General features: G+C 33.8%; 11 protein-coding genes across 13 annotated transcripts; 4 read left to right on the top strand and 7 right to left on the bottom strand.

Annotated features, from left to right (window-relative positions):
• Positions 1-2,689: 2,689 nt before the first annotated feature.
• Positions 2,690-4,984, top strand: LOC130623120 (G-protein coupled receptor family C group 6 member A-like). Its single transcript, XM_057438613.1, has one exon. It carries the CDS (start codon positions 2,690-2,692, stop codon positions 4,982-4,984), a length of 2,295 nt encoding a protein of 764 aa, XP_057294596.1.
• A 2,605-nt stretch (positions 4,985-7,589) lies between these two features.
• On the bottom strand, positions 7,590-17,368 carry LOC130623744 (uncharacterized). Its single transcript, XM_057439258.1, has 17 exons — positions 17,207-17,368; positions 16,158-16,362; positions 15,275-15,575; positions 14,974-15,141; positions 14,296-14,418; positions 13,810-13,914; positions 13,593-13,692; positions 13,266-13,484; positions 12,421-12,722; positions 11,814-12,080; positions 11,477-11,656; positions 10,911-11,160; positions 10,303-10,439; positions 10,102-10,195; positions 9,431-9,826; positions 8,555-8,700; positions 7,590-8,294 (listed from the first exon to the last, which is right to left on the bottom strand). The coding sequence occupies exons 1-16, from the start codon at positions 17,259-17,261 to the stop codon at positions 8,561-8,563; spliced, it is 3,042 nt and encodes a 1,013-aa protein (XP_057295241.1). The 5' UTR covers positions 17,262-17,368; the 3' UTR covers positions 7,590-8,294; positions 8,555-8,560.
• A 5,590-nt stretch (positions 17,369-22,958) lies between these two features.
• Positions 22,959-26,999, bottom strand: LOC130624205 (uncharacterized). The gene has a single exon (XM_057439778.1). The coding sequence runs from the start codon at positions 25,828-25,830 to the stop codon at positions 23,287-23,289; it is 2,544 nt and encodes an 847-aa protein (XP_057295761.1). The 5' UTR covers positions 25,831-26,999; the 3' UTR covers positions 22,959-23,286.
• A 1,091-nt stretch (positions 27,000-28,090) lies between these two features.
• Positions 28,091-37,551, bottom strand: LOC130623573 (ion channel TACAN-like). The gene is made up of 12 exons (XM_057439069.1): positions 37,394-37,551; positions 33,222-33,343; positions 32,633-32,752; positions 32,233-32,286; positions 31,077-31,172; positions 30,296-30,385; positions 30,065-30,130; positions 29,813-29,874; positions 29,588-29,680; positions 29,385-29,449; positions 28,876-28,944; positions 28,091-28,679 (listed from the first exon to the last, which is right to left on the bottom strand). Exons 1-12 carry the CDS (start codon positions 37,478-37,480, stop codon positions 28,569-28,571), a joined length of 1,035 nt encoding a protein of 344 aa, XP_057295052.1. The 5' UTR covers positions 37,481-37,551; the 3' UTR covers positions 28,091-28,568.
• A 1,218-nt stretch (positions 37,552-38,769) lies between these two features.
• LOC130623572 (uncharacterized) lies at positions 38,770-41,251 on the bottom strand. Its single transcript, XM_057439068.1, has 7 exons — positions 40,887-41,251; positions 40,646-40,810; positions 40,327-40,517; positions 40,173-40,238; positions 39,643-40,089; positions 39,527-39,559; positions 38,770-39,439 (listed from the first exon to the last, which is right to left on the bottom strand). Exons 1-7 carry the CDS (start codon positions 41,102-41,104, stop codon positions 39,045-39,047), a joined length of 1,515 nt encoding a protein of 504 aa, XP_057295051.1. The 5' UTR covers positions 41,105-41,251; the 3' UTR covers positions 38,770-39,044.
• LOC130623571 (KRAB-A domain-containing protein 2-like) lies at positions 41,179-45,650 on the bottom strand. Of its 2 annotated transcripts, XM_057439067.1 has the most exons (7): positions 44,843-45,650; positions 44,220-44,463; positions 43,879-43,998; positions 43,646-43,789; positions 43,240-43,570; positions 42,396-42,455; positions 41,179-42,215 (listed from the first exon to the last, which is right to left on the bottom strand). In XM_057439067.1, the coding sequence occupies exons 2-7, from the start codon at positions 44,457-44,459 to the stop codon at positions 41,179-41,181; spliced, it is 1,932 nt and encodes a 643-aa protein (XP_057295050.1). In that variant the 5' UTR covers positions 44,460-44,463; positions 44,843-45,650. The 2 variants fall into 2 exon arrangements, with proteins under 2 accessions (XP_057295050.1, XP_057295049.1); XM_057439066.1 differs by lacking the exon at positions 44,843-45,650 and having other exon boundaries at positions 44,220-44,817.
• Positions 45,651-48,714: 3,064 nt separating this feature from the next.
• Positions 48,715-59,677, top strand: LOC130623578 (coronin-1C-A-like). Its single transcript, XM_057439080.1, has 6 exons — positions 48,715-49,025; positions 56,461-56,898; positions 57,192-57,311; positions 57,784-58,098; positions 58,200-58,505; positions 58,646-59,677. Exons 1-6 carry the CDS (start codon positions 48,834-48,836, stop codon positions 58,922-58,924), a joined length of 1,650 nt encoding a protein of 549 aa, XP_057295063.1. The 5' UTR covers positions 48,715-48,833; the 3' UTR covers positions 58,925-59,677.
• A 1,718-nt stretch (positions 59,678-61,395) lies between these two features.
• On the top strand, positions 61,396-69,487 carry LOC130623412 (phosphoenolpyruvate phosphomutase-like). The gene is made up of 7 exons (XM_057438898.1): positions 61,396-61,574; positions 64,789-64,879; positions 65,280-65,376; positions 66,330-66,653; positions 67,032-67,219; positions 67,618-67,794; positions 69,290-69,487. Exons 2-7 carry the CDS (start codon positions 64,799-64,801, stop codon positions 69,371-69,373), a joined length of 951 nt encoding a protein of 316 aa, XP_057294881.1. The 5' UTR covers positions 61,396-61,574; positions 64,789-64,798; the 3' UTR covers positions 69,374-69,487.
• Positions 69,488-70,391: 904 nt separating this feature from the next.
• LOC130623411 (N-alpha-acetyltransferase 25, NatB auxiliary subunit-like) lies at positions 70,392-91,059 on the top strand. Its single transcript, XM_057438897.1, has 29 exons — positions 70,392-70,548; positions 74,132-74,217; positions 76,834-76,975; positions 77,614-77,732; positions 77,857-77,931; positions 78,488-78,590; positions 79,328-79,408; positions 79,638-79,749; positions 79,847-79,942; positions 80,810-80,937; positions 81,103-81,221; positions 81,513-81,575; positions 81,836-81,971; positions 82,749-82,838; positions 83,015-83,125; positions 83,503-83,572; positions 84,183-84,282; positions 84,767-84,814; positions 85,023-85,126; positions 85,233-85,297; positions 85,839-85,908; positions 86,449-86,491; positions 86,874-87,065; positions 87,759-87,870; positions 87,965-88,030; positions 88,467-88,564; positions 89,419-89,520; positions 89,625-89,771; positions 90,716-91,059. Exons 1-29 carry the CDS (start codon positions 70,491-70,493, stop codon positions 90,833-90,835), a joined length of 2,856 nt encoding a protein of 951 aa, XP_057294880.1. The 5' UTR covers positions 70,392-70,490; the 3' UTR covers positions 90,836-91,059.
• A 2,171-nt stretch (positions 91,060-93,230) lies between these two features.
• Positions 93,231-110,400, bottom strand: LOC130623405 (uncharacterized). Of its 2 annotated transcripts, none has more exons than XM_057438884.1 (15): positions 110,248-110,400; positions 109,394-109,576; positions 102,235-102,404; positions 101,620-101,793; positions 100,267-100,592; positions 99,254-99,542; positions 98,513-98,730; positions 96,993-97,261; positions 96,796-96,866; positions 96,404-96,453; positions 96,002-96,152; positions 95,330-95,538; positions 94,690-94,954; positions 94,156-94,432; positions 93,231-94,022 (listed from the first exon to the last, which is right to left on the bottom strand). In XM_057438884.1, the coding sequence occupies exons 2-15, from the start codon at positions 109,564-109,566 to the stop codon at positions 93,956-93,958; spliced, it is 2,709 nt and encodes a 902-aa protein (XP_057294867.1). In that variant the 5' UTR covers positions 109,567-109,576; positions 110,248-110,400; the 3' UTR covers positions 93,231-93,955. The 2 variants fall into 2 exon arrangements, with proteins under 2 accessions (XP_057294867.1, XP_057294868.1); XM_057438885.1 differs by having other exon boundaries at positions 109,394-109,573; positions 110,248-110,386.
• A 1,399-nt stretch (positions 110,401-111,799) lies between these two features.
• LOC130623406 (NFATC2-interacting protein-like) lies at positions 111,800-117,949 on the bottom strand. The gene is made up of 7 exons (XM_057438886.1): positions 117,871-117,949; positions 116,723-116,936; positions 116,111-116,194; positions 114,573-114,726; positions 113,550-113,694; positions 112,784-112,881; positions 111,800-112,069 (listed from the first exon to the last, which is right to left on the bottom strand). The coding sequence occupies exons 2-7, from the start codon at positions 116,932-116,934 to the stop codon at positions 111,902-111,904; spliced, it is 861 nt and encodes a 286-aa protein (XP_057294869.1). The 5' UTR covers positions 116,935-116,936; positions 117,871-117,949; the 3' UTR covers positions 111,800-111,901.
• Positions 117,950-136,042: the final 18,093 nt, after the last annotated feature.

Raw genomic sequence — 136,042 nt, forward strand, 5'->3', positions numbered from 1 at the left:
AGCTGCTCAAGTAGTGAGACGCACCCAATGCGGTATAAAAAGGACGAGCGAACCCGAGGATTTTTCCATGTGCTAACGACTAGTATTATTAAATACTCTTGGTAACATATTGTTCTCAAGTTTAAACATAAAAATAAGAGTTTTGATAAATGTTTAGTTGGTATACATTCAGTACATTGAGCTTTTTTAATAACTCTCTGGAGTGAGTGTATCTGTCAACACTTAAATTAATTCTGAGTGCATGTTTTTGTTTATTTTATAATTTTGTCAATTTTGTAGCGTTTTTATATATTTTGCAAATTTGCATAATTTAGATAGCAGTGAATAAAAGAAGAATATATGTTTTTAAGCAATTCTGATCTAGTACAAATTTTGCTTTGAAAAGATGCCAATATTCTTTGCGACTTTTTCTTCTAAAATATATGTTCTCTCCAAGTAAGATTTCCATCAAGAATAACTCCTAAAAATTTCATGGATTGTGCTCTTTTTATATTCATATTATTAATAGATAAATCAGGAAATTTCAATGTATATCATCTTTTTTATTTTGCTTGTGAAAAAATGGTACTTTGTTTTAGAAATATTTAGGGACTGTTTGCCTTAAAGCGTTTTGCCAACTTACAGAGTTCATTATTGACTGTGCGAAATAATGTTTTTATATCTTTATGTGCATAAAACAGATTTGTATCATCTGCAAATAAAATTGAATGTAAAATATTCGAAGCCTTGTTTAAATCATTTACATATATAAGGAATAAGAGTGGTCCTAATATTAAACTTTGTGGAACTCCACAGGTGATTGTTTTGTAATTTGTACTTCCACCGTCAAAAAAAATGTATTGTTTTCTATTGTATAAATAGAGGATAAATTTTTTTAAAAATTTGTGAACAGGTTGAGTCACGAATATATATTTTTATGAAATTATTTATTCGCTAAGAATAAAACACGCATTGAATTTAGTATAAAGCCAATTACATGAGAGTTTTCAGCTCGGGCTAAAAATTCAATCCGGCTAACCGGGCTGAAAGGTTACATCGGTTGCCTTAAGGAATGCCTCTCAAAATTAAATTACCATTACAAAGGAAACCGAGCTGGAATTTTCAGCCCAGACTAAAACTCCATGTAATCGTAAATTTTGCTCAGCCCGGGCTGGAAATATGCGTACTTTGCAAAATGTGCATTATTTCCAAATTTATAACACATTCTTTGCCACCATTCATCTGTTCTTTCAGCGAAGCGAACCTTTGCTTCTCAACTTTTAAAAATGTAATTGCTTTCGTTTTTTTAACAGTTTGTTTTTCATGCGAGAGATTTGCATCATCATTAATGAGTTCATTTTAACTTTATGAATTTATTAAGAATTACCAACCCATCTAATTGCAGATAAAATTATAAATTGGTTCAATAATAACTTACTGCATTTGTTTATATTGAAAAGTTACCATGTTTGTAAGTTTTCCATGCCGAAATTTCTGCGCTATAACTACTAGTAAATTTCACCCCGGGCTGAAAATCTCATGTAATCAATATAAGTTTCAGCCCGGACCGGCTAAATGACACGCCAATATAATACGTGTGCCCGGGCAAATAACCCCGGGGATTTCCCTCACAAAAGATACTAAAGCGTACATTTTCGCAAATCCAATGTTGACGGAGTTTTCACATTTACCTGTCTTTTCTTGCAAATATATTAGTTTGAATATTATAAAGTAAAAGAATAATCAGTGGAGGATATTAAAAGAAACTGGAGTTAATGTATTGAAAAGTAAGTAACTGAGGAGTGAGATGGTCAAAACAAAGAACAAATGAAAAGGTTGGAAAAAAAGATCATGGTCATCAGATTTCTTTTTACTTCCTGCTGTTGCAATGACGGGTAAATTGACTGGATGTTTTTTTTATTATTATTCGATGCCTGAAAGTAAAAAACAATTACGCGAAACACATTCAAAAATTAACCATCAAAGAAAAAACTAAATTATATCTGAAGAGGGATCAAAAGCATAACCAAATCGTTTCTCTTATATTTTTGCGGTTTTACTAAAATAACTTAAACAAAAAAAATGGTTAAATATTTTTTACAATTTTGTGGATAATTCGAAATCAAAATCTCGTTTATTGAAAATTTATTTGGACTTAAAATGAGATTTAATAGAACCGCAAAAAAGTTTTGTCGTGTTTACAAAAAATTTTATGTCGAAGCTGTGCAAACGCACATTATTTTGCAGACATGCGCAACAGCTTCATACAGACGCGCTATTGTTTCATTTCGAGTGAAACGTGGTTGCATGGATATGACAAAAGGGAAGTTAAATTTCATTATGAGTTTTTGAAAATTTTATTGGAAACATGAATTTCTGTAATTTTGAGCGATATGAGCAACACCACAACGAGTTTTATTCCACCCGAAACCATGTAATTATTTATAAAAATTACAATCATGGACAAAATATAATAAAAGTAGGGTCACATTAGTTGGTCCTATATTAAAGTCGCACATTTTAAACTTGTAAAGGTTCACTTCAGTTATTTGGTTAATGAAACTTTCTAGAAAGGATGCCAAAGAAAATAATGTTGAAGGAAATAATGCTGTACTTATATTCGCGATTATGTCAAAATTAATCACACTCGCAAAAATTAGTAGTTTAGTAGATATTTTTGGTTGTCGAATTTCCAACATTTCTAACTATAATGTATATTTTATGTTTCAGTAAAATCAGAAAAAAAATGCATCTCCCTACAAGCCGTTTTTTGTTCATTATCCAAATATCATTGTGCAATGCATTTGAGAATTGTACCTCGAAGTCAATTTTTACTATTCCTGGCAGAAAATATTTTTACGCTGCAATGTATCCAGCGGCGTTTGATATGGAAACTTACAACGCAACCTGGTACGGGATGGCTACTGAACAATTTAAAACATCTCCTAATTTAAAACGATTTATCGGCCTATTAGAATTTTTTGTTTGCGATGATATAGATATCGCCAGAAAGTCAATTCTTCATCTTTTACTGGACAGTTCGTTCGTTGATGAAAAAGGAAACTCCTTGATTATTTCAATCGATAGCTATCTGTCTAATAAAGTATCATTGGCTATTGCAGATATCCTTTTACCTTTCAAAATAATACTAAAAACATATTCAAAGTACGAGACACGTGTAGATCCAAGCAAATATCCAAATTATTCTCAAATCAACATAAACAGCTTTGGAGAGAAAGTTGTTTCAATATTGAAAAAATTTCATCTTAACAACATCGTTTTCATTTCTTTTGTGCGGAGCGAAGATGATAACGCCTTTAAAGATATTTGGCTAAGTTTGATAGAAAACAACTTAGAAATGTGCGTACAACGGTATAATATTTTATACAGTGATTCAGCTCGTATGATAGAAGTCATCGAGATGATTAAAGCCAACCTCGAGCAAAAAATTATCATATGTTATGGCTCACAAGACAGGTACAATTCATACTTTCTTAACCTTGTAAATGTAAGTCAATATTTACGCCTAAAGAACAGAAATTGGATCTCAAATCTTTATTTAGCTGAATTCACATCTTTATATAACGAAACAGTGGATGTGATCGATGGTGGAATTAATATTCCAGCTGGATATGTTGAACTTTACAGTTCGCAATATTTCTCCTACTACTCTTCCAGATACCAAACAATAGTTTTAAATAACTTTGCTCGAATGTTTTGGTACCTTTTACCAATTGGGTCATATAGAAAAATTGATAAATCGAAAAATACATTTGAAAATTGTTACTATACAAACACTAGCAGTGGAGAGAGTACGGAGTACGAAGTAAATAAAGCGTTATGGAGGACTTGCACTACCTTTTCTTTTGATGATATCCCAGAAAGAATACAGTGGGGAGCTCAAAACACAGTACCACCTATCACTCGATGTGATAGACGAATATGTCCAGCTGGTTACACGCAAGTTTTAAATGTTTCGTCAGACACAAAAATGAACGGACGTAAGTATTGGACATGCATCGCTTGTACGACAGGCACAATAAATCCTTTAAGCGGAAAAGGTGATTGCACCAAATGTACAGGATTAACTGTATCGAACGAGCAACGAACGGAATGCTATGATCCGTACCGTAACACATTTTTAGCATACAACAGCACACATGGAAAAATTATTCTCGCGGTTTCCGTCGCTGGGGCTGTAACCAACTCTATTATTGCTGCGACATTTTTGTACAATCGAAAAACACCAATTGTAAGATCTTCGAATTTGCTTCTTACGTCAATACAACAATCAGCTCATTTCATTCTGTTTGTTTCAACGCCTGTTCTTTTTGTTAGTGAACCAATTCTTCCTCAATGTCAACTTCGTCATATCACCGTGGGATTATTGCTCACAATTATATGTTCATGTGTATTTGTGAAAATTCAAAAGCTGATGTTTATTTTCCATTCCAAAATCAGGTTGTCTGATCAAGAGAAAGTTTTCGCAACATTGACAGATATGTTTTGGATTCTTCTTCTAGCTCTGATACAAAGTTTATCAGCTATAATTTCATTAGCAAATAATCCAGCAGAAGTGATCCACATTATTGACGAAAAGACTTTGATTAGGAAAGTTTATTGCAACACTGGATCTCATCTTAATTTTCAGTTTCTCTGCAGCGTAATTATCATGCTGGTTGTTGTTGTGCAAGGTTTGAGAGCTTGGAAGTTACCTTCGTTCTTCAACGATACCAAGTTAATCACGGTTGCAAATTTAATATCGGTGTTGATGTCTGGATGTATGATTCCTTTGTATTACAGCGCCAGTAATGAGCGAGTGGAAGATTTTTTACAAGTTATGTTGATTCTCTGTTGCAATTCAATTTTGCTATTTGTAATGTATGGTACGAAGACATATGTTGTGTTGTTGAAACCAGAAAAGAACACGAAAGCTGCATTCCGCCTTAAGATGCAACAACATTCTCAAGAGCAAGTAAATTCGTCTTTACAAAACCGACAATAGAACAAGGGAACCTTCCCCAACTTTTTTTTGACAAATGACAGTATCTTTATCAATTGAGAAAGTCGAGATGCTTTAGAAATAACTACCTTCGCTTAACTTCCCCGCTAATACAGTTATATTATAAATATGGTGATCAGAGTGGAAAAGCGAAAGGCGACATCAGAAACAAAAGCAAAACAAGAAGAAGCACAATATAAATTAAAATTAATAAAAGTAGAACTTAAACTTTTTCGTTTGTTTCCATTGTGCCTTTCGTTATTTTATATATTATTTCCGCTTTTTGAATGAAATAAGCAAAGCGAAGCAAACCGTGGTAAAAATTTCAAGTTCAATTTTAAAAGAGGGTGAAGTTTTTTAAAGGAGGGTGACATTTTTTTAAAGGAGGGTGAAGTTTTGAGAAAGTTTTAGGAATTTACTTTTTACATTTACTCTTTATTGACTTTATTTTTGTTATATTTTTTAAATACTTACTTTATTAGTCAATATTAGTGTCAAGGCCTGTAGCAACCAGAGAACATTTCTTTATGAAGGGCACAAAAAAATAATAATTTAAAAATGAAAAAAATGCATTTCTTTGAGCACCAATTTTACAATGCTTAATTTGCATCGTTTACTCAAAAACAAAATTTTCCAGTCCTCATGGTAGGTCCACAGGTACACACATAGACCCACAACATTGCCCAAAGTTTTGCGACACCGCTCATTCGTACTTGTTTGGGTTTTGCGCAAGACATATTGTAACTATTAAACTGTACGAACTATTAAACTGTACGAACGATCGGGTGCAATTGTGGTATCGTGTAAATCGATTGCTTTTTATAAAATTGGAGTATTTCATAGGATGTAAAATAAAATACGGCGTATTTTAAAGATATTCGTTGCAAATACGTTTAAATGTAAAATAATTTACATGGGGGAATATTTACTTTTCTTGTACTATGTCAAAAACTACACAGTTGGGCTGATATTTGGTCAAAAATTGGCGATATTTCGAGAATATGCTGGTTCTCAATCATATTTTTTGGTTAAATGATTTACTAAGAAAAATAGGCGCTGTTTTTTTTTTGATAAAAAATAATCGGTAAAAAGTGACCAAATGTGACTAATTTTTGCACAAAACAACCAGGTTTACCGACTTCCTTTTTTGGCGATTACATTTTTTGCTAAATTTCTTTCTTTCTTTTTTTAGCGTATGCACCTTTCCCTAGACCATGAGTCATACTTTTTTTAAACTCGTAAAATATGAATACCATGTTTGAATTCAGCATAGTTTGTTTAATGTATGTGTAAAGGTGTAACAGAAAGTGCTATTTTGAGGAGATATATGTCACAGTTAAAGTCTTCTTAATGCTCAAGTTACCATGTCCCGCCTCGTTTTCAAAAAGAGGTTGGACATGCCACAAATCTTTAAATTAGAATAGCAGGTTGTTTACTTGCTGCATTGTTTCGAAATTTTCTTTGTTTATGACATTTTTGATAAGGAATTCAAATCTGTTGTCCGTTTTTCATAAAACTCAACAAAAAAAGTTGCGGCACATCAAAAGAATAAGTCTCGGGAAAGGTGTATTAAGAAACCAACATACTTTAAATTAAGACAAACGTTGATGGTGATTTTCAGTTCAATTAAAATTGTGATATAAAAATTAGAATTTGTTAAATACCTTTCTATCATGTTTGAAAAGCCAACTAATGTTTTTTAAAAATTAGTCGCTAAAACTGACAAACATGTGTGTAGTTAGCATAATTAGGCCAAAAAAGCGATTATGATTCACGAACAATTTCAAACCTCATTTCCTTTAAACAACAGACACATTAAACCTCGGAGGAGATTGAAACGCACTTGTTAAAAAATGGTGTTTTGACTCAAGTTTGTTTATAAAATTTAAGTCGATTTGTTGTTTATAAATCATAAAAACTACTGGCCTTCATTTACATTAAAATGGTCCATACTTTTGCATGGCTGTGGCTAATAAAACTACCCAATGGACACTTCATCGTCCAATCAACGTTGGGTACATTTAATTTTATTTTTGTCGAGATTATTTTTATTACTCTAATTAGGTAGGATTTTGGATTCTACTACAATCCGTGGTGAAATAATAGATATGACAGGCACAGAGAAATATTTTTTTTAACACCAAGTTTTTATGACATTTGTTTCCATAGTGACGCTCACAACGAATGATTTACGAGTAAGATTAAAATGGTTTCACTGCACTTCGTGTGTAGTACTGTCCAAACATTTGAAGTCTCGTTCCGTCTCCGCATGAAGCATACACTTAGTTAGGTTGGTCCTGGTCATCTTACACAACCAGTTTTGATCTGCCTTACGTGAACTGCATGCGTTTTCTGTAATGAACCTACTTCCTCCACAGGAGTTTAAACAAGGTGCATTTCCAACTAAAGCGCTTATAGTACACTCGGAAATAAACCAATCAAGACCAGTTCGGATACTTAATTTGTACCATACCTCTTCCCTTGACCCTTTTATTTCCGGTGTTTTCTTATAGCTCCACACGGGTTTTATAGGGGACGAAGCACCCTGCGATGATTTCATGTAAGCAGATAAGGATAAAGATGCAATTTTTTCGAAAAAAAAAACGTCTGAAAAGAAATGTTAAGATTTTTGTGAAAATAATAAAAAATATTTGAACCTGAAAGGTGTTACATTTGTAATCGTCTCTTATGTATAGCTTCGTTATAAGGAACTTAGCAAGTTGTGGAATTCAAGAGTTTTTCATTTTTCACCCCAATTAATTTTGTTTTTCAGGAAAATAATAATTTTTTTGAATAAGTCAGATGGGTTTAGAAAAGGAAAAAAGCCTTCTATTGTTTTCATTATTTTATTGCCATTGGAATTTATTTCCACCAGCAACTTCGTCGTCAAAACATTTCACCTTTCATCGTGAGATTCACGTACTCCAACATATAGTGTTAAAACCGATGAAGCTATGGTGACATGTTCTGATGGCGAAGCTGCTTTGATGTGCAATCATGTGCAGGAAAGCAAAGACATTTTTAACTGAACAGTTATGAGAAAAAGAGGCGGAAAAAGTCATAAAAATGTGTAGCATCAATTCAAAACCTTCTTGACTTTTAAGTTTGTTAAAAAATTATAATAACTGGGTGATAAGAAAAAAAATCAAAAATTAAGATTTAGATTTTACAAAAAGGAAATATTGCATGTTAACATGTTTTTTAACAGAAGTGCATAAACTGTGCATCATATATTTACGACATGACTGATTAAAAAAACGTAAATTTGATGTCTTTAACAGCATCAGCACAATTTCCATATGATGTTGTTAACCTAAAGAGACAGAAAAATATACATAATCGACATGCTCCAAGAGTAAGCAAATTGTAACACTTTTAAAGTTACTGTCTACAACAAATGAAGCATCTATTGTTGAAAGCTAAGAAGCTAAAATAGTAAAAATAATTTCTTGGGAACCTAATTTCTTGGGTTTCTGTAGGACTTTAACACTACCGCGAAGTCATTTTAGGTTTCGAATAGCTATGAAGAAAATACTGTTACCTAACAATTCCGAAATAATTATAAGACCTTACCTATGTTTACATCATTCGTTTTTCACACCTTGCTCCAGTAAATGGCGGAATGCAATCACATTTGAAACTGAAAGGAGCAGTCATCGTGCACTTGCCACATCCATTACAATAGTGACTGGGAAAGTTGCAACTCAACTGTGGTGCAGCTGAAATGAAGTGAATGTGAGGATATTATACGTGAAAACACTAAGAAATGAACAGATGAATGATTAAACGATAAGTGCAAAATAATCCGCTGAAAAGGCATGAATAATCACAACATCCTTAAAAAAAACCCATATTTAATCTTGCCATGTTCGATAAAGCCTACAAATGGTGCAGAACATTTTAATATCTATCGAGTTACAGCCTTTTTTATAAGAACATTTTTTTAAAAAACAAGCCTCCCATGTTGCTAAAAAATAAAACCAAAGTAAGAACACCTTCCTGCTTATATTATTTTTTAACCTAGAACAATTTCGTAATATAATAAGAACAAGCCTAGGGTATTAATCCTCTTGCAGTTCTGCATTAAATGATTGCTTTCATTTCTTTAGTTGGATTGTTAATAGACACAATTACTTAGCTCCATCAGCAAGGACCTACTTTTCATGTACATATATTCCAAAGAAAATTGAAAGAAAATTCTATAACTAAAATCAAAATAGTAGTATTTATATTTTCAAAGAACAATTTAAGAATAAATCAGGCTAAAAAAAAACTCGAAAAAAGAGGACTTCCAGCTTTAGGTCAGATTTTACTCGTACTTGTAAAAAAGCATATATTGGAAAGCAACATCGACATTGTTTTGGTTGATGTTGCCTTAAAGTGAAATATCATTTGAACCAGATGAAATGGAAATATTTCAATAAAACCACATCGCAAAAGTGTACTTACGTTTTACACAGACATAATTCATGCAGTTGCTACATGGAACATCAATTTCCGTGAACGCATCAGGACGACCTCTTTGCAGATCACAATTTCTGCTTCGGTCAATAGTTGGACGTCCCGGAGCCCACCTTGAGTAATTACTCTTAGACGGGTTTCCTAGTATTCTCACCCACTTTCCTTCTTCCGCCTGATCCCCTTTAGCTATTTGGATAGGGCGTTGACTGGATATATATGAGACAATGTAGTTATCTCTTGTATTTTCTGGACAAGCCACAAATGCTCCTTCATCTCTACAACGTTGGCCAGCGGTGTTACTATTTGCGCAATTCTCTTTATAACCAAAACACAATGACGAAGATTTACCATACTTGACATGACGATATCCATCCGAGCATCGATCTGAAGTATAATTTATGACAAACTAAATACCAATCTAGCGAAAGCGTTTTTTTTTAAGTTTCAAATTGGATTTCATTCTTTTCACTTATTTCTATTTTTCTATCTCTATAATGTTAGCCAAATGCGTCTGTATGTCTCACAAAATGGTAACCGCACTAGCCAAGCACACACGAAATGCGATAAAGAAAGAACGGCTGAAACTGTGGATTTATTTACGGGCCACCGAGTAGCAAATAAACAACTATCTGTTATTAAAATATTTGTCTCTATCATACCTGGCAAAACGATAACAGAAACATCTACGCCATCAAAAATAAAACCGTTAAAGACAGACTTTTGGCAAACTTTCAAATGTGTTCCATTCATTCCCTACAAAAAAACAGTAATATTCAGGATTTACTTTAGCAAGCTTTGAGTTGATGATCAAGGAATTTAACATCTTTAACGGCATCAATAGTACCAATTATTAGTTTTACCTCAATCCACGCGCTGTAGTCTGTGTTTCTCGAGATTCTCATATGTGGTCTCCATCCAGTGAGGTTCGCTCTCCACATATGGGGCATCATCCAACTATCCATTACTTTTTTGTTGTTGTCGCCCATCATCGGCATACCTAAAAAGCGAGGGTAAAATATATACCCATAATAAAGTACCATGATGAATTAAAAGAAGGCAGGGAAAAAGATAGCCAGTATGAAGACTGAGTGTCAGGGAATGATATGATAACAAAACATCTGAGAGGAGAGTTTATTTTCAAAGATAAGATTATTAATTTTGCAGCTTGGTTTTCACCTTAAGAGCTTGAACTGGACCTTCAGGTGGCGTGACGCTTTTTATACTCAAATTCTGTATATACTTCAATAAATGCTTATATCTTACAATTTTACAAAAAACCCCGCCAATTTATAGCCTGTAGAAGTGGAAACCTAAATGAAAATCCCCTTGAATATATCTTCTTTGTTAAACTAGGTTTTGTTGGAACCTTATTACTTACATTTTGTATATTTTCCTTTTTTTTCGTTTTACACAATGATGGTGCATGTACAACTTTACTGTTCGAAATCCAACAAAGAGACCGACTTACCTTTCATAACCTCTTGTTGGTAACTCATGTATTTCTTCATGGAGTCTTTCGCCTTATTTGATGCTATTTTATGCATCAGGGACACCAAAACAGTTGCGTTGCCTACTAGAGTAAAGTTCATCGGAAGGTATGGTCTTGTCTCACAGAAAGCGTAATTATTATACATCGGAGCCATTCGCTTCGGTCGGAACTTCACCATATGGCTTTGTCCAACTCCAGGTATCGTAGAACTGTTGAATAATGTCCAGTGCTAAATAACATTTAGAAATGCAACATGTTGATATTCGTTAGCTATGTTAGCTAACTACTTTGCAAATTAGACTGCAAATGACAATTTCGTGCAGGTACCAATATGAACTAAGTATCAGAACTGACAAAAACCGATATGTAATCGAAACCTAAAAAACGTTGGCTTGGCGCCAAAAAAAATGTGTAAAAAAAGTTTTAAGTCCTACATGGGTAAATTAACCCCTTTAATTATATTTCCAGCAAGAAAAGTAAATAAAGTTTTGCTTGGCCTGTACCTAAATAGCATCTCGTTTCCACTATCAGTATGACTGACTTACCACGTGGATTCCTTTATGTGTTCCATCAAAGTTTTGCATCTCTCGTAAGCAAATATACGATTCCTTTGTGTTGTTGTCATACTCCATCCAAACATTAATAGCATCTTTGATGGAATCCGATATCGGTGATCTGTCGGTGTGTTCAACCGTCATCATTAGCGTCGCGTTGCCAAGTCTCATCTGAAATATTGGTGACATGTTATTTAGTATTAATTTTAGTTCTTTATAATGCCAAAGGAAATTCATCTAATGATATGTTTATCATCGGAAAGTTTGATGTGCCTGAGAAAATTTAACTTATACCCTACGCTGATTTAGCATAACAGAAGAATCATACCCCACTGGTCAAGTTCAATTTTTCAACGCCATAGCCCATCATGATTCGTCTAAACCATTCATGGTGATGTTGACCGTAGATATTAGCCATCAAGAGAGAATCGTAATGCCATTTGTCTTCCTTCGCTTTATCGTTGTTTGCAAGGTTAGCAGATGGACATTTTGGTGGCATCCATGGCATTGGTTTTCTGATTGGTCTTCTTTCATGCAACGGGACGCAGTGTGTTCCTGACTGCCATTCCCCAACTTCAATACGTTGTGATTTCACCTAAAAAATAAATCAAGAATAATAAATTTGTTTGAGAGTAAGTTTGCGTGCTTTGAGACAACAGTTATAATGGACCAATTTGATCAAATCTTGTTATGATGTTCCTATATTCTGGTACAGATTGCCAGTGCTTTTATGTTGTAAACTTTAAAGACGCACGGTAGAAATCAAACAACTTGTGCGATTGATTGAAAAGAAGGAATTTTCATTTCAATGGAACCAAAGTCTGCAAAAAAATGGTATTATAGAAGTCAATAAGTAATTTCTCAAGAAAGTTGATATTATAAACCGCTTTGCTTTTAAATTGATTAAAGTAACATCCAAAAATATATTGGCCTACATGGTCCATTTTTCCTTGATACGCAAACCAGTTGATATGAGGTGGCATGACCAAGTTTCTACGTCCAGCTTCCATTACGCATGCTCTGAAGCCTGTAGGTTTGACATCTTCAATCCATGATGAGGTAGCATCGTGTACATTTGCCATACGACCGATACTGTTCATCCAATTGACTGTTATCTGCACGCTTATGTTGGCATGCGGATACCACACGTTGTTTCTTGTTGAAACGTTCTTGCAGTAGAGTCCTCCGCATTCACCTACTGCTTCCAATTGAACGCGACCGTGATCGTAAGTCATCACTAAGAATTTATATAAAAATCATTAAAATGCGATAAATATATAATCTAGCTACAAGCATACCAAAATATATTGAGAAAAGGCAGCAAGGGTTATTCGGTTAGATCTTAAGTCACAAAATTTTTTATTGCTGCTGACATGAGCATTACCTTTTTGAAATTTCGGGGCTCTTGTGGGCCCAGAGGTGTATTATTCCGCATAGTGAGTTGCAAGGAATTGCGATTAGCGCCGTTGAAACGCTACTTATCTAACCTACGAATCTGAAAAGTAGCACTTCTGCCGACTTTATAAAATTGCACAAAAGTGCTATTGTCTTAATATTTTCGTGATGGATTGTAACATTTTACAAGATAATCTTTTGATTATATTCTTGTGGATGCTGTAAACATCTTACACCTTTCTACGCCACCTTCAATCGCCGGTTGTAGTGTAAAAAGATCCGGTGTTGTCTGCTTCCATTGTTCATGAACCTTTTCAAACGTTTTATCCTGAGTAAGCGTTTGAAAAAAAAACCCATGACGAGGAGTTAAAACAATTACACTTACTCTCGCAAGGCCCATCATGGGCATACATGAATTTATCACCGCCCTCACAAGCCTCCTTCTCAAGTTTGCACTTGTTATCATATGTCTTCATGTTGGTACCACAAACCTTGCTTCCGCCTTCTGGACACATCTTCCAACATCCGCATTTAACAGTGTTGTATGTTGGGTGCACACAATGCTTGTTCATTGGGCAGGTTAGATCAGAGCATTTGTCTCTTACTGTAAATAATAAAATAAGTAAATTTATAATATATATTTTTTAAATAATAAGTATTTGATAATACCAAGTTCCAAAATTAACATTTGCTCATGAAAAATTTTACGCACCTCCATAGACTATGTATTGTACTTTCACCTCAGTCTTTCTTTGTCCCCTGATACCACGTTGATCGCCATAGCAGACCACCATAGTATCATTTTTCCAGTACTAAAATTAAATAGTTGCTTTCTATTACAAACTTTGTAATATTGAAAATGGCGGATAAGGATCTCAATCGTGTTGTTATACTCTAAATGACTTCTTTTCTTCCACATGGTCACTTACCGATATCCAAGCAACAGTTGGTGACTCACACACAGCAAGACTTTGTTCAACAGGTTGTAACATAACAGCTGGACAGGGGTAGTAGCCTTGTGGTAAGGTGACATTCTAAAGCAGAAAAGTGATTTTTAATTGAAGAGCGGGTAAGCTTTATCAGGCCTGCAGCAACCAGGGGGTGCGGTTAAGCGAAGGGAGAAATTGCACGATGGCACCCCTCTGGTAGACACTACTATTGCACCTTTTTCCTGAACCATCTCCTAAAACAATATCTTTTTTTTTATGTCCGTTCATAATTTTTCAGAGTGTTTTGCTCAGAAGCTAAAAGCAATGGATGCTGTCACTGAGAAGTGTGTTTCTTGTAAGAAAAGTTTTTATTTTTGAAATGTTTTAAATGAATTATTTAGTAGGAAAAGTTATGGATTATTTTTCCCCTACAAATATTCTTAACAAACGTCAAGTTTTTGTTTTAGGAAGTAAAAATTAACTTACACGGCAGTAGAAGCGATTCAATTGGTTATGATCGGCAGGAACTACTTCGCCTGCTGGGAAAACTACTTCTCCTACCGCTGACCCATTATCTTCACTCGGTAAATTAGTTGTTGCATACCAGTGCTGAAAAAAATAATTATTATAATTACTCAGTGCATTGTTATTATAATTAAGTTACCATGGCAATGAGTAATATTTTCAGGGAGTCATGATGAAATATAATTAAGGTGTGACCGACAATCATGTTATTTCAGCACGAAATTACAACCTTTTATATAATAATACCCGTATTTTTTTTAAATTTTTGCTGAATCATTACTTTGTGCTAACATTGCACGAAATAACGATGAGCAGGATATATACGACATGTGATAATGCGAGGACCGGAATATGTATGATGGGCGAACCCGTGGTTGGCAAAATTCAATTAAAGATTTCTTTCCTTGCATCATTTTCATTTGTTAAAACGTCAGTATCAAAAAGAGTGAGATAACGAAATGACCAACCACAGTGGTTAAGCTAAGCTTCAATTTCGATGTTGTAACAAATAACTTCATTTGTTTATTTAATCATCTCACCTATTTTCCTTTTCCACAGAATTTTTAATGCAGAAAATTTTCTGACCACAAATATTGCTTGAAAATATTAGAAAGAGAAGAAGAAACATATTATACGTACCAGATCGAATTGATCATGATATCCAATCCAGTTATGAAACTCGCTCAGGCAAATCTCATTACCAGTTGATGTCATACCTTTCACCCATACCGCCATGGCGTTATGCATGGCGTTCATACCGAAGTTTGATTTGATAGTTAGCTTGATGTAGGGCGTTCTTATAAAGGCCTGTAATAAATTATTTTTTTTGAAGTTAAGAAGCAATCCGGGTCGGGAACTAGGCTGGGAAAGCACTGACACTTTTCTACAAAATTGAAAAGAAAATTATATTTATATGTTGGTTATAACGTTATCAGCTTACCATTGGGTAATTTTGATGGAAGCAATATTTCCCAGTAGTCATTGCTCTGTTGATTGTATTCCAAGCGATCACACCAGATTGTTCTGTGTTACTTTGAGTGTGGTTATATACGGCTAGCCATCTGAGCTTACCTCCGCTCAATGACATTCCTCTTCCACCCACCGTTGTTGCACACCCTCTTACACGCCATGGTGAAACGTGCTCTAGCCATGTCGTCACTGGTTTCCATGCAGCTTTCATAGCCTTTTTGCCGTTGTATTGAAATTCAAGTGTGACCACAGATGGAGCAATGTTGGCCATGCTTGAATAGAAAGAAAGTAGATGGCAATAATGAACGATGGGTCAAATAATAAGTAGTCAGGTCATGAACAATAATAGTTCCGCTGTTTGCTTTAAGAGGTCAATTTGGTTGGGCTTAACAAAATCGTAATAAATTGTTACCTTGGATTAACCTTGTTCACAGGGTCGTTTAGGCCGAGATAACGAAAGCGATAAATAATTTAAAAACGTTTTGTAAATTACTATTAAAGTAAAAATTTGATTGTAACTCGTACTAGAGAATTTCTGTCTTTAAATTTCTTTGAGAGAACACTTTATATTTTTACCAAACACAAGTAATTTCTCCACCGAGCCTGGGATAAGTTCTCTTACAAATTAAGCAGTAGGGACTGTCTCAACATGAACAGAAAGGGCGAAAAAACATGAAAAACATTTAGAAAAAGACTATTTTTAATTTTCACACTTGTTTCTATTTAGGAAAATATTCCTTGTTCGACAGTTGACTTATCCTCCTTTGTGTCCTCCTCCCTTTTTTGTAACGTTCTCTTCCTGGGAGTGTCAACACTTAGAATATACGTTTCGTTAATATTTCAACTAAAAATACCTGAAACGGTTTTTGATCCAAATATTGACACAGTGAGATGGTTTTTCGACTTCTTGTGGAAATTCTGCACATCCATGATCACGTGTCTGGATATGATGACTTCGCATTTCTAGGTATTCCTTAGGAGCTTTCCATTCCGGTTCTGGCATTTGTGTTGGGACAGGGCTGGGTGGGTTGGGCGATGGCATATAATTGTCATCAACGGCTGCAACACAAAAATGAATATTTAACACCATCCTAACATCACCTACCAACACCATTACCAGTATAAATTCTTATAAAAACGACGAAATAAACGAGACAAATAATTTTTGCCTCATTTCGCCGTAATCCTTTAAAAAGTGTTTACACCGAAGGTTATAGTGATAATAAATTCCTAGATGAACTGTATGGCCATATTGTAAAATATGCGTCCAATAAAAATACTAATTAAAATTATTTAGGAATCGTTTCAGACTCTAAAAGTATGGCAACATAAATCTATTATTACTCCCAGGGAGGAGTGTCTGTTTTGCTCTTCCACAACGTTTTAGTTATGCATTTTAGTCATTTCTAAATTTTAAAGTAAAAACAACATTTTTTAAGTTTAAAAAAACTTGTATATTTTTTTTCAGTTAAATTTGACTGATGTGACACAATCGAAACATGTACTATAAATCTAAAAATGTTGTTTTTACTTTAAAATCCATTGTTTGTTTTTTTTGCTTTTAAAATCATTTCTAAATAGATTCAATCCTGCAAGTTTTTCCGCCTTGCGTTTCTTAGAACATGTTCTTAACACGCATTAGTTTGGACATAACCAATTCATGTAAAAAATCACTAAAGCTCGCATAAAAAGAACTACGTATGAAAAAAAATCGACATTTCTAGAAAATTTTGTCTCTTTTTTGATTCGGACGGCCAGAGAAATATGTTTATTGACCTAGGAAATTGATATGCATAACAATATATCAGAACACACTTAAGCTTGTCTTCCACTGCACGCGATAAGGGCTTTATAAGACGCTTCCGGTTAAACAAGCCTTTAAAGTGCAATATAAGTGACTTACCTGAAGTGTAAGCCACAAGTAAACACAAAGTTAGGACAGCTTGAGACAGCCACATGTTTGCTGTCGATGTACAGTCCTGCTTCTTTCAAGATTTAATGTAAACTGAGTGTCTTAAATCAGTTTACCAGCATCTTATTGTCTAGGGATAAAAGCAAAGGTATTCCGACGGGGTGAGTGAATGCGCTTATCAACCAAGGCGATCAGCGAAAATAATACATTGTCAGGGGGTAGTTGTGTTGGTAATTACAACCTTTGTGTGGCTATTTATATCTGATTAACTGATAATCAGGGGGTCGGAAAATATGATATGAGTCATAGCGTTTTTAAATGCAAGTCTGTTATAACTGCTTCGTAGATGTGCTTAAACTTGCGCTGAAACATGAAGATATTTTATTTCGAAAGGAGAAATTTTCCAAGAACTTAACCAAAACTTACTCCGCTAAAATAACAATGAACGTCCTTGACAAAACTTAATTCTGTAGCTTATAAAGAGTTTAGAACATTGCATAAGTTTAATAGATTGCATCAACTATAAGTTATCTTTCGTGACCACGCAGAAAGTATTACCCCAAGACTGAAAAAAGTAAAATTAAACTGCATGAACACTGAAGCACACAATAGTGAAAACGAATTCTCTTTGAGCAAAGCCATAAATTTTGAAATAGGTGGATCAAGAAGACACTGAGTGTGGCGGTTTTTGTTAGACAATAACCGCCCTGCTTTCCGCTATACTTTTAAATTCTCACATGCAGAAAGCTTTTTTGTTAATAAAAGCGGATGAGTCATTGTCGAAGAATGTTTCTGCTGAAAGATGGCAGACTTTAGAATTTGTTTTTCTAATGGTACCGACTGTTGCATTATGGGTGTTTTGCTTTTTAGATGCACCGCTTTTAATGTGCCCAGGTTGAATCAATGTTTACTTTTGCCCGTACGTGGACTGTTTATATAAGGGTTGGGAACTAGTTAGATTATAGCTTACCTCACATGACTGCCAAAAAACACATAATGTTTGGACTATAGCTAAAAATTTTAAAGAACACAGAAAATTTTAGAAAGACATAAAACAACCATAGGTCACACCTTTATACCCCCGTAAGTTAAATCTAAATCAGTTGATTATTTTTCATGATTACTCATTAAACAAAAATTCGCTTTTATTTTTCTAGCATAATGTCACTAATAGTCAATCAGAGCTATACGTAATCCTTTTAGAAAATCAGAATACAGCTTTTGTCAAAGTTAATTAAAGCATTATGCTTCCAGAATATATCTAGAAGAACAGAAAACTAATTATTCATAAAATTCACTACTATAGTATTCAGTCCCAAAATATGTGCTTTCGTTAGTTCTACCCGTTTTTTATACCACAAATTGGGTATCAGCTATTCTCATTTGATCACGCTTGTTTTTACCCATAAATATTTTTTTTTGATTTCTCATGTTGCTCATAGCATCATAATGAGCATAATTTGCGGATAAGTGCTTATCAATGAGCATTAGTAATCGCGATTAGAAGATTTGAATGGACGAATTAAAAACCTTTAAAACAAGATTGTTATGTTTTTGCTGTGCTAAATGATAAGAAATTCAAGTATGACTCCGGTTTTACTAAAAAAAAGATAGAAATATAAAACACGTGAGTTTCTACAGCAACACTTATGCCAGAAGAAATTATTTTTTGAGATGAGAGTAAAAAACAACTTTACTACAACCCTGGACATTATTTGTGTCACATATCACTTTGCCAGTGGGCTGTAAAAGCGCTACTTTAGTAGGGTTGCTGGCTAAGCATACAACGTTAAAAATACACTAGTTGCGCTTTCCACAACAATATACTCCTGTTCCAACCTCGTTCCCAGGGTCTGTTGTCTCTTTTCTATACCCGGGACGGCGAGACGAACATGAATTACCATACTAATATCGGAGAAGATGCCCTGGGAACGTGGTTGCTTTTGTCCAAAAATCCGAGAATCGGATTAGTAAAAATCAGTACTGTTGATATACCAAATAACAGTAACTCTGCTGTAAGCATTGAAAAGTTTTGAGTACGTGTTACTTACATAGAAATTGCATTGTAATGGCTTCTAAATAAGATTCCAACTTCCCTCCCACTAATTTATGCCTAATTAACAATCTTCGAGGATATCAAATTCAGTCCCCTGGCTACGTTAATTTATGTCGGGGGATGTAGATAAAATATATATCAGGTTTAAGATTTTATGAGACAGGTTCTTTACTTTTTCTAAGTGTAAATCAATTATTTCTCGTTATGTAGAAATTTGACATTTAGTTTTAAGTGAACATATATATCTTTAGTAATTATTATAATCTTCGAAACCGTTCAAATTCTGTCAAATTCTTCTCAATTTTTGCTGAGTCGAAGTGTCGCTTGAATTTCTCTTTTCCAAGCTCATCTCAACATTAGGCGGAGATGTAGTAGTGGCGCAATCGCCTTGTAATCATAAGGTTTCAGGTTTGATTCCTCACTCAAGCACAATTTAAATGTAAGTTATCAGTCCATTTGGTGTCATCTTCTGACAGCGGTTCGCAGTTCGTTCAGTAAGCAAGCAAGTTAGAGCAATGCAACTATCACTGGTGGTAATGCAACATAGTTACAGTTGGAGGGAAGGTAGAGCCAGTTGTTAGGATAAAATTTCCTAGGACATAAAAACTTCCCGTTACTTACTTACTTACTTGCTCACTTACTTACTTACTAATTTTTGCTTACTCGATACTTTGTTAACTATTCCTTGTGAAGATCAATTTCACGTGTTTGCTTGCCAAACTGTTGTACCCGAGAGATTTTGAAAAATTATCACAGATTGCCGGAATTAGGAATTAAAGGAAATACAGCTTTTAAAGGTTTATGTTCTTTCTTAAGGTTTACTAGGGGTGTTTACTCACTTAATTATGCTGATTGTTGCTTACAATTTGTTGTCGTTGAAGAATTTGAGCCTCAAGTGGATTATAAGAATGTGTGTATGTACCACCACATACTCTACGAATAAGGCAAAATAAATTTATATTTTGTTGATTTTCGATTTAAAATTTTTCTTAGTATATTCTATAAAGTAAATAAAATGAAACAAGACGTATGATAATACGCAAACAACCTCGCGAATAAAGTTTACAAAAAGCTGTCTGTGATTTCTGTTACGAAGTCAGACACGACATATTTTGGTATTCAAACAGGCATTAATATTTGTTGTGGACTACGCAGTTATTGATTTGTGAGATCTTCTTGAACGGAAAATTCCTCGGAATTTCAATTTTCGTTGGGTCAGTCTAGTTAAACTGACTGACACAAAGAAGAAAGCGAGAACGAAATTCTTTTCGTAGCGAAAAGAGCATCTTCGTTTCTCTCTTACGTATTGTTGTGGAAATTTTATTTTTCGCAGACTACTTTTCAGGCATTTGGGGAGACTTTAATTCTGCCTATATTCACTTTTGAAAACTTTGGTGGAAACACCTTTAATTTACCAGTTAGTTAAATAAAGCTTGTGAACACTAATCTTATCTTTTTAAAAAATAAACAATATGCAGACGCTGCATAAACTATCTCGCTATTAAAAATGCATCACTTTGAAACATCCAAAATGCAACCCAATTCTACAATTTCTGCTAACAAAAATACAGCCTATCATTCATGGCTGGAAGCGCGATTGAAACGTTTATGAGCTTTAACGGCATTTAGGTGATACAAAATTAAAATTTTGATGTCACTATCATGTGCAGCATACCTTTTTTGTTAACTGTGCCAAATTTTGTCGAAAATAAAGTAGTCTTAATTTTCGAACCAATTTTGGCCTAAAATGACATTTAGGTGACAAAAATCAAAATTATAATGTCACTATTATGTTCAGCATACTTTTTTTTGTTAACTGTGCCAAATTTTGTCGAAAACAAATACCAATTTTGGCCTGAAACGTCATTTAGATGACTTCCAAGTACTTAGAGAGTTTAGGTACGAAGTTTAAATCTGTGACGTTGGAATTGATTATTTCGGACATAGTTAGTTACGAGTTAGCAAAAAGAAAAAAAAGTTAAAATAGTTACCAAGATGAGATTCTAACACACGACTACTCCCGTTTCCATTCTTGCAGGACACCAAAGTGTGCACACGGATTAAAAATTTGTCATTACGCATATCGATCGTTAATTTTTATAAAAAAGTAAATCTTGAACAAAGCTCTTTTTTAGAATTTCATGATTAGTACCATGGTTGCGGGAAGTATGTCTTTCAATGGTATAATATAAATATTTTTTAAGCAAATAATGAATATACCTTGCACCAATGCTGTCCAACGTGTTGGGGTCCAATTTTTTTTAATTACACAAATGTGACAAAGCGCCTTCGGTTTTATGGTCTTTTTAGCCTATATAATTTAAATTATTTCTTTAGTCGCGAAAGTTTTAAATCCCCCATTACTTTTGATATGATTGCAGAAAAATCAAAATAGCTGTAGTGTAATTTCTCTATCTCGAACTCGCAAGGGAGCAAAAAATTTGTTCGAGATAGAGAAAGTTTGAGATAAAGAAAGGAAAATACCTTAGGCAGAGGCCAAATGGACTTAGACGTTAGTTCGAGATAGAGAAAAGTTTGAGAGAGAGAGAGAGAGAGAGAGAGAGTAGTCAGGATAGAGATTCCACTGTATATGAAATACAGTAGACTCCCGGTTATTCGAAGCCTCAAGGGGGATAAGAATTTACTTCGAATAACCGGGAGTTCGAATAACTGAAAAATTCGTTTTCCCGCCAGATTTTCAACTTAACCTTAATGGGATGGACTTTTCTTAAGTAATTGAGGCATTGTGGTTCAGTTGAGCGTGTAAAGGATCGTGTAGGGATTGAGGATCCCCTGTTTGCTTCAATTCTTTGGACCGAAGGAGAATATTGAACTTTTGAAGAAATTGCTTGAAGAGTGTAAATAGCCATGAATATTGAAACCTGATTTTTTGAAGAAAAAAAGTGTTTTAATCGCAGAAAATCAATGTTCTCACTCGACGATCTCCCAATAAGAAAAATTCGAATAACTGAGGGTGACTTAGCCTATAATTGGCCCCAAGGGGAATAAAAATCACTTCGAATAACCGGATTTTTCGAATAACTGAAGTTCGAATAACCGAGAGTGTTTTTGCCTGAGTTGGGTAAGCAGATCCAAGGGGAACGCCATCTCACTTCGAATAACCGAATTATTCGAATAAGTGCAGGTTCGAATAACCGGGAGTCTACTGTATACAGATAGAGTCTTTATGTAAGAATATAAGTGGCGGTATATAATGAGTTTTTTATACATTACTACAAATATTTAGATTTATCATCCTTGCTCCTATTGTTGCTGCACTAGTTCAAGAAAATGAATTTCAAAACTAAATTTCTGGGTTCCTCATTTGCAAATATTATTTTGTTGTGGTAAGAAATTAAAGTTAACGAAAGAACAATTCGCATGATAACCAATCGATTTGCATATTTTTTCTGTTTTGTTTTGCAGACTATTCGCGAAATCTACCCTACATAGTTTAGGAACTGCTTAGCAACAGCTTTCGGGCAATCACTTTTTGTCCACTAATTAATGGCGTTCGCTATTTCTAGAATCTTATTTTGCCGCTTCAATTTGACAGGAAACAGTTTTCTAAAAGCCTCGCTGAGAAACTAGGTAACACACGCTCAATTCAGCATTCATCTTTAGGGGGAAAGAAAGTGTTTAAATTGACATAACTATATTTATCATTATGTCTTTAATGTTTTTTTTACTATATTTTTTATGGACACTAGAAATCATCATGATGAATGACAAAAGTAGTTATGTTCGATGCTGATGTAAAATTTGTATTTTGTTCTCTTTACATAATATTCGGTATCAAAGTTCTATTCGTACAACAAAAAAGTCTGTTAATTAGACTGTCGGTTAATTTATGTCCGCTATTTAGAGGGTATTCCATAATGATTCGACCGTTGACCGACCTTGGTTTTAACTTTTTTTCGGTAATTAAAGTACTACTACTACTGTAGTTGATAGACTGATATGTCATTGGTAATAAGCATTGTTACGTGGTTAATGCATAGTTTCCCAACTAGTTTTAACATCTGTACCTAATTCTAAAATAAAAAATGATCTCTCGAATTATTACCAAAAATCCTACAACAAACGCAGCTGCTAATGGCAATGTCAACAGGATGTCTTCCAACCATACGATACATAATGTGAGAACTTCAAAACCAGGTACGTCAGTGAAATCCATAACATAGGTAAACGCCCACAACATGTCCGTTACATTAAAGATTAGCAAGACAAATAAAGAAGCCACTTCGAGCCTGTTCAGAGACGTAGTGAAATACGGCTTCACGTAAATGCTATGAGCACAGTAGGTTATGAGCACTGGAAAAGTTGTAAATAGTCTATATACAGGGTTAATAATAAACACGCACAAGATTGTCAGTAACAACCTTCGAAATATAATTACAACTTCCCAGTTTATATTCCTTTTGAATTTAGTAGCTTTTCTTTTAAATGGTCCCTCAAATATATTTAAAAGTACTTTCCGCTCTTGCTTTTTATCCTGTGAATATGTTATACGATAATTCTTATCCATGCGTTTTTGTGTAACGAACATATAAAAACATAAGGGCGGGAAAAGAAGTGCGCCGTAAAACATACGTATGGTCAGTCGTTTATCATTTAACATTTTTGTTGCTAAACTCACAGAAAAAGCAAACGGGATTATCCAGAGACAAGCAAATACGACAAGTGCGTATTGCCACCATGTGTAACAAATGATATCAGCGTGTATAAACAAACGGGCCGTATTATCAATCTGCACACATTTAACCATTTTGAAAGTAAAGATTGCCAAAGAGGTGTAACTTAGCAACAAAATTTGAACAAAACACTGCTTGATTTTTAATTGGAACGGTAAATGTGTATTTCCTGATTCCGCCTTCTCTGTTTTCATTGCTTTTTCTTCCTCCCTGTTTATCTGTGAAGGATATATCTTGTTTTTTTCTTGCTTACGTCGGTAAACATCGAGAGCTTTCTTCAGGGCGTAGCAAGTTATTAAAATTGAAAACATTGTATATATTGTACTGAGTTTCGTGACTTGCTTTGTTGACGGTTGCAAGCTTGTCATGGGGCACAGCGTTGATAGTTTTAGGCTGACTAATTGGAAATTGAAAACGTCTTGTATCAAGTTTTTTAATTTGTATAAAAATCCATGTTCTACATTTCGTGTTGTGTTTACGTGAAGCAGAAGTTGCATTTGATAAAAGAAAAAAAAGATTTTTTTGATACCAGATAACGTCAAGGCTGTGCGAGATAATATTTCCTCATATTCTGTCGCTTTTGTTATGGATGGAGTTGTAGAAATTGTAGATATCAGGGGCATTTCAAAACTTTCTTTTTCGTGTGCAGGCGTAGCACATTCACTAACAATTATTCTTTCTTTTATTTTGCTGGCTACTTTCTTGCATGCAAAGACAGCATCATTGATGTAAATCAGAAAAAGCACATATACGAAACAATACAGAACATTCAAAATCCAAAACAGCTTTGGTTGACATTGGTCGGTTTTTATACATTGTTCGGTGAAATAACTCTGCGTATATGCAGTGAAACATGAACCGCATAAAAATCCTCCACGGTGGTGATTGCACGTATCGTAGGAACGACACCGATTGGTGTATTTCGAACAACAGTACGATGTTGGACATGATACGAAGCTGACTTGGTTTGTTTGATGGTCAACAAAGCCCCAGTAGTTATCGCGGCTTGTTATGACTTGCTTACATTTTCCACCCAAAGGACATTTATGACACATACCATTTTTCTTTTTTATCACTACAGATGTTTTGTTTGTAAAAATATCAACTTGTCCTGTTGTTATTGTGTATGTTCCTTTCTCGCATTTTTTACACTGGAAAGCGGAGAGGCGTTTGTTTTTACCAACTCGTGCAATTATCGGTTGGAAATTGATTGGACAAACTAATGTAGTATTCCATGCACGGGCGAATCGAACGTGAAATCCATTAATAGCGCGAATAAATTTTATGCGGTCTTTTCTATGGAGTTCAAGCTTAAGATAAACATTTCTGAGGCGCGTTTGACTTTGAGAAAAGATGATACAACCTCGTGGAGAAACTTTCTCACAAAAAGAATAGATATCGACCCTTGAGAGAAACAAGGCTTTATTTCCAACAGGAGTTTTGTGATCAATAGTCCCCCCTGAAACACCGGCACAATTTAAACGAAACGAAGAGTTCGTAACACCTAAGCTGGAATTTTCACTAAAGATCGCACCACCTCGATTAGCTGTATTTCTTGTAAATCGAGAATTCTTGATTACTACATTTCTTGCTTGCTGTAAAAATAAAGCTCCACCTTTGGTTCTTGCTGTGTTGTTTATGAATTGAGAGCGCGAAACTTTAGCCTTTACGTTCTTTAATATCTTAATCACGCCGCCTACGATAGCGTGATTGTGCTGGAAAACTGAATTAAAAACATTCACAATAACGCAACCATTGATAACAGAAGATTCTTTGTTATATTCATACATTGAATTTTTAAAATTAAATTGAACTTTGTGTCTGCTGTCACATGTGGTTGAATCGATGACAAAAGTGGAAGCCATTTCTTGAAATGTACATGTATCAAACGTGATTGCGGCGTCACTCGACAAAATGGCGCGTAACGCACTACGACTCCCATAAATTGAGGAATGGGATACTTGGATATTAACCGTGTTATTAATACTTGGAACATGTAAAACATCGCCATTAACATTGGTAAGTTCACAATGTTTAATTTTGACGTTAGAAGAAGACGATATTGATAAAAATGAAACGTCTGCTTGTGCACCTCTAAAAGAGATGAAATTTATCTCCACAGAACATGCAATCGATGAGTTGATGATAAGAGCCGCATGGCGTAGTGAGTTTGTTGTCGTTATGATTGGTCTTTTCCTGTTTGTTCCTTTTATAGTGACATTTTTAGTTATGTAAATTGTTTCATTTAATTTGTATATGTAAGGTAGTTTAGGATCACCATCGCTGTCAATAAAGATGACGTCATTTGTTTTTGCGCGCTCGATGGCGTATTTTATCGTTTTGCAGGGAGAATCTTGTGATCCACAACGTAGATTATCTTCTCCAATATATTTTAATAGGATAACAGCTGTATTTCCTAAATATAATAGTCTGTGAACAGAATAATGTTATCGTTGTTATGAAAAATGCTTCATAGAATTGTTAGCATCACATTTTTAAATTCTTGTATTCCTAGTGCCTCCATTATTTAGAAAGTAGAAAAACGTCGCTCCCAGGGATTCTGCCTGTTTGATATGATACACTCATTAGAAACAAGAATAACAACTCAATGTATTATAAGAAAGTACTCTTTACCTCTTTCTGCATGTATGAAAACCAAGAACAACACCAACCACATTTCTGTGAGGATAACAGGTTTGAAAAAGACCTTTATGTACCTTGAAGTAATGTATTTTTTAAAGTTGGTATCTCCTTAAAGAATTTTTTTTTCTTTTTTTATAAATTTTTGTTTTGTAAGATTACATTTAACGACAAAAGTAAACTGAGAAAGTTTAATGACGGAAATGTTGACAAAGTGTGGTTTAACCTTCAAAGTAAACTAGTTTTGGTTTGTTTAAATTAACAAAAATAAAACATAAATACTAAATACATATGTTCCAGGCTTCTTCCTTTTCTAATATCGAACAACAAGAAAAAAGAAGCCTTTAAATACCAAAAAGAAAACATAAAGTCCTGGAAACTAGATCCGAAGTAATTAGAATGTTATATCAAAAAATTTATCAATCTAATTACAATTAAGTACATCTTCAGACTATATTAGTCTGAAGGTGTACTTAGTGTACGAAAAGCTTAACAAATAAATACTTTTTAACTTTCAAACTCGTTTTATTTTTTCTTAATTAATAAACTATGGCTGTTATTTTTACTAAAAACTTTATTATTATTGTTAACAAATTCCCTTTACGTGCTACAAAAATAATGGACATTATTGACGTCACCTTGCAAACAGCGTTAGAACAAATCTCGTTCCCAGGACCTTTTTTCGCACTTTTAATATCAGGAACAGCGCCGTTTAAGATAGAATATCTTAAACCACCATCAACCCCTGCCAATATTTTGTTCTGAGGCAGTTATATTTTGTAGACCGTTATGGACCACAATGGAATTAAAAACTGTTTATAGAGGCGCAATAGAGCTAAAAACTGTTCATAGAGGCGCAATAGAGCTAAAAACTGTTTATAGAGGCGCAATGGAGCTAAACACTGTTCATATAGGCGCAATGGAGCTAAACACTGTTCATAGGGGCGCAAAGCCTGTCAGATTTCAAATGTTTAACAGGAAGAGGCCGGACAAGATGAGAGTCTACAGAATAAAAATATAAGGAAAAACCTTTCTTTTTCGGTCTTTTACCGGAGCTTCATTTGCAGAACAAGGTTTTAGAAGTGCATTTGCCAGACTTACATCAGGATGCACATTAACTCTGGGAGGCTCGTGCAGAAAATAACTTCCAAGACCACCTTTTTGTGAGGATGTACAAAATAATATGGTTGATGAAAGCCGTTGAGGACAGGTTGTTTATACATTCTTTTATTGATGTGTGACGCTGGGCGTCCTGGTTAGTTGTAATAAACAAATTAAAAAGGTACTGATATTAAGCAAATTAACACATGTATGTTCCCTGTTCAAAACGGCTTTGCATGGCTTTGTTCCGGGGGCCCTTTAGAGTACTACAATATACTGACCGGCGAGATCGTGGATTTTTCAGCGGGACTAACTATAGCTTTAACAAAAGCAGTTCCACATGACACTTTAAAAAAAGTCAATCACTATTCGAAAAAAGAAATGTTCGCTGAAAGTGAACTGTCATATTGTCATGGAAAGGAATACAAATATTTTACTGAACAATATATTAGGTCTTGATAGTAAAAACATATACCTAGAATTTGAAGACAGAATGGTCAGAGAGCGTTGTTTTATTCTTCAAATATAGATTAACCGAACTGTTGCCATATACAATCTCAGAAAAACACTAGAATACGTAGTAGTATAACTTAGATGTGTAGAGTGGAATCTGGTGTATCAAAGTAGCTAACTCAAAATTTAGTTCAAGCCTCCCGCCCGCCTTTGCACTAATTAAGTCTAATCAATCAAAATTAGTTGATACTTTTTTATATATTCTCTAGATTAAGTTTTCTTTATTCAGGTAAAACCATCACATTCACAAAGCAGCACGCTTCTCATATGGAGTTTCCACTTTGCTTTTAGATGCATACACATGCGCACGTATATTATCACGCATATACAAAATGGCGGCAACTTAACGTTAACCACACGGCAGCCGAATGGTAGATGTAGCTTTTTGACGTAACACAACTGCAAGCGTGTAGATGTTTCCAACAGCGATGACGAAGAAGAGAAGAGAGCTTGCTAAAACCTAAATTTATTAAATTCGTGAAAACACATATACGAAAGAAGGTAAACTACCTTATGGGACAAAAAAAAATGTCAGAAAAAAGTGACAAAATCTTATCCAGGTGAAAAGCATTTTATGCAACATTTATTTATTTTATTGTTTCATAAGGTATTACCCTAGATCTGATATCATGAGCTAAAAAAGTAGAAACTCTCACCTGCCACTCTCTGCATTCTTCGTGTTGACTGAGTCTATACAAAACGTATCCGTTGTACAACTGGAAAATCTAGAGAGCAGAACGTAGAACATAAGGAAGTATAAAGTTACAAGGAAGCAATACAAACGAAATACATTATTTTCAAATTCAAACTTAAAAGTGTTTTTTAAAACATATTCTCTAATAACTGGTAGTTAGCCCGTAAAATATCAACGGGAATTGAAAATTGCAATCGCTATTTCGATGAAAAATATTTCTTGCAAACACGAAATCGTATGACTATTGAGGTGTGTCAGAAATTCACAGTTGTCATTAAGACATCGAAAATACTTAGTGTTAAATTATTCAAAGCTTCATAAAAAAGAAACAGGAATTTCTTTACTTTTTTGTACGACAATATATACTATACATCTATGATATATGTTCTTCTTATTTTTACAGTGTTATTTCTCAATTTGGGATAGGATATCTACGTTTTTGATGTAAGAAATGTGTAAAAAGTTACTTACATAACCTGCGACAAGAAAAGGCACTAAAAAAGTCAGTCCTTTTAACATGTACGAACGAAAGACATCTAGAACAAAAATTTATCATCATTGGTCAAACATAATTAACATAAATGTTGTTCTGGGCAGTATTTGCAATTGTTTAAAAGTATAGGTATATAATACATGTGTATTTAAGCGAAAAAAGACAGAAAATGAAACACTACCTTGTGTCAAGTCCATGTTACTACCACGCCCTAAAGCACGCATTCGATATAACATACCATGTTGATAATGATACTGAAGAAACTGAACAAAACCTAAAAACGTGCAATCAATTTGTTTTCATTAATGGAAACAAAACACTGACAAGAGCAAAAACAACAACAACAATAACAACAACATAACAAAAACAACAACAAAAACAACAACAACAACAGCTTCTTCCTTACTTAAGTACAGCGCAAAGTAGTAGAACTGGGTGCGAAACAATTGATACGTCACACTTTTCGGCCTAAAAGTAAACAGTTTTAAAACGGAGAGGCATAAAAAGAAATGGCTGGCACAAATTTCACTAGGTACATTTTGGATGGATAGATGTAAATGAAACACTAAAAAGATAAAAAACAACAAAGAAAAACTTTGGTGCAACCTATAAGACATAAACTAAATAAAGTGTGAAAACCAATCAACTTCATAATTACCATATCAGTAGGAATCCTGACATCAAAATGGATAAATAATGGTGGGTAACATACCAGCCTTTGATCCTAAGTAAAAACAAAAACACTTAACAAAACTTATCTTTTCATAGAAAAGCTATAGCAGGTATGCTCCACATGAAAAAGTGGCACAAGACACTGGCACAAGACACTGACACTTCCAAATTACATTTTTGCACAACCACATGCTGAAATAAACTAGAAAAACTATACCTAGAACCATTAGCTCGCAGAATTTGTTCTTGTAACGTTAAGGAGCTGTAATACCAAACTAATATACCATTAAATAGCGCGTCGAAGAATCTGAAAAGTTTCAAGCACGAGTTGTGTATTAACAGACGGGTGTTAAACAAACACATATTGTGAACAGAGTAATGTTTTAAATTTGACAAACATTTTAATAAACTGATAAGATTAAAATTTTCTTTATATAGTAAAAGGGCATAGGTTCAAATTCCCGGCAGTGTCTATCAACGAAAATCCATGCTTTTACCCTTAGCATTCAGCATAAGAAGATTGATATCATAGGCAGTAGTTTAGTTAAATACAGCTGTGGTATCTAAAATATGAGCATTACGTGCACTTAGAAACACTGTCCACTGCAAGGTTCATAGTAATTTTTAATGTTTTATTTTCCCGAACTGTTTAATTTGGCAAGACATTCTCAAAATAAGAATTCTTTGAATGTGAACAAATTTACTAGGTAAAACTAGGAAGCAGTAGCCTTGGTGATTAATATTTTTGGTTAGTTTACGCATTTTGAGGGATATATCCTGCCATTTTTTCCCCGGATCGACGACAAATGGTAAGGGTGTTTAAAGCTCCTATGTGAGCTCCATAAATATCTGAAATTAGTGCCCACATAGAGAATGGCCTTATGTGAGGATCGAAACCATGACCTTTTTTATGTTAGCCATACACTCTACTGTCTGAGCTATCAATGCTAAATCCATGTAATTACAACTGCAAGTTTAAAATTTAGTAGGTTCCTTACCTGGAATGAACAACAAAGAGATTAAACAATGCAAACACCATAGCTATCATCATCGTTTTTAATTTAAATTTCTCATACACATCTTTGTAATGTTGCCTAAACAAAAGATATAAAAAGCATATTACTTTGTCCACTTTGTTTGCAAATGTAATGAAATATTGTGCGACGATATTTATGCCTGTTGTGAATTTAATACATCAGAACAAAAACACTTATGATATATTAAAGTTGCATCGATTTTACAGGTTTGGAAAATACAACAACAAGTAATTTTAAGGTTTGATATTACTAAATTAAAAACCTTCACCTTTTTGTAACTTGCTTAGATGTTTGATGTTGTGAATATTATTTTTACATGGTTTTTTTGAAAAGATTTTCTGCTCCCTATTAGCCTAATCAGGCATTAAAACCCTGTGTTTCCAGAATTAAGGAATACATGAAATTATAGACTAGAAATTCATATAACTCAACAGCATTTGATTTGGAACTCAGTGAAAATTACTATTGCATAAACTAGTGTGAATTATTCTGTTATTTCTATGTGACTATCTTAGAATTGGTGGCTTTCCTTAAAAAATCATTTGGCTAGTTCAATCCCACCAAACTTATGAGAATTAAGAGTGATATTTCTTACAAGAATATAAATTAACAGCTGTAAAATTTAAACGCAAAACTGGGATTCATACTTAAACTTTGTACATATAATTTTAAAACAAAAGTAACCTTATTTCTATCTTCATATGTAAATGCAAACAACTAGAGACACAAACTCATTTACACCAATGCCAATGTATTCAAAAATCTATATATTAGCTATTATAGAATGTCTCAAAGGATTTTTTACGTAAGCAGATTTTTTGTACTTTGTGACATCCTTTAAATGAGGACCCAACCTAACTATCATATTTAACAATGTACAACTCATAGTTATTGCATCTGTTAGCATTGGTTTGTAGGCAGCTGGTACATCCTACCTGCTGTAAACTGCCACACCTTAATTTTTTTTCCCAATATGTGGTGAGAGAAATACAACAAAAAGAAAGAAATGACATTATTGCAACAAGTAAATCTTCACATATGCTAAATATGTTATTACTTCTTAAATCATGCTCAAATTTCTAACATGAAATAATATTTAAATTATGACATAACTCACTTTTGCCAGAATAATGAAACATTAATTTCTCCAATGCACGCTCGAAGAAACCATCTGAAAAAGATTATAAAAAACCATAAAAAACAACCATGTCTCTCATAGAGTACAAAAGTAACATCGCAAAAAGTATATTAATTAACCCTTGTACAGTAATACAGTATTCTTTAATATATGTTAGTGCAGTAAATTGACCAAAGCATAGACAAAGCTTAGCTCTCATCTTGGTGGATTTACATATGGATTGCTAAAGCAAGAAACTTTTGCCATTGATTTAAAAATACTAAAGTGTGCATCATTAATGAATTAGATTGGTGAATGTGACTAGGTTGCACAACTTAATAATAAAAAAGAATGTGGCCAAAAAAACTGATCAATGCTCCAGAATTTTGCTAAATCTTACCCAGCTTTCTTGGGTAAAGCTTGTTGGAGTTCATCAAAGTGGCATTGGATGCCATTCAGTTTCTTTGTCATCTCTAAAAAATTTTCCTTTTCTTTTGAAGAAGTTTGTTTTCTTCCAACACTAAATAAAATAAACATCACAAGATGTCACATAACACAAATTCATATATACATACTCTAGTAAGTAAAAAGTTTAAATGTCCTCGGGATTCTATCCTTAAGACAGTCTCTCCCTCCCCTTTGACTGTAACTATGTTACACTACTGCCAGAGATATGTATAGCATTGGTATAACTTGCTTGCCTGTGACACAAGCTGGTTAGTGGTCAGTAGATGGCATGAAATGGGTTGACAACACTGCATTTAAAATGCGCCAGAGTGGGGACTCAAAGCTGAAACATTATGATTACAAGTCAAATGTGCTACCACTACACCATCTCTGCTTAAGCATTCTGAAAATCCAAATCCTTTTTTTAATAGAAATATCCATGAATATTCTTAACGAACATTGAAAAAAAAAACACTTTGAATAAATTAAAAATAAAACAGCATTGAAAATTAAATCAGCAAGTGTAAATTTTATTCACTTACGCTTTTAGTGACTTAGCAAAAGCTCCCACATTCTTTAACTGATAGTCAACACCTTTCTGTAGCTTTGCTTGAGCATTGCGATACTCATCCATTAACTGCAGCAGCTTTGCATATTCGTTTTCCTATGAAAATTATACTTTAGTAAATTTGTGGGCAAAATATTATTGTTCTGTGCTTTTGAAGATGTAATTTCTGTTGTTGTGTTTTAGTCAGACTAGCATAGTATTGTGCAGTACCAGCCTGATGTAGCAGTAGAAAGGTATTGTTGTTCAAAATCTTGCAAAATTATTCAAATTGTTAATTCACAGAAGATAATCTCCATTGAATTTTTCCATAATGTCGATTTCTGAAAATATAAAACAAAAAATTTTGTTTTTGACTTCACAAAAAATTTAACACTGTTTTCACTGATTAATATTAAAGTTCGACATGACAAATATTTCTTTCTGTAATCATTGCTTTTTTTAAAAGGAACAGATTTAAAATTGTTTTGTGAAGTGACCCCTTTAAAGAGAACAAGAAACCGGGGCGGTTTGAACACTCACACGCTTTTGACCCTGACATTCTAGCCTACTCATCGACCCGGACTTACTGCATTCCTCTAGGTCTATTGTCAAATTTTCCTTCTGTAAGATTCTGAAGATGCTAAGGATCGACGCATGCGCATAAGAACGTATATATATGGGCATGGCTGCTGGCGCTCTCTCAATGTTTTCATTCCCAGTTCTCTATTCGAAGCGCGGTTCGTACAAGGGTTTGCTATCAGACTTAGTAGACCACGAGAACGAAGAGAAATGGTTGACGGGTAGACTATGGCATTCTGGCAGTTGAAAGAGGATTTTTTTTAGATTCTTCTGAGCTTAGTGAGAGTTTTATCGTAAGGGGGCAGCAACAGTGCTTGCATTTAGAGGGCAATAGACTGAATGGAAATAAAAGACTATAAAACAACTTCAACATTTTCTTTTGTCTTTCCACAAACTAAAACCATAAATAACAGAAGAATACCCAAATCGAGTATAATAATACTAATATAAAAACACAGAATGAGCTAAAAAATGGAATACTGAAAAAAAAATAGTAATAAAAAAAACGATACTAAAGTCCATCATGTGTTCACTATGCGTGCAAATCGACCAATCTATCAATCAATGAATAATTTTGCTTCGACTTAAAATTCACGAAGTAAACATGAATGTACACAAATTTTAATGAAAGAAACAACAACGAAAATATCACTTATGAAAGGGAAGGATTTACAAAAAGTAGGAACTCATCTGTTCGAAATTTCTCGAAATCTTGCAAACGTAACATAACAAAAGTAGTAACAAAAAGAGTTGAAAACTGGTACTTCAGGTTTGAATCCTCAAAAGTCACAAGCACTTTTAACACAACAATCAATGTAAAAACTGAAGCGAAAAGGAGCTGACAGTTCAGACTCGATACTTATAAATGTTATTATATAAACGATAAATATATACATGAAACTATATACTATGTGAAATATATAAACAACTATGTTGTTTTGTTTTTCTTCCCTATATTAATTAGCGTTGCACTTGTAGTTGTTATCAAGCAATGTTTTTTGAAGAAGTGAAAAAAAAAACGTACAATAGGAAAGAATTAATCAGGTTGTTTCTATTCGATTTGAAAAATCTCAATAATGTAAAACCCTGAACTGATTTTCAACAGACAACAAATGGAACCTGGTTCTCGTAAAATCTTTAAAAAATGAACACAATAATAAATGTAAAAATTTAAAATGTCACTACTAGGGTGAAGGCAGTTGGAAAAACTAACTGTTTGACTCGAGCATCATCAGATAACAATAACTTCACTCTTTTTGCATAAAACTTACAACATTGTCTGACACATTAACTTGCATGAGAACCTGAACATTCAGCATGCTTCTTGCAACCATCTTTGTATCATCCAAGGTTACTTCAAAGCAAGATGTTATTATCTCGCCAGGTGCACAATATTCCTGCCTTGCTTTTGTATTGCTATTCAGTAACGTAATGTAACATTAGTTTTCTCTTGGCAGAGTTCTTTCACTGAGATGTTTTGACATTTTTCGCATTCAACCAAATCTTCTTCATTTACTTCCACAGTGTGCTTGCACATGCTGCAACCCAATTGAGGCAAAAGCGACTTAGTATTCACTGAAACAATTTTACCCGTGACAGCTGCTGATGTTGAGTCAACAAGGTCTTTCTTGGTGAAACTTTTAGGATCTAACGAGACTGACGCAGTTATTGTCTTCAGCCTTGACAACAAGGTCGCCAAATATTGTAATGGGGATAATATCAGTCTTGTCGTTGATGCTGGCTTGTTTCAAACGAATTGTTATACCATTTTTTTTCAACTAACTTTTCGTTGGATAAATTGTAAAGACATGCCTCAGTGTTCACCAAATCATACAAGGAACATTCATTGTTGATCTGGGCAATGGTAAGAAACTTCTTGGCTATTATCGGTGTAGTGAAAGAAAGTTTAGCCTTCTTTACTGATGACCAGTCATTTATAATGATGTCGTCACCATTACCTCTTTTATATTTCTTTATTTCACATCCTGATCCATTTTCACTGGTACTGATTTCTGAGAATAACTTTTGCTTTTCAGGCAAAAAACACACTACTCTGGTTTCTTTCTTCAAAATGACGTGATAATCAATCTGAAACCATAGTTGAAAGACTAATACATACCAAAAATTCACAACAAAGTATATAAAAACCAAACCAACTTCAACAACGTGCGTCAACGTACAATGAGTTTCAAAATGGCAGAGCTTACCAGCCAAACTTTTGGCAGATCAAACATGTGCGGAGGTCTGGACCTGTGGGTGCGATAGAAGCGCGCATTGCGCAAAAATGTAAAAACGGCGCACCATCTAAAAACTTTTCGTTCCCAAAGTTGCCTTTGAAACACTCACCAACCTAAAGGTGTGAGTGAAAAATGCAAAAAATTGCAAAATCAATGAAACATTATTTGCCTGACAAAATACTAAAATGGTAACTCTCCAAAAAACAAAATCTAGGTATTAGGCTATTATCCCTTTCATTTTTTTTACAAATTATTTTTGGAATATTCCAAAAATATTTTGAAATTCTTTTAAACGTTTTGGAATGTTTTAGACGACACTGGTATGATCAATAACTTTAGTACTTCAAACTAATTCATGTTTAAAAGCCTTAAGTTAGGAATAAAATCACTTCACATTCTGATGAAGAGGGTATTGGCTTAAAAGAAGAGCTTTGTGGCCCTTGGAATATTATTTGAGGGGAAAAGCGGGTGCTAATAGATGACTTTTTGTGTGACGTAGTTGTTTTGATTTCATTTTGAAAACAATGGGCATGTGCACACTTTTGTGCAGGTAAAACCAGGTTAAATGCTTGAAGATTAAAGATTTTTTGTGTGAAGATTTAAGAAAAACTGGAAGTAAATTTTAATGATATAGTTTCTTTTAATTTTTCTTAAAAACTTTCACTAGAGTCTCCATGGCCAGGGGGAAAAGGAAACCGTTCGAGTTAAGGAGACGTTCGAGTAATAGAGGTTCGAGTTATGGAGACTCTACTGTATTTCTTTTTTTAGACATATTTCTTTGATTATATTTTCTACCTACAAAATAATACAAACTCTAAACTTTTGTAAGGGAAGAGTCAAAAATCGATTTTTTCAAAAAGAACATTATTTCGACGTTTGGGGGGGAGGGGGTTTTGACCATGACCATATAAGTGCCAGATAATATTTTTTGAGTAACAAGCAGGTTCCTGATTATGTTGCCCTGATTATGTAATTTCTGCCCTGTTCTTAACCAGGGCAAGCTGCCGTACTTAATCAGGGCAGCGTTTATTATCCAGGCAGAACATACATACACATACCAATAATGTCCCTGAACTGAGTTTTTCTTCTGTGTAATATGTGCTTTGTGAATTTTCTGTTGAAAACGTTACTTTAATCTCAGAAAAACTGTAAATAATAGGATGGCCGCAGAAATGTGCTTTAAACCACCATACTACACAGGTATTTTTTCTCACCTAATATAATCGAAGCTATCCCAGCCCTGCTGGGTTTGTCTCCAAAAACGTTGGCTCTTAAAAGACTGTATTATTGACATCAACATTCTTCTTGTGAAAGGGAGGAAGGAATTGTTAAGAAAAAACGATTAAAATACCTTTAATTTTTTGATATTATTTTCAAATCCATCCCACTCTTTTTCCCATTCTTCAATTGAAGTTATTTCACGTATAGACGCAGCCATTTTACCCTTTTCTTTTAGCTACCTTTGTTTATCAACTAAAATTTGAACTCTGATCTTTATTGCATGTTGTGTTAACAGTACACGAAACAAAACGCTGGTCGCGGAGCTTACATTGTTCCGTACGAAATTGACCCGTTGTACGAGGTTGGTCACTTTTCGCGCTTGTACGAAGATGGGCATTTTTGTACGAAAATGGGCATTACAATTGCTGTACAAAAATTAGGCAACGAATAATTTGGTTTAGAAATGAATATCTAAACATTGTTAATTACATTCAGTAAACATGATAATATCTTAAATATTCTCTGAACGTTAATTTTTGACAATTATCTGATGATTGTACCAACATCGTACAACTTAAATAACTGTGTACGAGGTTGGGCCTACTTCACTTCTTCTACTTAACTTGAATTTTTTTTATCCATACCAACTTCGTACAACTTAAATAACTGTGTACGAGATTGGGCCAACGTCACTTCTTCTACTTAAGTTGAATTTTTTTTTAACCATACCAACTTCGTACAACTTAAATAACTGTGTACGAGGTTAGGCCTACTCCACTTCTTCTACTTAAACTTGAATTTTTTGATCCATACCAACTTCGTACAACTTAAATAACTGTGTACGAGGTTGGGCCTACTTCACTTCTTCTACTTAACTTGAATTTTTTTTATCCATACCAACTTCGTACAACTTAAATAACTGTGTACGAGATTGGGCCAACGTCACTTCTTCTACTTAACTTGAATTTTTTTTATCCATACCAACTCCGTACAACTTAAATAACTGTGTACGAGGTTAGGCCTACTTCACTTCTTCTACTTAAACTTGAATTTTTTGATCCATACCAACTTCGTACAACTTAAATAACTGTGTACGAGGTTAGGCCTACTTCACTTCTTCTACTTAAACTTGAATTTCTTGATCCATACCAACTTCGTACAACTTAAATAACTGTGTACGAGGTTAGGCCTACTTCACTTCTTCTACTTAAACTTGAATTTTTTGATCCATACCAACTTCGTACAACTTAAATAACTGTGTACGAGGTTAGGCCTACTTCACTTCTTCTACTTAAACTTGAATTTCTTGATCCATACCAACTTCGTACAACTTAAAAAACTGTGTACGAGGTTGGGCCTACTTCACTTCTTCTACTTAAACTTGAATTTTTTGATCCATACCAACTTCGTACAACTTAAAAAACTGTGTACGAGGTTGGGCCTACTTCACTTCTTCTACTTAAACTTGAATTTCTTGATCCATACCAACTTCGTACAACTTAAAAAACTGTGTACGAGGTTGGGCCTACTTCACTTCTTCTACTTAAACTTGAATTTTTTGATCCATACCAACTTCGTACAACTTAAAAAACTGTGTACGAGGTTGGGCCTACTTCACTTCTTCTACTTAAACTTGAATTTTTTGATCCATACCAACTTCGTACAACTTAAAAAACTGTGTACGAGGTTGAGCCTACTTCACTTCTTCTACTTAACTTGAATTTTTTTTTATCCATACCAACTCCGTACAACTTAAAACACCAAGAAACAGATGAAGACTACTATATATTATCATTTATGGTCTTTACATCGCTTTTTTTATTTACTCTATCAATAATTTCCACCAACAAAAACTGAATGCGGTTTAAGGATAATCTCCCTACATCGAATTCGCACGGGTACTTCATCCGAATGTAATTGGTGATGACTCCAGTTGGCTCTGCAATGTTCGAATGACGCATCAGTTTTTGATAAAATTGAGGATGTTTTTTCGCCAGTATTTCGTTATAAAATGCTTGATACTTGCTACCAGAACGTTTAATCAGAAGTAGTGGATTTACTTCAGGCAGCTTCGATTGTTGTACCAGGTAGTCCAGGGTACCGTTTTTGTATAATAATGGCAAAAACTCTCTCCTCCATTGCCTCTCCCTTTCTTCTTCGTCTTCTACTTCTTTCTCTATTAAAGGAAAGTAATCGTTGTATAACTATCTCATTATTATTATGAAATTGTTTGCGATCAGGCTTATAATTAATTTTTAAATACCTGCTTCTCTTTGTTGTTGACGCTGCTGGAAATCTGGAATATAAGTTAAAAAAGAAAACTGATAGTACATGTTAATTATACAATTTTGTGTAGGAACTCAGGCAAGCTTTACTGACCTTTTTTTGCAATATGTAAACATAGATCGCAAAACCAGTCCCCTAAGGGTTTTACAGCCAATTTGGAGCATTTAAAATGACACCAGACAAGACAGCGATCGCATGCAATTGATCTTCCTTTTCCAATTTTTCGTCTGCAATGACTGCATTTCCACAAAGGCGCATGTTTTTTCTCCTGTATCGTTGCTGCCATTTTGCTGTATGCTTTTTTGGAGCAGAAATCCCTAACTAGCGTTATATCAACCAACTCATCCACCACAGTTTCTGGCACCTCAGACGGAGATCTCAGATTATCCAATTGGACCGAGCTGTTTCCATACACAGATTCTTTAGCAATTTCAATTTGCGTAAAACATGATAATATGAAGATAGATTTTTCTTCATCATTCATATCTTTAAACGCAACTGGTTCAGCACCGTCCTCTGATTCGTCGGCCATTACAGTAGCTATTTTTATATAAAAAAAGGATATAATGAAATTGTCGTCTGTTTTTGTAGTTTATCTCTGTTTGCGGAAAAAAATGTCTTACCAGTTTCGGGTAACTGTATGTTATCGTTTTGGCTACTTTCAAGCTCGTCCGTTGGTGCTGTTGGTGCTAAAATTAAAAAAAAGGATATAGTAGGTATAAATTGTACTAAAAATAAATGTAATCCTTTCAAAAATATTGATATTAGGATAGATACCTTTCATATCTGCGAGTTGTTGTGTCGCAAGGAACAAGCAATATGTTGGGGTATAACCCGGAAAACATTCTTTGAGTGAAGTTTTTCCTAAAACATCCAACATACCATCATAGAATAACCATACGCCATTGAACCTGATTTTTGCGGTGTAATGCGATCCCTTCCATAGTGTGATTGCAACCAACTCATATCTTAAAAAAAATTACGTGGTTAAAGGATATATCAATATAGGTCTCATTCTATAAATGTTCAGAAGGCCTCTTTCAAAGTTAAAAAACATCCAAACCGAACTTAAGATATTTTTTGGCCTCGATAATACCTATTTCCTTGATTTGTGGAAAACCGAATGTGTAATTGTTCGGGAATGGTAGCCATGTCTATTGGGTCAATATCGCCTGCAACATCAACAACTAATAGTTGAGGAAGCTTTTTAAAAAATCGGGCCTTGTATTTTCTGTTTCCATTACAATATCTGTTCTTTATCCTATGGAAACAATAACATAATTAAAAAAATTAATAACTTTTAACATCGAATACGAACATATTGGCGTACTATATACCCTGTTGTTATGTTTTCGTCGACGAAAGAAAACTCGTCAGATATGTTCTGATTTACTTTCTTTCCACAAACTGACGTTGTTGCTTCAAGAAACCACTTTTGGACATCATGGACAAATGAACTTTTCACCGTTGCCGAAGGAAATGTGTTGAAGCAGGCTCTCGATTGTTTCATGCTACAATGCGGACTGTTGCAAGCTGACTCCACAATATGTTCCATGAATGGCGCAACGAAGTTTTTTATTATACATTCGTATTCTGCGCCAAAAAATGACAAGCATTGGTTGGTTGGTGTTATTCTTCGATAAATAGCAGTATGAAGTTTAGCAGCTTCATAAGCACCGTTTTCACAAACGTAAAAAGCTGTTGTATGTTTTTGTCGGTAACTTCATCTGTTATACTTGGTCTCGTTACTATAACTGCTTTTAACACTGCCATCCACGTATCTAAAGCGCAAGTGTTATGGAATGTGATCGTTTCGTTCTCGTATTTAATTGAACCACCAAAGTTAGGTAGAAGTTGACGTAACTTGCTTCCGTCTGAGTGTAGTATCTGGTTTTCCTCAGATATGTTGTCGTTGTGCATGCCGCGATTCACACATGTTGAATAGTCACCTTGATGACAACGTGAAGTGCAATCCAGTGATGCCAAAAAACATTTGCACTGCTTGTTCTTACATTGTCCTTTTCGACATCTGCAAAATACTGTTGGAAATTTGTTGATTTTCCGAACAGCTTCTGACAAAGATATTTCATCAACCGAAGGATACTTACATCTTACTGGTTGAGGGTACAGCTGCAACGCGGATGCCGTGTAACGCCGTTGAATTGTGCCTTCACTACAGAGGAGTTTATATGTTGGTTGGTTACCACCTGATTTGTGTACAATCACACATGGCAATCTTTTTAAATCCGAAGATGTTCTAAGACCTTTTGGAATTGTCAAAGAAACATTATCCCCTTCCAGGAAATCAGCAACTTTAATTCTTTTTCCATTGCTGTACTTTCTACGCATCATTTCTGCGTTTCTTACACCCTCCTCCACAACATTTTGTCTGAGTTTTTGTCTTTTCGGACATGTTGTTTCAAACTCATCTTCCGAACAATCCGATAATTTTCTTGTACTTGGGTGCTTTAAAAAATCCACAGTTTCAGCATTTTCAAAATCTTGTGCACCATTTTCTTCCATTTCTTCTATGATATCTTGAACAATATCCTCTTCCACTGACCGTACACTTGAAGAAATTTGACCCAAACCATTTGGCTTCTGGCCAAAAACAATTTCGTAAGGTGTTTTTTTCACACTCCTCACCATTGAAGCATTCATGATAACTAAAACAGAAGTAATAACGTGAATAAAATAGCTGCAAGATTCAAGAAAAGTTATTTGGGAACACGGCATAATAAGACTATCGTGACATATAAATATAATTCTTGACCCCAGAGAGAGCTCTTTGAGATGAATTTGAAGATATTTGGGGACGAGAATGATATAGATATAACTACATTTACATTGAATCTCTGGAAGCCACTCTGACCACGTTGAAGTTTGGGACTCTTTTTCTCTTGCACCTTGGAGGAAAGAATACAGAAGGAGAAACAACTCTTTTAATTCTATTGAAACACTGCGTGAGGTTCTAGCAGGTGTCTGTATAGAAACTTAATTTGAAATTTTGGCGGTTGTGTGACTAAATTATTCGTGAATAACAATTCGCAACTATGATTGGTTATAAAAACAATTAGATAATTTGATGATGAATTTGATGATAATACCAAAACAAGAAGCCACATTGAAATTGGTAAAATTTCTTTTGTTCTTATGTTAACATAATTAGCGAAGAAGCACGTGCTCGACACTTTTGTAAACAAAAAGAAAAAGTTTATATCTCGTTTTAAAACGACGTTCTGTTATAAGAAGTTATTTCTTTAGTTAGAATAAACATTATTCCAGCACACATTTTGTCGGCACTCGTCCGGCGCATATCTTTCTATATTGTTTTTCATGATCAAAGTGGTATACTCAAGCCTGCAAAAATAGGTTTATATCATGGTTAAACGCTTATTTCCAAACGTATTGTTGAAGTTTTTAACAGCAATGTTTACCGACTTATATTAGGCACACTTTCCATACAAATATCACGTGCCTGCAGCGTGTTACAGTCAGATTTTAAAAGAAAAAAGTTAGCCCCTATTAAAGGAGAATATGGAATTTGATCATTTTTTTGCGAAAAAGACTCGGTCGAGCACCTCACGCACTGATTCTTTTGAAATTAAAAACAATAGAAAATTCAATACATTTAAAGCATACAGAAATGAAGTTGTTTCTCCTTCCGTATTCTTTCCTCCAAGCTTGCACTAATCATCACTTGGATGGTGTTATTTCCTTGTTCAACCAGACCTTGAGATTGCGAGTGGCGCGGTTTCCCATGAACAAATGACACCTCACCCGGCCATATCACGGCTACAGCATCCATTACGTGATTGATAAATTCGGCACCGTTATCAGAGTGCAAAATTTTTGGTAACCCAAAAGTCGCTAAAAAACTTCTAAAAAAGTTTGAAGCAAATTCATTTGCTGATTTCCCTTTCATTGGAAATAATATCCTGAATTTGCTAAAATGGTCCACGACATGGCCAATGTAGTTGTAATCGGCATCTGGTTTGGATAACATAGCAATCAGATCGATCTAAAGAAAGACATGTATAATGTAACAAAAAAACTACTAACTAGCACAAACAAAGTGAAAAAGTATTAAAAATACCTGTACACGCTGTAAGAATCCTGTAGTGATAATCGGCTTCAATGGAGCTTTCTTTATTTGACTGGATTTCAGACAGCAAGTTGTGCAAAGCTTTATATAAGCACCAACAGCGTCTCTAGTAACGTTATCATAGGTGCGTGCTATCTAAAATTGTTAGCAATTAAAAATCAGTGACACACCCATATTCCGTGGACTCTTACTTTCAAACGAGGTTTGTTCGAAGAATCTAATACCTTTTCAAACGTTTTATGAACCCCTTGGTGACCAACTTCTTGGCGGTGTACTCTATTGATAATGTGAAACATCTGTCGGTCTGTTGCTACGCGACGATATTTTCCCAGAGGAGAATCGCCCTAAAATACCATAAAATTATTTGAGTTGGCAATTTTATAAACCTTCTTTCTTAAGAACTTAAGCTCATAAGAACATCTAGACCGAAGCTATCCAAAAATTGAGAACACCATATGACCATGCCGAGCCTGAAACAAAATTTCTTAAAAGTAGAAATGTTTATAAAAAAAATAATTGTGACTTTAGTTTTTCCAAAATTAGATATATATAAAAATGTTCTTACATCGGGAAATGGAGAGCACAAAACATCCGATATACCAAGTGTAGGATAACTCATCACTTGGAATTTTTTTCTTCGCAATTTTCTTTTCATAGCACGTGGAACGTTGTCTATTCTTCCACATAGAAAATCTACCATTGTTTTATAAGTCTGTTCGGGCATTATTACGGAATTCCGTTTAGTCCTTTCAACTTCCAACCATTCCTGAAATTTTTCTTCCATGTATCTCTTTTCAGTCTCCATTGTGCTGAACATAAAAACACGCGTTAAAAGTTTCAATGTAAATTTAAAATGTGCGTTCGAAAAAGCACTCAAAAAGGATTCGAAATTTACCTACCTTTTCCTTTATCGAAATAACTTAAAAGGTTAGAAAAAATAATATTGAAATTTTTTGTGTTCTTCTCCGTTCTCACTCAATTATTAACAAAACTATGTTTACAAAAACAGTTTCGTACAAGCCACGCAAAGGCACTGGGGACAAGGGTGATTTACAGGTTTTTCGCACGAAAATTCAATATAGCATTAGAATTCAAAGGTCACTACCATAAGGTTAATAAAAGAAATCAATAACAATATCATACCTGATATAACCTTATTTGAATCAAAGAGATCAAATTTATACTTACGAGCACTAGTACCATTTTTCAAAAACATCATTGTTTATTCCCTGTTAATATAAAACAAAGTATAAATATATATATACATATTAGCATTTTTCCAAAGAGGCATCCAAATCGTAAAACAAATGTCTTTTTTTGCAAATGACTTAAAAGAAAAAAAGATATTTCAAAAAAGTTATTATTTTATTATAAAAGTTTCATTTTTTGACGATATTCGCCGCTGTACGAAGATGGTCAGTTTTGTACGAGGATGGTCACTCTCAGCGCTACGGCAAAAAAGCCCAACTTCGTACAATGAATGACATCGTACGGAACAACATCCTCATCGCCAGGTTCTCTTTAGTCCCCGAGCCGTTATTACGGCCGGGGATCGGTCAACAATCAAACTCAACAAAAGACAAAATACCCTGGGAACGAGATTGGAGAGTTATTTTAACGCAAAACCTCGAAAATAAATAAGCTTTGGGTCTAATAGGCACCCTCGTCCCCATGGATTTTTAAATCGAATGGGCACAACCAAACGTCAAACAAAGAAAAGAGATTGTAAGGGACAAATATTAGGGGCGGGAAAGAGGGAATGTCATGAAAAGCAAGATAATTCAAAGAAATACCATACGTCTGACAAAGGCATTCCTAAAAAATTTTCGTATAATTCGTATAATAAGGTTGATAAGGGCTAAAAGACTCTGGGGACGATGATGAGGCAAAGCAACAAATAGTGTGAACACGATAGCCTGTCGAATGATTTTTAAAAAAATTACTGTTAGTAACATTAAAACGGACCCTTATATGCTTAACCGTTCGTTATATAAACATCACTTAATTATGCTTAAATTGTTTCTGGTATTTCAGAGTAAAATTTCCTTAAGAAATATATATACGCAAACTTGAAACGTAAAAAAGCAAAGCTCCTTTCCCCAAGCTATGTCTAGTAATCTTTAACTATTTGGTCTCCTATCAATGAGATAAACAATGATGGGCAAAGTATTCAAATTGTAATCAAATGAAACCATAATATCAGTATGCCAGTCTAAATAAAATAATTAAGCACAAAGTTTGCAATAACATACCATTAAATTGAATCAACTACCAAGGCTTTTACACAAAATTTTCATATTCATATTCTATATTATCCAATGCCTCTAATTTTTTCATACAATCTCAGATTGGTAATTTAAATATATTCTTTACTCTTTCGTAAACTAAAATTCTCGCTGCTTAAAGATATGCAAAAGATTAGACAGCAGCATGAATGACATCTTAAAGCCTTAAAGATTGAGAAAATCGTTTATAGCTAGCGACGACGCCTTCATGTTTACGAAACACATCAGTTAAATTCCTTGCGGATTGAAAACGATTTTGAAGCTTTCTCTCTCTTTCACCCTAGGGAAGCATTTGTCAAGAAAAAGACTCTTGTATCTCAGAGCGTTGAGGTCAAAGACCTGCAATCTAAAAATACTCGAAATACTGATGAAAAATACTGATAAAGTACTTTAGCCCACTGACGATAGCTCAGCCCTCTCCATCCTACAGCTAAAAGAGAGTTTTGACTAAAGTTGAAGTGACCGGTGGTAAGCCAAGAAGACAGGAAATGAAAACAAACGTCGCTGACGCACAGTAAAAAAACCCGCCATATTTGCAGGACACAAGTCATATTAGCACTATAAATTTTTCGATTTTCGTAAAGAAATACATTCTCCAACACCTTGAAAATTAAAGCCGAAACCAAGAGAGTAAATGACAATCAACCAAAAATACCTGAAGAAGTCATAGCTAAGATTTAAATAGAATCGCTAAACATTCTGATTTCCTCAAAGGAAAGTTTTCTTCGCGAAAATATAATAATAAAATTTTCTTGAGAGATACAAAAACCGAAAGGGTGTACATCAAGTGCTTTTTATATTTTAATCTTTTGGACAAAGAGCAAAATTATTAAGTGAGAACTTGGATACTTACAACAAAACTATTGGAACACAATGTATTAGAATTTATAAATACGAACTGCGAAACATTTGGTGAACTTGTTGAAGAAGCAATGATAAATTTTGACTCGACTGTAAAAAACTTTCATACCTTCGCTGAACAAGAAAATGAAGATATTTTTGATGAGATGAATAATAAACAACCATATTGATGAAATTCAAAATGACAAGAAACGTATGTCTGGTCTAACAAGTTTCTCCTTTTCGTAAAGTAGATTACTTGGATAGATTTTTACACGAAAAAGTGTTTCTCAATTTCAAACGTTAGTTACCCCGCTTGACGCTTATGCTTTCTAAGTTTTGAACATTAGAAGGAGAACCATAGAGGGGTTAAAAGAAACCCAGGACCGTCTCGACTGTTATAAGAATTTAGAGGACACACATTGACAGCAGGAATACCTGTTATCTAGATTTATCGGTTCAGAAAGAAAGTTAATCTTTTTCCGAGTTTTATTTCATTAAATATATTTAAGAATGTTAACACAGAAACCTCATAACAAAGTTCATTAGTATTTTCATTACGAAAGTTCGCCATTCATAAACGTTATTACATATCCTACGAGATGAAAGAATCATTGAAGTTGACATTTCCTTAAATTGGTTGTCATAACAGAATTTCCTTATGACGGATCATAACCTACATAAATATCCATATAAGGTAAAACATAGCATAAATTCAATTTGGTCTTCTTCAGGGGGTCTTGACTAAACAAAGACTGAGTGCATTTTGACGGTTTTCAATAACAGCAACAGCTGGGGAGAGCAGAGACAATTGTTGTGTTTCCGTTTATGTGCGTGACATTGTATGAAACAACTTGTGTACCAACATCTTCTGAAATTTGTTTTGGTAATGGTCACACATGTTAAATATTTATAACTACAAAGTCAACTTTCTCTTGTCGAAAGTTTTTTTCGCCATTATGCGCAAAACACAACAGACAAACGAAAGTAAACAGAAACATAACATTCAAAAAAAAGAAAAAAAAGAAAGAAAAGAAGTCAAATCAACAAACAAAGAAAATGGAAAGCAAACAAAAAATTTTTTGTAAATAAATAATTTGAACAAGTACTCAGGGGTGTAAACAACGATCATGGCCTCCCACATTATAATATTTATTAATTATCCGTTTGAAAGTTCACGGTCTCTGTAGACACAAATTTAGGGTGCGCTCGAAATTTAAATTTTAATTTCTTAGTACGGTTGATGTTGTGGAGAGATGATTCGCAACACTTTTTTAACCTTATTGTCCGCTTTTTTACAGCTCCTGGATGAAGTGAAACAGCGAAAACAAAATAAATTGATTGATTGGATCATTAGGCAAACGTCCCCCGAAGTTATATGTGCCAGATATCACGTCCTTGTTGCGAAATGTACTTACAACATGTTTTTAAACTCTTTAACAAAAATGGACTCCTACATTTTAAATAAGTGACATCTGGTTCGGTATTGACCGTGCGAGTTTTAATTTAGTTTAGAAGCGAGGAGAGAGAGAAAAAATATTTATTTTTTGAATATATCAATGGTGCACATTTTATGGATATTTAAATCTGCAAAAGCTCCTTTTCCCTTTGTTTTATGCTCAAAATGAGTGTTAAAGGTGCAGCTGTTAAAACTCATCACTTTTATGTTATACTTCTAGAGAGATATTCGTTATTAATTGTTTATGTGTTCTCGTTTGAAGAAAGAGCTCTTGAGATAAGTTTTGAAAGCATGTTTATCTCTAGCCGTAGATTACCAAACTTCTTTATGCTTTTCATCGACTGAATAATTATAGACTCAATTAGGCTGTCGACGAGTGGTTCGGGGTTAGTTTTCTTAGGCGACGTCGAAATGTGCCATTTTGCTTTTAGTTTGGGGGCGTGAGTTCATGTTCGGCGGTGTCACTTGTTACCAGTGTTCTTTGCTAAAAGTGATCACACAGAACATAACTCTGGCCTGGAGGCGGGGAATTGATCCGAGAAGTGCCCCAACAAGGTTTTCTTAGTCCCTTCTATTTATCGGAATTTCATAGGTTATGGCGTTTATTCGTTCGTCAAAATTTCGACATGTCTTTGGCACTGCTTCTCGAAAAGATGCATGTTATGAAAACTTTCGTGTAACAAACTGTGCCTTCGAAGGTACCTTCATTGCTGCGAACAAAAAGTTCATTGCTTTTTGTGTTGAAGTTGGAGGTGGTGGTGCGTTCTGTGTTGTCAATACTGATAAAGTAAGTTGTTCTTTTAGTAACGATGTTAACCATGATGTTTATATTTCACTATGAAAAATGTCCAATAAGGACTTTAAGATTCTCAACCCATCCAAATCCTATAGATTGATAGACAGATAGGTCTATCTATCTACAGGACTTATGGGTCCAAGTCCTATTATATGAACATTAAGGCAAATGCCTCTGATTATTTATTAAGGTTTCTTCTAACAACTGCATCATAATTAAGAGATCGAGAGCTTGCTTGCTAAGAAAAGTGAACTGAATTATTTGTACTTACGAGGGTGCCGATAAGCCGCATACACCGTAAAAAGTGCGGGCGTTTCGGGCGAGTTCGGCATTTTGAAAAAAATTCAAGTATTCGCCCGAAAAAAACTCGCATAGGCCCGAACAATGCCCGAAAAACAAAAAAAACAACAAAAACAGACACTTCTATGATTTAAAAAAACTATAAAAATTAAAATAAACTTACTATGTGGTAGGGAAGTTCTTAAAAGAACTGTTTTTGATGGTTTTTGAGAAAGTTTACTTTATAAATAACTTATATATAAACTTTATTAACTCCTTTCTGTTCTAGCGCCTTCTTCCCAACTATTGTTCGCATGGTTTGCTACAAGGAATTGAATTTCAGGAATGTTCTGGGCAAGCTCGGGGAAAGTGCGGGCGGTTTTGGGGGACAACCTCCAATTTTATTCGAAAAGTCGCTGTATATATGTGGGCGTTTGCAGCTTATCGCCACCCTCTTTTGTACTTAGGCCGTCTTAAAAAATATGTTGTCTTCGCGTCCTCCGACGGACTCACTTTTGGTAATAAAAACCTGAGTCGGTAAATCGGGGGAAAAAAAAAACGGAAAAAAATTTTGCAAGATATTTTTCAAAAAGAAATTTTTTTTCGCCAGAACTAATTTCTGCAAAATTTACAAAAACTCTCGAAAATTAATTTCTGTAAAAATTAATTCCTTTAGGGCACTTCTGTGGCTACTGACAGTTTACAGGGTGGTGAAAAATGGTATACAAGTGGTGTTGAGTTGCTCTATATTGTTTTGGCACTGGGAACAAATTTGCTTGCTCCAAATTGAAAATCCCGGGAAAAAATATGCCCGCCCTCCCGTCTGACTCATTTTTGCGGGGTCTTCAGGACGTGAACATAACATATTTTTGATGGTGGCCTTATTAACAAAGTCATCAGAATTTTTAGGATGTTAAATTTGTTGCTTTGTCAAAAAGTCTCTAGAAACATAAATGAGGGTATATAGCGGCTATAAAACTCTACTATCGTTTGACTCCTTCATATAACTTGGGCAACCCTGAGCAACGTAATGACGTTGACATCGGATTAAATCTAAAATAAGTTTGAACGAAAATCCAATCCCATATGGCCAGGGACACATCTTTAAGATTAAATTTCTGATTTTCACAGTCAACCTTTATGCATGAGCGGGAGATAAACTTATTATTTTTTTCTATTTATATGTGACTCACATATAAAAAACATTTTTCATTTATTTATACATGAGCGTTCCTGATGTTGCGGAGAGAGATGTTGTTTTTAATTCTTTGCTCTGTACTGTATCAACAAGTCTTTGGGTCTCTTTTTAAAGGTGTCTGTTATTTTTTTTAAGACTTTTTGGCTGTAAATGTTTTTGTGGAGTCTGTATTAAAAATGTATATAAAGAACAGGAAAAAGATGTGACCACTAGAGAAAACTAAATCATGTTCTTGTGGGAAATTATGCAAATATAAACGCCCTGATTGGTTAAGAAAAATTAATTGGACCCCTGTGTTATTGTTACAAGTACCATAGCTGTTAACTATAGCAGAGGAGTGGTTTAAAAAATGTTGAACATGTGTCATGTGACTCGCCCAGCCCAAAGTTATAGATAAATAATTCACTAAATTACTCTTGTCATTTGTTAAAAAAAATATAAGTATTATGTGTATTCAAATTTATTATGAAATTTTTCTTGCAATATTTTGTGTATTAAAACATCTTTAAAGACGACAGGTGCCCTAATTTACTAGTTTCGAAAACATCAGTTTAAATAATTATGTACAATGAGGTGCAGTATTAGTGATTTTGTGAAAGTAAAAGAAAAACAACATTTTTATGTATTCTTAACCTGTTTTTGCATTTGAAATTCTTGAAGAATAGTTTTTCTATAAGGATGTTTTCTACTAGAATTTAGCTTGTCTTCTTCATCACTGGAACCTCCCGATAAGTTTAGATCACTCTGAGAAGACAAAGAGGTGACTGAATCTTCATCAATTGTCCTGCAAATTTTGTTAAGTTTTGTATGCTGTGTGACATAACAAATCAACAAAATATGTACAAACCAAGTTGGCTTTTGTTCGATAATGCTTGCGACGGTTAGTGCAATTATCGATTTTGTGGGAAAAAATTCGGACACAAAAAATAAAAAAATAATTTTTTTTTATGCCATGTTGTTTTTGTATATGTAGGAATATTTTAATTATAGAAAACATGTATGTAGGTTTTTATGTTAGTTCTCCTTTAAATCAAAAACATTCATGAAATAAGCTTTTATTATTCTGAAATTTTCAAGCGATAATGCAAAATTTAGGCTCTTACTGGTAACTTCACAATAATTACTTTTCATTTGCTGTTTAATTTACTCTTACTCATTTGTGAAACACAGTATCTGAATTCGCTGGTATGTTGTCCTGCTTGGGACAACATACCAGCGAATGCTGGTATGTTGTCCTGCTTGCTTTCGCGTATAAAGTGCGTTTAAGAGATAAAATAAAAAGCTGCATGGTATTTTCCTTTTTTTTTCTTTCACATTCTTCTCAGCCTTATTATTTTGCCTCAATTTTTTCTGTATGTTATCTTTTTATTGTCCCTTGCGTTTTAAGTACTTTTAATAAAAATCTATGAATTATGTTCTGTAGTTTTTGCAAAGATTAGATATAAAAAAGTTTGGTTATATTTTAAACACATTTTTTGAAATTTATGTATTGATTTAAAAGTGAGTTTATGCTATCCAGTTTTCCACCACTGCTCCAGTAGTTTCAGAGCTATTTTCAACTTTACCAGCATAGCCCTAAAATAACTGATTTTCATTTAATTTCTACATTCTTTTTTAAAGCCGTTATTAGTGATATAGCGATATAGTTGAGTATAAATTTGCTAAAAACGTGGATAAATAAATAATATATTTTAAAAAAAGGCCTAAATAAGAACAAAGAACATTTTTAAAAGGGTTCAACTTGTTACTATTCCTTACAAAATGTGAAGTCAGGACATTCCTTGAGACAAGTGTGATCGCACACGAACTCACCCACGCACTCGTAAAAAGATTGACAAGTGCTTTTTTTCTTTTTCTAAAATATTATAGAGCGATGAAAAAGGCTATTATGCTGGTTACATAACATTCATTTCTTTGTGATTGATTTGTTTAAAAAGTATAGGGAACATTAAAGTCGGCCCCTTTCTTTCATGCCGACACTCTTATGCTCGGCTAGTGCATTACACTGAGACTCGAACGTAAGACTGAAGACCATTTGGAACTATGCCACAAGTCAGTCCGACCTTCATCGTCACAGAATACTGCGAGAAGAGTGCCCACCCATGCAAGTTAAATATAACCAGAACATGGGAGAGGTTAGGTGTCCTGTACCTCATAACAGCTTTCAGACGAATGTTTTCGTGATGTAGTACCAAAGAAAAAACATGTTGAATAAAGTTTAAAAAATCTTTTTAAAAGGGGAAAGAGAAATCAAGAATGTCTAGAAATATATTTAATGCCAAAAACATATAGCGAATCTGCCAACACATCATCGCGTTCAACGTCTCAACCTTGCACTTGTGGTTAATACGTTTTACAAAATTCATTTCTATACAGCTTAAATAACATAAACGTTGTGGTAAATAAAAAAATAGTTAAGTGTGAATCACACTTGCAAATATTAACATCGCACTTGTAGATTTTGCTTATGAGTGCGATTTTTCGCACACCATAGCACTCCTAATTTTTTTTAGCGGGTGCTTTTTGTATGTAGCTCTGTCATAGTTTTATTCAAGAAATGGCCTGTGAAGTGCGTCCTCTGTTCTCAATTAAAACATACGGCTTAAACAGACTCAAAGAATTTTGCATTGGAATGGCATAGTTGTGTCGCGTTTACAAATGGAATGTACGGCTTACAAACTGGTTTGCTTAAGATAGATAGATAGATGTGCATATTTTTCATGGCTAGCCTCACAAATATCGAGGGATATACCCTGTCTATTATTTCCAGGAGGGGCCATGGCTTAGATGGAGAGTCCTACGCAGACCCAATAAGGGCCCACGTTCTACTAGACAACTCTGGCAACATCCAACGGACCACACGGTGAGCCATCTCCCCAATTTTCCTCACATGGCTTGGGTTAACCCGGAGCTATGGTAACATTCATTCGCCCATGTTAAATCGGCGTAAAGAGGAATTGAACCCTGGTCTCCCGCACAGAGTATGAGAGCTATAACCACTAATCTACAGCGCCTAAAAATCCATGGCGCTTAAACCAATTACAAACATGCCGGCAAAGAATTTCGAAACAGGATTACATGCAACACGGATAGAACAGTTCCTTGACACCTGGGTTTTTTGTTACATCTATAATTGCAAAAATGTCCAGTTTGTTTTCTATTTAATTCTAAAGTTTAGAGAATGTTTCATAGTATTTTTATTTGTTTTTATTTGTTTACTTTGGTAGAACGCATCTCATCCTAACAAACTTTATTCTTTCCTTATTTTTGTGTTATTTTCAACAAACTGAATTTTAACTCAAGAATGTTGCAAACCTAGCTTGAACATTTCGTAACTTTATGTTCACCTAAAATTTTTATAATGGTTAATGGTGAATGTATATGGCTAACTTAATAATTTTTGAATGTATTGACATAACTAGCAGTTTATAGGCGCTTGAGTGTGGGTGAACAGTTTTAAAAATGGCAGCACATTGTGCCACATATGTTTTTCAAAATGACAACCCGAGTTTTTGTTCCAAGCAAGTTAGTGTTCACTCTTTTTGTCAAATGACAATGTTGACTATGTGGTAAAAACTAATATTTCCAAAGCTTAATAACAGATTTTTATGCGGCATGTGCCACATGTTTGATAATATGTCATGAAAAGCTACAATAATTAAGTGGTGGTCTATTATTCTGGGCATCAACCCTGCTTATGCCCTGTCACGGGATATAAAAAATTGCCAGGTTGAGCCTATAATCAACATTTGGCCTAAAAAGATGCCTAAATTCTAAAACTTTTGGAGTATAGCTCCAATACTTTTTTTATGCAAATTTTACATTGGCCTAAAAGCATCTAATAACAACTTTCAAGCCAATAGTTTTCTTTGTATTTAAGGCTCTGCATTTGATGTTCCTAAAAAGGGTTGGGATGCTCAGCTAAAAATAGATCTTTTATTGCAACCTTGCGTCACAGCTTATCTCTGTATTCTTTCATTAGATTTTTTTATTAATAAATACTCAAAAGTAGCGAATTTTAAAAGTGAACTTTCCTTTTTAAATTTTTTTTAATAGTATTACCAATTACTAACGTCTTCTTTGCCAAGAAAATTATTTATGACAACATATAATATATAAAATATATAAAATAATCTGCATTGGTATATATATATAAACAATTTTGCTAAGGCAAATACAAAATTGTTTTTTTCTTGCCCATAGAGATATAGAATTATTTGGATTTTCCTAAAATTTCATTGAGATTATAAAAAAAATGTTCTCCCTAAAACATTTAGTTATCTAAGCATGAGATTTTCACTTGATATTGTGTATATTTTGTATTAGATGTAGGTAGAAAATTTAATATTGATTCAATTATATAGTCTTTTGAAACATTTATTTTTTAAAGCTGCATTTTTTTAACGCAATGCAGTAATACCATATTTACTCTATTTTTCCAAGTCACAGACAGACAGAAGCTTATTAGAGAGTATGGAATTGTTTTTTTAAGACCATGGAAATTGGGTAAAAAAAAATCACAAAATTATGAAAATTAATTTAGGATAAATTGTTTCACACAGTTTTACAATTTTAATTTAAAATTGAAAATCTAATTTGCATACATTCCAAATTGTTGAAAAATGATGTTTACATTATCACAGAAGTACTGGGAAAAATCTATATAAATTACAAAAATCCTGCATGTGTGATTTTATTGATGGGGCAGGATTATTTTTTTAACTCATGCCACACAGGCAGGTTTACCAGAGAGTTTGAAATGGTAGAGATGTGGGAATAATAGCGTATTTAAATAATAGATTATTTAAATAATACAGTATATATTAAATGAAAAATTAAAGGCTAGATGTACAGTATGATTTGCAGATACGACAAATCGTGTTATGTAAACAAGACACGGGACAAAAAAATTGATTAAGTATACAACAAGATATGCAAACTTTTAGCTAATCAACACTCTAAATTGCAACAAATGAGAAACAGAAAGAAAAACCTTTTTAACTCTGTTTATTGTACACCACCTATAGACAAACAACAATAATTGTTTAAAAAGGTTTAAAAAAAGACACTTTTTAAAATACAGACCCAAATGCAAAAAAAGAAAAAGAAGTTAACTCTTTAAATTTTATATTACAATTGTCCATTACATTTACAGAGCAGTGTATATTGGTTTATTTTTTTCTGTGTTTTTGCTTTTTGTGTAACAAAAAATCCCAATGTTCATCTGCTGGCATATTCAAAAATGTTTAAAAGAAAATCTTTTTAACTAATAAAGTTAGCTATCTGTGTAAAAAAATATTGAAAAACACCAGATATAGTAATCAAGTCATATGTTCTCACTATTTTTATTTCACTTCAAAAAATATAATAACTTTACTAAGGATTATGCTTAACGTAAAACGACTATAGTCCAACAACTATTTCATCAAGAGGAATAAATAATTCTAAAGAGTTTTGACACAATCAACCCGATTTCCCAATGCTTTTGGATTTATAACATTTTGTCAGACGTGTTGGAAAACCAGAACTTTTCTTGGCTATCCGAAACCAGAACGTTAAAATGCAATTTAAAAGCAGAGTAATTAGACAGTAGTTTTTTGGATAAATCTCAAAGTTATAATGACGTCACAGAAAAGTTTTGGCATAAGCAAAAATTAATTAGTACCATTTTGTTCCTTTAATAAAATATAATTGTGCCAGTTTCGATTTCATTTAAGAATGCCTAAGGGGGAAGGGGGTCACAAGGGATCACCCTTTGACTTGATTAATGGCTAAAAATGTGTTTAGGGCACGTACAAAAAACAGTTCAAAAGCATTTAAATTCGTTTCAGACTTGGTTCTAAAGAGTTATTGAATAGAGTCTGTATAACTTAAATTCTGTACTTAGATTAAATTAAAAAAAGAATCAGTTTTTTTTTTCTTTTTTACTGTTTACATTTTCTTCCACAGACTGGACGACAAGATGTCAACTTGCCCAAGGTTAGTGCTCACAAAGAATATATTCTCGACCTGCAATGGAATCCTTTTAATGATAACATGATTGCTACGTGCAGCGAAGATGGTAGTATCAAGATCTGGGAGATACCCGATATAGGAGTTTTGTTAAATATGGACGATAGCAAGGCCTTACTGTCTCTTGATTACCACGAACGTCGCTGTATCCAAATAGAATGGCATCCGATTGCCTCAAACGTATTGTTGAGCGTGTCACAAGAACCCAAAGTTTGTGTATGGAATTTAGACGAAGGTGTAGCTGAAGTCGAGATAGAATGCCACCCTGACATTATCTGGAATGCAGCCTGGAGTGGGAAAGGTGACAAGATTGTGACGTCATGCAAGGATAAGAAACTAAGGATATTTGATGCAAGGTCTGGAGATCTACTTGTGGTATGCTTTTGCATTCTTTTTGTAGACTAAATGTATTATCTGACAAATTGCTTGCTAAGAAAGATTTTTTAGAAAGATTGCTTTTTAAACCAAAAAACACAAAAAAAAAACAAAAAAAAATTAAGACCATACCTTGCTTCTTATAAAAAACAAGGATTTTTCTTCTATCCCCATTTTGGTAGTTCAGTTATGTGTGGTAGTTCAGTTTTGTGTTTCGCATGTTCTGTACTTCAAGCATGCAATATTTTGTTTGTCAAGGTCCTACTATTCTATCAAAAATCTTTGCATTGCAGGAGGGTCCTGGTCACGAAGGTTCAAAAGCTCAACGTGTGCTATTTACCTTCGATGACAAATTTCTCTTCACAACTGGATTTTCTCGCATGAGTGAAAGACAGTATGCATGTTGGGATGCGGTATGTTTCATTACTTTGTGTTTTTGAATTAATGAATTATTTTTGCAAGGTTAAAGAAAAAGCATCTCGTTTGCGAAGATAAATTTTCGCGAAACAGTTATATTGAGATATTTCGCGCAGGTCTTTTTTCGCGAATAAGTCATTTAACGTTTGTTTGCGAAGAAAAAAAATTCACAAATTTTTTCGCCTGTTTATTAAGATAGATAGCCTAATAAATATTATCTTGCTTATATCACAGAGAATGATCATTATTTTTATCAGCTAGAAAAGCAAGAACAATTTTTTAAAAAATATTCCCAACAATTAATATTAGCAAGTGAGTTTTCTACTAGTAATTTAGCTGACAACTTTTTCGCAAATTGGTCATTCCGGAAATTTTCGCACAAACAATTTTGGCTAACCTGCTTAAAATTTGCCTTTAATGTTGGTATGCGTGTTTTCAAAAATTTAATTGATTGTATTTCCCTCTTAGTCTGATTTGAAGCAGAAGATGCTGGAAGAACTTGACACAGCCAACGGATGTTTAATTCCCTACTACGATCCTGATATTCAAATTATGTATATTGCTGCTAAGGGAGACAGTGTCATCAGATATTACGAACTTGTCGATACTGAGCCCTATTGTCACTACATCAACACTTACCAGTCTAGTGCACCTCAGCGTGGTCTAGCCCGAATCCCAAAGCGAAGTGTCAACGTCAATGCTTGTGAAGTTGCGAAGTTTTATAAACTGTATGGGACTAAAACAGGATACATAGAACCAGTCTCGTTTGCAGTCCCTAGAAAGGTAACGAGTTTATATTGAAACTAAAAAATAATGTGCCGGAGGTTGCTAAAACAACTCAAAACAATAAAATATGAATTTTTTTACGTTCTCAAATGATTTAGAGCGAGTTGTATCAAGACGATATCTATCCCGATTGCGTCAGTATCGAATCGGCGATCGAGGCCTCTGAATGGTTTGAGGGAAAGAATGTGGAACCCAACCGTATCGACATGAGAACTCTTTTTGTTGGAAAAACAAAAGCCAAAGCAAGTGGTGGTGGATTAAAGAAAGGTGGTTTGAAGGGCTTAAAAGCTAAAAAAGAGGCGAAGGAAACCGCTAAATCTACTGCTTCTAGTGCACCGAAACCGAAGGAAGAAAAGAAGGAAGAGCCGAAAAAGGAAACAAAAGAACCATCGCCTACTCCTCAGGTATTCCGTTTTCGTTATTACTTTACTGCTGTTTTTTTATAATACACTAACTTGTTTTTTTTCGAAATTCCAAGCTTCGTCATATGAGGAAGTTTTCTGTTCATGTTTGTTTTTATCTTCTTCTTTCTTTGCCTTGGCAGCGTACTTCTGCACCGCCTCAAAAAGTTACCGCCCCCACCGCAGCTGCACCAGGCGTTGACCCAACAGTTGTAAAGGAACTTCAAAGCGAAATAAAATCATTAAAAGACAACGAAAAAAAAATGAAGGCTGACTTGAAAGCGCTGTCTGATAAAGTGAAGGATTACGATAAACTTGCCGGTGACATCAAACTACTATGCGATGCCGTTAAAAAGAACGACGAAAGAATCGCCGCCCTAGAAAACCTTGTGCAGGAAGAATCCGAAGAAGAAGGAGAGTAAGGGGAAGGATGACATTCCCACTAGATAAAATTTACCAACATTTAAGAATTCAGACCCGAGAGATTTAATTTAAACAATTTGACTTTTGTTATTTCAAATCCTTTTTTTTAATTCGGTTAGATTTTTATGGTGACCACTTACCTGGAAATTCCTACAATTTTAACAAAAATTTAAAGTTTGTGCCGGAAAGTAATCGTCTTAAATTTCTAGAAAGTTAGAATATCTAATCGTTTCGTCTTAAAACCGTCCAAACAATCTTTTTCTAAATATGTTCCCGGAATGTTCCTGGAATTTGGGTTTCCAATTTCCATGGACACGATGATTCTACAGCTGGCTATTTTTTTGGTATTTAAATGTGTTCGTATCAGACTATATCAAACTTGTCTCATCAAAGAGTTTTGTTTGAGCGAACTTTTTGATTTTTTTAATGCATTTTTGAAAGGGATTGATTATTTGTTGCGTAAAAGTTAGAATAATAAATTTTCATGTAGCTTTGACCTTCACAACAGACATGCTGGAATATTTCAACATGTCGTTAAGTGAAATATTTGCACTAGGGATTATAATTCTTTTTCTACGCCAAATAGACAGCAAAAAAAAATGTCGGGGCAATTTTATCAGTTAAAAATTAAAACTACATTTTTTATATTATACATTTGACATAATTCTGATAACTTTTGTTTGGTTAGCAATGGTTTTGTTCGTGTAAATTTTTAAGTTTTTTTTTTTATAGAAAAATCATAGTGATAAAAACTTTATAAATTGTTGTGGACCTGTCAAACGGAAAAAATGTATTTGTTAAGCCTAGTAAAGACGCGTCAAACAGATAAAACGTATTAGTTGGGCGTCGTAGAGACACGTCAATCTACTACAGCTATAGAAGGCTTTTTGGGATGTATTTTATTAGTCAAAAAGATGGGGAAATTAATTTTCAGGTTAAACGTGTAAACAACAAAACATTCTTCTCAGCGTTAGTTTTAAATTTTTTAACGTTATTAAATCTTTTAACGTTATTAAATCCTTGCTCATTTGCCAATGTTGCTTTTCTGCCAAGTTTTGGCGCTTGCTTTTTCGCGATATAATGTTTTTTTCGCGTATTTAATCAGGAATTAGAGAAATTTATTTGAATTATGGTGAATGTATCAGTTATTATTTCAGACCATTTACTATGCCTCTCAAGCCATCTTCGAAATGGGCACTTGTCGGGTTGATCAAAAACGTTACAGGTCGTAGTGGGATCGAGGTTGTCTTATTGTCTTTCCCGAGCAAATCCTTTTAGTCCCTTGGTCATGTCAAAAAACGCGTCGTTTTGTTTAACCGATTTCTCTTGGGAGAAACATTCTTCCTTTATCCTAGAACCAGGAAATTAATTTCGACGAGTATTTTTAAACCTACATTTATCGTAGTCAGGAGGAGTGCTAAGACGCATATCTTTTCGAAGTCAATTATAACATCGGAATAAAAATGAGTCCAGAGAGAAAAGCGGTTTGCTGAATTGACCACGTATTCTTTATTTCTATTTCTCTTTAATAATAGCCGTCGTCTGTCTGTGTGTCTGCAAAAGCGGCGTCCCGTAACGGAAACACGAAATTTTTAAAATGCGCACGAGTATCAAATGCGATATATTTTTATCCACTTTGTTGCGACGGGTAAATTTAAAGAACGAGCGAACACGATGGGCGACCCCGTGGATTTTTCCACGGGTTAACGACTAGTCTCATTAACAATAGCCGTCGTCTGTCTGTGTGTCCGCAAAAACGGCGTCCCGTAACGCAAACACGAATATTTTAAAATGCGCACGAGTATCAAATGCGATATATTTTTATCCACTTTGTTGCGACGGGTAAATTTAAAGGACGAGCGAATGCGATGGGCGACCCCGTGGATTTTTCCACGGGTTAACGACTAGTCTCTATAATAATAGCCGTATTCCGTCTGTCTGTCTCTGCGCGGACCCCCCGCTGAGGTAGAAAATGATGTTACGGAAACACGAATATCAAATGCGATATATTTTTATCCGCTTTGTTGCGACGGGTTAATATAAAGGACGGCCGATCCCGTGGATTTTCCACGGGCAACGACTAGTCTATGTTATAATACCCGTATATACGTCTGTCTGTCTGTCTGTCACACAAAATGGTAGCTTAGCTGCGCAATAGCGAGAAGCACACAATGCGGTATAAAAAGGACGGGCGAACCCGTGGATTTTCCACGGGCTAACGACTACTTTTATAAGAAACAAAAATATAAGAATCAAGAATACACTCAATTAAAGTGCCGTGTTTTTCCTGCGCGCACAGAAATGGAGGTAACTTCCGCTTAGTTTGTTTACATTTTTACCTCCATTTCTGTACGCGCATCGGGCATTACGTAATCCCTTAAATGCGTGCGCAAGAAAATATCGGGACTTTGATTCCATGGTATAACGCGGGGTCTGCTGGTTACTTTTACCATTGTTTTAGAAATCGGGCAGTGTGGTCACGTGCGCGTTGTGGATTTGCAACTTCGTTACCCGAGTTACACTGATTATCTGATTATTTGTTGACCAAGATCCAGCTTTGCATTGCATACTGTTTTCGAAAACGCGTGGTGGTGTATAGGTTGTTTCAGACAGTGCCCCAAAGCAACTGAGTAGCTTTATCTGCACATGGTAGGTAGCCATATAGTTATTTCTTGATAGTCAAGTGATATGTGAAGCTTAGCAAATTTTTATTTGTTTTAAAGTCAGAACAGATGAAATAGATCAGATAAATCTTGCGCTCAAAAAAGATGCGGGCGTTCTAGGTGAAGACAGGTGAAGTGAGGTCCTTTCAAGTCTGTTCCTTCAAAGTTATCGTTACGACTTTATGCAAATATGTGTCAATCAGAAGTTATTCATCTAGCTACACTTGATAATAGTTTAAAGCCTCAACAATGTTTCTGTAGAAATAAATCTATATTATAATGCCCGTAGCTATACGTCTGTCTGTCCTGTCTGTCTGTCACGCAAAATGGTAGCTTAGCTGCGCAATAGCGAGAAGCATGCAATGCGGTATAAAAAGGACGGGTGAACCCGTGGATTTTCCACGGGCTAACGACTAGTGGGCTAAAAAAGACCTTTCTTCAACAAGCTCTGCATGCTGCCAAAAAATGTAAACATTCAAAAAGGTCTATTCCGCGATTCGGTTCAGCTTTCTTGCCGTAGTGATGATTGACATATTGCTTAATTGATGAATCACATTTGTGCTACATCCTCCATTTTTAAAATTTTGCAGGGTGAAAACAAACCTAGTTCGTTAGGGGAAAAATGCAAAAAAATGTAGAAATGGAAGAATAATTAGCTAACGAAAGATAACCACAATAAAAATCTGTCTGGAAATGATGCTTAGCTATCTAGATTTTGCTCTATAAAATTATCTTTGCTCAAACTTCCTAACATTGTTCTTAAAACTCCAAAATGTGTCTAGCTCTGCACTCTCTTCACCTAAAATACGGAAACTTTACACCTCCAAAAAAATTGTTATGACGTCAAACCGAATCGCCGAATATAACCTGCGGAATCAAAAACACTTGTCAATCAAAAGGTAAACCACAAAAACTCTGCTTATGTGGGTATTCCTGCACGTTTTCTAGCGTACAATGGTACAATTTCGCCACTTTTTACAAAAAAAAATAGTATATATCTTATATCTTTGCGCTTTGCCACCCTGTTGTGGCTTATTTCAGATATTAAACATAGCCAGACACCGACAATTAAAAAGAAAATTAAATTGTAACTGGCCGCGTATCACAAATGGCCTGGAAAAATGGAACACAGAGTGGTACAATTTCGCTAGCATGGGTACAATTTTGCCAGCTAGGTTTTTAATTGTGAAAAAGAAACAAGATATTCTGGGTAATCTATGTAACTCAGCGTAATACTATTCTCTTAATCCCTTGTGACGTGCCTAGGTAAAAAAAAATGGGTTTACAAATTATTATATCTATCAAAATAAAGTCTGGCGAAGTTGTACCACAGTCGCCAGGAAAAAAGGATCAGCGAATCCCGAGTCTGGGAAAGATATGGTTTAGTCGTCCACAGAAGTTTGCTTTGCTTATCCAAACCTTGTGTTTTATTAAAGATGAATCCATAGAAGAGCCATAAATCAATAAAAGTGAGTGTGGCATGAACAGAATTTATTTCTTCCTGGCGAAATTGTACCTATGGCGAAATAGTACCTTTGTATGCTACACCTTTGCAATCTTTAGTACTAAAACTTTTTTCATTGCCTGCTACAACTAATTTCCAGTACCTGCTATAAATATTAAAACACAAAACAAGGGGTCAACAACCACTTGGTTATGAAAAAACTGCTTTGTATATACAAAATCCTAGGCCAAGGCTATGTCAGCAAAATTATCATATGGGAGTAAACAAATCAAAATAAGTATAAAAGAATATTGTTCTGGTAATTAGTGCAATACTTTGAGTTGATTTTTGATGATAATTTGTAGATTTTAGATGATAATTTATAGTTTTTATGAATTTAAAAGTAGTTGCACCTAAGAATCAGAAATGTGGAATCATTGTAGAACATAAATAGAAAATTTGAACGCTGTTGTCCAAACTGTTCTTAAGATATCTGAAAAACAAAGAAATTATAAGGGTGTGATTACATGGAGAATTTTTCAGATAAAAAAAACCTAGTGACCCTTTAAGATCCCATCCCTTTGTGTTTGCTCAAGTTTACTTTCACCATCCCCTGCTTGTTTCTATTATGTACAAGGTTTACCCCCTGCCAAAAATCTATGAAGCGTTTTAATTTTAAAACATTCTAATCAAGATTTTTAACAAAAAATGATACTTTTGATAGCAATGCTTCAAGATGATTATCCAAAATGACTATGCCACCCTATGAAAGGACAAAAAACAACACACAACAGCTTTGAACTCAATGCCAGTTTTTTAAAATTTTAATTCTTTTAAAACTAAAGTTTTTCTCAACAAATACCTTAAGCGACTCCAATTTAATTGTTGTTCTATGGGCGAAGTCGATAGTAGCTTACGGTTGGTCAGTCGTCGAAATAAAAATAATTTTATGGAGAATGTATGGTCGGAACAACAACAACAAAATAACAATGGAGGAGGGTGTTATGACAACTGTTTTTCCTCATGTGTTTTTGCATAACGCACGCTGTTTATATTTTTTAGTTGCAAAGAAAATATAATAATAATTTGTCTCACTAAAAAATATGTAACTAGTTTTCAAGGTGGGAAGATAAAAATACTTGCATTCTCAAAAACTTGTTTTTAAAAGTTATGCAGGAAGAATTTTTCTTGTGTTGTTTTGAAAGTTATGCAGCAAGAATTATTCTTCTGCTGCTTTGAAAGTTGTACAGAATATACTTGTATTGTTTTGAAAGTCTTACAGCAGGTTATACTTGAGCTGTTTCGAAACAGCAAGTTATTCTTCTCCTACTTAAAATAGTAAAACAAACAATTTTAGTGTTCTTTTAATGTTTTTTGCGCAGTGTTATAGGAAAATTTAAATTTAAGTGCAATTTCTTTTTCGGACTATGGTTGTTTAGTTGAGAATATTTAAAGTCTTTCACTGCGGTGAAATCATTTTTTTAAAATTCATAACGGAGGAGGGTGTTACGACAAGCGTATTCTATCTTGTTTTATTTATTTTTCCTAAATGGTATCGACTGTATTACAGTTTAGCTAGCGTAATTTTGAACATATATAATAATCATAACGAAGGAGGGTGTTACGACAATGAACTGTCTTGTTTTCGCTTGTATTATAACTATTTTAGCGAAAGTAATTAAATTAAATGCCTTATCTGTAAAAAATATTGTGCATATTTATACTGATCAAAGATTTTTCTGACACCTTTTTTTAGTTTAGCAAAGATGTTTTCGCATGCTGGTAAAAAACTTGTCAACAATGTTGTGAAATCCACTTTTATTTCTACTAGAAATAAATCCACTCAGGTAATGTTTTTTACAAGGTCATTGATTGTTTAGAACAGTCACCTGTTTTAAACTGAGTTTTTTCCAACTTTTTCAAACAAATTTAACCTATAATTTTCCTTCCACATAGCCCACAAATGCTGTGTAAAGCCAAAATGCCTACAAAAGTTTGTCAACGCATCTCAGTGAATTATTACCTTCATTTTCCCTAATGTGTTTTGTTTTTATGTCTCCAGCTTTTCATAAAATTTTTGTAACAGAAAATGGATGCAATATTCAAATCTTCACTTAAAATTAAAAGTATTTGACAAGTATAAAACTCAAAATAATACAGAATCTCTTTTTTATTATATCCCTCTTCTTGTAGTGAGGTAAAATGTATGTGGTTGACTAAAAATTGCTAGTTTTTTGTATACTATAGCGGACAACTTTACTCAAGAACATGCTTCAGTCCAAAGATTTAGCATTTCTTATGGAGGCACACAGTGGTCTTGCTGCAAAGATTGTAGAAGAAGCTGGTAAGTTCTTTGTGACCCATATTATATCAAGATGGGCAGAGGTCTATAAACACAAATGTGATGTCAGTAATAGTGATTGGAGCAGTGCATTTTTTTTATCAGCGAGGTTATTTAAAATTATTCGTATGTAAATAACTCAACCAGTCAGTATGCTTGTACATAACCGTTATTGGATAAAAATATTAAAAAAATTTAAGGGGTGTCTTCATTAAAAATGATATTAAGATACAGCCAAAAAATATATTATTGGTCTTTTATTTCATAAAGTACTGAAAACATCAAAACCTTTCATTTTTAAAACTGCCATGCCTTCTATTTTTATCTTCCTTGCCGTCTCAATGATTTTAACTCACTCTATGAATAATATACTTTTGAAAGGTATGTTTATTTCGACTTATTGTTAGCATGGATTGACCAAATATCAATTTTAAATTGAAATCAATTTTAAATCTTAAAGGAATTTCTTTAAGATTGCTTTATGGAATAACAGAGCTGTCAGCACTCTGGAAATCCTTGAAATTGGTCCTGGTGTATCTGAGTCTGAATAATGTTTATAAGCTTTGTTCTCATGAAAAGAAATATAGGTGCAAAGGTTCTTTTATTGACTTTTTGTTTTTTGTTCATATTGCTTAAAAATAGCAAACAAGCTTTTTAGAAGTCGATTCGTTTTAGAGTATTTAGCCTTTGCTTATAACAGCACATTAAACGAATACTGTTGCTCTGCAAATTATAAACCTCTTTTATCAGCCTGTCAAGCTTGGTCCGTAATTTTGACTAAGCTTTTGGTTTTAAGAATCTCAGCATCAAATTTAGCAAGTATCTATTTTAGAAACTATATGATTTTTTCGAATGAAAGGAGATATAAGTTTACATATTAAGTTAAATACATATACAGTGTGGTTATGTTCTGTTGTTGGAGATTTTAAGTTAGATTGCGCATAATTCAATTTTAGGTTTTCAAGGCATCTGGGGCAGTGGTTTGTCCATTTCAGCATCATTAGGTGTGCGTGATAGCAATGAAGCATCTTGGACGCAGGTATTAGACGTCGTGGAATATATGAGTGATGCGTCCAGTTTACCAATTCTGTTAGATGCTGATACGGGGTATGGCAATTTCAACAATGCGAGGCGTTTAGTTCGAAAATTGGAAGAGAGGGGTGCAGCTGGTGCTTGCTTAGAAGACAAGCTGTTTCCTAAAACAAACTCACTTTTGGATGGCAGAGCTCAACCGTTGGCAGATGTTGAAGAATTTGCCTTGAAGATAAAAGCTTGCAAAGGTAACTCGATTTAAAGCCGGATGAAAAACTGTAAAAAATCCTGCAAGCGTCACTCAACTCTCTCCTAGAAATTTTCAATCATTTTGTACTCCTAAGAGTTTTGTTGGTTTGCTTTCTACATTTGTTTTGCTCCATGTGGGTTGTAACGTGTCTGGACGTACTGTATAAAAAATTGAATCTGTTAGTGGGTCATGGTTTGATATTAATAACCGTACATTATTCTCCTCATATAGATATGGCCGTGTTATTTCTCTGATAATCTTGATCTTATATTAAAAGTTGATTGACATTGTTTCTCAATGTACTTGCATTGGCGTGTCAAAAAATGATATTTTACCTTTGCTTTAATTTTTACAACTCACTTTTCTTCTTCCTCAGATAGTCAGAGAGATCCAGATTTCTGCATTGTCGCGCGTGTGGAAGCTTTTATTGCTGGATGGGGATTGGATGAAGTGTTACGTCGATCACATGCATACGCTGACGCTGGCGCTGATGCGATTCTAATGCACAGTAAGAGAAGCGAGCCTTCAGAAATCAAAGCTTTTATGGAAGCCTGGAATAACAAGGTGCGGGATGGTAATATGTAGGTTTATGGAGTTTGTTTTTCATAGGTCTGTGTATTTGTAACCTCCTTATAATAAAGATTTGATTAGAAACAGTAAAAGAGCACGATTTTTTGTGCAATGAAATTTTGTTAGCAACGGTTGTAGCACCAAAATCAGTGCCATAAGCGGCTCTTTGTGTAAAATTATGATTTTTACTACCCTAACTGCAGTCGAGTTTTGATATTTTTAAAAATGTCGGGTAAAAAGGCGGAGTCGGTAATTGAGGTAGGCCACGATATTGTATCAGTTTGGATCATCCATTAAGGTTTGTTTTTTCACGCTACGCAATTTTTTATTCTCAACTGAAATTTTTGTTTTTTCAAAAAATACGATTTTTTACAGTATTCTTTCTTCTCTAGACGCCCGTTGTTATAGTACCAACAAAATATTACACTACACCGACCAATGAATTTCAAGAATGGGGTGTGTCAACTGTTATTTGGGCCAATCACAACGTTCGTGCGTCGATCAATGCAATGCAAAACACGTGTCGTACTATCTTTGAGGAGCAGTCTTTAGTTAACGTTGAAGATAAGGTAGGAATTAGTTTTTTTTATCATGTTTTGAGTAGAAGTTCTTAGAGTTGGCACTCACTTGGAAAATGTGGCGCAAAATCTTTCACACACAAACAGCTTTAAACAGCTTTTTAACATCAGCAAAAAAATTTTTGCCGACGTTGTATGTTATTTGCATGTCTTCTTTGTTAACACGTCGGTATTCACGTCGAAAATTACCGTGCTGGTCTGGTTGGCATTCCAGCGCGTTTCCAATGTGGCTAACTGAATGCAATGTCAATAGTAAAAAGCCTATTGGATGAATTCTACGTTACAGGCTAGCTTGTCATTTAAAAAAATACACTTTTCGTTGGATTTCAATTTTAATACTGGCTTGTTGCGTATTTAAGCCTTGATGTATTAAAAATACGCTACTCCAATAAATACCGGACGATAGTTTGCAAAGCTACCTATCTCTTATTGGTTCGTCACCAAATCATACCATCTTTTAAAAAACCTTATTTATCTAAAAAACGCACAAGTTGGGCCATTACAAAATGAATTGGTTGTACCAGTTCCATCAAACTGACAAGTAACTTTCTTTTTACTCACTTTTCGTGCTTTCGGTTTTCACGGGATAAGAGCTTTATATAATGTCCTTGCGCTTGAACCAATTAGTTTTTTAGTCAGTCGTATACCTTATCGGTAAAAAAAAATTTTGGTGACTTTTTTTTCACCGACTAAACTTTTTTTCCGACTTTTTTTTCCGACCTAACTATTTTTCCGACCTTTTTTTCCACCAAATTTTTTGCCGATTTGTTTATTTTTTAATTTTTTTTTGCCAAACACCACTTTTTTGCTGTTTTTCTCCCTTGCTGCTAATTTTTATCAGTTATTGCGATTATTCTTGAAATTGATTGATTTTTGTTGTTGTTGTTGTTTTAATTTAAAAAGTACCTTCAAATCTACACTTTATTGATCACTTTTGTCTGGAAATTGGTCGGCAAAGAGTAACTAAATTCAACAATTTAGTCGGCAAAAAGTGACTAAATTTAATTTTGCCGACTCTTTATTATCTTTATTTATGCCGACTAATTTTTTTGCCGATTTTTTTGTACCGATAAGGTATGTTAGCCCGCTTGCGTTAAAATATGTCGAGTCATAAAAGATGGGCAAATATAGCAAACTCTGCAAAACTAAAAGGCGGTTAGTAATACCGCGTTTATTTGAATTTAAGCGAGCACGATAAAAATTACTGTAATTTCGTGGCGCAACTATTAAAAAAGCTTGTTTATTTTCTACAAGGCAATTTTACTTTTGTTTATTTCACGGGAAAAAAAGATCAAAGACAGTGGGAAGTTAATTTTCTTACGCCCCTCTCGTTTATAAGCGCCAAAGCGTTTTTGAAACAGCCTCGAGCGCTAAACTGTAATGATTCAAGCAGGGACGGAGCAACACTTGTAAGGTGTTGATTCAGATCTAGCCTTCGGCGGTACAAATGTCGAATCTCTTGTTAAAACCTGTTTTATTTTTGTAGATTGTTCCAGTGAAAGAAGTGTTTAGGATTCAAAACGATAAGGAGCTGGTCGAAGCAGAAAAAAAATATCTACCTACTCAATAGTATATTAACATATATTTATATTTAGTTTTATCTGTAATACGATAATACTATCTGCAATTCAAGAGATGTAAAAATGAAATTTTTATCCAAAAATAATTTTTTACTTTTTTTACATATTTTTTCAGTTTCGTTATTTTTGTTGTACAATATGCAAACCATTATTCGCAAATATACGACATTTTTAATAAATGCCTAATATATTGTTTACAGTGACTGAATGTTAAGCGTGTATCCTACGAAAAAGAATATAAAAAGTCTAGGGCTTAGTTTAGTAAGCAGTCAAATATATATAAGCAATATCACGACATAAGCTGTAATATCTTTTATGACATTTCCCTGGCATCTTCTACTCCTTTTTTAAGTAACTCTTGCAAAATAAACTAGTTGGAAGTCTCTGAGGTTTGAAACAACTGGTAAGCAACATTCTTGGTGTTCAAAATTTCTTAACAGTTCTACTTACATGCAATTCCACTGATTCGCTAGGCCACCTTCGTTTTCAAGGGTTTTTGCCCTTTTTTATATGAGGGATGACCTCGTATCAAAAAGGTAAAAAAATCTAGGGAAGAGGGTGAGTTTTAACAACGAAACAAAATGTGAGAATATATTCACGTTTTATACAGTGCAAAAATAGTAGTTCCGCGTCTTTTTAAAACCAAATTTCCCCTAGACGCCGTAGCGTTGCTTAGACACCAAAGTATTTTGATAAATCTCAGGCACCTAAATTAGCTTATGCTGGGATCAAACAAAGCCGACATACTTTATTCATCGTACTTCTGCCTTACATTGTGCACAATAGAATAACAAAAATAAGTATTATGCTAAAATCTTCTAATGTGAGTGTTGACAGGTAAATAAAATAAATATATAATGGTTCAGCGTCTGATTAAGGCGTTTAACGTTTAGTGATTAACGGTGGTTAGACCCCTATTTATGGGAATTGACCAAGTGATTAAAACAGTAAAAATTTTTCGATCTCTACAATGCACTATTTCTTTTGGTAAGTTCTATGTAAATTAGATGCGTTACGCAGAAAAGAGGGCGAGGGAAAATGTTTTGATTCCCAAGGACGAGAACTTGCAAAACAAACTACTAAAAAGCCCGAGTATGGAGAACAAAAATGGCGGCTTCGAAGGCACATGTGGATGTTGCAGAGCGACGACTTCGGCCTGTTTATGGTAACTTTTTTAGGTCATTTATCCTGGTGTAAACACTAAAAGTATATGAAACTATGCAATTAATGTAACTATATTATATTTGTGCAATACTCATCTATTTTGTGACGACCTACTATTAGCTAGCTAGCTATAGCTAATAGTAGAACAACCATGTTCAAAATAATTTGGAATAAATGCATACTAGATCATACCCGCAAGCAATCATTTATATCGTTCCAATATAATACCGACACTTCTTGTCAATGTTCACAACAGACCTAGACAGTCGGGGTTTAACACCTAATTAGGTGACATGGCCTAATTAGGCAACGTTAATTTAGGCGGCCTGTGTAGTCTAAGGGGCCATCGAGAATCGATTTTCGTATCTTTTAGCGGCATTCAAATTCAATCTTCTTATCTGGATAACATCTGTAATTCTACAGATACTTTGCCTGCTTCTTAGCTCATCCGAACTCTTTCTGTCTCTCAGACTGGCGTTACACATCCACCTAACCATTCTCATATAATTCCTTTCTAAATGGTCAATATCTTCCTGCTTCACTGACCATGTCTCACTACCGTACAACATAACACTTCTTACACAGGCCTCATACAACCTACCTTTATACTCAATTGACAAGACTCTGCTAGTCAACAAAGGAAGTAACTCTCTGAACTTTTTCCAAGCAGAACCTATCCTCAAGTAACACTTAATATGGAGATGAGTAACCTAATTACGTTATATATTTTATTTGACTTAATTTTACGTGCTCTAACATATCAAGGCATGTGTGACAATTTTGGAATCAGGATCGCATAGTTTTTTGTGATTTTTACTTAGGAGTGTGCAAAAATCCATTAATGATCTTAACTAGGTTACATATGTCCTAATTAGTCTATCATGAATTGCATAGTTAGGTGGTATGCCCTAATTAGCGTACTGTTGCTTAATTAGGTGTTTACCTTGACTGTTATATTATTGCAATTCAATTCTCCTCACCAGCCCTACACATCTTTCAAAGCAGCATGAAGTCGTAAATTAGCAATTAATAAGGTCACCCTCAAAAATATGTTTGGTAACCAACATTTCCAATTGCAAAGGTGAGTCGATGGGTCAGTTAAGTAAAATGTTTTCCTGAAATAATAAAAATTCACAGCTATATATATTTTATCCTTTGTTTTTAATGTAAGCTTCAATTTCAAGTTCCGTCTATGAACATCAACTTATTTCCATGGTTTTGGCTTGCTTAGCGTATACCGTCCTAATTTCGTGATTATCTAAACAAACAGCTCTGGCAACGATCTGGCAACTTCGCTGGCCACATAACTTCATGGTTTCGACTATAAGGCATCCCTTAACACAACTTTGCAAAAATGCCAGCGAACAAGGCAGCCGTTTGAGCAGGGCCAGCGAAAAAGTATCCATCAAAAACGTCCTATTTCTTCCAATGTTTTTTTCCAATGTAAGATTCACTGGAATTATTTCTAAAGTCTATTTAATGATGAAAATGGTTGCAATACTTAGTGACTTGTCCCAGATGGAGCTTGTAGCCGCTTGAAACATCGCCATGTACCTTTTTCTGATCCTCAAAAAACAGACGTGACATTAGGAAAACTTGGTGACCCGAATTACCAAAGGGGATCTGTGGAGGAAAGCACACATAGTAATAAAAAATTTTTCTTAAAAATATTCTCCAGCCTATCTAGCTCCATAATAATATAAATATATGATATATAAAAAAAAAGCACTAAACTTGAATTTTGTTAATCGTTGTAATTGCGATTAATTTGTAATAGAAACACAAAATAATATAACAATATAACTAATAAGTCACATAAAGCTTTTAAGAACATGTAGAAACATTTTTTAGTAAAAAAAATTTTTTTCAGAATTTTACTTGAGATAAAGAAGGTTGCCATGGCAACACTTCGGCATAATTCTAAAAAAAGCATTTATGGAGAATCCATATGCTTTTTTAAGCCAAACAGAATTAGAAAAAGTCACAAAATTTGAAGGTGTAATTATGAACACATAAAAAGTTATTAAAAGAAGTTTAAGAGGTCCCCCAGCACGAAAGGGTTAAGTAGGAAACGCAAAGCAATCAATCCAATTTGGTCTATAATGTGCCAAGAAGTTAATGTGCAAGATGAATGTATTTTGTTTGTGTAGCTTTTACTACCCTAGCCTACCCCATATTCACATAGATACATATATACACACACATAAAAGAAGGTTGTTGTAACTCCCTGCTCCTCTTAGTTAATAAATCTCATAATTTTCATCCTTGTTTGATAAAAAATGTTAGTTAAAATGTAATATGACCAGAGTATCTCTATAATAGTTTATATAATAATATGTACTGTATTTTCTCCTATAAATGCCCCCTCTCTTTTAAACTCTTTTCTCTAATAAACGCCCTCTAAAAGTAAAAATATTGTGTAAATGCCTCTCTCTTTTAAACGCCTCTCTATTAAAACCCCTGTCCAAAGTGTTAGGGGGGGGACCAATTTGAGCAAACAGAGGTTGAAGATGCCAATATTAAAGAGCATTTAATTTAAAGTAAATGTAAATAAATGCCCCTGTCTTTTATTAAAAGCCTTCTTATAAACATCCCAGCCCCTAAAAACCTTACTATATTTATAAACGCCTATGAGGTGTATTGAAGAAAATGGAGAAAATATGGTAATTATATGCGTTTTATTATATATAATAAAATAACAGATTTTCTAAAATATACTAATATAGTAATAAATAACCAAAATTACAAATTGTTTTAATTGTTAATAAATAATATTTTCAATTAAATGTAATGTGGTAAGACTATTTTACTGACCGGTAGCCTAGCAGTAGAGCGTTTCTTTCCAGTGCAGGAGGTCTTGGGTTCAAACTCCGACCAAGTCATGCCAGGCACACCCTATCAATAAGAAAATAACACCAGAGCAATAAATTGCTCCCTCAAGGTTATTATAATTTAAACTGGGCGAGCAATCTGAGTAAATAGAATAAGTTTATAAACATATATTTTATCACAAAGTCTTTTTTATCCATTTTATTTATATTTTGGTTCTTTTTTACTGTAAATAATAAGAAAGGGAACATTAATTTCCATGTGAGTTGAATTATTATTGCTCAGCCAGGAAAACTTTTTTTGGAATTGGGGGAGCAATTAGAGGCTCAGCTAGTTTCTCATTTCTCAGAATTGGGCGAGCCTTTGCATGAGCATTAGCAATTGCTCTCCCCATATTGATAGGCCTGCAGACACTATTAAATGTTAATCTATTTTCTCTGTTGACTTTAACTACAGACACTTCCCAAAAAGGTTTTGCATGTGTACGGCTTACTTTTGTTACAAGGAAAACTGCACAAAAAGTTTGATATTCTTACAACTTTTTTTTAGGACAAGAATAGCTTGCTGCATAAATTTTAAAGTAACACAAAAAAAATTTGCAGCACAATATTTAAAACTAGTCTTTGCACAAGCGAGTATTTATTAAATTTAAATTTTCCAGTTATCTTCACTCTGCTTTTTTGCACTATTGTGGAGATGCTGCTTCATTTTCATTAGAGATGGTGTTTGTAAATATGTATATATTTTTTATTTAGATGCCCTGGATAACTTGAATAATAAACAAGCCATCAAGCTAACAGATAACATATTAAAGAAACAAAAAGATTTTCACTGTGCCAAGGTAAATAAATATTTCTTTGTTTTGTTTTTTTAGCAAAAATCAATAGTAATGATGTTGAGTTATTGATGCTATTCTTTAAAGAATATTTTGTTTGCTGTAATTTCTCCTAAACAATAACCAGTTGTTAAGCAATATTCTATTTTAAGTCATCTATATGTAAAAAAACATTTTTTGTGATTTTGCTTAGTTTTAACGCCCAAAAGAGAAAATGCTGAAAGAGAAAGAAAGTTCCAGTCACAAAAGTACTAGAAGCTAGGTTATCTGATTTATGTCCTCTTGTTCAGCACAATCTTACTTAAAAAAAGCAATCACATTTTTTAGAAAAAGTGTGTTGGATTTTTATGTTAGAAAACACATCACATAATATAAACAACATATAAACACGTGAAAATGTGAGTCTTTAATTAAACTTTAAAGCTAGTTATGTTATTAAAAGTATTAATTTTTTTATGCAAAAACCATGTACACCTTTTGCCAATAATAAACGTTAGCATCAAAATTTCATTTTTCCCCTTTTCTACTTAGCACAATACTACTAAACAACAACTTGCAAAAGTAATGTTTGCAGACATTAGAGCTGTTTAAGTTTAATATTCTGCAGGAAATGTAATACGTTATTCTTAAACGAAATAAGAAAAACAGGATAGCGTTTTTTTATAATTTGCTTCTCTCCTCTCCCTCCGCTCACAACTCGCGAGCAACACCACAAGCAAAATTTTTACAATGAATGATAATTATGCAGTTCAGTGAGAAAAAGTCTTATTTTATGTAAATGGATTTGCTTATAATTTTAATCACAGCTAGGCCTGTGATAAATTAAAGTAACATTACCTTATAAAGTTTTTGTGTTTTAAAATAAATAATAAAGAAGAAATATCCAATTTAAGACAATATTAAGTTTACGCAATGTGATATAAACTGTTTTAAATTATCTAGCTGAAGGATAATAAAATAGTGACTGTTTATCTGCTAAAACTTTTCGGTAGATATATTATTATGCTTTGCTGGATAGCCACGCTTTTAATAAGCAATGTATTTGTTCACAAGAGCATTTTTTTGATTATGTTGCTGGTCAAATTGACTATTGTGTTATTATTATGATGGTCAAAGATCAAGTTTTAGCGGTCAGTCACTGTTGGTCGGTTGTTATTTTATGTGCTGGCGTTTGAGACAGGAATTTTACAGATTTTCTGGTACCATGAAAATCTCAGAATTTTGATAAGAATAATTTTTTTCAAATTTTTACAAAAAAAAAACTTTACAGTAGTCTTATAAACAAAATAGACCCTATTTCAGGTACATATAATTCTGTTTGATTATTTTAAAATAAATTATGGCCAACTTTAAGGTTATTGTAAGGGGCAAAAATGATATTTTTTGTTAAAATTTCGTTGAAAAAACAGATTTTTTTAATGGTGAAATTTTTATTTGTCTGGAAGTATGTTTATTTATAAATAAACAATGTTTACTCATTAATAATTTTGGGATCAACGTGTGATCTCTTTATAACACATATTCGGTATCATACTGACTATGTGTTATTACACCAATGAATGTTTTCGATTCGTGTCCCTACTCTCCAATGTGTCAATCATGTCACTTGAAGTCTCCTTATCATTTTTGTTTACAGTCATATTCACTTATAAATCTAGACACTGCATACAGAAAGAAAAATAATATTTGAATAAAGTTCATTATTATTCTCAAAATGAAACCTGCAAACAGCGCCCTTAAAGTGATCATTACTAAGGTGATTTTAGCGAAGTCATGCGGCAAGTTGTTTATCGTTGACAATTTGTAAAGCTAGTTTTCTCTGTGTTTATTTTTTCGTGAAGTAGTGCTTACATTTTGACTTTCTTTTACATAACCAGGGAACTTCTGCGAAGGAGAGTTGGTTTAAAATCAAGCTGAATAATATATCCCGAATGGTTTTTTGATTTTTTCCTTCTGATAACTCTATAGAAGATATTGTGATTCAAAAAATCATGCTCACTGTCCCTTACAGTATCCTTAATATTATTTATATACAAATTATACATGCGAATTACGACTTCACTTTAAATTATACAAACTTCATATGAACTTTATAATTAATTTAATTTATAAAAATTGTATTAAAAAAATAGTGTACAAAGTGTACTAGTGTACAAAGTGTGCTAAGAAACAGGCTAAGTATCCATAGAATTAAAGATGTTATCCAGATAAGAAGATTGAATTGGCTGGGGCACTTTGAAAGAATGGAGGGGGATAATTGGGTAAGAAAGTGTGGAAAATTTATAAGCCCAGAGACAGACCAAGAAAGACTTGGCAGGAGGTTATAAGGACAGACTTGATACAGAGGAAGTTGAGTTTAGATCTAACACAGTCTAGATCAGATTGGAAGAGGGTCATTAATATACCCGTCCAACCCATGCTAACATAAAACAGACGTTAAGTCGAGAATGATGAATGATGATGAAAAGATTTATAAAATTGATGCAAAATTTTGGACACAAACGATGTAAAAGCATTTTGAGACAGTCCCTAATACAATCTATAAACAAAGTTTTGCAGCATGATTAATGCTGGTGCTTCAATAGAAACCATGAAATTTTATATGATTTTTACTTAATCTAGGCATTAAAAGCCCTGGCTTTAATACGTTCAGGAAGAGCTAGTGAAAGTCATGCTATTCTTGACGACATCAAACAGACTGCTGTCAAATTAGACGACTCTACTCTCCAAGCAATGACAATGTGTTATAAAGAAACAAAAAATCGTAAGTTATCTTGTCTGTTAGAATTTTGCCAACTATGTATGTACAAGAAATAGAAAATTATGATATATAAATACAATGTATAAAAGTATATATAATCCCTAAATAATAAGAACATTAAATAGAAAAACAAAAATAATAATAATTCAGCTTCATGATATAACTGCTACAATTCATGATATAACTTTACAATTATAGGAAGGAATATAAGGGGCTTTAAAGTCTAGTAATGTTTAATAAAGAATGATGATATAAACTGAAAGCAAACTAATTATTTTAGTTTGTACCAATACTAAAGTTGAACAGATGTATAGGTTTCAGCTTTCCTCAGTGCCAGACAATTAACATTTAGACGAAGCTCAAAGTAGCAAAACTGAACAGCAGTATTTTCAAATTCTAGCTATTTTTTTATTGTGTTTTTGCATTGCCAAAGTTGAATGCTAAACACCAGAATGTCACTTTTAAAGAAAATTCACCAAACTTAGCTGTTTAACCTTACACTAAAAACTGTGACATTTTTTTGTCAGTAAGATAAATTTACGCTTTGAAAATCTTGACTGTTCTATTGAATTTTAATGTCATTATTATTAAAAGTCCTCTAAAAGAATGCAAACAATGATCCCCTACTGTTTTATATTTAGCACATGGTGTTGTTGATATCTATGAATTGGCAGTAAAACAAACATGCAATAATGAAGAGTTTTTAAGTCATTTGTTCATGGCTTGTGTAAGAGTACAGGAATATGCTAAACAACAAAAGGTATGATGCCACGTTCTTTAACTATTATTATTTCATATATATGAAAGAAATTAAAAGTGAATTGTACAGGATGTGTTTGACTTCTATTTTTAATCTGACGGTATATATTTACACTTTTTTATAGGCTGCTATGAATCTGTACAAAGCGTTTCCAAAGAATCCATATTATTTCTGGGCTGTAATGAGTTGTGTGATGCAGGTTAAGTGATACATTTTTTCAAAATTATTGTTTGGAATATTTTAAGACTTTTTTGCAACTTTCTTGTAAATAGAAATTTGTTAACTATGAAATCTCTTTAAATCCTTCAGTAATAGTGGGAGATTATGTCCTGTTGTTATGACAAGATCTTAGAAGTACAAACTTCTTTTTAACAAATAAAAGATCTTCACGGATATAATGTTATAAATTATAGATTCTCACTAGGTCACCCTTATGGATAAGCATTTCATAGACCTAGCTTCTAATGGCCCTTTCGCTGGAAAACATTAGGTGCCCAAACAGTATAAACAACTATCTCAGAGGTCTTCTAATTGTATGGATGCTATCATAAGTTTGTTTTATCAAAAACCAATGTTTTTTTTATTACAGATGATAAATAATTGTGCGCCAGATGTTAGTCATTTAAAATGGCTTCACATACCGTATGTTAAAAATAATATACATCTGCTTAACAGGACAGATGCACTTGTGCGATTTGGTGACCCTATATTTTGATTAATTTTAATTTTCAAGTGTAGAAATTTACATTTTTTAGGCTGTTTCTTCAAAAGAAGTGAAAAAGAAGAACATGTTTTTAAGCTTGGCTGAAAGAATGGTTGAAAAACTTTTGAAGGAGGAAAAAGTTGATGCAGAGGAAGGTAATTGCATCCCTCTTTTTTGTTTATAAAAATAGCGTCTTTTTTGCAAATTTCCCTGGCCAACCCCTTTTGCTTTGAGTTTGCAGGGTTTTTTTTGGTAAACAATTCTGAAGATATTAATAACATTGGAAACCAAAAACAAAAAAACAAAAACAAAAAATACTATATATAAAATAAGCAAAAATTGGACAAAAGTAAAGTCAATTTTTTTTAAAGATTTTTTTTTGAAAGTTGTGTTAAATTATATTGCTTGGATACAGTAAATAGTGATACCTTGTGTTTTATTTTTTGGTGCATGTCTAGACTTGTTGCATAATGATTTTGAATTTCAACTATGTAATCAATGAGTTATTTTAAACGAACATAGACATTCACCAAAATGACACATTTTTTATTAAATTGTCAATGAATTTTTTTTTTAATTTTAAAATTTGTATACATACTGCAGATTTTTCTTTAAAAAAATATACTGATTATGAAATCACTAAAGGTGGGTTTGTTTAGAGAAACATCTTTTTCCCAAATTTGCAGTATTTCTGATAGGAATTTTGCAGATTTGGTGGTATCATAAAAAGCTCCAAAAACCTTTTACAAGCACAGAAGGCCTTGCAAACATAACAGAAGCAAAATAGACTGTTTGAAAGATTAAACCTCAGCTGTTCATCTGCTTTGAATTTCCAGACCTATTGACACTGATCATTGATGTATTTTTTATACTAAATTTTTGTTTGTTTTAGAAGTGAGACTGTATGTGATGATTCTGGAACAGCAACAAAAATATGAACAGTTACTGGAATTAGTGCAAACTGATTTCGGAGGTGCGTGCAATTGATGATCATTCACAATTCTTAAAATTTCCGAACGAAAGGTTAACATTTAAAGAAGATAAAGCAGAATTTTACAACAAATTTATGCAAAACACTTTCCAAATATTGAGATGAAGAAAAAAAAAGAAGCCTAAAATTTGCCATTTTTCTATTTTAATAAAACCAGTTGTTGGATGTCCTGTAAAGCGTAACTAAATTGTCATAACTTAACTTTATTTAGAAAAATTGCGATGTATTCTCAGTGAAAAGGACGAAAAAATTGTTGAATATTTAATGCTATTAAAGAAATGGCCTGAGGCAAATTTAAAATATAAAGGTCTAATAGAAAAACAGTATGACCTCCTTTTTATTTATTCTGATATTTTTAGTTCAGCTGTTCTTTTCTTTTTCACATTTTGCTGTGATCCTTTGATTTTTCTAACTTTTCAGCATTGACCAATGGTCTTTTTACAAAGGATATTTGTCATCTTTTATTCACCTTCGAGCTTCTGGCTACTCTCCTGACGCCCCAGTTGATACCGAAAAGTAGGTGTTTGCTAGTTAAAGCTACAGAATTTTGTGTCGGTATTAAGCATTGTTTTTATTGTGGATTAGATTATAATTGTGCTTTACACTAGTCCAAACATGATTGTTAGATTGTTAATTAAATGTGTGCTCTGACACACATTTAATTTCAAAAACGCAATTCAAAATAAAAAATTGAAACTTTCATAAAAGTTAAAAATGATGAAATTGTGCAAATAAAAATGACAGTTTTTTTGTGATGTTTCAGGTGGTCATGTAGTAACAAATTTACTATTTCTGATTTGTATAACTACAAATCAATAATCATTTAATCATAAAAATCATAATGCATCAAGTACATATAATGGCACTGATTTAACCACATTGTTCAATGGTGACTTATCTTTCATTATGAGACAACTCTCTTTTACCTCTAGTTGATAAGTGTTGTTGCCAGAGACCAAGATGTCACAGTCCTTGATAGTAGCGTTGTAATTAAACTATTTTAGGTGATCAATTACCGCCAGTGGTTTGATTTAATAGTGCCTGGTTGTTTTTTAAATGTAGACACATATTTCAAGCTTGCTGCGATTTTATGATAGAACTCCTAAGGACCTGGAGTTGTTTATAGATAAGATGTGGTGGCTCCAATGCCACCTAATACAGACAAGCCAACATGCACCTCAATACTTGTTCATTGTAAACTGCTGCATTTGTACAATAAATGAAATTAACAAGGGTTGATGAAGCATTACAATAATAATAATAATATTTTACAACTATGCACACTCTTTTATTGTAGGTTTGTCGATAGCTGAATTTTTTGGTAAAATTTTTATTGTTGCTATTTCAGTTCAAATTTAATAGGTAGATATTTTTTTGTTTTAGTATACAACCTGATTACACAACCGAGCAAGTAAAATCTTTTCTGCTAAAGCTGGGAGAAAACTCAGTATCACGAGCACCCACCCTTGCTGTTATGGAACTGATAAAAATTGATGACACAATAAAAGACAGTATGTTATAGCGTTACTGCTTACTATGGGCTAATGTCGTCTAATTCAAATGTTTTTGATTGCGCACATTATCGATTATGCACTGACAAATTGTAATAGTCTTTGCAAATTGGAAAAGTGCTACGGACTCAATTGAATTTGTGACATTATGCTGTTTATCTTAAGAGTCTGAAGAGCTTGGTGGTTATCTCATGAAATATTTTGAAGCCTTTGGTTCGAAGCCGTGCTGCTATAGTGATGTCCAAAGTTATTTTGATTTATTAAAAAATGATAAAGCAAAAAAGGTATAAGTAATAGGCTGTGCTTCATTATTTTTTTTTCCTGTTGGCTAGTGACAGATATGACACAGACTGAACACCAATACACCTTGTTTTAAATTGTCTAGAAGCTTCCATAAAAGCCTATAAACATTGTTATATTTTCGTTTAAATAACTGACATTTGTAATATTTTCTGAGGATGGATTTATTTTGTATGATGTTTTGTATATTCCACATTTTTACCGACATTTTCTTGTAAACAAGAGATATTAAAATGATACTTTGTCTATAGCAAAACAATCATCTCGATTTTTAGGTAATTGAGAAACTGCATTCTAACCTTGGGACTTGTGATGAAGATGCCACTTGCAAGGAAAAGGTAATGATTTATTGAATCACAATAACTTAATTAAATAGAATTATTAATTTTGTGCTAAATGTAGGACCAGCAGAAAATCCAATCACCATGGAGGTAGCAGTGTAATCAATTAAACCAACATAAAATTCAACTTATTTCAAAGCCTTGGGACTTAAAATGCAAATGAATGCCAGTGTAAATTTGCATTTGTCAGAGAATTTATTTGTTTTGTTCTTTCCTTTGTTTATTTTGTTTGTGCATTCTTTATTTTTCTTCTGAAGGTACGTTATCTAGTGCAAGGAATTTGTTTGGAGTGTTTGTCTCGACAACTTGGATTTCAAAATAGTCTCACAAATGATGCAAAGTTTGAAAAGGCTAAAGCATACATGAAAAGATATAAGGAATCTTTAAAGCTAGGTAAGCTTTTATGAACCCCCTAGTATTTTAAATTGGCAAAAGATAGACTGCCAGGCAGTCAGAAAGGCAGCAATGTAGATTTTATTTTGTTTCGAGTTTTGCTAATGTGAACAAATGATAACTGCTGCAAAGAAAGTTCTTGAAATATTGTTATACAACAAAGATTGACAACCACTTAGAACATTTAAAAGTAGGAAACAATAGTTTTTTTAGACAGCTAATTATAGTAAGAATCTATGTAAAACGATCTTGTGAAACGGAATATTTGGGTAATCTTTCACGCATCTAGATGGATTTATTACTAAAAAACGTCATATTTTATAGCCTAATGGAATTATTCTTTGCATACAAAAACAGCGACATTTAAGTAGTAGAATTATAAACAAATCATGTTAATTTTATTTAAGTTTTCCCCTTTTTTATGTCATACAATTAAATTTCTTGGCATGAAAATAAATTAGATTATCTTTGAAAATTTAAAGAGAAAAATCAGCGAAACAAACAGCTACTTCATTGTGAAAATGTAAAGTTCAAGGACAAATTTTTGTTAATAGTACCGTTAGCATTGTTTCACAAACATTGTATTTCACAACAATATTCAATGCCACTTTATATTGTAAACGTAGACAGAGATTTGTAAAAAGATCACAATCCAACACAGATACAAGCCAACCTGCCCAAGTCCATAAAGATGTGATTTATGGTTAAGACATGCCAGTGGCATTAAGGTTGTGTGTCTAGGTAAATAATTTGTAAAGTTTTTTGTTTGCTTGTCAGGTTCTGATTTAAATGCTACAGAACCACAATATGGCGATCAACTTGTTCTCTTGGCTGTGTACTTACTGCTGGATGTAAACTGTGTAAAAGGTGCAAGAACTATTACTTTAAAACTCTGAATTGGGTATGTGTGTGGGTGAGGGGGGTTGTTGGTAATGAGGGTTGTGTTTAGTTTACCTTGTTTGTGTGAACTTTGTACTGCTTTTTAGCAATAAATAATATGGTTTTGTTTTTAAAATTGTTTATATTTGAATTCACCTTATTAGGAGATGAGAGTATGGTTTGGCACATTCTGCTGTTTCTCGAAGAAGCCGTCGAAAGCAGTCCCACATTTGCACAGTTTAAATTATTACTGTTTTATTTATACTCAAAGTTAGGTATGTTACTCCAATGATAGTTTCTTATATAGTGTGAATATACCTGCTAACTTTAACAAAGAAAAACATTTGGTTATGTTTTTTGTTTGTTGTTTTACCGTCTAATAATAATAATTATATACTATGATAAATTCTTTTTTTCCTTGAATGAATAACACTGATTTTACGATTTTTTATTTCAATTACACAATCCAAATGTTTGGTTACAATTTCTTGTTTGTTATTCGAAGACATTCTGTTTACTGCCAAACAACTGTGATATTCACCTTTAATTAAGAAACCACATACTTACCACACAGATAATGATTTTTTCAAGTGTAGGATATCGACAAGGTTTTTCCTTCTGATATAAATCAATAACACTGGGTGTATTTTAGGTGCTTTTGGCGCTTGTGAAGCATTAATAAGCGACGTGGAAGTGAAATATATTATGTACGACTCGCTTGGGTAGGTGACCTGTTTACTTTTATTTTCTTGACGTCGTAACTTACGTTTTTCGGTGCAAGCCAATTCTTTGTAACACCTGGTTGTTAAATTTGTTACTCGTCTGATACCGGGTAATTAGTTCAACAAAAGTCGAGTTGGGAATTTTTAACCTTGCGAGATGTTTTGGTCGTTTTATTTGCATCTTGTGGAGTAACTGTTTAGCAATTTGCCCTCTCTTGTAACCTGGAATTCACAACACATTCTTAAATTGCCATGTTTTCTTTACAATAATTGTTTTGAAATGTTTGGTCTTGCTTAATGCGAGTTACAGACGTGACTTGAAATAAGAACAAGACTCGTTTGCCCATACAAAATAAAAATGTGAGGTAGTTGTTAGTAAAATTTACCTGCTGGAGACATTTCAATAAACAAGCTGTTTAAAACTGATTTTAGGAAGCATTGATTTCCCTTTCTGAGTAATAACTGGCAATAAATTGATTGCCTAAACATAAGTTTAACATCGTATTATAAAAAGAGTGAAAGATTTTGTGTAATGTTTTAAAGATGGTTAACGAAATAGGACAATGCAATGTGTAACTTTTTCTGTTTATATTTTTCCTCTGGATTTCAGATATTTGCTCACGGCTGGCTCGTACATATCTGGTCAATTCCAATCGACAGACAGACTCTACGATTCGTCTATTGGATTTTTCATGTCAAGTCAAAAGGACGTAAGAAATGTTATGGCTTTGTTATAAATTGTTAACTTTCTTGCTGATGTAGCTGGCAGTTTTTGAAAAGGTTAAAGAAGCCGCCTGATCATCTAACTTAGCAGCTCTAGGGAAAGGAAACTTTTTATGCTATTAGCACAGCATATTTTTTTTAAAAATCCTTAGTTATGCTGATACTTATTTTGTCTAGCTTCCATACACTATGTTTATCAGACATGAAATTTCAAACTAACCATAAAAATAGCAACATTCTACACCTTAACTATGTATGTAATGTCGACAAAAATCCAGAAAAACTTGTAAAGATTTCGAAAGTAAAAGCAAAAGCTAAATTCGATGTTGCGCTTGAAGCCCAAAACTAAATATTTTGTAAAGAATTAAGAAACGTCAGGCTTGCTTGGTTGAGAAGTTCATTTATTCATTTCTGTTTCAATGCAGCTTCATTTATGTTCTATTCATTTTTACTTCTATAACTATTTTTTAGACTCCAGAGCAAATAATTGCATCCTACAAATACGGATCATTTGGACAGGTATGTTTTTGGAAACCTTTCCTTCTCAATACCTTTTCTGCTAGACTTGTGCACGCGAAATATTGAAAATCCGCGTGTGCATGTATTTTTCTGAGTGCGCATTCACTAAAAAAACAAATAAACTCGCGAGCTTTTTTCACTATATTGGAAAATGCAGGCGAAATGAGCATTTAACGTTCGCCCCTGTTTTTCTCTGTTTTCTTTTTAGGTATTAGAAATGACTGAATTGAAGAGGCGATTAAGCAAATCTTATCAATTTGCTCAGTTGAAGTTGGAGAAGCTCTACATTGACCTGCTGAAGTACGCAAACACGTGAGTTTGTTTGTTTATTTGTTTTGCATTGTGGGATAGTATCGTCCCGTGAAGTATTGTGGGAATGTATTGGATGTATCATCGAATGCATGTTGATCGTTTATAGTGTTGGTGAAACTAAAGACAAATTCTCGGAAATCCAATCAGCCTTAAAGAAGATTAACATAACAGGTGATTATGAAAATAATTTTTTAAACTTTGGAGAAATGTTTCCCTGTAAAAAAAAAGTTTGTTCAAAATATTCCTTGATGTGTAAGTTTTTGCAAACCTAATTCGTATTTTTCGAGTTATCAAAACTTCTTCTCACTCTCGGTTACTCTCTAGCGTTATTTCAATCTCATGACTCTTATTTGTTATTTTCTGGTTCTTCTGAATTGACAATGTCATTCTATTACCTGTTCGCGGACCAACTTTGCAGACGATTACCTTGAGTCAGAATCGCTAAAACCGATTTTTAGAATTTTTGTCTTTACTGGATAAAGATAAGAAGAAAGTTCCCTAAGAGTTTTCAATAATAGCATGTTCAACTAATCTATTTTATTATTCTGCAGAAACAATGTTTCGCGTTGTGTTATGTGAATCATTCCATGTGATGCTGTGTTATGTGACTCATGCCATGTGACGCAGTGCTGTGTGTCTTATGTCATGCGACACTGTCGTGTGAGCGTTAACAAACCTTATACAATTAGGTTCTATTTTGTTTACTGTTTAGATTTAACGACAGAAAATCTTTGTGATAATAGGGACTTGAGTTTCATGGATAATTTCGAACCGATGCTACAGTGAGTTCCTATTTTTGGGATCATTTACCCGTAGAAAAAGGAAAGCATTCTTTTAAAAGTATAAAATATGGTGGCTCAAGCTGAGCATTAAATGAAATCTCTAACAGGTTTAAGTTTAAGATTTACGACTTAATTCGCTAAATACACCCTCGAAATTTATGTAAAGATGTCAAAACTGCGTTCGAATTCATTCGACTAATTGAAAAAAATAACCGTTTAATGGGTTTTCTGCCATTTTTAAAAATTTTGTGCGGTTAAGGCTTGTTGTCAGTTTCTTTGTCAATTTCCCATTTATTTTGCAAAATTGACAGTAACCATATTTGTTTTGATTTTAATCCACTTTGTCGCTTTCGTCTAATTTTTCGTAATCGAATTTTGGCGCGTTTTTTATATGACGGGCTTTAATGAGATGTTATTGACAACGTTGTTGCATATATTCCCCGCCTATGTGACTAAAAATTAATTTTTTTCCTGACAATGAAACTTTAGAAATTTTTAAAGTTTTTTTTACGTTCACCTACTTTTTCCCTTTTATTTAAGACGGCTGACAGATGCTGAAAAAAAAGTGTCGTTTAAAGACAATGTAAGTATTGTTTGTACTGAGTAGTTGATAACAAGCTTGAGTAGAATTACAGATGTAGCATGGTATTTTTATTGTGTTAAAGACAAAACAGTTAAGGTTGCCTGTTGTAGTGTTTAAGCCTTTTTTAACGTTTTTCTTTCTTGCCAAGTCTGATTGTCTTGACAAAGACTTAGTTTGAATAAAAAAAGATTTGAACTAGGTTTATTTGCTAGAAAAGGCCGAAGGATAACAACATCACAAAGACAACCTGCTAATTCACTGTGAACTGGTGTAAAAACAAGATAATATAATTGATCTATTTTTCTTCGCACTTATCCTTGATTGTGTTACACTAGAGAGACCATCTTTCTTAATCTTTCTGTACGTGTGTTCATAACTGTAGGTGTCGTGGATCCGTCTGCGCTATCTTCTGCTCAAAGTCGTCTCGAATTGTCTGCCTCTGGAGAATGAGGTAAAGGAGGCTGTCGTTAATGGAGATGCAGAAATAAATGGAGATGCGATGGAAATATATTTGCAACTGATTGACGAGTATCCTTCAGTAGAACCATCATCCGTTGCACTGTTAGATCGCTGGGTATGTTTCATATAATTGTCGAAAGGATATTTTTTTTAAAGTACTAGGAGGGATTGTCCTTGCTTGCTTGTTTGCTTGTTCTTTTCTAAGGACTTTTGTTAATTCTTTACAACAAACCTACCTGGTAGTTGCATTTTCTGACAGGACATACGTTCCGGCGGAGCATACTTTCCGGCGGAGCGTACTTTCCGGCGGAGCATACTTTCCGGCGTAGCATTTTTTTCGGCGGAGCATACTTTCCGGCGGGGCATAATTTCTAGCATCGCATAATTTACAACAGAGCACACTTTCTGTCGGAGCACATTTTCCGCGGGAATTTAGTCCAGTGCCTATTAGTCTAACAGTTTTAACTGGTAGTTTTTTTTTCTATTAATGTTTAAATGTTAGTTTAAAGATTTTTATCATCCTTGCGTTTATTATTTTTTTATGTAATTAAAAACTAACATTACTTACTCTTTAGAAGAAATTGCTGCAATAATTAACGCGGAATTAATTAACGCGGAAATAATTTGCAGCGGATATAATTCGAAGCGGATGCCCGATTGTAATTTTGTTTGATTCCAAAATTGTACTGTAGCGTTTTAATAGCTTTATCATACCAACACGGCTGTACTGTTACTGGCTATCCATGTTTAATTACCTGCCATCATCATTCCGCTTTAAATGTTTATAAATACTATTTTCTCATTGTAGTCGAGTATACACCGTCCTCCTCCAAGTCCCGTTGACATGTACACCAGCTTAAAATACCATCGTGTTCTCGTGTCGCTGGTAAAATGTTGTGAAACGTTAAAGCACTCCACAGGTATGTTCATTTGTTTAGATTTGGTCTCCTTCGTACACTCCATCATTCGTGTAAGTCTGTAGAAACATTTTGTTAACTGATCATCTGTTTTCAGAATTAGATGACACTTGTATACAATTTGTGACGGATGACATGAAGTTGGCAAGCGACGTTTTGACAGGTTAAATTTATATACTTTTATTATGTGAAGGTTTATCCAGCTTTTATGGTTAAAACGGATTAAGTTTAGTTCGGCGCGCCTGCAATGTGCAACTTTTTTGTAATTGCAACGCAGTTGCGTGTGTAAATGTTAACTTTTTTTGCCGTCACTAATCTCCGTGAAATGGAAATTAACATGAAGTCAGTTGAATATATCTTGCCTTTTTTAATTTCCTTGAGTCGAAGATAATAAGATTTTTTTTGCAAAAATCTTATTTTAATATTTTACGATTTTGCCCAAAAGTTGCGAAAATTAATGCCTGCGAAAATTAACGGTTAAGGGTATGTAGTTTCTGCAACGATTTAGTGACACGTTTTAATATCTTATTAAAGAAAATATGACAGTCGATATATGTTTATTATCAGTCTCCAATAGTATTCTGTTTCTTTTACTGTAGCAAATTTTGATGTCATCGTTTCTCAGTTAACGCGATCACACGGCGATAACCAAATGTTCAATGGGAAAAACTTAGCAAACATCGTTTATTTTGTCGAGGTAAGTGTGACACTCACAAAAAGCCTCATTAAGATTCTTTTTGCACACAGTGTTTTGCTTCACCCTTCTCCATACTCTTCACCTGCGCGCTTTTTTAGGCTACACCTGAAAACAATGCTAATCCGGAATTCTTTGGAGATTTTATTGATTTATAAAATGTTGTTTTAATGCGTGAGATATTTTCCAAAAATGAATGCATTATTTCTTCGCCACAAAAAAAAAAACTCAACTACATCCTAACAACATCTTTTGTATCACCTCAAAGTTACTGATGCAATTTTAAGCAACCGTGGATAACAACATCAATTGATTAATGTTGTTATCCACGAAAAATCTAATTATTTCGCGGATATTTTAATTCGATGATAGTTTAATTCGATGATAGTTTGCCCACCTTCAATTATTTTTAGATTATGTGACATGGATTATTGCGACTGCTAGCTTTTTCATTTAGTTTACGACAAATCTATTTTCAATCGAACCGGATTGATACCAACATGATTTTGTGAGAAGTTTGAAAAAATTAGTAAGATTAGCGGATAGCCTTTTTTCAAAATTTTTGTGGTGATTTGATTTCTCAAATAATTAATATACAGAATTTTTTTGCGTATGTATATCAAGCAGTTTCGAAAATCAGGAAATGATGAAGTTGATTGGCTAGTGTTTAATTTGGTTTATACGCATAATTGCGTAATAATTATGTTACGTGCGTTGTCAGGGGCGATAAAAACAGCCTCGTGAACATTCATTTTTAACTAGCTGGCTGTTTTTTTTATGTTACCTAAAAAAAGGCTGATTTTAAATGCAAACAAAGTTTTGTCAGTTACATTGCATTGCTTGTATTTATCTTTCAGACATGCAACCTCTCCATCGTACTTGTTCTTGCTATGAAATTAGCATTGGAAAATAAACTAATAACGCTTCGCAGGGGGAAGAGGAAAAAAGGGACGAGTAAAGTAAGTCTGCAAATATTTCCTCTTAATTATCATAAACAGGTGGAGAACATTAGTGATGGAGGCTCCACGAAGAAGTTTTCCCATAAAATATTTTTTCTTCACAGCATGTCGAGATTACTTCAGCACTAAAACATTTCTCCAAAACGCTGAAAGAAAAGTTGAAGTCGTTGTTGGAAAAACTAACGGCCGTGAAAGTGGAAGTAATCGAGAAAACTCTGGACATCGAGGCGATTGAGGAACTTTTTGAACAAGTGAGTGGAATATTGGTTATAGCTTAAAGCACCACTAAACCTAAAGATACTGTGATACTTTAATTCTACACGCCCGGGCGGTCAATACATTTTTACCTGTACCAGAAACAACTGTTGTATAATGGTGGCTTTCAAGTTTTAAAAGAAGCGCCTAACAGGAGTGGACTTTTAATCTGAGCATTGTTACACAACATGAACATTATATCATTTTGTCATAGATTATTAGGAAGGTTTGTTAAAAGGGATTTAGCCAAACTAGAAACTTTAATTTCAACAATAGCTTCTTAAAAAACTGAAAAGTCATTCCAAAGAATAACCTTAAGTTTGTAGAGAAATAAACTAAAGTTCGGTAACAAAAAAGAGTCATGATTCAGGGTGGAAAGCCGTTTTGGAGAAGTACTGGAAGATTCCCGTACTTCTCCAAAATTGTTTGCCCTGATGAAATCGTAGTATATTCACATCTTTTTTCAGTTTATACTAATAATTTTTCGTACCACCCAACCCGAAAAGCCCGGCCTAAATTGGGTTAATATTTTCGACATCCATTGTTTTTCGCCGACAGTTTTTTGTCTTTAAACCCGATTTCTGGCCACCCGCCGTCTCAACGTTGTTTTAGCGTTGTGTCGAATGGGAAATTTAATTATATTTGTTGAGCGATCGCGAGTTATGGCTGAGATGACATGTTGCTATTTCGGCCTTATTGGGACGCCAATTCACGTACTTCTGAGTTTAAAGGTCGATTTCAAGTTTCGACTTTGATGGAAACACATGTCCAAAGTGACACGACGTGTTTTTCTATCTCTACAACTAAACGTTAATTTGACGTGTAGTTTTACGCGTGCCATTTCGCGAAAGCTATTTCGCCTTTTTTTTACTTGAATAATCTTAATGTTGTTCTTGAAAATCAAGAAATATAATAAGTTTGTATTTGTTATTTTTGCTAGACCAATTCGACAACTGTTACCAAAGTTTGGCAGAAGATTCAGGCTAGTTATAAGCAGTCGATCGAGGAGATCAACCAAATTATAGGGTTGAAATTGAAATATATTGATGCGCTCGTGTAAAAGAAACAAGAACAAGATGTTACGGCGAAGGATAATAGCTGAGAAGAGACAAGTTTAATCGCCTGGTTCTCAACGGAACAGTTCGCTGCACCAGTATGCCGAATATTTTCCGGTCGACCGGTAGGAACGTGAAGTGTGAACGTTTTTTGTGTAGAATGTGAAATGATTATTTTAATATTTTAGTTGATTTTTTTATTGAATAGAATCATTGATAGGATGGTCTATTATTAACAAGTCATAAAAAACTGACTGGATATTAAATCAGTTTTTTAATGAGTTTTTCAAGAAACCATTCTGTTTGCATATTTTCACCGTGTGCTATTTACTAGACCTGATGTGGTGTTTAACACAACGTATTTATAATTAGCCAACATAGAAATTTTGTAGCAAATGTGTCTTTTTCTGATTTCGCATGTAAGTTTGCGGAAGTGGGTTAGCTTGGTGGCATTTAAAATGCCCGCTAACTAAAACGCCCATATTGCGCAATTTTAGGTCTTCCCTCCTCCCCATTTTGTGCGTACTTCAGACATCAGACTTCCCCTTTTCTCTCATCTTTATGTAAATGAAACGAGCAATGTAAGAAAAAAAATAACGCGAAGCACAGCTTAGGTGATCATTATTTCTTACATATGTGGCTATCATTTTAACCCACTACTTGCTGAAACTTACCAACAATCAGTGAAAACGGAAAATGAAGATATAAATCTTTTAGAAAGCGAACGTACACGAAAATGTTCTACAATTACCCCCCGCCCTTTTCAAACAGCCGAGTCATGCCAGGGTCTGGTGCAAGTGTGAAATGGGCCTTCCAGCATGAGAATAGGATTAATGTAGGTCTTGCACTCATGCGGCTTGCGTAACGTCAAAAGCTCGCCTCTTGAGACTTACTAACATTTTTCGTGGGAAGAAATTTTACTTTAAAGGAAGAAACTTTCGCAGGACGCATTCGCGGGAAAAAACTTTCGCGGACGAGCAATTTGGAATTTTTTTACGGGAAAAAACTTTCGCGGACCGATAATAATGTATTAAAAAACGATATGAAACCATGGATACAAATGTTGTAATTATTTTATCACACACACACAAAAAAAATACTATATAATATTCTTTGTCCATGATTATGTCTTTGCAATCTTCCGAAATTTCATCAGCCTTTTGAATGAAAATTATTTTTTCGTTAACAAAAATTAAAGTTTGCTTCTTTATCACCTTTGTTTTAGTTTCTAAGCCTTTCTTCTCAAAGCCATTTCTATAAACTCAACTAGTTAAACAAAAAAATTAAGACAACGATACTTTTTTTTTGCTTTTACTGAGTAGTTAAATATAATTAACATAAAAAGCCTTCACTGGGAACTAAATTTACAAAAAAATTTGCGGGAAAAAACTTTCGCGTACAACACGTTTTAGACAATTTCCCTGAAGAAACTTTCGCGGAAAGGCCCCCAAAACCGCAAAACTTTCTTCCAGCGAAAGTTTCTTCCTTTAAAGTAGTGAAATGGACAAAAATACGTGACATTCGCGAAAATTAATTCTCTTTAGGTATGTTATTTTTTTTATTTCAACCAAACCCACAACACTAGCACCCTGCTTCATTTAGTAACAAATCTTTTATTGCTTTGTCCTAAAGTAAATTTGTCGCAAAAACGTTTTAAATATCTTGAGGACGTGAATGAAGAAGCTTATTTCTCGAAGATGCTTATTATCGAAGTTCAAGTTAAAAAGTTTTTTTTTGAGAGACAATCAGATTTGATTCAGGCCTCTTAATGTCTCTTCTGTATGTAGGGCAACTGCAACTTTATTCCCAGCGTCTGTTGTCTCTTTTCTATAACCGAAGACGAACATGTCTTAGAAAAGATAGATGCCCTGGGGACGAGGTTGGGGCAACTGGTCCGGTGGTGACCACAAACGTAGAGTAAAACAATTCGGGTTAAATATTTGTGCACAAAAAAATGCTTATCTTCATTTAAGGCGGATTTTCACGAAGCGAATTGAACGGCGAATTGTATCTGAGCATGCGCAGTTTTGTTTATTTTGATTTTGCATCGAAATATTCGCTTCGCTGAAAAGTAGAAACAGTTCCTACTTTTTCGCGGCTAAAGATTTCGCTGCTACTTTTTGACCAATCAGAACGCGGTTAACTAATGTAAACAATGAATTTGGCGCCTAATTTATTTTGTCGTGAAAATTAAAAAGCGAATCCGCCGTCGAATTCGCCGTTCAATTCGCTGCGTGAAAATCCCCCATAAAAGCTAAAGATCTGCTGTTACCTTCTTTATTCCACAAACTTGCTTGAGGTATGAATTCTATGCCTCGATTATCCCTAAAATATTGAGAGTTATATTTCTCATATTTCTTTTATTTGGCAGCGTGTTCGGAAGAAATAAGAACAGCCAGATTTCTGTTTAAATTTTCTTTATTCTTACATAAAAACGTGTCTGTATATCTATAAATAAGTGAGCGCTCTTAAATAAACCGAAGAACTAACTTCAACCTGTACAAATTTTCGCAGAGAATTAATTCTGTTGATTTGTGTCTTTCGTTTTCCTCTGATTGCATAAGTCAGAATGATTAAATTTCACGGATAGGCGCTGCAAAGAAGTAATTTCCTTAAAATCTCACTTGAAACTTTATGGCGCGAAAATTTGTAGGAACAAAGTAGATCAAAGTGTTATTTGAATCCAATACAGTATACATTCGCTAATAGGAATTCGAACGTATGTTTAATTTGGTTATCACCTTAACAACATTTTCAGAAAATTCCAAAAGAAGTCCATCTAAATCCGAAAAAATTATTTATCTGTTCGGAGTAGCGAATGAATACTGTAAGTAAATCGTGTAAAAATTGTAAAAATTATAAATAATTATAACAACAACATAAAAATTATACCAGTGAAATTTACAGTGTTTAGCAACGAGTAATATTATGCACGTTTTTGTTTCTAAAAAAAAATAAGCAGTTTTTTTCAAAAATGTTCTTCACTTGTTCTAAAATTTTTGGTAGAAAGTCTTAGTTTGTATATAATTTTTTCTTCAAAAAAACGTGCAAAACACCCGAATTGCTATAATTTTATTCGATTGTGTGCAAAATTACAAAGTAGTCAACTAAATAAAAAAAGGCAATTATTCTCTTGACGCTGCGACTGTGTCCAAACAGGAAGTAACGAGTGCTGTCCAACCAGTTTGATGACTGAAAAAGAATCAGAAAATCGTAAAAGTAAGATATCTTGACATTATTTTAGCTTTTCGCCAATTTTCGCCATTAATTTATAAAAACTTCAAAGTCCACGATTGGCCAACAAACAATAAATTTAAACTCATACCTGGCACCACAACCCCGACCAGTGTCGCCGTCAAAAAACTCGTAAAACAAAATCTCATCCTTCCACGTGTCGTCTTTCCAATACTTCTCGTCGTTTCCATGACAAGGACGGCGTCCATTCTCGTCAGCAATAAATAACCGGCTGAGTCGTTTAGCTATCTCTGTGCTGGCGTCTTTTAGGCGGATAAAATTACCAGAACGAGTCGGGAATTCAACTTTAAAGCTATCTTTGTAGAAATAGTCATAACGTTCCAACGCCTTCATTATAACAAAGTTTACTGAAATGAAAAACAAAATTCTGATCGCTTAAGTTTCGCTTATTCTTTTTCTTTAATTAATTTTTCAACAGTCTCAGGTTAATACAATGTTAGAGTGTCGAATCAAAGTCGTTAAAAAATCTTGATTTTAGACTACGGAGTCATTAGGTTTACTGAAGTAGAATGTGAGAGCTTTTGTTATGGACAATAAAGCCTGGCCTCTCTTATTTCGAAGTGTGTAGGAAGGATACAAGCAGGATGCGAACAAAAAATCATACCTGGCATCCAGATAGGTCCACGCCAGTTGCTGTTTCCTCCGAACAAGTTACTGTTAGACTCCCCTGGCGTGTACGGCACAGAATAAGTTTGACCACCCAGGGTCAATTCGAATGGATGATCTTTGTGATACTTGGAGAGGGAACGAATACCGTACGGCGATAGAAACTCGTCCTCGTCAAACAGGTATTTTAATATTCGTTTAAAACGATTCGGCTGAGCAAACGATAACAAATAGTTGTAATCGGAGCCAGGAGCTTTAGCCATCTAGAAACAGAACACTGGTTAGGTCGTACTGGTACAGAGGCAGCACATTCGAATTGTATTCACTAAGTTACCGCTCCCTCCTATTCTTAGTCCGTCGTACCTCAACTGTAGCACCCGCTTGTGTAACATGTAAGCAAATAAAACAAAGCAACATGTATTCCTGAAGGAAATATAGCGAATTTATAGTAAGAGGCGAAGTGCAGTCCATAAGGTATTCGTGTTCTAAGAACGCTTGCTTTTCCAATACCCTTCAAACGCCTTACACACAAATATAAAGTCGTGGCTAATTATTTTAGCGGATCGAAATATTGAATCGCAGTTGTACATTTCTGAGATTTCGCTTCTCACAATTGTTATCAACTTAACCGCACTTACATTCTCTCGTATATCCTTCCTATTAGCTAAGAACCAATCTAATCGCTTCTTAAAGCCGGGCAATTTCTTCACCACGGAATCTTCGAGTACCAACACGGAGTAGAGAGGGATGAGTCCGACCATGGAGCGAATTCGACACGTGATGGATTGGTCGTCGCATCTCATCTTGTCGTAGTAAAAGCCATCTTCTTCGTCCCACAAACCGTTACCTGCGATATACCATATTTGTCGTAATTTTTGCGCGTAAATTTTTCTCGCATTAGGCAAGATACATTCTTATCAATGAACGTATGTTGGAAGTTTAAAATCTTCACAAAATAACAAGAAATAAGAAGTAGAATTTGGGGTTTTAGACAAAATATAGATTGGCACAGCGCTTGGTTTATGTAAAAAATAAAATAATATTTCCAGGCGCATTAATTTTTGCGCGTAATTTCTTTCCTAAACTTCACGAAAAAAGGAACATTATTGCACGAATTCTCGAAAATGAGTACAAAGAAAGTTACACACTTTCTACCAGGATGATGCTACCTCAGTTTTTCTGTAAATATGCTCAAATGGTAAAAAAAATTGTTTAGCTTTCACACGAACCAAAATGTGGAAGTGCATTCTGATATTAACAACCACCTAATAGCTTTCAAGGACACAAATCTTTTTTAACAACCAACTTACCTCCCAGACCGTTCATAGCATCCACAATCATGATAAAATGCTCGAAAAATTTGGACGCCATGTCTTCATAAGTCGGATCGTCCACAGCCAAATCAAGTGCGATACCTAACATCTTTAGACTGAAAAAGCCCATCCATGCAGTGCCGTCAGCCTAATAAAGATGACGGAACAACAAATTCTTTGCATGAACTTAAAACGTTTATGACATGTGTTAGCACAGCATGGAATTATACTTATCGTTTGCACCCTCCGGTGTGTTTAGCAAATTGAGGTAATTTTTTAAGAAAACGCCTTTCTTTGAAGGTGATGTAATTGCAAAAAATAGAACTGTTTGACAAGAACATGGAAAGCTTACAAAAATTAATAACATCCGCAAGCTAGTTTGAACGTAAGAATACTCACTTGCTCCAATTCGCCGCCATTTGGGAGAGGTTGAGATCGATCGAATACACCTAGAAAGCAAAAGATGACATAAATTTCCTCACTTAAACAAAAACACCAACAACAACGGTAACAATATTTTAGCTTGTTTAGTTACATACCGCATCGTTTGGTGAAAACATTTTTTTGCTAATGGAATAATTATCTTTTTTTATAACTTTGACTTTAAAGTTTTATTGTCAAAGTTTTATTGTGAACAACAACAACAATAACAACAACGACAACGACAACAACAACAATAACGACAACAAAAACGACAACAACAACAACAATAACAACAATAACGACAACAACAACTAGCAGCAACAACAACATCGACAATAACAAAATCATCAACAACAGCAGCAACCTACCGATGTTATCAAGTCCTAAAAAGCCGCCGCTAAAAATGTTCTTTCCATCCGGGTCCTTACGATTCACCCACCTAAAGGTAAACACAAAAAGGATATACGACAGAAAAATATACAAAACAAACACAAACAAAAAGCGAAATAATACTTGTACTAGACAAGTATCATTTCGCGAAATTAAAAACAAGAAAACGTCTTACCATGTAAAATTCAATATTAACTTCTGAAAACAGCGAGCAAGAAACACATTGTCTCGACTGCCCCGCTTTCCAGTCATTTTAAACACATTGTGTACCGCCAGGGCGTGCACGGGTGGGTTGACGTCATTGAAATTAAACTCGTAAGCAGGGATTTGTCCGTTAGGCGACATATACCACTCACGTAGGAACAGGAGGAGTTGAGATTTAGCGAAGGTCGGATCGATACGACCGAACGGAACCATGTGGAAAGCAAGATCCCACGTGGCATACTAGAACAAAAGAAAAATTTTGCTTACAAAAAAAAAAATAATTCTGCTTACACTGACAGAACTTTAATCCATCTCTTTTAACCTTATTTTAACAACAACAAAATTAGTACATGCTTTGGCAGTCAAACACCCTTCCTCGTTACTTTAATAGGTTTGCCACCAAATTCCTTGATATTCCCTGATTTCATGTAGCCACCGGAGGAAGGGAGAACAAGAAAACACAAAAATTAGACAAATAAATAGTTAACACTCTCGTCCTTAAAACAATCTACAAATATTAAGCAGCTGTTATACAGTAGTCACATCCACAGAAAAATAGTTAATCTGTTTTTAAGTAAAGAAGTATGACAGTAAGCTACTTCTTATATTTAGCAAGACTAAAAGCACTCCCAAACCATTCAAAATGATTACGAAGAAGCAACCAAGCAACAAAGTGCACAGGCAAAATGTATTTTCTAAATAAAGCAAAATTAAAACAAAATGTGTCCAAGAATGTAACAAAAGAATCTTTTTTCCAAGCGTTAATCTAACAAAATTATTAAACCATGGATTCTATTCTATTTTCCACTTATACATTTTCTCTTCTCAAGCAACACTTTAAGGGTAATGTCAATAATTTTTTCTCATTCTCTTCTGATTTGCGCTTAAGATTGTTTCCTTTAGAAAGAATAGCTTTAACTTTTACCAAATCATTAAGTGACTACCTTTTTTTTGAACACAATCTTCAAACTCTTAATTACAAACCTCACAAGTTTCGTACAGAACTTTTTGTTGGATCCTCTGTCCACGATTAAGAGTTAAATCAATTTGAAAACTTTAAAAAGATTCTTGTATTAATTGTTGATCTTAAGCTGTTTAACGTAAAAATGGTCCAAGTTTTTGAAATTCTAGTAATGGACAGTTAGATGCATCTCTTATCAGCTAAGCAAACGAATTACTGAAAGTAGCTGATTTAGTAGCTGCTTTATGTTTTGTGATGCAGTTTCAACATTTTTAAGAAGATAACGATGATTACAAATGTTGACTCTACGTTCAAACAAAAAGTCTTATCCACAAGAAAAAGCGAACAAACTTGGGAGGTTCACAGAAGTTCACGAAAAAAACACTGATTAACATTAATTTAAAAATTAAGACGTGGCTCTGATAAAATTCTGTCCTATTACCTGATATTCCCTGTTTTCCAAGATTTTCATGATCTGCTGGCAACCCTGTCTACATTAAGCTACAAAAAGTTTAAAAATATGCTCTCACCCACGGATACTCCCATTTATCTGGCATCGAAATAACATCGCGATTGAACAAATGCTTCCACTCCTTATTTCGCCCATCCTTTCGACTCTCTGGAGGAGAAGGTTGATTTGGATCTCCTTCAATCCAGTCTTTCACAATATAGTGATAAAACTGTTTCGACCACAAGAGTGAAGCGTAGGCTTGTCGTGCGACTTGCTGCTCTTCGGGAGTTAACTTGGCTGAAAGATTTAAAGTGAAGTTATTATTCAAAAGAATCCTAGTAACATCTTACGAAAACATCTGGGATTTGTAGAACAACATCGACAGTCATGGTCTTTTGGATAACTTTTAAGTTGTGATGCGCTACAACTGTGATAAGTTTAATTCTGTTTGGGAATGCTGAATGAAAGTTATTGAGGGGAGAAAAATGAACACCCTAGTACAGCTTAATGATTTTTTACTCTTCGTTGACAATGTTACACTTTGCAAACTGACCATGAGCTTGGTGAAATAATCGCCTATTTTTAAAGTTGCTAAGTAAAGGATTAAATCTTTCCTTTATTGTAATACTTCTTGGATATTACAACTATCAAAAGGAACCTGAGGCATAAAATAATGTTTGACTTATATTATAAGGCTTAAAAAGTTAGTTTTAAATTTTTTAAAAAGCTCTTTTCATTCTTAAGATATTATTAAGATATTATTGTATACCCCAAGTTCCCCTTTAAGCATAACAAAAAAAAGAACAAGAGAAACACTCACAAGATACTACCTTGGAGTAAAACTCATCCGTTTCAGATTTTCTTGCCGTGAAAACATCATCAAAGTTTTCCTTGGTGAACCAGGAATCCTTCAAAGTGTCACAGTTGTCGCGGTTATCGAGTTTAACTCGAATTTGATAGCTTTCTTTCGGTTTTAACGTTAGCTCGTAATGAGCAGTCACTTTCGTACCACGTTGATCAGGATTAACCGCATCGAGTTCTTTTTCTATAATGTATCGATGAAAAGCGTCTTTCACGTATTTAGTGTACTGCTCTGTACCATACAATTTCTACAATTAAAAAAATTGAAATAAAAAATTAGTTTCGCTTTAACAAAAGTATAATTTATAGTTTGACAGAGAGAAAACCTTTGCAACTTTAACTTACAGTGGCACTTGGAATTAATATTTTGCAAACTTTATTTGTTCTGACTAAAAAAACTTTTTTAACTTATTACTTTGGAAAACAATTTGCCCCGTATAATCTTACCCAGGTAAACAATAACTAAAGATTTAGCTAAAGAATGTTTGAAAAAATCCAAAAAATCAATTGTTTATAAAAAAAAAGTGTAATTGTTAAAAGTACCTCCATCTGTTTCTTAACAAAATGGTTAAAAAGGTGTTTAGCGTAAAAATAAATCAACACACACCAGAACAAATAAACTTTATCTATCAGCCTTTCTAATTTATACGGGTACTTGGCAACTTTAAAAATTTTAATTAAAAATTCTTTTATACAAGAATATTCCATATTGTGAAATAAAAAGAAACAGAAAAAAACAACACCGTAAATTTTGCAAAAATAATAATGGTGTCACACTTATGGATACAGCTCTTTTAATAAATTTTAGTCAAAACTTATGGTGTGAATTCTTATTAAAGAGTGGGGGGTGAATATTTTGTGTCTCAATTATTTCAGTCGTTTTTATATCAGTGATTATGAATTGTTAGAAGAACATCTGCTCCATATTAAATTCACCCAACAAAAAAAGCATTGCAAAAGGACAACCATTACCTGTGAATTGGTCTCGTTTTCAGTAAATAAAAGTTCAGGTGGTTTACCATCTTGTCCTACATCCCAATAGAATTTGGATTTGTTTAGGCTCTCGTGCTTACACAACACCTCAGCATCACCTGATTTTCTAATCTGGGGCTTCATCGTGCAGCCTTCGTGGAGACAACCCCATATCCAAGTGTTTCGATACCACAGTGTGGGTAAAACGTGTACTGTGGCTGTGTCGGGTCCTCGGTTCGTCACAGTTATCAAACCTAGAACCTCATCAGCAGAGCTTTTCGCATATTCAGCAGTGACATCAAAATATTTGTTTTCGTCGAACAATCCTATAAAAATTGTTATTATTAACACACCAACTTAAAAAAAAAAATTAGTTAAATTTGATAAAATTTTACAAGGTAAGCTTCCTGAAATCAAGCTAATCAGCTCTAACAATCAAAAATTTAGGGGAAAAAATGTACCAAAAAATGTTTTGGGTGTCAAAAATTGAGCATTAGAAGGTGAGCCAAAATATAGATCTATGTTTTCTATAGTTTAAAGGTTAAAATCTACTTCACAACAGACCACTCAAACTAAATTATTTTTGTACCAACCATGGACAGGACTACACAAAGAAGTTGTGAGATGGGCTTAAGACTTATTTGTATACCAAAAAAGTAAATAGAGTTGATAAGTGTAGAGACTTGATAGTTCCTGGGGCAAAGCCCAGAGGCAGACTGAGTAAGACTTGGGAGGAGGTTATAAGAACAGACTTGATGCAGATCTAACACAGCCTAGATCAGATGGCAGACATGGCGCGTGGCCTTGTGGTTATGGAGTTCGCTTCGTAATCACAAGGTCCGTGGTTCGGTCCACAGCGCGGGCATGTTTAGCAAGTGCCTTTGCCACAGCTACGGGTCAACCCATACCATGTGAGGGAAATTGGGTAGGTATTGCCGGTGTATACTTAATGTATACATTCAGAACACAGGACCCACATTGATAACAGTGTTTCCAACACTGAAGTGGCTATCCTGTATAAATATTCGGAATAATAATAATAAATAATAATAATAATAATAATAATAATAATAATAATAATAATAATAATAATAATAAAAAGATTGGAATAGTGTCATTAATATACCCCGTCCAACCTATGCTATCATGGAAAATGGATGTTAAGCTGAGGATGATGATGATGATGATGATATATCATATGCATCTAAGATTAATTAAACTTGATTCTAAAAACGTGTTGCCTATTTCTTACATGGAAAATTCACAATCATAAACAAAGGGAGAGTTAAAGTAAAAGAAAGCCAATTGAATTCAAAGTTGTGATTAACCATACTGAAGGCTGGCATTACTGACCTGTATCAAGCAACTCGAACTCAGGTTTATCAACACCTCTACTGCGATTTTCATTCACCAGCCAAGCATAGGGATACTCATTTTGTGGATACTTATACAGGGCTCGCATGTAAGAGTGAGTTGGAGACGAGTCTTGATAATAATAGAGCTCCTTAACATCTTCGCCATGGTTGCCTAGAAAAACGAGTGCAAGTAAAATTAAGTTTAGGTTCAACTAAAGCTTCCACTCTATAATATATTCTAAATGCAGTCTGATTTGCCCCTCTTTGCTAACTAGTACTGGAGAAAAATGCATGTAACACACAATGATATCACTTGATAAATATATGGTCATTTTTCAAGCACTTTTAGATTTTCTCCATTTTAAGCTGTTTTCACGATTTTTGCTAATAATTTTTAAAATTTGCAAAATCTCGATATCCAACAATGGTAGAAATGGGAAGTATATTATAAAGTATTTAAACAGCGAAAAACATGAATCAAACGTTGTATCATAGCTAGACAGAAATTTAACTTAACCTTAAAAAATTAAGTAAAATACATTACTTATCAAACAGTTTAACAAGACTAACCTAAAAATTATCTGATAAACCAGATTGCATTAACAACACTTACCTTCTGAATTAATTAAACCAAAAAGTCTTTCTTTTAATATAGAGTCCTTTGTATTCCAAAGACTCAAACCAAAACAAAGACGACATTGCCGGTCTGTAAACCCAATCAACCCATCTTCACCCCACCGATAGGCTCTTGACCTCGCATGGTCATGACTGAAATACTCCCAGCTACAAAAAAACAGAGCACAAATTCTTAAACACAACTTCCATGCATCAAGTACTGGGAATATGGAAAGTGGAAAAGATTCTCAATGTATATAACAGAAGTAAATTTTTAAACAGGAATACACCTAATAAAATAAATAACTGTAAGTATAAACAATGTTCTCTTTTCACTTCTTGTGTATAAATTCGGTTCCCTCATTGAAATAACTTCTAATGGAAGCAAAAGAATTTTTTTGGTATGGTTATATTGAAAAGAGATCTGGAAAGTCTGGAATTTAACTTCAGAATTGTAAGAGACTTTTTGGTTGGCTAGCCAAAGAAGTAATTCTTTTGTCTTGTCGATTTAGATAAAAAATTATGTTGCATGGGACCAGTTTAAGAAGTGTTTCGTTGTTGTATGGTAGTGAGACATGGGCAGTGGAGCATAAAAATCTTGATCATATATAGAAGGGAATGGTTAGGTTGATGTGTAGGGTTAATCCAGTGCTATCCGTTATTTCTCAATTGTAATTTATTCTCAATTTCCACTTTATTTAACTCAAACCAAACATAGGATTAAAATCTTTTTTAAAAACATGATAGCATGTGTTCTTTCTCTTAAATAGAAGTATATATGGATATCAAATTTTTATAGATAAGGAATCCGTAACTGCTTGGCAAAAGATTACGCAAGACATTGCATTGGGTTATGCGATAACGATCTGCTGTTGTGAATTAAATTGTTTTAAAGCATCTAAGAAGATGAAATTATTTCTTTTCCGAGCTGCTCATGAGTCCCAATCTAAATCTAATAGTCACCGCTTTAAATTTTTTATTACACACTTATGTATATACAACACCAGTTAAGACAGAAAAAAACCCAGAAGTAAATTAAACAGAAAATGCAGTTGTGTGGAAACCTAGCTTAGAACAGTTTATCAAAATAATGAAGTTTTCAGTATAGCAGCGCTAAGAAAAATAAAAAAAAAATAAATAAAATAGAACTCTGATTTAATTAAGTCTAATTTTTCAGGCATTTTAATTATTCATAATCTAAAGGAGTGAACAGCAATAATATAAAGAACTAGTCGATAAGGCCCGTGGAGAAATCCACTTAGGCAGAAGCGCAATGAAAAATAGGTTGTTTTAGACGTTTTGCTGACGTCAACAGTGCATATCCTAAAAAAATAGTTAAATTTAGTTTGTTCCTTGATTGTAATGTGTAGAGGTTGAAACGCTGATCAAAATAATGTATAGGATCAGGTTTTTGATGAGCGGTTAATGAGATAAAAGGGTTTAAAAATTTTGCTGATGTCAGCAAAATCCCTACCCTTTGTAGGTTTTTTGATGACGTCATCAACCTGTCCATTTCGAAACGGATTTGGTAACACAGGTTTGGAAAACTTACCCAAATTGGTCCTAGGTGGTCCCTAGTTACCCACGCGGTGAAAAATAATTGACGTCACCACATCGTTTCCAAGTTATTTAGCCTCAAAGTTTTAGGTGCACTGTAATGGCTTCATTAATTCAATATAGGATATTGACGTTAAAGTACTGTTATTGACATCGCGCCGTTACGTCAGAAAATTTAACATATTAGACATAAGTTTTTTGGCAACATCAAAGGAAAATGACGATATCCACTTTGCCTGTTACAAACAGACACAGTCTCTGTATTATTATAAGAGATAAGTAGTTACTATTTCCATTAAAGAGAAATTTCTTAAAAAATAACTTGGTTTATTATTCGCATGTATATTTTTAAGGTCATGGATAAAAACTTTCAATTCATTTTAATTTTCATGTTTGACATAAAAATTAAAGTAAAAAAGCAGAAAAAAAAGAAAATGCACTGCTTTATAAATAAATTACTTTGTACGTCTACCAAAGACCATAGCTCTAAACATGCACACAAATACAGGGTGGTGAGTAGTACAGAAATATAGTCACTTGTCACGTGATTAAAATAAGCCAATTAAAACAACATAAAGAAGAAGCGATACCAAACAACAAACATAATACACTGCAGGTAATCTTTCTTTTTTCTAGGATTATTTTATATAAAAGTTCTGTTTTCCAGAAGTTATTGCTATGAAAAATGGCTATATTCCAGGGTTTTCAGATATACAAACTCATTCTTTTTAAATTTTAGGGCATCTTCAGGCAAAAACTTTTGTTATATATATAATACTTTTTTAAAATTAACTCAGTAAAGCAATTAGGAATTACAGACAAACAAATTGTGGAGAGGGGTTATCCTAAGCCAGCACAGAGCAAAAGAGGTTTAATTGTCATTTTTGGTATACAACATCATACGCATGGAATGCAATTTGTAAATTTGGGAATGGATCAGGATGCCGGGTAAGAAAATAATTAAGTAAGGCAGGACAGATAACACATGCTGCTAGTAATCATAACAAGGTAATCACACCAAAATGCTTGCCCAAGGCAAAGAGGGTAATTTCCTAAGAGTATGCACGTTTTGGTTGCCCCTCACAAGTTTATGTCCTCATGGATCATAATATTGTGAATGGTTTCCAAGGCATGACCCAGATCTCTTCATGCATGAATTACATACTCATATCCTCTATTCACGAGGTACATTTCACAACTAATTATACATTTAACTATCACTTGTAATTAATGATTAATTATTTAGTTTATTAATTATATACTTTTTTAATAATTTATTCTCATGCATGAAGGATATTGTTTCTTTTCCACTTCAATCACTGAGGTACACTGGTACACTGCACTTCACTATAAACCGATAATCACATATGGTGTCGTCTGCACCCAATAAACATGTGTTATCAATAATCATGAGCTAAAGGTGGAATGCACAAGCTGGTCCAGTATTGGCCCAGTGTGTGTTACAACATAATAATAATATCAGGATTCATTAAAGGGCCTCACACACGCATCTGTCCAAATGTTATATGGCTGACGTAGGAAGCCCGACATCCCCAAATTTCCCCAAATTAGTGTGGGTATTGGAGGAAAAAGTCAGTCATTAAGAGTACCGACTTATATGTGTCAACAACATACATACATACAAAGGAGCCTAGATACACGTAAAACTGTACAATAGCTATAAAAAGCAAATAACAGTCTATAGCCAAAATAAACACAAAGTCATAATACTTGACATATAAAAAATCCATATTACGACACGAATTGTGTACGTAACCACAGGACCTAGTCTAGCAATTATAATACAATAAATAACAAAGATCACTCTGTAAATTTAAATGGATCGAATGTCCCACAACTTAGGCACGTCATTGAGGTTGGCCATTTTAGAACACCACTGTGTTAACACTTTATTGGGAAGATGGATATATCGACGATAAAAGTCGCTGGACCACCTGCCTAAGATCTTAATGGCAGAGTCTGGAATACCGCAAGATGCTGTGGCAGAGGTCCCACCAATCCTAAAGCTTTGCGTATTGAGATCGGGCCCATTTACACTAATTTTTACAAAGGCAGAACCTAACTTCCTAGTAACAAATTCGCCGTTGGAGAGAACAAACCAAGGACCCTGATGAGTACCTCGGTACGCAAGAAATTGCGAGAAAGCTTTGACAGGACACAAATCACCCTTAATCCTCCCAAACCTAATTTGAAATGTTTTCCTAAAGGGATCTGTTTTAGAACTTTTGATACTCATGTAAAGAGTATTGTTGCAAGGTGAGAAGCTAAACTCGGATGGGGACAAGTGAATATTGCGATCAAAATTGGTTTTGGAAGGGCAAACATATTCCGAAACTCTTAACAGACCAAAGAAGGCAAACAAAATAAGGCATTGCCACATAGCTTTGTCACAAAATGAAAAACATGAATTGTTGATAAATCTTAGCATTTCATGTAGGTGGGAGGGCGTGATTGGCAGTCTCTGGCGGCTTACAACATTCTCAGTTCGCCGGATACCCCTCATTACGTAGTACAATTTTCCCATGTCAGATATCTTTTCGGAAAATCCACAGATTAGACTTTGGTACTGTATCCCGCACAAGTACACCTTAATAGTAGCATATTTGACCCGCATTGACATAAAAGTGACATAGAGCTGAAGGTGGGATTCAATGAGCCGAAACAATCGGATAGAGGCGTGGTGGCAAAACATTCTGTAGGATGAGAGTCCAGAACGGTAGGTAAGTCGGGTGTTTGGCGATAAAGCAGCATCGAAGAGGTAATTCATTGTCACACTAAGCATTCGGAGATTGACGAGGGGATAGGAGTAGGAAGCTCTTCGGCGTATGGGCACTGCTCTTTGAACTTTTTGACCTGTAAACGCGAAAGTAGGTCTGCATAAATATTAGAAGTGCCACAAATGTGGCGCATCAGCAAATTTATGTTGTGATTTGTCGTAAAATAAAAAACAAGCGAACAAGTTTCATGATGTGCTCACATTTGCACGAACCAGTACTCCATATGCGGACAATGGCCTCGTTGTCTGTAAAAATGATAACCTGGGTATCAGACCACTTCTCACCCAGAAAGGATAAAGTTGACTAAGGGGTCGTCTACAAATTTCGTATGATATTTTATACGAATATATACGAATTTAATTGCTTTTAATTCGTATAAAAATCGTATACAATTCGTATAGTGTTAAATAGTTATACGATTTTTAAAAAATCTAATACGAATTTTATACGATTTTCATACGAATTGTCATACGAATTATATTCTCTTTTATACGATTTTCATACGAATTGTCATACGAATTATATTCTCTTTCATACGAATTGTCATTCGAATTATATTCTCTTTTATACGAATTTTCATACGAATTATATTTCGTTTTTACACTTTTAAAATGCGATCTAACAAAAACACTTCTATCGCCATTTTTCGTTTTTAAACTTTTAACATGCGATCTAAAAAAAACATTTCTATCGCCGTTTTTCGTTTTTCAACTTTTAACATGCGATCTAAAAAAAACATTTCTATCGCCGTTTTTCGTTTTAAAACTTTTAAAATGCGATCTAAAAAAACATTTCTATCGCCGTTTTTCGTTTTTCAACTTTTAACATGCGATCTAAAAAAACATTTCTATCGCCGTTTTTCGTTTTTAAACTTTTGAAAATGCGATCTAAAAAAAACATTTCTATCGCCGTTTTTCGTTTTTCAACTTTTAACATGCGATCTAAAAAAACATTTCTATCGCCGTTTTTCGTTTTAAAACTTTTAACATGCGATCTAAAAAAAACATTTCTATCGCCGTTTTTCGTTTTTAAACTTTTAAAATGCGATCTAAAAAATATTTTATTTTGAAACTCATATACGAATTTAATACAATGTCAAACGATTTTCTTTTTTTTAAAACCATACGCATCTAATTAAAATCTCATACGAATTTTTTGTTAAACTCGTACGAATTTAACTCATACGAATTTAATTTAAAACTCATACGAATTTAATTTAAAACTCATACGAATTTAATTTAAAACTCATACGAATTTAATTTAAAACTCATACGAATTTTACACGAATTTAAAAAAATTTCATACGAATTTAATTACTGTATGGCAAAAGAAAATTCGTATATCATATACGAATTTTTTTTATACGAATTGCTACGAATTTTGTAGATGACCCCTAAGACCCGATTGGGATGTAAAACTAATAATTTGCCCAATAATAAGACATTTAACAGGAGTGAAAACAAAGGACTTAATCGGAAAAAAAATATTGAGTACTTGGCTGAGAGGGCCTAAATGAGCAACGGTGCCCTGGGTGGTTTTTAGAGCAATGGGGGCACTTGTGTGAAAAGGGACATGTATTGGAACATGACATGCCTCTATTGAACCGCCAGCACACCCTGGGAGTTGATGGAAATCGGACCTGGTGGAAGCCGCTTGCAGGAAAATGCTGGGAAGCATTCCGAAACGCGGGGCCTAACCCACCTGCACTGGAAGACCGGGGGCAATTTGTAGCAAATTGTCCTTGCTGATCACAACTAAAACATGCGTAAGAAGTTCTTGTGGAGGTGGAGGAGGTGTACAACTTAGTTAACAATGGAGCCCCTCTTAAGTGTTGGGTAACGAGCAAATTGTCAAGTTGGTCCCATCTCCTCAGAGAATCATTAGTTAACTTCAGCCGATGCAGTTTGTTGAAGGCACACACAGCGGAGAAGACGTATTGGTTGGCAAACTGGGTGACTAGAGTTTGATAGGTGACCAGCTGTGTGGCAAGATGGGGATAAAAATAAATAAGGCAACGTAGATAGTTGCTCCATGCCAGTCACCAGGAAGCAAAGACCTTAATCCTAGACCTACCAGAGACATTCCTGCTTAGTGAGATTCGGGGGACTGCATCTGCAGTTCTGACATTGAGATCGTACTCGCCTCGTCGTCCGGGACAAACGACGAATTTAAGGATGGTGGGAGGAGTAGTTCCAAATTAACATACTCCAAACGCTTAATTTTCTACAAAACAGCCTTAGGTACTGCAGGCGGCGAAGGTACAGAACATTGGGCTTGGGGGGATGTGAGAAGACAACAAAGGGCCCTCAATGTGCACAGCTTCATCTGTAGGCTGAGGAACCGCAACAGCATCCGCGCCATTAATCTCCAACAACCTCAGTTCTTTATGGCTAAAATTGGACTGACCCATGTGTCATGTATTTATTGACTTGTATTATTAAGCGAGGCAAAACAGATGCATGTTGACCTGCGGCAACTGAGACAATGCTCTAAGCAGATATAATCCAACATGGCTACCTATTAACTGAATCAGAAGTGCCTTATTCTTGAGGTACAGTACTAGATCAGAGCCCAAGTGGTATCTATCATTATACAGGACAGTTAGAAGGTATACTGAAGTCACCACAATTAACATGAGCTAAATATTCATTTAGCTCCATTTACATTTCTTGCATTGAAAATCGATGTTTATTATTATAAGTTACAAATATAGAAAAATTTTAATTTTATGACAAACATCTAATAAACACACAAACAAACAAACTTCTGTCTATGAAAATTATCATTCAACTCAATCCTTACCATTCTCCATTAGGGGAATAATCCTCTCTTACTGTTCCCCATTGTCTTTCTGATAGATATGGCCCCCATCTTTTCCAATTTTCTTTTCTATCATCATCTTCTTTGAGCCTTGTTATCTCAACGGCATCTTCATTCCAGAGCACAGGCCAAACACTTTTCTTTTCATCACTCATTTGTAATCTACTATATACAAATCCATTAAGATTATGTTTGAAAATAAACAATGGATCACAACAGTCAAAGAAACGCAAAACTAAAACATTATATATATATATATATATATATATATATATATATATATATATATATATATATATATATATATATATATATATATATATATATATATATATATATATATATATATATATATATATATATATATATATATATATATATATATATATATATATATATATATATATATATATATATATATATATATATATATATATATATATATATATATATATTAAACAGAGAGTTGTCTGTACTCTTGCTAAAACCCTGGAAAAAATATGTAAAAAAGAGGACAGAATTTCGAAGATTTCAACCAAAACTCTTAATAAAGAATGCTGTTTCTATCTAAGTAGCATGCACTCTGGATCAATTGTCAGTTTTCACTGCAAATGTAACACTTAGGATCTTGGTTATTTAGTTAGATTCAAACTCTTAAAGGGTGCTAATTTTTGCTGACGTCAGCAGAACCTCCATATTTATGACATTTTTGGTCATGGAGCAGATTGTGTCATAATGCAAACATTGTGAAAAGTGCAGCTAGCGCATTTTAGATAGATAGATGTTGTTTTACTTGGTCTATACACCCTTGCCAAAGTAAAACTTTTACAACCTACCCTCTTTGGCCAAGTGATGCTGTATGTCTATTTCAAGAAGGAGCTAAAAAACAAAAAATTCAATAATTTTTCAAAAAAATAAATTAAATCTAGCTAATTTGCTCTGTAAAGCAATGCTACAAAATTGCACTAATTTTTTTAAAAACTGTAAACATTATGTGGGCATTGTCAGCATATTTTCCATCTGCCTAAATCAAAACTAGCATTATATAAGCAAATTTCCCAATATGATGCAGCGTTTGTCATTTGTAAGTGTGACAAAAAGTAAATTTGAATAAAATGTTTTAGGTTTTTCTAAGAGATGCTACATCAGAAAGAAACTAATCATTATCATAACTGAATTATTTATCCACACCACATATATTTTCAATATAGGCAAAGTTATTTTGAATTTATGGTTGAGGGGAGACTAAACTTTAAGAGGGGTGTGGCTAAAATTTGAGAGGGGTGTTGCTAAGACCCCTCTGCATAATATGCAAAATTCATAAAATATAGCTAGCTAGCTAGCTTTGGCTAGCATTAAGCTAGCTAGGATCAGTTGACAGCACGGTATTGACACGTATTCTTATCTCCCCTCAGCTAGCTAGATGTTTTGTTCCACCACGTCCTTCTTCCACACAAATCCAGACAAAAAACAACACAAGACCTCTTTGATCCTCCGAAGTTCTGGTGTGAAAAATTGCGCCCACTCAAAAATTAGGGCGCTAAGTGAATGTAAGGCAACCTCGACCCATCTCTTTTTTTATCATCAGCCGTGCGACCAAACTGCTGTGTGTGTTGTGTTACGCTCCAAAAAAGAAAAAAGAAGAAAAAAATTGTTAAAGGAAAAATAAGGCGCTCTCAAGGATGTCAGGGATCGCGCTCGGAAATAAAAAAAGTATTTGCAAAGCCCCACATAGATAGAAAGGATAATCTTTCTAAGCATTTATCCTAAGTTAGAAAATCACATCATTGGATAGCCTAACAGCTGTGTTTTATGTTAACTTGTTCGAGAGATGAGCACGCACTTATCAGAATCTTTTTGCGGAATTATTGATTCAGTAATTATTTTCCTTAAATAGCATGCTATTACTAAAACTCAGGCCGACTGTTCTTATTTTTGAGCCTCTTTCAACCTCGTCTGTTCTTATTTTTTTAAATAATAAAAAACAACTTTGAAATTTATCCTCACTTACGGTTTTTTTTTCTTCCTAAAATTTTTCAAAATTCAGTGTTTTTCGAGCTATATACATCAATTTTTTTTCTCAAACCAGCGCAATTTGATGGTATTTGACAAAAAATGGCTCAGTGAACGAAAACTCATACCAAGCATGGCGATTATATTCAAACTTTGATTTTTTGTCGACTACTGTTTGTACAAAACTGTTTTGAGTAAAATTTTCTTACATATTTAAACTTTCTTGTTTGTGACAAAAATGTCACAGAAAACAAAATAAACGAACTGGACAAGGTGATGTCAAATCTGACCTCGGGTTAATGATAGCAAACACAATCTCGATAAAAGGGAGAAAAAAATAACGATTGGAATTTTGTCTAAAAAAGAAAGTATTGGTAACAAAAAGTTACTCTTTAAATATATTGATCAAATAACTGTACATAAAAAATATTGTAGATACAAAAACAGAAAAAGATATATACTCTATGATAATGGAAATCATCTACTAGTTACAATAACATCTATAATATCTCCATCATCTAAATCCAGATCAACCGGGTTGCTATTTGGGTCAATATTATCTCCATCAAACTTGAAACAAGTTTTTCTCGCTAATGTCTTTTTTTCTTTGCAGTATGTTTGAAATAGTTTTTCCAAAACATCATTCTAAAAGTTTTTAAAATGTTCGTGAAAAGACAGAATGCGAAAAATAAATAACTCTTATATTAATATTAATCCCACAAAAACGAATTTGATAACTATTCCAGTAGGTTTAGAAAATTGCAAATATTTACGGGATAAATATTCGTGAGTTGTCAAACCATTTTTTGAAAGGAACGAATCTGTTTTGGAATTGGAGGTGTTTATAAAAACGGTAAAACGAACCTAAAAAAGAAATATTTTTTACCAAAGGTATCAAACTCAACAAACTACCATTCACAGGTTGAAACCGTCTACCCTCCACAAGTTGTAACGGTCGAACTACAGTCTACAGGTTAGGAAACGTTGAAATACCGTCCACATGTTTGGAAACGTTGATATACCGTCCACATGTTTGGAAACGTTGAAGTACCGTCCACATGTTTGGAAACGTCGAACTACCTTCAACAGGTTAGGAAACTTCGAACTACCGTCCACAGGTTAGGAAACGTCGAACTAGCATTTTGTTAATATGATTTTTTGGCTGTTTAGTTTCCACCGTTGTATTTTACAGACCGGAATATACCATAACCAACTTTATGGTTTTCTTTTTTTAGGATTTGTCGTTAAGAATATACTCCATGTTAAAACATGGGTGCTTCCCTTCTGACTCTGCAAAATTTCGACCTTTCACCTAACTACTTATCACAGGCTGCAGTCTGAAGGGAAAGAACGCCCTACCTTTGAAATAGTGTAAGCGTCTCTTTGTCTTCCTTGCTGTAATATAACAGATATCTTCTCCTCCTCTATTTCAACAGAATCCAAATATACAACGCACTCTACAAAACGAAGCAACAGACAAGGGTGGAATTGAGCATGATACAAATCGGTAGTTACAAACTAGGTACACCCTGAAAAGAGAACACTTTCATAGAATTCTTTTATAGGGTTTTGTAAAATTCATTCAATGTTCTTATACAAGCAAGCAAATAAAAGTGTACTGAAAAGTACTGTAAATAACCAAATAACTGGCCCTGTCTATAATCACCCTAACTGCCACAGCAGGTTGTCACTGAGGGGTATTTAACTAAATACGAAATAACTATATCTGAGGTCTTCTATTTCGATGACTTGCATCAGAAAGCAGTTAAAATTAGTTGCTTTTTCTTTTATAAGAAAATGCTTTATAAGAATATCAGGATTGGATTTCAGCTTTAAGCAATAGGTTTTTGTTAAGAATAATAAAATTAAAAAAAATAATGACCAGCCTGGTTAGAAATTTGGTATTCTTATAAAGAAAAACATGGAAAGTGTTTGCTGTTGTTTTCTTCTTGTGAGTGAAATTTAATAATTGAATTTTTCACCCAGTCGAATAAGCGCCAAAGTCAGGAATACTGGCCTGGGTGGCTATTCTGTCATTTATGAAAGAAAAATGTTTAAATTACTTCAAACTCTAACTCATGTTAAGTATGTTGAGGCTAAACAACACGTGATGATGACAACGTACCAATAATATCAGCAACTGTTTCATTGATTGTTTCTAACGTGTCTGTAGGTTTTATATTGCAGTTCGCCAAACTTAACGACACTCTTTCAACAGCCACATTTTCCGACGTTGCGATTTGTTCGAACAGACTCTTAAGAGGTTCGCTCTAAAATAAATATACATATAATGCTAAAAACCTCTGAAACACATAGATTTGTTTTAAGAGTCATTAAACGTAAACTGATACGAGGTTCATGAATAAGAAAATTAATGATGCACATAACATAAAATTGTCTCACTCAGACAACTGGAAAATGCCACATAAAAAGTTCTCTCAGAAATACACTTGAAGATTATCCAGTTAAAAATGATCCTTTTAGCAAAGATCTCAGCCATTACGCATGGAGTAAAGATCTCACATAAGTTAAAGAGATGCACAACAGCTTTATAGGTAACAAAAACATATGCTCAGCATGAATGGCAGTGTGTCAACTTTCTCCACTTTATGGACGCAACAATGAGAAGTCACATTAGGCATAGAGAAAAAACAAAAAGATGAGATGCTATATGCTGATGCAAGCCATACAAGATTATAAACTATATTAAGTGTTATATTAGATTTTCTAATTCTTAGTGTTATTAATAACATGGCATCAACCATGTTGTCTGACGACTTTTCTTGATAATTTTAAGACTTTTGAGGGTTTTTTACTTAGTATTTGCCATATTTCAAGCTTGTAAAATACACAAAAAGAAAAACCTCTAGGTACAATCAAGGCAAATATATAACAAATAATAATTATATAAAAAACACACAAAAGTTGCAAATATCTCCGAAAAAATTGCATGCACAGCAGGCTACGAGAGGCAATGTATTATAAAGATTTAGACAGAAGACCTTTAGAAATATTCAATGTTTTGGCATTTTCAGGGGAAATAATGGATATATTCAAAATGTTTATTTTATTTTAAGGGTTGGGAGATAACTGTGATAATGTAAACTTTCTGTTAGTACCATGGTGAAATAAAAATACAGTGACTTACTCTTGAGATTTCATACTTTTTAATGATGCCATGCAAGCGGACTTTTACTTTTTCTGATCTGTCTTTACTAGGAGTGTCCATTAGTTCCACTGAGAGGTTTGGTGATGATACAACTTGCTCTTTCAACCTTCGTAAGAGGCGCTCAGTGGGATCACTGGAATTAAATTAAAAGTAAAAGAGAAAATGTCTCTTTCACAAGTTTCCTTTATTAAAAAAATTAAGCCAACAACAATTTTATGGAATTTACACAGTAAGATCAGAAAGTTTCGCAGCAAGAAAGTGTCTTGAATCAGCCCAACCACAAAATTTTTGGTATTACGCAGGAACAAACTTTTGTGGATGGCCGATTTTAAGATATTTTGACGGATAGAGTCTGTCCAAAAAATTTGCAGGAACAAACTTTTGCGAGAGAAGAAAAAATGAGGGTAAAATTTTTTTATTTATATTCTTAGTCAATCTCTATAACAGTGTGTTTTTTATATTTATTAAATCAAGCAAACAAAACAATTTTTATTATGATGTGTATATAGCTAGCTATGTAGTTAAGAATCGTAGCTAAGAATTTATCTGGAGATAACTTATCGTGTTTTAACTGGATAATGTTTTATTAACATAAAGTTCTTGTTTTGATTTGATTCTTTCATATGCGCCCTCACAAAAGCACAACTCATATTTGGTTTTTCTTTTTGCATATTCTTTTGAAATAAATTCTCACGTGCAGAGCATGACAGCTTGCATACAAAAATATGTATTTTTTTAGAAACCAGCACATGTCCAGAGCAATAAAAATGGTTAAAGAAACTTTAAAGCATGCAGAAGTTTGATATTTAAATAAAAGTTCAAAATCTCTTCACCTTCAGGTTCTATGTATTGATTGTAGTACCTTATATAGATTTTACCAGGTACCTAATTTTCAAAAAAAAGTGGAAAGTCAATTAATGTTTCCAAATAAATTATCTAAAAATGGTTCACAGGAATAAACTTTCACGGATGACAAATTTTGTGGAATTAACTTCCACGGATGACTAAACACGCTAGGCCAAAACAAATGAAACCACAAAACTTTCTGGCCGTAATACTTTCTGACCCTAAAGTATCAACATTATTCCTGCTGGGGATGGTTTTGACTTTTTTCTTTCTTTCTTTAACTATTTTTTAAGTTACAAGCAAAATACAAGCAAAATTTTTATAAAGCTTTTGGACTTTTTAGCATATATATATTGTTACATCATTTTTTAGTTTGAATTAGGCTGTCATATTTAATTTAAAAGTTCCTACACTGTCAAATGCCACATTCAGGATTTTGCCAGTGGTATTTCAGTGTTTTAGTTAGATAAAATTTCTCCAAGGACGTGGAGGCCAAGTTAGGTCCTCAACACTGCCATAAAAATTAATAATTGCAGCCATATCACAACATTTTTTAAATTAGTAATGATAAAAAATTTAAAAAAACTATTTAACAAGAATGGTTTTCTACACAATCAATTGTAGTTTACAGTATAACACATCCAAAAATCGCAAATTTACACCACACATACTGTGAAGGACGTTCATCTTTTGAAATTGGGATCTTCTTGCAAGGTGGAGGTGGTGGGGATGGTGAAAATAGATCTGCACCTAACCTATAAAATAATACATGCATCAGTGAAGAGGTGTTATATTTATATATACAGCTTACATAATGGAAGACTGTATTGTTCGCTTCTGAATTTAAATACGAAATAAATCAATTTCTAATACCTTGTATGTATATACAAAAACTTGACTAAATAATTTTAGTAAAATTAGCGATTTCAGTCTTTTTTTTCTGTCGCTAAATTAGTTCAAAGAATATTTTATTCTTTGAACATGCAGCCCTGGAAAAAATATTTAGGGAAATGTTACTAATTCAACAGTAAAAATTTGTATGGATACAAAATTGTTTTGACTGGCATACAAAATGTTTTAGAAAGAAATATTTCTGGATTGTGCATGCACAAAAGCATTTGCATGATGCCAACAACAGTTAATACACTTGTGACAACATCATAAAGAAATCCTTTAAACTTAAAAAAAGGATAGTGAAGAAGTCCATAATGTTTACCTCCTAACAAGCTAAAAAACAAATGACTATCATCTAAATAAGCTCATTTGTTCAGCCATCAACATACCTTTTATCACATTTAATTTTCATTGACTCAGCATCTGAAATGTTATTTAATTCTTCAGTAACATCTTCATCATCGCTTTTGCTTGATGCTGAAGAGGACGACTCTGACTGTGATAATATATCTGTCTTTGCTGTTTTTGGAGCTTTAAACGTTAATTTTAACTTGTTTCCATAGCTAAACAAACCACTATCACTGTCCTCATCACTACTCATATCTAAAGTCACACAGGTGAATGAGTTTTCAGCGAGCTAAGTTCATAGCAAAACTTTTTTTTGGACGGGCGGGTTCGCTTCACAATACGGATTGTCATAATGTAACGTAATCATGTTTTTGTAGTGAAACCTTCATAAATACAAGACTGGATTTCTTAAGGAATTCTATTTTTTTGTAGTTAAATCTTTAATTTTTTTTAGAAACTGCTTAATTTTTGCCATTTAGTGACATTTTAACGCCGTTTTGCTTGTAAATTCTGGTTAATTAAGATTTTTACTGTGAAGGTTTGCCCGTGAAAAGTCCACTTTGTACCTCAACGGAGAGCATGAAGGAGAACATTCCAACCGCAGGAATTCTGTGAAAGTGTGACAAGTTTTTTGTTGGTGTCCCAACTTAGCATGTTGTAGCTATAAATAAACATTGCATTACCAGCACCAGGAAGGATTCTGATCTGGGAGGGACACCTTGATTGGAGTATTACTTTAATAAAGGTATTAATCTTTATCTCAATCAGTTGTCAGTGTATGCAACAAATTCTTATATAGATGGTTTCCATCATGACGTTATATATTTGTTTAATTTCAGTGGTGAGCTCTTTGGCTCTGTCATTTGCATGGTTGGGAAAAAGGCGCTAAGATTTGGTGAAGTAAGGTCTTTTACTAGGATTTCTTTCCACAGGAACATTGCAAATAATAAGACTGTTCACCCAATGCCTCTATAACATAGCTGATCAAGATATATACCCCAATATGTATGTTATACCCTGATTGATATCCTTCCCGTACAGATTACTTCCAATTTGTGTGAAGCACGCAGAGATGTAAAAAACAGAAAAAGAAGAATGAAAATGCCCAGCAAACAGAATCAAATGGTTCAAAGTTGAGATTAAACAGCTATATTCGTACATGCCACTACTGTAACTTCAAAAAGAAAACCTTAAAATCATGTGTTTACATCCACTGACTTGGCAAGCTGTATAACAAAAAAATTTAGAATGCAAAAACATTGAAGCATATTCTCCTGCAGCTCTGGCCCCAATGTTTGTTTTCCGCCAAACAAATACGACATTTTACAGACCAGTATAAGAATGGGTTTCGGCTTTCCACCCCTTTCCCTGTTTGTTTTGTTTGTTTTGTGACTTTTTTATTCCAAAATATGGTTACACATTGATTTAAACCCGTCCAATAATTGGAGTGTTCTATCCAATGAAGTGTTGTATTAGCTTACTTCGAACTTTCAGCCGCCTTTTCTACCTAGCCTTCCTTTGCTTTTGTTGATCGGGATCGGGATTGATTAAAAGATACCTCATGACACGTAAAAAGACGTCGGTAGATGTGAACAAATTTTAGCACGATGACCAATATTTTTTTCTAACTGAATTTCGACTAACCATTTTTGCTGATTCATTGACTTTCAACTTGTTTTTTTGTAACATTCAGGCATATGTGATCTGAAATGCCACGTGCATTTTTGCTTAAAAAGCAGCAGTAAATTTTAGTTGTGTCTTAGGATCCTCGCCTAATATGATCAGTGCCTTAGTTAGATCTTTGCTATCAGTGTATTCAGTTTCAGGTATACCGCATTTACGAACTAGTTGTTCATGTTTGCTGATTATAAAATATACTGAGCATCCTCTTCTTAAATGCCTTTGCGAATGTCTTCTTGGGCTCAATTAAGGCTTGTTAGATATAATGACAAGGATAACGGATACAATGACGAAGAAATGGTTACTAGTTGAACATTTTTTATCATTTATTTATAACGACTATTTCCCTACGAGTTCTGTTTTAGTATTTTATTAGGACTTGTATCAACAGAAAGAATTCATTTTTGTAGTTTTGTAGTCTCTAACACGGCTGAAATGAGGATTCACAAGACCACCCAAAAGTTTAATGGATATTTAAAAGGTGGGCTTTCACAACTTCTTATTAAAAGGTGTATCAAAGTTATTGATAAGCTGCAAGATACCGACAGCAAAAACACCAATCCGTTCACCGATAAATAAGTCGTGCTTTGCAAAGGCAAACTGTTTAGCATATAGCATAATAAAAGTAAACAAACAAAGAAAAAACAATTTATCTTTAAATATACATTTTTTTCTTTTACAGTCTACAACTCTTGTCGCATTGATCATATGCTTTCATGCAAGATCCATAGTTTTCTCTAGCGTTCTCGAGGCATTGGTGAAGAGGTGGTTCGCACTTAAAATATTAATTTATGATAATTAAAAACAACTTATAGTGTATATGCAATATCACGCACAATCTGGAAATATCTATCGGTGATAAAAGCAGTAAAAACCTTAGCTACTATTTTAGTCTTTATTTCGTTGGGCCTAAGTGGCGGTAATTTTTAATGGGTGAAATAATTTTGAGGGCGTAGATATTCTAAAAGTTTGAAAAATAGTTGAATTTCCCACGACTTTTGTCTAATATGTCCATGTAGCAGAAGAATCATGTATTCAACAACCTACCCTGGTTTTTCGGCAACCGGCAACACAGTTTCGCCATGTGTATCCACAAGGATCACTTGTGAAGGATACACTCGACATCTTCATATAACAGTGATGCAGTTCTTCAAGACACTATTTAAGAAAAAAAATGTGTGTTGCTTAAGTAATGGCACATGAACAGATCTTCGACTATATAACAGTCGGTACAGGTTTAGGTCAATTTAAACTTAAAAAAAAATTTCTATGCTGCGCTAGCTACAAAAAAATAATTGTAATCAGCTCTGGAAATGCCTACAAGAACATGTAACATCAGAAAAAAAATACCTGAGAACCTCTTGAACCATCTTTTACGCTTTCTACAATTATAAAAATATCTAATTCAAACGACGGTATTATTTTTCAACATAAATATTTTAATGTTTAAAAACAGACCTTCAAATTATGAACTTAATTAAAATATAAAACAATGCTTTAAATAAAAATAGCGGGAAGGATAAGATATAAAGTTGAAAATACAATAACAAACAAACTTTTCGCAAAGTTTGGTCCATATACCTAATCTGTTGTAGTAGTTTTGAGGCCTTCATTTCAAGATATCCGATTATAATAAAAGGCGTGGCTTTCTATTCATACAAAAATAAAAAGTAATCTTACCAAGACTGGCAGCAGACACAGCAGCAACACACAAAACAACAACAACCAACAGTTTCATGGTGAAATAGAATGCTTTGGTCCTTGGATAAAAGGTTTGCTGAAATTGCGAAAATTGAAGATGTGGAAAAGTCTTAAACGCCTCCTATATATACATATGGCAACATAAGCAGGTGGGAAAAATTTGTTAATTAGGTAAATAAAGGAGTTAAATAATAAATATAAAAAAGAAAAACATTTGCAAACATGTAAAAAAATCGAAGTACTATGCGTTCCTGTGAAAAAAATATATAATAAAATCCTAATACGGGTTTACATTGTCAATCATGAGGCCATTGAACCAGCAAATATTGGATAATCATACACTGATTTGTTAGCCTTGCTTATTAAGTTTCCAGTCAGACTTGGTGCAAATATATATCCCCTGCAACTCCTTCTTCAAATAAACAAAGTTGTAGCAGCGTAAAAATAGGCAAATATTTCCACTTTCCATTTTTTTACTTTGCATTTAGTCGCTGAAACTTAAATTTATAAATCAACATTCCTTTTTCTCAAATTTAAAATCAAAGCACGAAGCAATGCTGAAGAAAGGTAAAGTATTTCTAGGAGATAAAAAGAACAGTTTGGCTGTAAATTGTTGCACACGTGCTTAGCAAACTGGTACATGCGGTGTAGTGAGTTCGTTTGCGGCACTCAATTCTGGTACACGCAGGTAGATTCTTACGTACTGCAAGGCAGTATGTAGATGATGCATGCTGTTGTACTTATTTTCGGGTCTGACTTGTGGTATTGGAATATAGGAAATCTTGCCTAATTTCACTACACACCGTCACAAAAGTTCTTTAAAAATGTTGTTAAGAAGAGATTTATTAAGATGCAAAAAAAATTTCTGTGTTGTATAGCAGTTATTTGAGCAAAACATTAGGATTTGAGTTCGCGTCAAATTTATTTTTAAATGCCAACAAATAGGTTATTGTTCAGCGCTCTGTTAACCCTATTCCTAACCAGGGTTTGTGAAGAATTGAGCCGGCACGACATTTAAAGAGCACCCCGACCTCGTAATTTCTTTTTACCAAAAGTTGCTAAATCTTTGACTTGCTAAGTCAGTTATCAGTCCTACCTATATTTTTCAATATACAAGGTAAAATAGGAAAATTCTATAATAAGGGTCATTGCTGTGCCTGTCATGTATGCATAGTCCGAAGTGGATTCCAAATATAGATGAAAGCAAAAGTTGTTAAAATGAATGAAATTGTCAAACTAATTCAATTTTGTTCTTCAATATCATAAAGGATTACATGTGATTGCAAGACTAAGGGAATAGAATTTTGTGCACTGCTATTTTTTCATGTCATACGGATGAAATATGACTGTTTTGTCGAGCGCCGTGCTAGTAGTAGTATGAGTGGTTTAACGTAAAAAATACCAGAAACAATTATTTCATGCAAGATTTGCACTTCTTTCATATTTCCACGAATTACAGGTCCAGAGACCCCTTTTTTAGCATAAGACCGGGCAAAGATACTAAATTCTTAAAAGTTTAGCTCGATAGTAATGAACTTACAAATATAACCGACTGCACCCTTTTCATTGAAAAAAATCTGACCAGAAGCTGCTTATTTTGATATATTTATATATATTTACCGCCATGTGAAGTCCTGTCTGATTAGTGTTTTCAGAAAACCTGAGTTGGTTGTGAAAAACAGGAATTTTTGCTGCGTACGTGTTTTATAAACTTTGTGAGAGAAACTTGAAGGTTAACACAATCTGAGATTAATCCCACGCCAAATTTACGTCTTTTTCAACCATATGTATGAACAACACTATCACATGTGACACGATTTAATGTTTTGTTTTAATGGCTCTCCCATGTGCGGACACCGTGTGACATGAATTTTGCCCTTTTCCGGGAGATAATTTAACGGGACATAACATATCTACTGCTGGAGAAAATGTATCGAAGAAACAACAAAATTAGTTATGATAGAAATCCAGATTGACAAAAATAAAGAGCGACAAGTCACGTGGCAAGAAAAGTTATTATTGGCAGTTCATATTTAAGAATCCATTTTTTAGATAGTCGAATGGTATTATTGCCCTGCTAGTTGCTTAAACCCGTGAAATAATCCATTTATTTTTTAAAAGATTACTGTGCTTATCAAACAAAAACCCGTGAAAATTCACTTTAAAATATTTTAAAAACATCACTTTATTTTATCAAATGATTAACTCTAACTAATTAACAATGCAAGCAAAAGTTTTATAAAATGCAAAACGTTTTCATTAGAAAATGTTTTATAGACGCTTTTAAAGAAAATTTCAGAAAATATAATATATATTGTGTCTACTACAAACAGACAGACACACCAGTTTCCATATTATTATATCAGACAGATGCCAACTCAAGGAAATTAAATTAACTTTTGCAAAAACTAAATTATATTTGATGTTACTAGTCGTTAGCCCGTAGAAAAATCCACGAGTTCGCCCGTCGCAGCTAAGCTACCATTTTGCGTGACAGACAGACAGACGGACAGACGTATACCGGCATTCTAATATAGACTAGTCGTTAGCCCGTGGAAAATCCACGGGTTCGCCAATCCTTTATATACCGCATTGCGTGCTTCTCGCTACTTGCGCAGCTAAGCTACCATTTTGCGTGACAGACAGACGGACGGACAGACGTAGACGGGCATTATAATATAGATAGTTAAACGCTTTTTAACATTTTGGATGATGAAGAAATAGGTTCAAAACAATCTTTAATTGACTGCAGTTTTTGCACTGACTTCTATTGTGCACAGACATTTGACCAAATATAAATCAACTATGAAAATTTACTACTAAAAAGTAATAGTAATTCCCTCATTAATAATAATTGTGTTATTGACAATACCCTGCTTTATTAAAGTCATCATGTAATGTTTATTGGCGTATTATCATATAAGACAAGTTATATGACCCATGTAAAAGTTTAACTTGATTTTGGAGGTACATACATAACCAAAATCTTGATAACATCGGCAATGCGTCGTCAATATAGAATTTTTTTTTAAAAAAAATTGTTTTAGCCAGTTTCCAATAGAGTACTTTAGATGAACAATTAAGTAGATTAAACCGTTGCTTTCTGAGCGTTTGGGATGGTTTAAGTTTTAGAATTTACCCAAGGTTAGTCCCATATGACCCCTTGTTACCCACACGTAAACTCAAATATTTAAATCCGTTCTAATTATTTGTCATGCACATCGCAACGACTTGAGTATATTATAAGTGGGGGAAGAATGATATTGGATGTCTTAAAAGTCTACCATAATTAGCGGTACCCTACAAAATCATCTTCCGCAAAATAATGACCAACAACAATATTTATTTCATGCTTTGAGTTCGTTTTCCACAAAATACTACGAGCTTCGAACGATAAAGTTAATGATGAGATGGCGCCAAATTTGAATAAATATACAGAGCGGAAACATTTCACAACAAATCGAACGCGCAATATGGTGACTTCATCTTTATTCACCAATCTTTACTTCTTCTTATCTTTACTCACAAAGAAAATATAAATTTGTTCAGTACATTCCAGTAGCATAAAATAATAAAAATGTCCTTCATATGTTGTTTGTTCATTTTTTGCTATTTTGCTATTTAACTTTTTTGATTCATTATTTTATGCTTATTGACCCGTGACAACGAAGAATTTTCATTGTTTTTTAATTTAGCTACCCGTTTGGCAAATCTGTACAATTACTAAATTATAAATAATTCAGCACTTAAGGCTGGTTTTTTTAACAGCGTGTTTATACTTTGGGTCTAGTGTCATGTCGTTATTCAAATTTTATAGCGAAAATTTACCGCTTTTTGTGAAAAAATTAAATTTTTATAACCCTACTAATAATTCCAACATAAAATATTCTTTTTTTTAAGACGTTTCTTTCTGATGACTTAAACATGTACATTGAATTATTGTAGAGCTGACTATGCCAGTCGTTCTGGTCTTTAAAATCAACACAATCTTCATAAACATTTATTCCGCAGCCGTGCGGTTCGCATTTCTTTAATGATACCTGTACTAAGCTTTTCCGTTTGTACTTAAGCGCTTTCCTGGCTAATAACCTTTAAATTCTTTTCAACACAGTTAGGAATATGATCACTTTAACTATTCCTTTTTTAAGGATATACACACCTAACCGGAAAGTTCAGAAATTTGAGTTGAATTCTCGTAACTGCGTTGATATGTAAAGTAAGTAAAGTTACGTTATGTATCATGGAAGTTTTCATAAAAAGTAACAAGAGACTTTAAAATGTTTGGGTGAGCGTCTAGAAATCTTTTTTATCTTGATAGGGATAAACTGAAGGTGGTGAACATATTCGAATTAAGCCTGCGGTCAAAGCTTTTTTGACATAGCAGCCTAAAATTAAACACTATAGGCAAGAGACGCCAAATGGAAGGTTTAGCTACATAATACCTATGTGTTATGAACCAAGAAGCGCGCTCATTATCAGTAAACCAGGTATCACACAGTATAAAGTCCTTATAGTGCAGCATTTCTTCATGCCAAATAAGAGGACGAATAACTTTTAGTATATCATGTGTCGTTCTGATAGTACCAAAAATTTCGAGGTAACTAAAGAAGAGACGATTTTCTTGAAAAAAAAATAAGATTTTACTAGGGACCTGAACTTTGCGTATAAAGAGATCGTAAATTGGCTTCACAACCTCTTTATCCGTGAAATCACGTATTAACAACTGCATTAACGACAGAGCTTTAAAACCCACCGCTTTTTTAGCCATCATGGTGATTTCTGCACTCCTGTTGCAGAAACATTCTCGTACATCCAAAGTCACCGATCACGTCCCAGTTCTTTCCCGACATTTTGAACTATGGGACATCGGAAATATCCGGGAATAGTACATAAGGATTGTACGATTCAGAAGCAGTTTAAATATCTTACCAAGAATAGATCAACAAAAAAATATCAAAATATTTGTCAAAAAGATTAACCGACGATTTAATCTCCTTGCGTAGTCCCTCTGCAGATTATTAGTAACCGTGAAGGCCAGTTGTAGCAATTGATGGTGAAGGTTGCGATTGATAGGTAAATAATTTGGAAGTCATGGAGAAATCCTTTTTGTTGATGAAGTTAAAGGCGTTAGACGCATCAATCAACATGACCGCCTCGGTTTCTTTCGATCAAAAATGCGCCGCAACGAATAGGTAGCTGCTTCGCAACCTGCATCTTGACCAGTAAAAACGTGCAATTTAACCGAAGTTGCAAGAAAAGTTTTTGTGGAAAAGGGTATTACACCCATATGGATGTGCGACAGTGTTTATCTGTAATAAGCGCTCAGCGCAGAGAAACATTCATTTTGGAAAGGAAAAACATTCTCCTAAAAATAAAAAAATGGGCAACTGTTTTTCCCATGACGGAGTAGCAAAAGTTGTGGAAAGTTACTTTAAAAAAATATTACAGCAGAAACAACATAATGTTGTATGCACTTCACCCGACATACTATATACTTGTACTCTGCCGGGCGTTCACTGCGTACCACAGTCACTTGCGGCTTAACACGGCGTTTCGACGACGTGTCCCCCAGCTAGTATAAAAAGTGATGTAAGATTCGCGGAAATGCTGGGCTCTTCCTCTTCATTATCTAACCTGTTAACCATTGGCTTTACAAGGGCTATGTTTTGGCTACATATAAGTTATGAAGATATTTGTGTGAACTAGTGACTTTAATCCCATTAAACAACAAGTTTATCTACCCTGATATATTACGCTTGCTCGCTGAATAAGCGAGAAAAGGAAGTTTTCTTAGCTAGCTAAACTTGTACATAACACTTCCAAATAAAATTTAAAATGCTTTTGTCGTACATTCTAACATGCCAGAATTAAGGGATAATCCACTATCAGGAAAAAAAGTCATGCTGACGTCAACAATAATTATAACAACTTAAGACTTTGAACTTAACTAAATAACCTAAGCTTTTAAGTCTCTATGTGCGCTGGAAGGATTGACAATTGAAATTTGAAAAGTTCAAATTGTTTGAATCTAATATAGAAACAGCTTAAATTCCTACTTGTGGGAATAGAATTTGAGCCAAAATGCTTCATTGTAGCTTTACATGTATCTGTTTCTTTGTGGAGTTGGATGAATAAGTTTTAATTTCATTTTGTATACGTCTTTCGTCATGTTTAAATTCTCATCAAAGAATCAAATAAGTTCTTGTCACATTTTCTTCACACTTTTTAACAAAGACACACTTGACATTTCAATACGGAAAGACTGAAAAGGATGACACTACAAAGTTGATAGTGAGCCTCTTTTGTACCCTCTATATTTACCCTTTATTTTTACTCTATATTTCTTACCTTCCATCACATTTATATAACCGTATTATGGAGGAAATGCAGCGTTGAAATCACTATATCAGTATCTATTGCAATATATATTTTAACCTAGATAAATACAATTATATATATATTTTTTAATAACAATAAAAATAAATAAATAACTTAATAAGTTAGAAGACCCTTAAAACCAGTTATACTAAGTATATATAATTTTTTTATATATATTTTTATACAAATAATTTTTATCTATTTTTGTTTATATTAAATAATGTATATTTAAAAAAAACCCCAAGATAACAGCAGTCTTCTCTTCAATTAATCGTAATTTTTAAATCCATTGTAGAGTGATCTTAACATGGATGAAAGTTTCTTGTAAACATGCAAGTTGTCCTTCTGGCAACAATACAAAGGTGATACATTCCGAGTTTTCTTATCTGGCCTACCATTACCACATTCGTATGCAATCTAGATCATATAATATGTATTAATTCATCTCGTATGTTGCTTAAAATAATTAAACATTTTAGGGAAAAACATGAGTACTTAGATCAACATTTTACTATAGCTGTTTTTGGGCGGATGATAGAAAATTATAAAAAAGTAAAGATCTTATCTCTTACCACTTTGCGAGCATCTATTATCTTAATAAGACCATCTAGATCCTTTCTAACATTGTTTGTACCAAGAAGTTTTAGAATGGTTTTCAAATTGGTGCTTGCCACATCTAATTTTTGGTATATCTATAATAATCAACAAATTGGTTATAATGATGTTTTGGTAATTTAACAAATTATTTGTGTTTGTTTCGACATAAAACAAATAAAGCAAATCCTACCTGATCTGACTTGGCGATATCTTGTATAACAGACTTTGTACATTGTGTTTTCTCGCATTTATTTTGACTTTTATCCTAAAATAAATATGTTTTCACATGTCTTAGTTATTTTTAAAAATATAAAAATATTTTTATTGACCATAAATACTCCACCTAGCAATAAGTGGTTGCAGGAGAAACACAACTTGATTAACTTCCCTTATATCCTGATTGTCCTGTGTTGAGCGAAACTGAAAAGCTTATCTACGAAATTGTGTACAGTTGCCAGTTAGCTTCACAGGAAATAAAGACTTGAGGATCAAGGACAATCACTAAATTTCTGCAAGTAGCTGCTTTTTCCAAAACTAATTTACCCGAAATGATTTCTCTTTGTATTTACATGGATTTTTTTAAACCGGTGTTCTGCACACGTGCCTTTGTAAAAAAAAACGCGCAATAACTTTGTGCTTATTTGCAATAGTGTCATTTACAATTACCTCAGGATAACATTAAGATTTTAGAGTAAAATGAATATTATTTTAATCACGCTGACGGGCATAAGATGGATCTCGAAACGACTTTAATTTCTCTCGACATCATGGAAACACAATCGAAGTCTAATAGAAGACAAAAGTGAAAGATTTTATCGCCCCGACAAAAAGTCCACAAAAGCGGCCTTGTATTTTATAATTTAAGGCTGAAATACACGATTAGAATAATTGAAGTAATTAATTTGTTGATGGAAAGAAAAGAGAAAAAAAGAGAAGAGAAATACGCTCAGCCTTATCTGGTTTCATATGTTTTTTTTAAAAAAAGATGGACGTCTGTAAGTATAGCCAACTAGCTGTAAGTCTTTACTATTTACTAGTCTTCTAGTAGTTATTTAATAGTCCACTACTAGTCTTTACTCTTACTGTTAAGCATTTCTGAGTATTTTTATTGTAGAATTAAGTGTGTGTGAGTGTGTGTGTGTGTACATAATTAGTAGTGACAGTTGTTCATAGAGCAGAAAAATAGAAGGAAAAGATAAATTCATAGAGGATGATCGGTGTTTATGTATTGTTTTAAGATACATTATAAGCAAGGCGTTGTTGTCTTTATAAGCCATGGCTTTACTTCTGCATTTGTTTTGCTACTTTAGCATTGACTTGTTTTCCTCGACTAATCTTCTGCTATGACTATTAAAGCGATATACGTTTACTTTTATAGATTTATAGATTGAGATTTTTTAGAAGCCCAGTTTTAACTGTTGGCAAATACAGGTGTGAAAGATACTTTAAGTGGTTTGATCGTGTTTCTTGGCCTTAAAATGGGAAAAATTGACTCAACCATCGCCAATGAACTGAAAACTCACCATTTTTCGCAACTTTTTATTCACGCCTAGTAGTGCATAGTTTGTTGCGTTTGATAGTGGTTGGAAAAACTTTTCTGTGTTTTCGCATAGCTTTACTGGTTTGCTGTTTGATAGCTGGATGAAACCTTGAAATCAAGAGGAGATAACATAAAACATGTGTACTGATTCAAGATTGTATAACCTTCTCTTCTGATAAGAGTTATAGAACATCACACATTATTTATATCGTGTAAATAGACACGGGTTACCATAACTTGGCTGTGGCGTTCCATTTTAATTACAAAGCACTCATTAGGGTAAAGAAAATTCTGTTCTTATGATAAATACTAATAACCTACCAGCAATCAATAAATATGTGAACATTAACATCATTATCATACTTGTGATTCTTCTGATCTGATTAAATTGAGTATGAAGGGAAGAGACAAGGCACTACTTATATACCTGACTGAGGAAGCTTAGCGTTTCAATTCCCTAACTAAAACTTACCCTTCGATCTTTCTCGGTCTAATTTCAATTCAATCTTCACTTTCCAAGACATTCAGAAAAAGGTGATTTACTTTTTTCCTGACGAAAATCTTCCTACGCTGCTTTATCGTAAACTTCATTCTTCCCGTCAAAAAATCACACACCCACATCTGGGGAATTTACGACACCTTCTGTAAACCATGTGTGAGAGTTTCAGATATTGTTACTTCAACCAATGAAATTCCATCATCGTAAAAAAAAACATAATAGAATAATGTCCTTAACTTTTCACCTTTCATTAAAAAAAGAAAGGAAAAACGACTGGACCACGATAAACTTATTTTTTCACATTCTATACTAAAATTACATTTAAACCAACAAACTTTAACGTTAAAACATCGTTATTCCTGTTGCAATTGGCAGGAAGTAGCAATTTTGGCCAACTCTATTTGTATCGATAATATTTTATCTTAAATCCCTTTAAATCTCAATTTCTGTATAAATGACTTTTTTTAACATAATTATTTAACTCTAACTCAATGTATTGAATACATACACCTGTTGATATCCTCACTAATTAATCAAATATCAAATTCATTTTATTTTATATATCCATTATATTTCTAAACTAAATTAACGTAAAACGCATGTCGACGAAAATCAAAGCCAACTAAAAAAAGAGAAAAAGATGCCAACGGAAGACCCTTAAAGAAATTTTGATATTAAACGTTACAGTTTGGTTGTTTTTATAAAACTTCCTTATGAAGTTTAAATTAAGTTGATGGTGGGCCATGCATATTTTTTGCGGGGGAGATGAAATTATACTAGTAGCTGGTTCATAAAAAACATCCAAGGGAATTCGCTGGTCGCATCAAAATTGAAAAGAATTTATTTTTTGGTTATTTGTAGTTAGAGGATTTCGTGCATGGTTTAGGGGTTGGTTGGCGTGGTTTTGGCTGACAAACATGCAAAATAAGGCTATTATTATAGAGAATTGTTTTATTTTTAATTTTGCTATATGTGGATGATTAAAGCATGAATATTTCGAGATCTCATACGCTTGACACTGCGCGGTAATTTGGTTTACCGAGAGGGTTGCGTATTCCCTAGATGTTAGTTACTTTTCAACGGAAGGATGAATTTTATGCTGAAGCAGCGTAGGAAGATTTTTGTCAGGAAAAAATGATTCACCTTTTCTGAATGCCTTGGAAAGTGAAGATTAGAATGAAAATTGGAACGAAATTTTATTTTGGGGAATTAAAAGTTAAGCTTTTTTAGTCTTGTGTAAAAAGAGTGCTTTTACTCTCCCGTTCATACACAATTTATCCAGCTCAAAAGAATCACAAGTAAGGTGATGACAATGATTGCGATAATCACATATTTATTAATTTCTGGTAGGTTTTTTAGTGTGTGTCTTTGTGTTTTTTTCTCGTTTGAAACGTTTTCTAAATTTCAAAAATTGTACAATAAAAGATATCATTGTTGCATATTTACGTGATACGTTTAATGCGTGATTTTATTCTTTTGTCAAGCGAGGTAAATCAGTGTGAGGTCGCTTCTTTTTGGTTAATAACTAGTTACATCAGAACATGTCTGTCAAATTATCTCCCTTTTATTTCAAGGTTTTAATCAGCCATCAGACAGTAAAGCGATGCAGCTATGCGAAAAGACAAAAAAGTTTTTTCCAACCACTAGCAAACGCAACAAATTACGCCTTACATGGTGTGAATAAAAAGCTGAAAAAAAGAGTTCTCAGGTAGGATAGTTTTAAGAGAAGATTCATAGTAGAAATAACAATGGGGACACAAAGGTCGACAAACAAACAAACAAACAAAAATTATTACTTTGGAATAATTCAGCCATTTTTTAAAGATTTTTGATAACTGAGATATATCTTATTGGGGTAAAAAAAAGATTTGGAGTTATATCGAGGTAGAATATTTTCTGCACTGCGTTTTAGAATTAAAAATAATTATAACAGATGAAAACATATTCATTTTAGGATAAAAGTCAAAGTAAAAGCGAGAAAACACAATGTACAAAGTTTGTTATGGTACACAAGAAATCAATCACCAAGTCGGATCAGGTAGAATTTCTTTGCTTGTTTTATGTTGAAACAAACACAATGAATTTATTAAATTACCAAAACATCATGTGTAGTTATAACTAATTTGTTCGTTATTATAGATATACCAAAAACTAGATGTGGCAATTTAAAAGTCATTCGGAGGCTGGTAGAATCAAACAAGTTAGAAAGGATCTTGATGGTCTTATAAAAATGATAAATGCTCGCCAAGAGGTAAAGTCGAATCTTTATTCACTTTTTTTAGTATAACACAACTTCTGATTTTAAATGGTTAATTTGATAACGCTTACTATAAAAAGGTAGGGAGCAATCCTAGAAAGAATGTTTAGGAAGATGATCCGTTTTTAGCCATTTATCGGAATTCCTATTAAGTATTGCCTAATTCATGTTTTGAAGACGACATGCCTTAAAAGTTTTAATTGCATGTAGTTTAGATTGTATACAAATGCGTGAATGGCAGACCAGGTAAGAAAACACGGAATGGATCACCATTATATTGTTGCCAGAAGGGAAGCTCACACGTTTACAAGAAACTTTCATCCATGCTAAGATCACTCTACAATGGATTTGACAATTACGATTAATTGAGTGTATTACTTGCGGAGTAACTGGTTTATTGGTCACAAAGCAATACAAAATGTAAAGAAAAATTAAATAAGTTTATGTTTGAAAAATATATTAGGTATTATATACAATTGTATTTTTCTTTCTTAGATTAATTATATATATACGGCAATAGATATTGTGTAATATGACGCCAATGCATAGCAAATTAAACTAATGATAGGAACCATTCAAGAATACAGAAAATGCGTTGAAATTCGTTTGCTAATTTGGATTTCTTCGCATTTTCATATAGGCTTATAATTAGCAATCTATTTTATTTGACACTGTGATATAAAAAGTCAAATGTTTGACATTTAGCTAAACAACAGTTTTTCAGCGGTATTTCCAACATGGTAGAGACCGCCTAGTCGTTCCCCACTAACAAGCCTACATTTCGTCTTGAAAATTTGAACAAATGGGTAGGCCGATCTCAGCAGCAATAGATATCTTAGGATAGTCTAAGTCTTAAGATTTCAAATACTAATTTGCCATGGGACATTGGTCAGGTAAATTTGACAAGTTAAAGAAGAGGCCAAATTCTTGTGTTAAAATATTAAAAGTTCACAGTAGTGTCCCAACATGTTTGGAATTGTGATTAAGAGTCTTGTTATCACGAAAGGTTCGCGGGTATTAATTTTTGCCTTGGAAATAAGCAATATCAAACAATGCCAAAGTGACAGTTATTTTATGGCTCCTGGTGAAATTTTAAAATAAAGTTTAAAAATATTACATATACACATCGTTCCACTGTCAAGAAGAGAAATTTTGAACGCTAATATATGCTTTGATGTCTTCACCAACAGGTAAGCAATGATATCTTGAATGCTCTACCCTACAGAACATCTATGACCTCTGACCCGTTAACCCTATTCGGTCCGGGGGGGGGTGGGCGGATTCCGCCCCCCCTGACGGTTTTTTTTTAATAACTCCTGATTTCTTTGTTATATGGCTATGATACTTACTGAGTTTCAACATTTATCTATTAGACACCTGCATGCTAATTTTTTAGGTCCCATACCTTTCAGAGGGTTTGATATTGGCCATTACTCGAAACTACCCCTAAAAATCTCTATGAAATCCTTATAATGGGGAAAATATAATAACTCCTGTTAGGATTATCCTTAGAACATGAAACTTGCAACACAACTTTGTTTCATCAAGAAGACTCATTTTGAATAATTTGAACACGTGACTAATCCGATTTCCCGATTTTGTCGGATTTTACCCGAAAATCAGAAAAAAACGGATTTTCGGGCAATTTTTGGCAATTTTTCATCCGATCCATGTAAAAACCGGAAGATATGTTAAATAACTTTTATTTAGCTTTCAGAAACTTCAAACAGAATGTAAAAATTCGCTCTAGAACAAAAGTAATTATATTTTAAGCAGATAGTGGCATTTTTAACAATTTTCAAGCTTTTGATGACGTCACAGAAAATGTGCTGACGCAAGCAAATTTTTTTTGGCGCCATTTTGTTCCTTTTATGACGTACTATAAGTGTGCCAAGTTTGATTCAATTTGAACAACCCTATGAAAAGTTATTGAGGGGGGGCGGAATCCGATCCCCCCGGTCATAGTATGTTCGAAAAACCCCGGACCGAATAGGGTTAAATACTAAATACGTGCTTATTGCTGTAAAATCCTTTTGTAAAGAAAATCATTTCTAAAAATGTCAATCTAGCATCTTTTTTTACATTGTGGACTCCCAACTAGTTTTATATATTGTGCCATAAGTTGCTGTTCCGAGAATTAGTAGACCTTGAAACCGTGGTAGAGCAAATAGTAGTGAACTTTCGAAAACAGACTAAAAGTTTTTGTTTTCATAGTTAAAAACATTTGCAAAAAATATATATAAAAAATGACTTCGCAAAATTAAATGCCACATCATCAAAATAAGATGGATGATTTGTTTTTGCATGAGCTAGAGTTAGGCACAATTCGATGTTGAAGAACATTTCATTTTTTCAGAAACAAACATTTAACCCATTTTTTCGTACTGGTTGTGTTTTAAGTTTAGGCTTAATATTTAGAATGACAATGAAAGTTATAATCGATTTAGATTTAGAAGCAGACCTTCACAGAATGAAAAATTCTTTGAAGCTGGATGAATCAGTCCCTTAGAGGCACTTTGCATTTCCTCGTAGGTATTCTGACTAAATACCACGTTTTATTACCACGTCTAATTTGGTATCTCTCACAATTTTAATCTATGTTTGTATGACGAGCCTTCTTATCGTTTACGAGAAAATTTGCAAACTAAATTTGTTTATACTTTTTTTGAATAAACGTATGTCACCAGTGAGAGTTTCTGTGAAATGGGTGTTTAGGAATGTAATAAAGAGTGTTAAGTTCATTGATTTTTCGAAGATGCAAAAGTTTCAATCGCTGTCAACAATTCTGTTTTTGATTTCCGTCGACGCTATGCAGGGCGGAATCTTTAAAATCGCCTGATGGGAGATAGATAGATAGAGAGAGACAGCGCAAAGCCCGGACGCTCTAAAGTTTTTGTCCAGGCTAAACGCTCTAAAAATTCCATTTTTGCGAAATCCAATGAAGATGCTTTATTTTAATCTCTGTCTATTAAATGACCATCTGAACAGAGAGTGTACTCTTCGTGTGGCCAGAACATTCCGTGCGCGGCCATGACTAAAAGTGCTTACATGTTGTTGTCGGTTAAAATGAAAGAAAAAGGACAATAAGAAGAAGAAGAAGAAAACGACCGCTCGTTTAAATAAGATTTCTGATACATCCGAAATCTTAAATATATTTTTTATAAATCGAATATCGTGTAAACATCACAGGTTTTGATTGTAGCTACAATATAGAATTCTTTAAAAGATAAAAGTTTCACTTTTGTTTCGCGTTTTGTTTACTTTTTTCCGTGTTTATTTACATTTCATGCTACCATACTTAAACTTTAAACACGGCTGCTATGGTAGCGGGCAATACCGTGGAATATTGCCCGCTATGACGTAAGTTCTAACCAATCACATTGCAGGATTTTCGAAAATATTGATCTTGCCCTTTTACCCAGGTAAGAAATGCTTTTATTTCTCTCTTTCAAGTAGGATATTTTTTCATATTTTCCCCCTTTTTGTCCTGATTTCACTATTCCATTCTCCAAGCACCTTCTCTTGTGAATTCTGCTTTCATTTTCCTTTGAACATGTTTTTAAAATTTTTTGTCTTGTTCCTCCTTTTGTATTGTAGCATTTTTTTTGTTTTTGTTCTGGATCTTTACTTTTTGCACTTCTAGAAAAACAAGTAGCTGGTCATCATTCCTTGCTTTACTGCACTAAAAAAAAAAAAAAAAAAGAATTAATTAAAACAAACAACAGAATTCTTAAAAAAGGTATAGGCTAGCTAGCTCATAATTTTATACAATATTTTTGCTTCATCTGGTTTATCCTAATACTATTGTTATCATTCCGAATATTTATGCAGAATATAGCCACTTCAATGTTGGAAACACTTTTATCAACGGGGGTTCTGTGTTCTGAATGTAGACATTAGGTATACACCGGCATTGCCTACCCAATTTCCCTCACACCCATAGCTAAGCTCCATTGCTTTAGCATCCCTTTACCCATGTATTTTCACTTCCTTTTGTGTCAAATAAAATAATTAGAAAGGCGTTGAATTTTTTTTCTATTTGTGTGAAAAAATTTGAATTATTTTTTAGTATTATTTAAGTTTAACGCTATTCACTTTTACATTTGGACCTGATCGATTGAGCATACCAACTTAAACATACGACAACGGGATGTGCGCCTTGTAATCCGCCCAATATTCCGTTTCATTGCTTTTTTTCGTGACTTGAACTAGTGATAGAATGAGATGTGACTCGTCAAGATTAGCATCACAGGTATTAAAGCATCTTACATTGACCACATATTACACATACATATTTCACACGTTTTTATCCGCTGGTAAGATCGTAATATCAACTCTATCTCAATTTAGCTCTATCCCAATTTAGATGGTGTGATGCGTTTTTGTTTCTTCATGTTATTTTTCAACAATTTCTATAAAGTAAACTTGTTCGGCTTGGAGTTAGACAATAATTCATTCCTTTTAATAGAACACTGCTTTTTTTCTCTAAGAGTTGTTTGGAGAGAAGGTCACAACCCACTTAGATGTATCATTTTACATAAAACCTTGTAAGGATTGTGATGCTGTTTATGTTGGTGAAAACGAAACGAATGTTCAAACAACGTGTGCAAAGCACAACAGAGCCGTACCCCGCGCAGATATAGACAAAAATGGATTGCGGAGCATAAATGGAAGAATGATCATGTTATTGAGTGGAACAATAAAATACA

Source organism: Hydractinia symbiolongicarpus, chromosome 13 (genome assembly GCF_029227915.1).
Source record: "Hydractinia symbiolongicarpus strain clone_291-10 chromosome 13, HSymV2.1, whole genome shotgun sequence".
Taxonomy (NCBI): Eukaryota; Metazoa; Cnidaria; class Hydrozoa; order Anthoathecata; family Hydractiniidae; genus Hydractinia; species Hydractinia symbiolongicarpus.

Coding starts and splice junctions, on each gene's coding strand:
- LOC130623571 (XM_057439066.1), bottom strand. CDS start 44,471: ATGTTCAGCACAATGGAGACTGAAAAGAGATACATGGAAGAAAAATTT. Junction 43,999..44,219: donor TGTGCTCTCCATTTCCCGAT/GTAAGAACATTT, acceptor ATGGTATTTTAG/GGCGATTCTCCTCTGGGAAA. Junction 42,456..43,239: donor CACCATCCAAGTGATGATTA/GTGCAAGCTTGG, acceptor CTTTCCTCCAAG/GTGCAAGAGAAAAAGAGTCC.
- LOC130624205 (XM_057439778.1), bottom strand. CDS start 25,830: ATGGCTTCCACTTTTGTCATCGATTCAACCACATGTGACAGCAGACAC.
- LOC130623120 (XM_057438613.1), top strand. CDS start 2,690: ATGTATATTTTATGTTTCAGTAAAATCAGAAAAAAAATGCATCTCCCT.
- LOC130623405 (XM_057438884.1), bottom strand. CDS start 109,566: ATGAGTGATGAAAAGAAAAGTGTTTGGCCTGTGCTCTGGAATGAAGAT. Junction 94,955..95,329: donor GGAAGGATATACGAGAGAAT/GTAAGTGCGGTT, acceptor TTCTGTTTCTAG/ATGGCTAAAGCTCCTGGCTC. Junction 94,433..94,689: donor TGGACCTATCTGGATGCCAG/GTATGATTTTTT, acceptor TTTTCATTTCAG/TAAACTTTGTTATAATGAAG.
- LOC130623406 (XM_057438886.1), bottom strand. CDS start 116,934: ATGAGTAGTGATGAGGACAGTGATAGTGGTTTGTTTAGCTATGGAAAC. Junction 116,195..116,722: donor AAAATTAAATGTGATAAAAG/GTATGTTGATGG, acceptor ATTATTTTATAG/GTTAGGTGCAGATCTATTTT. Junction 113,695..114,572: donor AAAAGTATGAAATCTCAAGA/GTAAGTCACTGT, acceptor TATTTATTTTAG/AGCGAACCTCTTAAGAGTCT.
- LOC130623573 (XM_057439069.1), bottom strand. CDS start 37,480: ATGGCTGCGTCTATACGTGAAATAACTTCAATTGAAGAATGGGAAAAA. Junction 32,287..32,632: donor GCTTTACCCAAGAAAGCTGG/GTAAGATTTAGC, acceptor AATCTTTTTCAG/ATGGTTTCTTCGAGCGTGCA. Junction 30,386..31,076: donor CTCTTTGTTGTTCATTCCAG/GTAAGGAACCTA, acceptor GAAACTTTTCAG/ATTCTTCGACGCGCTATTTA.
- LOC130623578 (XM_057439080.1), top strand. CDS start 48,834: ATGGCGTTTATTCGTTCGTCAAAATTTCGACATGTCTTTGGCACTGCT. Junction 58,099..58,199: donor CGTTTGCAGTCCCTAGAAAG/GTAACGAGTTTA, acceptor CAAATGATTTAG/AGCGAGTTGTATCAAGACGA. Junction 58,506..58,645: donor AACCATCGCCTACTCCTCAG/GTATTCCGTTTT, acceptor TTGCCTTGGCAG/CGTACTTCTGCACCGCCTCA.
- LOC130623412 (XM_057438898.1), top strand. CDS start 64,799: ATGTTTTCGCATGCTGGTAAAAAACTTGTCAACAATGTTGTGAAATCC. Junction 64,880..65,279: donor CTAGAAATAAATCCACTCAG/GTAATGTTTTTT, acceptor TGTATACTATAG/CGGACAACTTTACTCAAGAA. Junction 67,795..69,289: donor TAGTTAACGTTGAAGATAAG/GTAGGAATTAGT, acceptor TTATTTTTGTAG/ATTGTTCCAGTGAAAGAAGT.
- LOC130623572 (XM_057439068.1), bottom strand. CDS start 41,104: ATGGAACATATTGTGGAGTCAGCTTGCAACAGTCCGCATTGTAGCATG. Junction 40,811..40,886: donor GACGAAAACATAACAACAGG/GTATATAGTACG, acceptor TTGTTTCCATAG/GATAAAGAACAGATATTGTA. Junction 40,239..40,326: donor ACAACTCGCAGATATGAAAG/GTATCTATCCTA, acceptor TTTTAATTTTAG/CACCAACAGCACCAACGGAC.
- LOC130623744 (XM_057439258.1), bottom strand. CDS start 17,261: ATGTGGCTGTCTCAAGCTGTCCTAACTTTGTGTTTACTTGTGGCTTAC. Junction 15,576..16,157: donor TGGATCAAAAACCGTTTCAG/GTATTTTTAGTT, acceptor TTTCTATTCAAG/CATGGCCAACATTGCTCCAT. Junction 13,485..13,592: donor ACAATACATAGTCTATGGAG/GTGCGTAAAATT, acceptor TATTATTTACAG/TAAGAGACAAATGCTCTGAT.
- LOC130623411 (XM_057438897.1), top strand. CDS start 70,491: ATGGCGGCTTCGAAGGCACATGTGGATGTTGCAGAGCGACGACTTCGG. Junction 74,218..76,833: donor AAGATTTTCACTGTGCCAAG/GTAAATAAATAT, acceptor TACTTAATCTAG/GCATTAAAAGCCCTGGCTTT. Junction 87,066..87,758: donor TTGCACTGTTAGATCGCTGG/GTATGTTTCATA, acceptor TTCTCATTGTAG/TCGAGTATACACCGTCCTCC.